The sequence below is a fragment of the Brachycentrus maculatus genome, unplaced genomic scaffold (genome assembly GCF_059751285.1).
Source record: "Brachycentrus maculatus isolate JH-2025_06_01 unplaced genomic scaffold, ASM5975128v1 h1tg000760l, whole genome shotgun sequence".
NCBI lineage: Eukaryota > Metazoa > Arthropoda > Insecta > Trichoptera > Brachycentridae > Brachycentrus > Brachycentrus maculatus.
The window spans coordinates 55,001-189,751 of NW_028281489.1; the positions used below are offsets into that span (position 1 = coordinate 55,001).

Sequence of the window (134,751 nt, forward strand, 5' to 3'; positions counted from 1 at the left end):
AGGGTGCGGATAAGGGCTAGAAGTATGTTATTTATTATATCGGACACTGGAATATTTACCCTACGAATCAGACATCTTTTATTAAAAAATGGAAGAACCATACATCGCTCACTCCTTTTAAGAATGTCATAACGCTCACTCCTTTCAAGAACGTCATAAATCAAAAATCGACAATTTTCAGTTGTGCACGTTTTCAGAATGCCCAGAAAATATAATATATCCCAGTAAAAAAGGCATATTTTTAACTTAATATTTACCCGCTACTGGTCAAAAAGTGTTGTTTTTGCATTTTGAAGAAAAAGTATTGTTAAATTTTTTTTAATAAACTAAATATTTTTCAAATGGAGAAAAAACCTTCAGGTTTTACCTAAAAAGATCTTTTGCACAGTAAAAAGTTCAATAAGTGGCTTGATGTTTGTTTTTAATACATTGTATTATATTTTTAATATTTAAAAACGTTCTCCTGAAAATTCAATTTTTTTGATTTATGACGTTCTTGAAAGGAGTGAGCGATAACTTTTTACTGCACAACAGATCTTTTTAGGTAAAACCTGAAGGTTTTTTCTCTATTTGAATAATATTTATAATATTTAAAAAATAAAAATAAACAATACCTTTTCTTCAAAATGCAAAAACAACACTTTCTGCCCTGTAGCGGGTAAATATTAAGTTAAAAATATGCCTCTTTTGCTGGGATATAGTATACTTTCTGGGCATTCCGAAAACACGCACAACTGAAAATTTACGATTTTTTATTTATGACGTTCTTGAAAGGAGTGAGCGACATGTTTCATATCAATTTGAGTCACATTTATAAATATTAATTATCTACCTATGTATTTTGTGGAACGCCATCTTGAATTTACGTTATTCTGATATGAAAATGAAACAAATGATTTGGGTGGGTATGTTACAAAGTAGAGCGTCTATGTGAGAACCATTTTGTGCGCAGAATCTTCACAACGTAACAAAAATGTAGCGAACGCAATCTCTCCAGCCAATGGGGAAGAAAGGGATACTCTACCCCGTTGTCATTGGCCCACAGGAAATTAGATAGCTTGTGTCAATTAATTATCCATCCAGCACAGTGGCGCAGACGGGAGAAATACGGAAACGTTAGTAGGTAGGTAGATATTATCGTAAACCAACTAACCAGCTAAATTAAACAGCTGCATGACATTTATATTTATTTACAACATTTTGAATGTGTCCAAATACTTGTTTATAAATCTGGATTATCTCCGATTTAAGGAATTATTTTTCGACATCTCAACATCGATGAAGAAGAATTGTCTATGTTGAGATGACAAAAAATAATATATATTAGGGGTACCGAAAAGAAATCCTTTTTTTTATGTGACACATATTTACTAACATAAATCTTGCATAGTACTTTTTACGTTACAAAATATATTCTCCTTTACTATTTTAAACTATTTGCCATCTCTCAGGTAGTTTTTCGGTCCCTTTTCTGTAGAAACTTTCTGTATTGGACTTGAAATATAAATCTAAATGATTTTCGACGTCTTACGATTTTTTTTTAAATATAATAACTCCTAATTGGAGATAATCGAACAAGTATTTGGACACACTCAAAACGTTGTGAATAAATTAACTGGTCAATTAGTAAAATAAAAATAATTAATAAGGTATTTTCTATCGTTTCTCATGGTATGTGATTATAATCCAGGATATACAAATGAAAGAGTTTCTGTTCAATAAAAAGCTTCTGTCATCTCAACAATACATATCTCTAGTGAAATTCTAGTGATTCAAGCACAATGTTAAGAAATCGGATCATATATGTATGTAGAACTTCCAAAAAATTGAGTAGTGTGGTTCTCAATCATGGGTACAATTGATGAATGTTACACGTGTGTATAGTGAATACTTAAACCAGCGTGTTATGGTTGTAAGCCCCGTAAATGCCCAGACTTCCATATTTTTCTCCATCTATGTGAGATGTCAATTTTTATTTATTATTTATGGTTCGCAAATAATGAAAAACACATGAACAGAAATACAGTGTATTACAAATCGTTTAAATGTTTTTCATCAATTAGATGAGAACACAGCGAACCTGTACAAAGAAGCAAGTATGTAAAAGCACAGGTTAAATACGTATATATAATGAAAAAATATAAATGTGTTCGTAAAAACGAGTAGGTACCTACTGGCAAAAAACGTTAAGTCGAAAATGTGCAATTTTGACTTAATGATGAAAAATATAAAGTTTTCAATGTTCTTTAAACTGGCAAAATATAGTACGTAGTATGAAATATCATATGTGATTTTCAAAGTAAATTCAACTTTAAGTTTAATAGCGGGTATTGTATTCAGGCTAAAAGCTTTAAATAGCAGGAATTATTCAAACAAGGATTTTAGATTTAACGTTTTATGCTAGTACCTATATGTACCACGATATGTATGTAATATGTTTAAAAATAAAAATAAATAACCATCACGTCTGCGAAAAAGCATTTCAACGGTGTTCAGTCTGCTTTCTTCTTTTGACAGTTCCACGTTTCGCTTCCATACCTACATTAGTGAAGGTACTAGCACTGTATTGTGAATTGCCTGTTTAGCTGTCATGGACATATTTTTATTTGCACTGTATTTAACACGTTAGGTGTGGTGTAGGTACGCGCCAGACGCGTGCAGCTAACATTTACCAGGTGCGGAATACTGGTCCAAACTATCTCATCACATCTTTCTTGGTGTTATCGATAATGCTTATCCCCAGCTTTGCACTATATCCTTAATGCAATATTAGCAGCGGTGGGCTGCAGGGGGCTAAAAGGGGCTCACGCGAGCCCCTTGTAAAATTTGGCTTGCGCCGGCGAGCCCCTTGTTGAAATAAGAGAAATCAATATTCTCTGATTAAAATAGTACATAAATGCAATTTCAGTGGAAGTCATATCTGTATTTTGTCATTCGATGTACATATAAAGTTTTTTATTATTATTATGTATTTTGGATAGTTAAAATAAAATTATACACCAAACCCCCTCCCCCCAACCCTTCCCCTCCACCCGCGAGCATCAGCCCATCCCTGACTATTACATACGGACATCTATTTTACATCATTTTGACGCATAATTGTCTAAAGATCGCATTTCGACTGCATCCAGTCGACTTTCATTCTTGTTTTGCCAACTCCATGCTTGGTTTCCATACACTAAACTTGGAATCAGGATTTCGTTATGTAGGTATCTACTGTAAGTTTAGCTTTCAATGAATGAATTAGCTGATTTTAATGAATTATTCTTTAATCTTCTTCTTCCATCTTCTCTTCCTATGTGGAGCATGTGGCCAAACTACGTTATTTCCTTGGCTTCCTCCCAGGTCAGTCCAGCATCCCGAGCTTGCGTTGAGTACAGTCGGTATGATTACGAATTGTTAAAATGAATGAAAAAGGTATTTTCTCTAATCGGTACCTAAAGTGCGGACTGATTACCTAGCCTTTACACACTTAATTGAAAAATTGTCGTGGTTCCATGGTCAGTGCTGCAGACTCAATGTTTCTGGGTAAGAGTCCATATTAAGGCTGAGAATTTTTATAAAATTATTAATAACTTAACTTAATTTTAATAACTTTTTATAAAATTATACTAAAAAAATAAATTTAACTTCTTACATTTTAATAACTTTTATATTTTCAAAACCATATATTTATTTCGATGAAAAACTTGTTTCTTCAATACAAAAACAACGTTTTAAACAAAATAATCAATTACGTCAAATATTACCTGGTTTTAAAGAAAATTAAGTGGCGATTTATCGATTGTTGGATCTTAAGTCATGTCTAACATGACATCTATTTTTCAGTAGCTAACTTTATATGTAATATCAATTTTGGTCAACAGATGTCTCTACACAAATATTTTAAAAATATCTTATAATAGCATTTATACCATATTAATTCATAATTAACATTACCATTTATTTTGGTCTCAAAACGGGACGTCTACCAATTTTTACGTAATAGTATGTATATTCAAGAAATCGCGTATTTTTTCATAGTTTTTTTGTATTAATAAAAAGAAAAGAAATATTTATAAAGAAAATAAAAGGAATAAATATGAAATAAAATATGTTGTTCAGGCTATCAAAAAACGGGACAGTCCCATTCAAAACAGGACGTATGGTCACTTTATTCATAACTCTTGATTTAGGACATACAGAATTATAGAACCAAAAACATCTCCGATAGCAATTTTAAATGTAAATAAAACTGATGCTCTAGAGATTATTTGGAAAAAATAATGCAATTATTCATCTTCCATAATCAACAAATTTAACTTCAAGTCTATCATAATATTTCCATTATGAGCCCTTTCGAAATGTTGTATAAATAAATGACCTCAGTTATTTCACTTTTGTCTATAATTGAATTGAGCGAGAGAATTGATTTTCCAAAACTGGTCGTCATAAAGTAAATTTATAAATTGTATTATACAAAGTGAATGATCAGTTATATGAAAGTGTTATATTATCATATACGAAGCTACTCTTGGTTTTAAAATACAATGTTTAAATATTTTCTTTACACACTCCTTAACCAGTAGTAAACTAAATTGCATCCGGTAAGTTTACAGAATGCTGAAAAACTTTAAGGAACAACGTGAAATATGCAGTGTAATATTTTCATTGAGATTTTTTTTTTTAATTTTCGTTAGGTCGAACTCTTTCGTTCATACTTACAAAAAGGATAAAGTTCTTGGCCAAAGATCTATTTTTTTGTTCTAATAAACCTAAAATAATATATAATTTGATATTGACACACCCCTGGTCTCAAGAGATTCTCACTGTAAAATCAGGAAGTATGACTAATAATAAAAGTATGTAAGCCAATATTCAAACCATTCCAACAAACATGAGTCATAAAATCAAAGACATGTGAAAAAAAACATTCAATTTAATTATATATTTTAAATTATAACCTACATGGATAATAAATGGAATACAAAATATGAAATTTGCTGTGTTTATACAATTTACAGTGGAATTAGTAGGCTATTGTTTATTTGGCGTGAATTCTCCCGGGCTGGTCTCCCACTCATCGTTCTGATCGGTGCTACTGTCTACCCTCATCATCCTTTGTAAGTTCTCATCTCCTTGATTTATCCTATCAAAAAATGACTTGAGGAGTTTCTTGTTCAGTTGGTCTGTTTGTGATAGTTCTCTGGGCGGAATATCTTTCAAGTTGTCGCCTTCATCGACTTTGGGTTTGTTAACTCCGTTCCCTACCGGTTCAGACATTATTTTGGAACTTGATTTATCCGAAACTTAATACAAATACTTTGAGAACCAAACCCAATTCGAAAATACAGTCAGAAATACCAGATGTCAAATTACGCCCAAAGACAAAAACAATAGACTAAGGTAAACAAAGGAATAATGTTGCCACTTAATTACGTTCTCGCCCTCCCCACGCATTAATATACCATCTATTTAGATACCTACGTAACCGAGTAGAAAAAGCGTATTTTTTTCCGTAAGAAACAAAAAAACCTTACTTTCTAAGTCTCAAAAAAAAAAGAAAATTAAATTTTTACCCTAAACTGTATGTTTACTTGCCAATTAATAAATTAGATATTCATATTTAGTAAAAACAAAACGCCAATATTTGAAAAAAAAATTGAGGCAAAAAAAACACTCTTGGCAAACCAGTTTTAAACAAAAAAATGGTTTCTATGAGGCTTTGTGTTTAAAATTTTCATTTAAAAAAATAAAATCATAATAATTCAAAATTACGTGTTTAATATTGATGTGAGATGTTCAAACACCTATTTTGGACAAAAATGCGTTTTTTAACAACTGTTGGTAAATTGAATTAGTTACTAAAATGTGTACGGAATAACATATCGCTCACTCCTTTCAAGAACGTCATTAATCAAAAATGAAAATTTTTCAGAAGAACTTTTTTAAAGTTTAAAAATATAAAACAATGTTTTAAAAATAAATATTTAGCCACTTACTGAACTTTTTAGTGTGCAACAGATCTTTTTAGGTAAAACCTTAAGGTTTTTTATTTTTTCTGTTTTGGAAAGTATTTAGTACATTTGAAAAAATAAAAACAATACCTTTATCTCAAAATGCAAAAACAACACTTTTTGCCCTGTAGCGGGTAAGCATATGCTTAAAATATGCTTCTTTTGCTGGGATATGCTTCTTTTTCTGGGATATAGTACATTTTCTGGGCAGTAAGAAAACATTCGCAACTGAAAATTGACGATTTTTTATTTATGACGTTCTTGAAAGGAGTGAGCGGTATGTGATAATTTTTTATTTTTGGTTATTGAAAAGATTGCCTTTAATAATATTTTGTGTTTATATTTCTGTAAAATAGGAATGAAATATTTTTTTTATGGATAATAAACACGTAGGTACTGTAACTTTTTTTTGTTTTCATAGACAAGAAACAAAAAAGGAAACAATTTTTTATGTATACATAATAATCCCGCGCAATTTTGAAGATAGTCTATGAAAGTCATACGATCTGTGCAAAAATGGAAAATTTGGTCCCGCGCAGTCTCGCGTCCAGTTATATAAAATAGTTAGTCTGTGCGTCCAGTATATAATCTTTGCTCGCGTCCTATCGTCAGCCGGCATAGTTTTTTTTTTAATTTTGAAAGTAGTCTGAGTTTTTTCTAAAAATCGCCTCGTCTCGTTGCGTTGCTGTCATGTTTTCTTGAGATTAGAGTTATGTCTCATTTAGCAGATATTTATGCAGTGGACGATGATGATGGGAACGATTTAGAGAGAGTGATTGAAAATGATGGCGCCGAAAATGAACCAGAAAATTCGGATGATGAAAACGATAGAGATGATCGGAGCGAAGGTAAATAATATCGCCTTTGTCATAACAACCAGATAATGTGTTATGTTTTTGTTAATATTTTGTATTATTTTTAACTAGCCGAAGAAGAAAAACCGCGAAGGGTTGCTCCGCCAGGCGAAAAGAAAGCAAGAGTCGTCAGGAATCCACGTGCTGTTTTGAATCCAAAAAGATTGACCGGACCTCGAGGCATCAAAACCATTGAGAGTTTCTTTCAGGACTTTAAGTTTTTAGGTGAGTAATGGATATGAAATAACTATAGGGGAAAATGAGTCCCAATTTCTTTCGATTTGTCCTCCAATTTTGCGATTCATGGGACGCCATTGTTAACATTTTGGTAATACTGATCAGATTTTTAAATACGCACAAATTCTCTATGATGTTTTAAAATATTCGAGATTCAAATATTTTCTAAAGCATTTGTTAGTGTTTTATCCCTGTTAGATAAAAAAAAATACTAATTTAGTCTCAAAATTTTACTTATGGTTATAACTTTTTAAAATCTTTCTGTATGATTTCGTATCGTTTTGAAGGTTGAAGAGCTTAAGGACCCAACTCTAAAATTTAGAATTAGCTTCACAAACGGCGTTTGAAAATGATGCGGAATGCATTACAACATGTCTTAACCTTTTCATAGCCGCAAATAAATTACGCGGCAGTGCTCAACAGGCCAAGTATTTTTTTGAAAAAAAAAAGTTGTCTAAAGATTTTTTTTTTGTTGTTTTTATTGAATTATAATTTACTTACCAAATATTATATCCCGCATCGATTGTTAGAGTTTTATTCTTGAAGTTAAACCAGTTTCAAATTTTCAGGGTTGTCACACTAAGTCGCACACGCAAGTTTTTATTAAATTTAATATTAACACACAACTATTATTTATCAATGGAATATTTTAAAATAATAAGAAAAACACAAAAAAATTGAGCAAAATAAAAACCCCTGGCGTTCAAAACAATCGATTAAAATAATCAATATTTCAAGTGGTTTGAGTGGTAGCCCTAATGACATCTGTCAACTGTCAGCTGAAAGTGATGCCGATAAATCACTTAAAAGTATTTAAAAACTTTATAAAATATTTTGTGACAACTTCAACTGATGGCAATGTATGTTCCGTTTTTGACAGATTGTCAATATGAGTTAAAACTGCGGAGTAATACGTCATCAAAAGTACTGACGAGATATCTCGTCTCTGGCCATACGGACACTCCGCCATTTGCCGAGATATCTCGTCTCTGGCAACCATCGGGTTAATAGATTTTTAGAAATAGTGGTATTTAGTAAGTAAAACTTAATTTAACACGTTAAATGCCATTACTAACATTTATCAATTTTGAATTACACAAAAACTTTTCGGTTATTTACGTATTTTAACACATTGTCGGCGGGACACGGCATTTGCCGTTTTTGCGGACTGTCGGTCAACTGCGGGACACGGCAAACGCCGTTTTTGTCGACTGTCGGTTATCGGCGGGAAACAGCAATATACGGGTTTGTTATCAGCGTGAAATAAAACGCGTTGAAGGGTAATCTGCTACCTGGGTGCTAGGTGACAGTCTGTTGACGTTATTTGAGATGCCTTGTCCGGATTGGGTAGTGTGTCGCTTGTAAAGGCATCGCCAGAAATCTAGAGTTTTTATGCGATTTTAAGCTCCAGTTTAGTTTGAGTCATTTCACGTATTGGACTATTTTTATACCACTCGCATTGTTTTGTTTACTGTTTGGTATTTTATTATTTTAATTTATTAGCATTGTATAGGGAATGATACCTCGGAGGGGAAGACTATTTTTTAGAGTTTACAATGCTTCTTAAATTGTGAAATACGGAATACTTAATTAAAAATTATGATTATAATTTATTTTTGATGATCAAATGTCATATATGATTTCTTTGAAAATTTCAATCGAAAATATTATTTGGTTTAGAAATTGTGTCAATTTTAAGAAAGCGATATATTTTTGCGCTAATCGCGAAAAACGTCCGCTATAGGCTAGAGTCTATTGTTCGAAGCGCCCGACTACAATGTGTTAATAATATACTGTATGTATTTAGTTTATTGAATTTTTTGATTTGATGATGGTTCTAATTTAGTTAGTTAGTTATGATGATTCCCATAGTTAAAGCATTTTTAATATAGCTCTTGATTGAGCTCACTGGTCCTGGCACTGAGGTCAGCGCCCCTTGGCGCTGCGGTCCAACACAGGCGAGCTCACCGGTGCCCCCCGTGGCGTTTAATGTGTTAATAGATTTTACCATGAAGTGACTGCCGAATCAATTGATGAAAGTAATAACTTTTGATTGATTTTAGGTCTTGATTGATTTGGCCGTACTCGATCTGTTCTTGCATTCACATTTAGTCTCAACTAATTACATATTATTTTGAGAAATAAAAAGACTTTGTTTTTTGATCCGCTACATTTTTATTAACAACCAACTAGTTTCGGCAACAACCTTTCCTCCATGTGAAGAGGGCAACAGGTTGTTGCCGAAAATAGTTTGTTGTTAGTAAAAATGTGAGTGGATCAAAAAACAAAGTATTTTTATTTCTCAAAATAATATATCAATACTGAAATTTTGAATTATTTTTTTTAGATTTTTTTCATTACAAAATACATATTTAAATCATACAAAATAGTTGGTAAATATACCTAATATACAATACATTTCAAATATAACGTTTCTACCTCTCTAATAAAGTAGATATTTGTGTTTAGAGAGGGAGTTTGTTTTACAATTTATTTTTTATTTTTTAAACAAAGTAAATTTAAAATAAAGAAAATAAAAAAATATATATATTCTTTGGTATGGAGTCTAGGTAGGGGTGAGACTTATATGTTTTTTATTTAATTTTAAAAATTTAATAATTTTCTATAGATTTTAAGTTTTCCGGAAGTTTATTTTAAAAAAATTACCTACTTAGGTATAATGGTTTAATCCTGCTGTTGTTCTACATCTGTGTAATATTAAATTATTAGAAAATCTAGGGCTACGTGAAATTTGTACTTCTGTTGTTTTTTCTTTAAAAGTTTGTAAGATAGAGGCTTCATCAAAAATTTCTTCAATTGTTGGTACATTTAGTTCTTTGAATACTAGTTTTGAAGGGTAAGTTCTGGGCTTTTTAAGAATTATTTTTTCAATTTTTTTTTGAAAATATGATCCACAAAGTTAATGCTTTCAATATTCAAAACATTAACTGATTACAATTATTATCCACACTAGGTAAGGGTAAAGAGAGGGAGGATTTGGATATGGTGATGAAGAAGTTGGAGCACTGGGCTCATCGTCTCTATCCCAAATTCCAATTCGACGACTGCCTCGACAAGATAGCCTCTCTGGGCGTAAAGAAGGAAGTCGGTGTAAGTGAAATCAAACTTATTGTTCATTTTTCCAGACTTCATTCTTGCTTAACTGGGGAATAAAAAATTATATTAACGGGTCACATCCGGATGGGTGTTTTTTATGCCTGCGGACCACTGGCGGCGGAATTTGATTATTATGTACATATATCTTTTTTATTTTTTAAGTTTTTAATTATATTTTTTAGTTTTTAATTTTATTTTTGTTTTCTTTTTTATTTTTTGTTTTTTTTTGTTGTTATTTTTGTATTTTATATTATTATATTATTAAGTATTTTGTATTTTATATTTTATATTAACACTTTTATTCTAGTTCTACTTCTTATAATATCTTTTGTATTCTTGCCAGTGCCCTTTACTATGACCTAAATTATATTGTATACCTACACACAGGCCATCCATGCCTTTGTGGGATCTTTTTATGTATTTGTATTTTATATTTATTTTCTGTATTTATATTATGTTGTTATTATGCAAAAAAAATTAAAATAAAGAAAAGAAAAAAAAGGTAATCAATGTTATATAAAAAAGCCCCGTAAATACCCAGACATTTATATTCTTCTTCATCTACGTTGAGATATCAAGAAGGTATTATCTACAAGTATGTAAATAATTAGAGAATAGTGTGTGATTGTACATATGATTCCAGGTGCACATCAGAAAGATTCGCATGAACATGCTGTTTGAGGACATCCCGATCGTCCAGGAAGACAGCGACGAAGAAGCGGAGTCGGCTCCTCGCGCACCGGTGCTGGATGAGTTTGACATACTCCTGGATCAGCAGATTGCCCTAGCCCGATCAACTCCTGCCAGCAACAGAACCGTGATTCAGTACGATGACTCGCCCGTCCACAAAACTGATAGCTTTTTCTCTGCCAACAAAATCCCGGGGTGAGCCTTGCTGTTTGCTATGTTTGAACATAGTACTAGAAATAAGGATAAAATAAGCGGTTTTTAAAAGAAAAAAGAGTCTCAAAATTGTTTAATGTATAAGGGTTTAAAAATGTATGATGAGATGCCTGAATGTATGAAGCATGAAAAGGGTATGAAAGAATTTAAAAATAAATGCTTTGTTTACTGTAAGGGAAGATGTAAATATATTTATTATGTAAATTAAGTTTAAAAAATAGTTTGTATTAAATTTAAATATAAGCTAACTAGAGAATAAAAAAATGTTCATATACTACTCGACCAATTTGACAAAATAGATTTATGAATATCTCAGTAGCAAAGCGCAAATTTCCAGATTTCCATCTCAGCCAATTTGATGACCTAATTTTTAATTTCATTAATTGATTCGGCAGGTACTTTGTCGTAAAATCTATCCACTTTTATTTAATGTTTTACTTCGTAAATACCACTATTTCTTCAAATCTACTGTGACACGTGTTTCGATGCATTCCGCATCATTTTCAAACACCGTTTGTGTTTTTCTTTTACAAAAATATAGTTAGCTGACTTCAACTTTATTTTACAGGAATAATGGTGGCATGGGAATGTCAACTCCTGGGAGAGAAATTCCAGCTCCCAAACCTACCGCAGCTCAGATCAGCGAGGAGCAGAAGGCGAGGATGATGAAGAATAGACTGATAGCGGAGGAGAGAAGGTTGGCAAGAATGAAACAGAGTGTGCAGAGAGAAGATGGACCAAAGTCTTCGGTACCTGAGTCTCAACATGGTGCTGATACAAGCAGCCAGGATGTCCAAATATCTCCAATGGCGCAAGTAACATCCCATCAAGACCACATGGAGGTAGATTCATAATCAAGTAAGCTGGTGGAATCGGCACATTGCCGGACTAAAAGTTTGTGATACAGCTTCTTCTTCTTCTTCTTTCCATCTTCGCTTCCTAGGTGGAGCAAATGGCCAACACGAGATGTCTCCAAGTCACTCTTGTCATGCGCCATCTCCTTGGCTTCCTCCCAGGTCAGTCCGGCGTCTCGAAGTTCCGCTGAGTATAGTCGGTGAATGGTCGTCAGCGACCTTCCGGGGCGCCGGAATCCTCGGGGTTGGAAGAAGAGACATACAGCAGGGCCTCTATAATCCAAATTCTGAAAATTACCCTCTGTTTGGACTAGTGGAGCGTTCGGATTACAGTACAGAGAAACTATGGTATTTTTATCAAATAAAACAAATATGTATTGTGAAATTTTAAATATTAATTCAACTTTTTTAAAGATATCAAATATCTTAGTTGGTCGAGATTTATTTAATGACAAGTAAAAAGCTTTGTCTCGCAATTTTCATAAGACCGTCTTCTTATAAACTCATGCCTCTAGCGAGATAGCGAGTGTTTTTGCCTAGAATTTTCACTCATGAATTACATGAAGTTACAGTAACTTTAAACATAAAGAGAAAATCCACTCACGAGTAGGCACAGGCTATATGTTGCATTAGCCATAGCTAGATTTAAGAGTCACTTGGACGTTAGGTAATTCATAAAGAGCATCTTCTCTGGCACAGGAATATTCACTTGGTCACCCCATTCTAGGCATGCATTTAAGGCAGACGTCATGCTTTAATGGGGAATACTTGCCATTGCAACTGGCGCAATGGTGGTACGCATTTCCGTGTTTAAGAAGCGCAGGAGGGATGAGTGGGCATTCGGATTTCAGAGGTGTTCGGATTATAGAGGTCCCGCTGTACATATATTGATGACTGAAAACATAAGTTTTTTTTATTTAACAAGGCGAATTAAAACAAGCCATTGGTGTCTTGGATTTTGATACGAATATCATTGCTGATTACCAATGGTGGACAATTAAAGTAAAAAAAAGATTATAACTTTTCCGGGAGTATGAACGTAAATGAATGTTGGTGCGAATTTTCCTCAGGAGTATCGACGTTGATGAACGTCGAAGACCGTCTCTCAGTCGGTATGATGTAACTTGCATAGCAATGACATCTGCGGATATTTGTATGTAATTTTGTCTAATTTAAAAATATTCAAGAGGTGTTTTACTTTTTTATTTTATTTTTTTTCATAATTTCTATCTTCATAATACATAGATATTGTGAATTTAAAAAAAATCATGTTTTCATTTGAAAAAAAAATCATTTGAATTTGAAAAAAAAAATTCAGAACCCACTCCCCAGAGAGAGTTGGTCGTCAGTTATTGTACTCCCGGAAAGGTTAAATAACGATTTGTCAAAAAGAAGTCGTTACTTATTTGGTTTTTGGATTAAATTACTTAGCCTTTCATATATGGAACAAAAAAAAAAAACAATCTGCGTGTTCCAAAGGGGAGTGCTGGCAATACCCCCAAGTAAAATTCTATAGATACAGTTTTTTTTTACAAATTCGACTTATGTCAAAATGTTTTTAAAAAAATAATTGTTTTTCTATTTTTTTCCATTATAATTTGAATTTTCTGTAATTGAATATGTCAATTTGGTTAAAATATGAGTTATACTCATTAGCTATTGGAATAGTAGGTGAATCATTCTGTGCATAGTTAATGTATGTGACGTTACCCACTTTATCAAGCTGATATACCTTGGGAATGTTAGAGAGAATGAAGAGGGGTAGGGAGATGAAAGAAAATTCTTACAAAAATATACTTAAATCAATTTAATAAAAAAAATGCATTAACGACTTTAACTTAAAACTAATCTAATTTGCTATCTTAATTTATCTTAAATTAAAATTATCCTAACATAAATTAAACTTATTCTAACCTTTGGGAAAGCGCCGTGGGATGAGGGGTGGCGGGCTTTGTGACAGGCTGCCGTGCGATGATTCCTGTTTCTCCGCTGTCTTCTTTCTCCTTCGCCGTTAGATCTCCCGCTCTTCTTACTTGAAGGCTGAAAACCTCGTGTAGGTATGCTTCCTCTTCCGTTTGCCGTTTTTATCTCTCGCTCCTCTCCTTACTTGAAGGCTAAAAACCTGGTGTAGGTATGCTTCCTCTTCCTCGCTTTTACGGCTGAACTGGTTACCACATGACTCTCACTGCACAATATAATCGCGAGGCCCGACGCGATTTTAATTCCTCCTGAATCCCGATCTGAGTGTCAGTGACTGAGTCAAAAACGAAAATCCTCCTCCTGTATCCAAGATATGGGGTTTTATTGTGTTTTTCTCCTGCAGAACACACCCTCATACCCATCTTCCATTGGCTTACATAAAATTGGACCTTCCTTCAACCCTAGGCCCCGCCTATCCGCCATTTGGAAACTTTCTGATTTACACTACATCATAAAATAAATAGATTTTTAGTGAAGAATAATTTTAATGACTTTTTTAAAAGGTGCTAATAAAACATTCCCGTTTACATACACTGTGTTTTTGTCGGTTAATATATCTAATGCCGGCGACGTTTTTTATGATCGAAAGCTTTTAAAGAGACCACCGGGAAAGGGAAACCTTTTAGTTTTATTGACCTAATTGAATGGAAAGGTTTTCGCATATTTGAGCGCAGTAAAAATAATTGACCTAAATTGTTATTGTCGATTGATTGTTTTGCTAGCTCTGTTGGTGGTCTGAGATAAACATGGATGTATCACGTCATATGTTTAGAAATCACATTACATTGTGTTAACAGTTTGGACAGTAGAACTTTTTTAACTCATGTTTGTGCGTAAAACATACAAATTGGTTTACAACGTTTTGAGTGTGTCCAAATACTCGTTCACAAATCTGGATTATCTCCAATTACAGGAGTTATTTTTCGTATTATTTTTTGACATCTCATCAAAAAATAATATGAAATATAAATTGGTCTTTATCTAAGGGGAATCTTCTCCCATTTCATCTGCAAATAAGCTAAATGCCTTTTGATGGAATTTATTATGTGATTTAAATCTGTTTCGTTTTCTTATGTTATCTGTTACGAGCTCGGTGGCCAATTGCTGAATAAAATTTCTTCTCTTCTGTCATCTAGTTTCCATTCCGGATTTCTCTTAAGCCAAAGAAAATAGGAGTTGAATTCCGCCATATCCAGGATTTCGAAAAATATTCCGAGTGGCTATCTCCTTGTAGACCGGGTGCATGAATACTCTGTCGTTATTTTGTCTCCAAAATCAAATCTACCTTTAGTTTTATTGTAATGCAAAATGATTTGCGGTTTTTTCTTATGTCCAACATCGACGATTTTGTCGTAAAACTCTGTCGTTGGAAGATTTACAGCATATTTCATTTTGGGAATATAAATATATACGACTGTCTAAATAATTAGATAACTGAAATGTCATTAACAAAGTGACACAAGATCACTAAATATTAAGGATAACTATTGTTTGATGGGTTTGGTTAATGGGTCACACCCGGAGCGCGAATTCACATATGCGTGCGACAGCGAACCGAACCGAAATAACTCTCGTGAAGGAGATTTGTGAAATTCTACAGGCATTTCTCTTTTGTTGCTTCTCATTGTTCCCGTAAGAGAAAGTCCTTCCGCCATCAATGAAGGCCACAGATGACTAATTCCTCGTCGACTGCCAAAATACGGTGTGGCCATCTCTATCAACCCTATGACCCTGATTCATCTCACATACATTGTCGATTTTTCCCGTGTAAATTTGCGCATTGCAAATATATCCATTATCGGCATCTGCTGCCACCCATATTTTTATCCCATACCTCTCTGGTTTACTTTTTATGTACACCTTGAATGTACAATTTCCCCTGAAGACATAAATAATAATAATAATAATAATAAATTTGGATAACTTATATAGTGCCATTTTTGTAAAAAAAAATACCTCAAGGGCACTTGAATGAATTGGGGAAAATATTATGGTGGAAATGATTTAGCAAACAAATGTGTTTTTAGTCTTTTTCTAAAGATCATCTCACTCTCACTATTTCTAACCATTGGTGGAAGAGCATTCCACGCCGTCGGTCCTGCAACAGCAAAGGCACGCTCGCCAAATTTAGTGCGTTGGTTGCAAGCTGGTAAGATCACTTTGCCCATTGCAGATGTTGTAGCCGATCGAAGCGTGAGACGTCTATCAACCAATTCATCTGGAATACACAGCTCCTTAAGATACTCTGGAGCCATATTGTGTATTGATTTATACACGAGTAGGCAGAGTTTATACTCAACCCTTTCGGGAAAGCGTAACCAGTGGAGTTTGTGAAGTAGTGGGGTGATGTGACTGAATTTAGAAATTCCAAAAATTAGTCTCGCTGCTGCGCTTAACACTGATTGCAGTCGAGTCATTTTATTGTTTGGTAAACCCGTGTATATACCGTTACAATAATCGACTTTAGATATTACAAACGCATTTATTAATTGACGGGCAGCATCAACTGGTAGATTCTTGCGAATGCTTTTAATTTGCCTTAGATGATAAAAACATGTACTTGTTGTTTTGCTAATTTGAGTCTTAAGGGAGAGATCAGAATCTAAGAACACGCTGAGCAGTTTGACGGCCGGTGAAGTGGTACTCTTTGGATTGAGTGGAGTCGTGTTATCAATCAAATTCTGTCGTTTAGGTGTGGCTATCCAGAGATGTTCCGTTTTGGACGGGTTTAACGTCAATCTGTTTTCAGCCATCCATTCTCCTATTCTCTCAATGCACTCATTAATAGAGTCAACAAGTTTATATTTTTCCTCCGGCCTACAATAAAAATAAATTTGAGTGCCATCCGCATAGCAGTGAGACCACAATCCGTATGACTTTATAATATTTTCTATGTCTTTCGTATATAGAAGGTATAGAAGAGGACCTAGGACTGATCCTTGGGGTACACCAGTAGAGACGGAATGATAAGGGGATTTAACTTTTTGAAAAATGACTGAATATTCACGTTCTCGAAGGTATGAGCAAAACCATGCGAGTGCTTTATCACAGATACCGTATGTCTTCCTCAAGCGTTCCAGCAGAATATTGTGATCAACCGTGTCGAAAGCAGCACTCATATCCAAAAAGGAAACCAAAACAAGGTCACCAGCATCCACAGCAGTTATTATATCAGACAGTACTCTCACTACGCCTGTCTCTGTAGAGTGGTATCGCCTGTATGCCGATTGCCCCCTGAAAACAACTTGTTATTTTCAACATACGTTGTCAGTCTATGGGCAACAATTTTCTCTATTATTTTTTATATGACAGGAAGGTTGGAAATTGGGCGGTAGCTTGAAAGGTCCTCGGAGTCCATCTGAGAATTTTTTATAAGTGGTGTAACATTTGCCTTTTTCATGGCCCTTGGAACAATGCTTTTCTCCAGAGGCATGTTTATAAGATCTCTTATAAATGGAGCAATTTCGTTAACACATTCTTTCAAAAGCCATGTTGGTAGTGGGTCCAGTAAACACTGTTTGTTGGGCAAAATAGGTTTTGTTACCTCACTTATATTTGTGGAGTCGAAAAATTTCAGATACTGCAAGGCATTACAGGAAATTGTTGGATTTTGAACCAATGATGTTGCTTTCCGAATATTTTCGATTATATTTTTGAAAAAAAATAGCGAATTCGGAAGCAGTGGCTTGTGTGTTGATTTTAAGTTCACAATCTCCGCGGACAGATTGCAGACTTTGCCACAGGAGTTTCGGAGACGACCTATGTTCTCTAATTTTCGAACACCAATATGCAGATTGTTTTGATAGAATTAAAAATCTATTAGCGGTTTGTGCTTCGAGCCACTTTAAGCGATCTGAAACTAATAGCGTCCTTCTATATTTACGTTCAAAACGCCGTAGTTTTTGTTTTCCATGTCGACATTCCTCGTCAAACCATGCATCCGATTTCCTTTTACGAACGGTTTTCGTGGTTAAAGGCGCATGTTTGTCTATCAAGCTGAAAAGTACACCATTGTACAAATCAGCCAGCTGGTCGACGTTCTTGGAACTACGATCAGTATCCAGACCAATTAAGGAGTTGGAGATATCGGTCTTAAATTGATTAATATCTAGTTTCCTCCACGACCGTGATGTGAAGGATCTGTAGATAGGGGTGGGTTTGCCGATATTGATTTCGCCATGTACTAGTTTGTGATCTGACAGTCCGATGTCTGTTACATTGACGGCAATATGTTCATCACATTTGCGTCGTATTATAACATCCAATATACCTCCTGCGTTATGAGTTGAGGTATTTACTTCTTGAAGACAGTCAAAATCACTCAGAAGTACATTAAAGCGTTTGGTCGCTGAATCTGTTTCACGGTCGAAACGAATATTTATGTCTCCAGTTATAATTAATAATTCTGTGCGAGTAACCGCCCATTCTAACAGGGATTTTATTTCTGAAAAAAATTGAGTAGTCGGTGCCTTGGAGCCGGGCCGATAAATTGTTATGAGAGTAAAATTTTTACTTCCTACTGTTATTCTGCAACAAATGGCTTCGAAACTCGAGAACAAAGGTATCTTATATTCATTAGTTTAAAATTGTTGTTTGTAAGTATAACTATTCCGCCATGATTTGTCCACGAAAGGTCGTCACGTTTTTTACAATCTTCGGACCTGCGCGCCCGCTCAATAATATTAAAACCTCTGCTACGGAACTGTTTAATGGTGACAGAGTTGCTATCTTCATGCCACGTTTCAGTAATAGCCAAAACATCTATTTTATAGTCCGCTACTATATCACAGATGTCACCGATCTTATTATTAATTGAGCGAGCGTTCCATGTACCAATCGAGACTGGATATGCTATACCTACATGCCTATTTGGCTTTGCATTTCCTTGACTTTCAATGCCTACAGTATCTAAGATAGGCGCTAATCTATTTATAATTGGTATCCAGGTGAATAATTTTTTGTGCAATTTTCCACAAACTGTTCAAAAATGAATTTAATTGCCTAGTTTTTATAGCCAGACTGAGCCATCCTTTAATTTCTTGTCTCTTTGTCGTGTTGTTTTAATCTCGATAAAGATGCTGGTGTTATCGCTATACTTGTCTAGAATGTAATGGTACATTTTACTTTATATGTTTACTTTGACTTGCTCAGTGGTGTTGAACAATTGCTCTTGACTCTCGGGGTGTAAATGCATGGGTCATCAATTGAAATATCTGAAAACTTACTTGGGGTATCTCTTAGACCAAATGAAAGATTAGGGCATTTTCACAACGGGTTTATTAGAGGTTATGTAGCACGAACACTTATAAATATTACTTAAAACTAATTTTAATACTAGATACACTGTACCAGACTATTGATTAAAGTTTATGTGTTGTCTGAATTTCTATTAAACTATCCTGGAACGAATTTACCTAGGAATGTGTGATTAAAAATGTGCGTGTGACAGCTGTCATGTCAAACGCTCTGGCGGGAAACGGAGCATACTCGATGTCAAGATGGCGGCAATTGACAGCTGTCATCTGTGAAACGCTCTGGCGGCTGTTGCAGTAAACTCGATGTGACGTCATCCACTAGCACGATTTGGCGGCAGATGCAGCAAACTCGATGACGTCATCTTTGTCAACATGAGGCTGCAGGAAGATCTCAGGAGTTGAGTATTGTAGGCTTTGAAGCTGGAGAAATGATCGGAAGTTATTATAGGACACGATGAAAATGACTTGGCAGTAATACAGGATACAACTTCGGCTTTCTCCTATTGATAGACTGGTTGGCGGGAATTTAAAGATTTTTGATAGACGACGCACGCTTGCACGTTCTTGTGAGACTATGTCGACTAATTTCCACTTGGTCCATGTCAGTTCGGATCACAAACTTGCACACTCGAACTAGGAATAGTAGAGTTGAATTAAAGTACATAAAATAACTTTGCAACGGATTATTGGTGTAGTGTCGTGACAAAATGACAATCCGCCGACGAGCACGTCCGCTCCACTAGACCGATCGTCCTGGAATGGCGTGGTCCGAGTCGCATGATGAACCGACGGTTAGAAAACCGTTATTTTTAAGTAGGTCAAACGGAAGTCGAAAGATCTAGAAATTTAACGGCCGAATGATCACGTGAATAAATAATGATTATTTAAATTTAATACGTAATATCGCTGTCGATATTACAAGAAGTATACAGTCTTGCGATATCTCAGTATTAAAGATGACAATTGCCGCTTTTACGGGGGAACTTCTATCGGTCTTTTGATAGGTTTTACCGTTGATAGATTTTTCCGGTGTTCCCCGTGTACGGTTTCTGGATGAGAGCTATGTCGTATTTTTGCTGAGCAGCCTGTTGGAGAAAAGTCAGCATGGCAGCCTCGCATCTCTGGAGGTTTGCCTGCGCAACTTTGATGGGTTTTCCGGCTTTACTGGTCATAGTCGACCATGCTTCTATACTTGGCAAGTTGCCGTTGGTGGGTGGGACACTCCTGGCTGAGTGTCTTGTGGTCAGTGTCTGTTTTGGTCTTGTAGACCTTATTCACAAGTGTGCAGTTGTTGCACTTGATGTCCGACCGGTTTTGTTGCATGCCGCAGCCCGGTGTTCCCCTCCGCACCTCCAGCATACCTCCTTATTCTTGCAGTGAGCCACGGAGTGTCCGTAGCTTATGCACTTTTGGCGCGAGATGACTGCCATGTACTCAGACCGGCTCCACCGAAATTGTGGCGCATTTCTTATTGCTGTCCTTTTTGTAAGGCAGCTAGAAAAGTACGGTCGCTTTTGGAGAAGATGCCTCTCCGTTGTTCAATGAGCTATTTTGATTAAAAAGAGCAGTGATAATTTGCTCTTTGGTCAGACTAGCGTCTATCCCCTTAAGGATGGTTTGGGCCTTATTTTGGTCCCAATTTGAGCTTTCAAGCTATCGCTTTTAGCTATTTCGTCATTAGAGTTTTACATTGTTTTTCGTCATCACATTGGATGACGATTTTATTGTTTTGTGCTCTTTTTATGGATTGGATGCCTATCCCCAAGGCTGCCACGTTGGTCGTGCTTTTAAGTGTTTTTTCCAGTGTTTCACTGGCAGTTGGTTTATTCTTTCCTTGAACTACGACCGTGTGGCGCGTAGTTGGTTTTGTGACCGGTTGGTCCCTTTGTATAGCCGCTGTTGAGGCGGCGTTAGCGGAGGCAACCCTCGCGTAGCTCGCTCGTGGAGCGGAGACGGAGGGAGCATCATTTTGGGCTGTTGAGATTCGGGCGGCCAGTGTCTCGCTGTGCCTTATCTCTTGTTCCAGCGCCTTCTCATGGAAGGTCAGTTTCGTGGCAAGATAATTCGTTGTTGATAGTCCAGAACAAATGGATTATTCTCCTCGCTACTGGTAAATTATGAACACCCGAATGTCGAGTTTGGGTGGGTAGAGGCAGCTGAAAAGTCAAGTTGGGCGGTGCTTGTTCATTTGTGTGAGATTCTTTTGCAGTTTGCCGGTAAGGATAATTCATTGTTGATAGACAATAACAAATGGATTATTCTCGTGAAGGAATGCGGAAAACTGCCGCATGAATACGGGTGAGAGGCTGTCAAATCCGGGAAAAATCATTCGCTCTCTGTACGCAAGCTCTTCTTCTTAAATGTACAGTTGAGCGAATGCCGGACGATGATTCGCTGATGTAAAAACAGATAACTGATTATGATAAATACTTCCATAGATCTTCTAAACCAAAAGGTCCATCCCCGGTAAATATGCTAATTTGGCGCCTAGGGAGGCAAAGGAAAAGGCTGTGTTATAAATCCTTATTTTCTTTAAAAATGCTTTTGATTCAGGGGTGTTGCCAGGAAACAGAACTTTAAGAAACTCCAGCTGGCTTTTTATATCTGGGATTTGAATTTTACCTTTGCCGCAGTATTCCGTCCCTTTGGATTCCCCTGGGCAGAAAGCGGTTCCACAATGGTCACAGATGACATCCATATTACCAATGAGGAATCATCGCGATTTTATACGTTCTGGAGGCTCTCGTTGTCCTTGCCTGTTGTAGTCCATAATTGTTCCTTAGATTTCTATTTTCGGGAGTTTCAAAAACAGGATCAGAAATATTAGAGCGGAGAATGGAAGACAAAATGGGAGAAGTAATTAATTGTTTTTTTCCCTTGTTGTGTCATTTTAATATCCCTACAATGATAAAGGAAACACTTTATACCACTTGAGTTTTATTTAAGACTACTAGTTTCGGAACCTAAGCTCCCATCGTCAGGTCTGAATAATAACTAAAATATAAAATTGTTCTATAAATAAGGAGAGGGGAAAGTTAGGGGGAGGGGGTTAGTAAAGGGGCGGAGTTTGAAAACAAAGGAAAAATGGAAAGCAAAGGTGAAGAATTTTGAAACAATATATTATTTAATAAATTATTATTAGAATTTAGGTTTTTTTGGATTTCTAAATTCTCTAAATAATTCATTATTTGGTCTTTATGTGGAACAAGGTGTAGTAATTTTAATTTATGAGAGTGGAATGAGTGATTTGTATCTATTATGTGATTTGCAAATTCTGATAAATAATTACTAACAAGACCGCCACGATGTTCTTAAATTCTAATCTTTAAATTTCTCGCGGTTTGGCCTATATATTTTTTATCTCAATCTCCACACGAAATTTCATAAATACCAGTTTTTTGTAATAAATCAATTTTTGATTTTGAGTTATCGATAATATCCCTTGTTTATTATCTACCAAGGTGATATGGTTGGGTCTGTTTGAATGTAAGTGTGCGATTCTACGTATGTTGTGCTTTGTGTACCTAAATTAGCTGTGGCATGGACTAGTTATTCTTTCCGACATTTGTCTTACGGCTAAGGGAACCATGCGAAACCTAAGCTGCAAAGAGTTAATCTGAAAGAAAAAAGCAGTTTTTATTCATGTTCATCGGGATTTGGAGACTAGCTCCGGTCACATGGGCATAGGTTGGAGTCTGCTTTCTGTTTCTGACAAGTTGACAGTTTTCCAGCCGTTCTTTTTGCTAGTGACCCATTCCAGTGCCCTCACAATGGCGAAGAGTTCGGCTTAGAATACCGTGCAGTGGTCGACCATGGGTAGCTTCCTACTTTGTAACTCTCCGGAATTGTCGAATGCAGCGAAGGCAGCGCCCACTTTTCCTCTGGTCTTGCTGCCGTCTGTATAGATGTCGAGTTCGTCTATTGGGAATTCTGTTCTGGCGTATGTGTCCGGGTGTTCTGTCTTCAAGCCCACTTGTTCGCTCGGATGAGGCAGGTCGGTGTAGTTGACCCTGCCTTTTGGTGCGGTAGATGTCTTTGATTTCTCTGATCTTGATATCTAACGGTGTCAGGTCTGCGATCGCTTGGACAGAGTGTCAATTTTTATTTTTAACACTCGATGTCCCAAATAATTGACGCTTCTTAAATACATGTAGCCGCTACGCTTTGTACAGCAAGTTGCGATGTCAATGTTGAAGTTATTTCTAGAGGTATTTTAAGAGCCGAATGTGCTGTACGTCCATTTTTTAAAAGCATCGCAGCTATTGCTGTAGTAGCTACACATATTAACTTCCTACGTTCTTCCTCTAGGATGTCAATCAAAAGATTGTATAAAAAGGTTTTTCGGCACGATCCATCTATTGTCTAATAATACCGTTGAATTGATGCACACTCGTCGATTGTCGTCGCGTCGTCTATAAATTGGATAAGCATTTTCTAGAATTTTTGTTTCTGATTCGAAATTCTTTGGATACCTTTTTTTTACAGCCTTTCGGATCCATGCATTGATTGTTTGGTCCTAAAGGACCGCACGGACCATGAATCATGAATGATTTTACCAATTTGTAAACAGTTTTCTTCATCTTGTATATCTGGAAGTTCGGCGGAGACTATATTATCGACATCATTATCGTTATCCCTAATTTTATCATCATTTGCTAAAATCACTAACAAATGAGCATGTGACAGATCTCGTTTTTGAAACTCCGCAGTATACGTGAAGGCCTTTGGTGTTCCAAATACGTGTTTATTCATCATGTCTTTTATTAATTCGTCCAATTTCAAGCTGAAGACGCATGCTACAATATCTGGTCTGTCTGAAGGAACCTGTCCAGGTAACAACGCTCTAGTGATTTCAGGCCATTTTGGATTCGACGTCATCGTTATAAATAAATCCGGCTTACCGAATTCGACCACCATTGCTAATGCATTTTGCAACTGTTTCTGCATATACCGGCTGCCTCCAGTGTATGAGGATGGTAAAATTATAATTTTGCCAGGAGGTCTCTGAAAATGTAAAACATTTAGGTAAATTATAAATAATTTAATACATACTAATTTAATATTTGAAATATTTTCTTAATTTCAAATATAATAATATTGTATATTTTATAATAAGTATAATTTTTGGTGCAATGTGTTTAAAGTTAATTTAGTTATATATCGAATATAAAATATCAAATAAATCTCACCTCGCAATCTCCATTGACATATTCTTGCAGGCCGAGATATTGTTCGACCCGCAGTTCCGATTGGTTCCCCTCCACTCTTGAATATACGTCCACTAAATATTGTTGAAATAGTCGAGAGCCTCGCAGCAGCGTATTATCGCTAAAAGGACAAAATGCTAACCTATAGGCATAATATTCCCTAATTGGGATAAAAGAACGTTTCAGCCCCCGCCTGTTGTTGTATGGCATACAAAAGGTCCAACCGGAGTCTCCGTGTGGAAAAAAGATGGGATACAAAAGCGGGTCTATGAAGGGTGAACTACTGGGAATGTGAGAAGCACTGTTGTGAAACGAATGAACGACTATGTCTCTAGACGTAGGGACTTCGCCGTCATCCGTTTCAAAGACGATAGCAACCTGATTGGCTTCTGGCAAATTATGAACACCCGAATGTTGAGTTCGGGTGGGTTGACACAAACGGAAAGTTAAGTTAGGCGGTGCTTGTCCAGAAGCGAGGGATTCTTGTTCCGCTTGCTGGTGGAGAGAATGCATTTGTCGATAGACATGAACAAATGGATTATTCTCCAGAAGGAATGCGGAAAAGTGCCGCATGAATACAGCTGAGAGGCAGTCACGTCCGGGAAAATTCATTCGCTCTCTGTACGCAAGCTCTTCGTCTAAAATGTACAGTCGAGAATGCCGGACGATGATTCGCTGATGGAAGAACAGATGACTGATTATGGTAAATACTTCCATGGATCTTGTAAACAAAAGGCCCATGGCCCGGTACATCTGCTAATTTGGCGCCTAGGGAAGCAAAGGAAAAGGCTGTAATAAAAATCCTTATATTTTTAAAAAACTTTTTGATTCACGAGTGTCGCCAGCAAACAGAACTTTAAGAAACCCCGGTTGGCTTTTTATATCTGGAAGCTGAATTTTGCCTTTCTGGTAACAAATGACATCCATATTACCAATGTCGAGCGCACTCTCCGCCCAATGAGGAATCTTCGCAATTTTATACGTTCTGGAGGCTCTCGTTGTCCTTGTCTGTTGAAGTCGGTCATAGGTCCTATATATTCCTTAGGGGAGTTTCAGAAACAGGATCAGAAAAAATTTGAACGGGAGTAGGAGATTGTGGTGAAGGATGGCATATTTCCGGCAATGTGAATAGTAATATACCGAATTCTGTGCAATATACCAGTCGATGTGGAATGTTGCGGGGAAGAAATTCTGTGCAATATATCAGTCGATGTCAATGGTTGCGGTAAACGAATTCTGTGAAAAATACCAGTCAATGTAGATGGGTGCAGGGAACGAATACTGTGAAAAATACCAGTCGATGAAGATGGTTGCGGGGAACGAATTCTGTGAAAAATACCAGTCAATGTAGATGGTTGCAGGAAACGAATACTGTGAAAAATACCAGTCGATGAAGATGGTTGCGGGGAACGAATTCTGTGAAAAATACCAGTCGATGTAGATGGTTGCGGGGAACGAATTCTGTGAAAAATACCAGTCGATGTAGATGGTTGCGGGGAACGAATTCTGTAAAAAATACCAGTCGATGTAGATGGTTGCGGGGAACGAATTCTGTAAAAAATACCAGTCGATGTAGATGGTTGGTCAGAGGAAATGCCTGTGCAAAAAAGAATAGAAGACGAAATGGGAGAAGTAACGTCGGTAGCAGAGTGGGGTTCTGGGAAAACTGTCGATCGAGTTGATGTTGTTGGCGATAGTGTAGAAGATGCAGTAGTCAAATTAGTTGCTCTTAAAGAAGCTCTTCTCTCTCTGTCCCTCTTGTTTCGAGCATTCTTTATTTCTGTCTTTTGTTCCTCAGAGGCTTGTTTCTCAATTCTCTTTTGTTTGGCTCTTTCTCTTTCGCTTGCTACTTGTTCTTCGGTTCAGTTGGCCCGTTCCTCTTTTCGTTTTTCTGCGATTCTTTTCTTTTTGTCCTCTTCCGTTTTACTGGAATACAAAAATTAATTCATATTGAAATAAAACATTAGTGGATATGGCTGCTACGATCGGACGGAGATCTTGAGTATAAAACTCGAGGAATTTTTCCCACAGTCTTAATGGGTTGGACGGATTGCCTAAACATAAAATGAATGAAAAAAGTCTACGTAACTGTCTGGGCATTTGGAAATTTGACGCTTCCCTCAATGTCGCCTCCCACTGCTTGTCATTGTCCGCAAGGCCTCTGGCTACCGCTGCAGCCTTAAACGTTTCATATTGGGTATTGTTTAGTGATTTTAAATTATCGAAACTTGTCGGGCCCGATATCTGCATTAAAAGGATACGTAGAAAGAATAAATCCCCCTGCGCAGGACTAACCAGAGGCAATCTAGCAATGACGTTATGACCCCAGCGTTGGCGTTTGCGCCAGCGGCGGTTTACAAAAACATAAAACTTAGGAACATGCGGGTATTTGATTTCGGGGGCAGTTACATCTGACTCGTTCAAGTCGAGCCATGCGGTTAACATGGTTTGAGAACATCGACGAAGGGCCGCAGCCTCCTCTCCCGCTTCAAACATGAGGCTCTGCAAATTTTCTAAATGTATCGGTAGCACTACAACGACATGAGACATTTTGTTTAAAGCTTTACCCTGCAGACGCCAGGCCTCTTCTGGCGCTGCTAGATACCGAGCGTCCAAATGTTTTTTAATTTCATCGCGAACAATTGGCTCCATCTCCACAACATTTACATTAACTTTAGGGTGTCCTTTGAAACAGTATTTGTAAAGGTATTTAACCGCATGTAGCGAACTACAAATTTCTACATTGATATGACACGTGTACTTGTATAAAAGATACGCATTATACAGCACGATCCATCGATTGTCTAATAATACCGTGTAATTGATGCACACTCGACGATTGTCATCGCGTCGTCTATAAATTGGATAAGCATTATAATGACTCGTGGAACTCAGCGGAACCGTGCTCTGCTGGGTGCTCGATTTTAAAGTCCCTATACACCATTGCTATAGTCAACGTTCTTGGTAAATATCTTACAAGAAGGGCGTTGCTCCTTCTATAATGGCTGACAGTAGGTTCATAGCTCAGAATGTGTGATCTCATGAGATTTCTATCAATTTTCTTTTTTTTTCCACCTCTATTTTCTTTAACTACCCCATATAATCCTTTGCGTTTAATTGGCTCTGCTTAAAGCCGTGATCGCTGAATCAGACCTATGGCCTAAAGTCTTTAAGAAAAATGATCGGCATACATTTACGTCTTCATTGTTTTTTTGCAAAATAAAGAGACTACTTTCATTTTTGCGAAATTTTGGATCAAGGTTTGAGTAAATTGCTTTTTTTCTTTCTATTTGTTGTATTTTTGTGCACTTGTTTAAGAAATTTCGTCGTTGTGTGTATGGCATGCTCCAGTATTCATTCCAAATTAATCTTCGTTCCTCTATCGAAAATAATCAACAATCCCTTGTACATTTTCCACCGCAAGTCTCTTCTGCGAATGGATTTTTAATCTTCCTCTGACTTATTTTGTCACTTGCGACCTCCCGTGCCAGGTTATCCATATCAACTTCAAGGTTAATGTCATAGTTGGAAGGGGAGTAGTTACTATCAGCCGATTCTATGTTGAGATATATAGGCCCAGGATATTTAGCTATGAGAGTAGTTGTCTTTTCCAATGCATTATTAATTTGATCATTTACAAAGAGGTCTGCTTGTTCTCGGTCTGTGAATATGACTGAATCAGGATATCTCGCAATATAAACTGTACTTGGTTTATCAGACCCTACTAAATCTGGAAGGGTTTGCCTTATATCAAACGATTCATCGTAGATTGTACTACTGGCAGATAGACGTACACCATTTTGGAAACCAGGCGATGAGGTTGATGGGTGTATTTTGGGATTTAACCTGAAAAGATTGTTAGTATCAAGCAAAGCCATATAAACCCTTAACCATTGTTAGAAATTGTTAGAAAAAAGCACATGATTTTTAAACTGGGTTGAGGTAAGTGACCCAGTGAAGTATGTCTAGTATCAGAATTAGGATTTAAAACATAATAAAAAAATAAACTGCAAAGGATAAACATTTATTTCAATAACTATTACTAGAAGAGAAGTGCGGATTTTATTTCTCAAACATTATTTTGTCTAAATGTAGACCGTCACGTCGGACACACTCTTGGAATCTGGCCTCAGTATTCCACGCCACTCGCCAGAGAAGTGAAGTCGGGATGCCATTAATTTCGCGAACGATATTATTTTTTCTTAAGGAAACGATGTGGGTGCACGTGCAACTCGACACGCACTAACTGGATGTCTGTCGACCGGAAACGTTTTGTTCTGATTTGATAATTTTAAAACGCAGTAAGTCACATAACAATTTTAAAACACAGTAAGGGACAGCCCTTACTACGTTTTGATTTTGGCGATGCGACTTACTTTGTTTTAAAATTGTATTTTAGTAGACTTTTGATTACCAACGTGTACTTACTGCGTTTTTTAGAATTGCTATCTTGGGATTTAGCTGTATTTTTTTAAAAAAAATCTTCAGTAGGCTGTGGGGATACGTCTAGTTAGTCCAAAAATGCAAAAAAACGTATTTAAAAAAAAATGTCCCTTATTGTGTTTTAAGTTTGGACAGCCGTATTGGTCAGTTCCCTTCATTCATCTTAGCAATGTTGCATTTCCTCTAATTCCTATTACCATTCATTATAATTATTTGTATTTAAATTATTTCTTCATATTAGAAAAAACTTCCTTCTCTTCAAAATTTATATAATTATTTCCAAAGCCTAATAATTGAGATTACACGTTTTTTATAATTTTTTATAATTAATCGCAGCTACTTTATGTCTCTCCAAACAAACTTATTTCCATCTGAATCTATTTTTTTGAGTTGCAATGGACCTTTTAAAAAATCTGATGTAATACTTTCCTTGTTCTCTGGGTATTTGAATCAGGACTCCTCAATCCCAAGTGGATGTTGGGGTTCTTATAGGCCGGCGGCCAGGGGCATGGGGGGGAGACAACGGCCGCTTGAGCTCATTTTTCAAACAAGGGATAGTATAGGAATCTGTTTATTTTTGTGTCATGCGCAAAGCGCAGAGTTTGCGAATAAGAATTTGCGTAACAGTTTTTTGACTATTACACCGAGTAGTAGTAGAAAAAATCTGTGCGTGTCATTTCCATAACCTCAAATGGACTTTTCTTCGCGTTACCTGAAGCTGACCCCGGTGACTTGACCCGTGAAGTCCTGGTCTGCTTCAAGTTTCACGCCGATTCTCGCGACAAATTGTCTAACGGAAATGAATATTTTTGATTATTGCTGAACTGAATTTTCGACCACGCTAAAATGCTTCACATTAACCCCTTTTGTGATGAAGAAATTGTATTCGTATTCAGGAAATCATTGCCAATTAGGTTCAATTTCCATAATTCGCATACTGATGTATAATGGTGTATTCGATGTTAGGCATGTGAACTCATATTCCAGCCGGATTTGTCATATCTGCCTGGCACATATATTGTATTCATATCAAAATTTATCCTATTAATATCTCCTTATGGGGATGTTTCACAACGCTCAGAGGGTAGGATCAATTTTTTAATTAATTGACACAATGAGTACCCGTGGAATACGCATAAAACTTACCCTAGACTGGCCTGGCCACTTTTTGTGAAATTTCATGTTTTGTGAAGGGTTTTCTAAAAGTGTTAAAATACCAGGTAAAATCAATCAAAACTTCTCGTATTTATTCGAAACACTTGAATAGATCATCTTTGTATGGTAATTTTTCAAATGGCCTTTATGGAGAGCCACATTGCCATGTTTGCACATATACCGGGTCGCACTCCTTTTTTGCGCTTTGCACACACCTTGCAGGTTTGACGGGATTTCCTTTTTTCTGTGGGAGGTATGGCTATCAAAATATGTTTAGACATATCCCTCTACAACCTGCTTGGTGGATCCTGCAAGTTCTGCACTCGGAGTGGGCCCGGTGACTGCAAAATGTGGTCTCTGGAAGATGTAAAATTGTTATTAAAAACTAATGAATGTACATATTTTAATAAATAAACGCAATTTTTTTTCTTACTGCTAACATTGTTTTTACACTATGTCCGCCTCCGTAGTGTAATGGTCAGCACGCTCGGCTACCATTCTGGAGGTCCCGGGTTCGATTCCCAGGGGGGGTCAAATAAATATATGTGATTTTTTCACTCTTATATTTATTCAATATTACCCTGGACTGGTATCTGAAGCTGAGGGCTGATCATATTTCCTCCATGTGTTAACGATCGAGAAACACTTGTGTTTATCTGATGCAGTGCCCTATGCACCATTGAGGTGCGCATAAGGGTTTGATTGAACATTGTTTTTAGCAGTAGCGTATAATCGCTAAAAGGACGGAATGCTAGGCGGGATGCATTCTCTCATTGGAATATAAGTACGCTTCAGTCCCCGCCTGTTGTTATACGGCATACGAAATGTCCAACCGGAGTCTCCGTGTGGAAAATAAATGGGATATAGAAGAGGGTCAATGAAGGGTGAAGTACATATTGGGAATGTGCGAAGCACTGTTGTGAAACGAATGAACGACAATGTCTCCAGACGTAGGGACATCGCCGTCATCCGTTTCAAAGACAATAGCAATTGGATTCGGTACTGGTAAATTATGAACACCCAAATGTTGAGTGAGCTGAAGTTGAAGTTGGCGATAGCGAAGAAAATCAGTTGCCCTTCTCTCTCTTTTTTTTCTCTCTATCTCTTTATTCTCTCTATCTCTTTTATTTCGAGCATTCCTTATTTCAGCTTTTTGTTGCTCAAAGAGATGCTTGTTTTTCAATGCTTTTTTGTTTGGCTCTTTCTCTGTCGTTTGTTATTTGATCTTCGGTTCTGTTGGCTTGTTTTTCTCTGCGTTTTTTGATTGAGTAAAAAATATATAGGCAGTTTGTACTTTGAGCCATTTTAATCGATCTGAAACTAAAAGCGTCCTTCTTTATTTCCGTTTGAAACGCTGTAGTTTTTGTATTTTATTCCTCGTCAAATGTCGCCAAATAATGGTCTCCCTTGTCCACTGTATATTTCCATGTTACAAATATAGCCTGAAGTGGCTTCACTGACCACGCGTACAAGAATTTATTTTATAATTTTGGAAGCATTATAAACTTTGAAGGGGAGAGTCTTCCACGCCATGGTATTATACTTTTGTCGAGAGAAAGCTCTCTATGAGGACTGTAAACATTTTTAAACTTGGCTGTGAGATATGTCAATATTGGCCTTATTTTCATAAGGCGATCAGTGCTGTCCACGTTATCTTCATTGTTGGAAAAATGCCATTCCTGCCATATCTGCCCGAATCTATCACGACTCATTATCTTGGAGAAAATCGGAGTTTCAATAGTTGGATCTATTGACCAATAACCATCTCTATTATCTTTCGGGACCTGACCCATTAGTAAAATTAGACCTAAAAACTTTTTCAACTCCGCAACACATATTGGCTTCCATTTTATGGACTTGTTTCTCTAAATAGGTCAACATTTTGGGAGTGGTATCTATTGATCTCTTCTACTATTAGGTCCAATAAATCCTCCCCAATAAACAGATTAATCACATCCATTATATTTTCCGGATTATTTGGCAGAATATTGATACCAGTTCGACCTAAGAACGGTTCTACCTCAGGAGGATTATCTCTTTGAGATCACTCTTCAATATCCTCCTCGCTCGAACTTGATTCAGAATCGCTGAATTGCAATGGTATTACAGGGATTCTTCTGTGTGGAATCACTTCACTTTCACTCGAAAAGTCACTATCATTGTCAAATGCAGGTAAACTACAGTCTTCCCAATTATTTGACAAGTTTTCTGCAATTTCTACATCAGCCGAAGCCATTTTATCATGGGAATGAGAAATAAACAAATCTATATTAAAAATATTCCTCGGTCTAAATTTCAACCGTATCTTCTGACGCAAAGAAATGAACTAACATGGAAACAAGTGTTAGAATGTTAACAAAATTTAAATGCAAACAACTCGTAAATTATAAATTATAATTTGGAATTGTCAATCAAAAGATTGTATATAAAGGTTTTTCCGGTACCACCGGGTCCGTCGAGGAAGAAGCGCCCGCCTGATGCAGTTCTCGCTGCGGTCAATACATCACCCATGGCAGCATGTTGAAGGACATTGAGGGAAGATACACGGGATTGGATGTCAGAAACTACAAATACTCTCTCGTTTATTTCTCCATCGTCAGATGGACGTGGTAGTCTGAAATCCGCATTACATCGCTGGTGTTCTTCTAAATAACGATTGATTATTATCAACGCTATATTAGAGGCTGCTTCGATCGGACGGAGATCTTGAGTATAAAACTCGAGGAATTTTTCCCAGTCTTAATGGGTTGGATGGATTGCCTAAACATAAAATGAATGAAAAAAGTCTACGTAACTGTCTGGGCATTTCGAAATTTGACGCTTCCCTCAATGTCGCCTCCCACTGCTTGTCATTGTCCGCAAGGCCTCTGGCTACCGCTGCAGCCTTAAACGTTTCATATTGGGTATTGTTTAGTGATTTTAAATTATCGAAACTTGTCGGGCCCGGTATCTGCATTAAAAGGATACGTAGAAAGAATAAACCCCCCTGCGCAGGACTAACCAGAGGCAATCTAGCAATGGCGTTATGACCCCAGCGTTGGCGTTTGCGCCAGCGGCGGTTTACAAAAACATAAAACTTAGGAACATGCGGGTATTTAATTTCGCGGGCAGTTACATCTGACTCGTTCAAGTCAAGCCATGCGGTTAACATGGTTTGAGAACATCGACGAAGGGCCGCAGCCTCCTCTCCTGCTTCAAACATGAGGCTCTGCAAATTTTCTAAATGTATCGGTAGCACTACAACGACATGAGACATTTTGTTTAAAGCTTCACCTTGCAGGTGCCAGGCCGCTTCTGGCGCTGCTAGGTACGGAGCGTCCAAATGTTTTTTTAATTTCATTCTGAATAATTGGCTCCGTCTCCACAACACAAATGTAAATACATTAGCTTTAGGGTGTCCTTTGAAACAGTATTTGTAAAGGTATTTAACCGCATGTAGCGAACTACAAATTTCTACATTGATATGACACGTGTACTTGTATAAAAGATACGCATTATACGGCACGATCCATCGATTGTCTAATAATACCGTCGAATTGACGCGCACTCGACGATTGTCATCGCGTCGTCTATAAATTGGATAAGCATTACCTATAAGTTTTGTTTCCGATTCGAAATTCTTTGGATACCTTTTTTTCCATCCTTTTGGACCCATGCATTGATTGTTTGGTCCTAAAGGACCACACGGACCATGAATCATAAATGATTTTACCAATTCTAATAGACAGTTTTCATCTTGTATCTCTGGAAGTTAGACAGTTCAAGTCACCTTCAAGTACAAAGTCATTTTTGTTTTTTTTTTAAACGTTCTGTACAGCGTCAATAATAGTTTTGACGTTAGTGGTAGGCTCGATGTATACAGACATCACATTTACAATTTCCCCATTCTTGCAGGAAATAGTCACCGTGGAGATATTTCTGTTGGCCAAAGTATCACAGTTTTGCCAACATACAAGTTGAGAGTTGACGACAATTATAGTGGCTTTATTGGGGTTGTTCTTGAAGCCGGTGAAGCTTTCAAATATCCTAACCCCGGGACGAGGTTTGCATTTCCCAGCATTCCCAACATAGGGTTCTTGCGCTATTATAATGTTGCCTTTCGCTTGTACGAAGTTTCTAATTATTTGGTCTGTTGCGGGTTGATTTCGCCGGGGGTTTGTAACCCCCGGCGAAATTGGATGATATATAGGTGGACATCCTTAGCATAAGTAATCTACCCTCTCTCTAGCCCTTTGATCCATAAATGAACGAAGCGGACACAGCTTGCTGGTTTCTAAATGGCCTATGTTTTCAGTTTTTCTGACTGCAGTTATGGCAAGAGGGGAACCCTACTCTTTGGTAGGGCAGTCCTTGGTCGGGTGATTGAGAGTGCAATATGCGCATCTCTCATTACCGTTGCAGTACTTTTGTACGTGCCCAAAGGACAGGCATTTAAAGCACTGCACTAAAGGTCTCTCATCCCCGACCACGAGTCTCTGGTATCCGATATTTATTTTGTTGGCAAGTGTTAGAGCTCGCCAGGTAGAAGGGCTGACTTCGCATACAACATTTGCAAGAAGAGCATTTCTATTCCCTTTTTTATATTTAATTAAAAGGTCGCCACTTGGAATGTTTAGGTTACCGTTTTGTGTTTTAATGGACTCGTTGATATCGTCTTGGGAGACACCTTTTATGAGTCCTTTAATGACGATAAGAGATTTCTTCCTCTACGTGAAGGTTTGTCGTTTTAGTATTCATTTCCTTAATCATTTTTTCTGTCTTTTTTGGTCAAGCAGTTAATTACAACCTGTTGGTTGGAAATCTTTCTCAGGCCAATTATGCCGATGCCCGTGGTGCGGACCTTCACGCTCCTTCTCACGATGCCTTCAATTTCTTTGCCCTTTTTATTTGGATCGTTTGATTTTACGCCCCTGTAATAGATTTTGTCAACAAAAGTAATATTGCAACAATAATTGTCTTTTGGCTGTCTTTATTTTGCCGGGGTGACCAACTGTTTTATAAAGTAAGACTTTTTGTGTCGCTCTGGTTTGGGAAAACTTATGCTAACGTAGGACGCTATGATGAAGATAATTCAACTAGACGTTTTGTTAGATTTGTTTCACCCCATACTTATAATTTTCTACGCTGAAATATCCTTATTCTGGATACACCAATAAGTCCAAGAACTGATGAATAACTGTTACTTTTGGCTACTTGATTGAGACGGTATTCATTACATTTTCTCGGTTTATATTTCTTTTTAGCTTTCTAGTTTTTGATATCAAATAAGTCAAATATGTTAAGAGCTAGAAATATATAATACAAAACCAAATTTAAAAAAAAATGGTATGATTGATTTAAAAAGATTGAATCCAAAAACCAAATTAAGTAACAACTTCTTTTTTTTAAAGTCATTATTTAATTAATTCAGATTTTTAATTAGATACCAATGTCTAATTCAAAGTCTAAAAATTGTTTTTTGATTTTCTTTGGTATAATTGGAAATTTATGAAGCAAAAAAACTTTTGCCAATTTTTTTCACTTCATAAAGAGTGCTTAAAATATGGCCGTTAAATCCGACTGAACCAATTATCTGTGCGTCTCTGATTCTTATGACAAATTAGAAAATGGAGTAGCAACTGTTGAACTTATATTTTTGTAAAAAAATCTACTTGATTTGGTGATTTTTAACACGTTGACGATTGCGACGGCAATTTTGAGAATTCCAGTCTAAAAAGCCAATTTATTTAATTTGATCATATCATATTATTAAAAACTTTAATTATAGTACATAACCATATTTTCATTTCAGTTATTAATAAATTTTGTGTTCATTTTTTGTAAATTTTCATTTACTGTATGCCAGCATTGAACTTTTGTTCTCTTCCCATGCACCATCTATCCATATTAGCACTGGTATACTATAGGGTCCGCCATCTAAAGTTTTTTTTTTCAACTAGTGCTTATTTCGTGAATGGTAACACTTAGCTCATGTCTGATTTGACAGATAATTAGTTTTATCCTTCCGCTGAGCGAATATGGTTGTGTATACGCTTGAACAACGCTGGGAAATATTGCGACATTCGACTTACAGAAGATGCCGATTTTGCCAAAAAAATCATCTTTTCGGATGAAGCTCATTTTGATCTTGGCGGGTATGTAAACAAGCAAAATTGTCGTATTTGGGGCACAGAAAACCCGCACGCATACATTGAAAAGCCGGTACACCCAAAACGAGTCACTGTTTGGTGCGGATTTTGGTCCAGAGGCATAATTGGGCCATTTTTCTTTGAAAATGAGCAAGGAGTGGCCGTTAGTCAATGGCGATCGTTATCGGGCCATGTTGAACGGATTTTTGTTCACAAAAATTGAAGAGGAGGATATTGGCAACATTTGGTTTCAACAGGACGGCGCTACGTGCCACACAGCCGAAGCTACACTCGATGTTTTGCGCCCCATTTTCAAAAAAAAAATGTTATTTGGCGGACCCTTTAGAAATTTTATCATAGCTGCTGGAATATGGCAAGTAAACACAGTACGAGATAACTCGTAGTCGGCATCCTAGCAAAGAACGCAATCTACGAGTTATCTCATAGTTGGCAGTCAAACTGGTGAAATTGATTATTTTAAATAATATGTATTTATGTCATTTTTTAAGTATACTTATAGTTATTTATTCTTGTAATTTTTTGTAAGTGAATTATTCATTTTCGAATAACACATGTAAATTTTGTATAAAATTTATAAAAGATGTAAAATAATAAAATTAAAATAAACATTATTTGTATAAATTGTTTTATTTTCTTATGTTTAACAGAGTATGGCAAAGTTCTCCCCTAAATGTAAGTATATTACAATAACACCCTCAATTTAACCACCTATCAACAAAATTTAAGATTATAATGATATAATAAATATATTTATATATTTTTTAAATATTTTTTTATATCTAATAAATAAAATAAAATAAACATGAGTGCTGATATAATCAGATCTTAAACAATTATATTTATCGAAAGTCCGGTTCCTCTGCTGAAGTGCCAAGGTAAGGGTTTTTTTCAAATTTTAAAGTGTAGTGTAAATGAACGAGATAAGCTAAGCTTTAAATGTAGCGGGTAATTGGCTGGCATTATGCAGAATAGAACCGGTACACAAAATAAAAAAAAAATAAGTAGGTGAATCGTATGATTTTAGAAACATGTATGATAGAGAAATACACTAGTCATATTTACATTTTTCAATCCATCAAGTCCAAGGGACCCACTTTGCAAAATGTTATTTATGAAATCAAAATTGTCACTAAATGTACAAAGGGTAGTGTTTTTTTTGAGGAATTTTACCCATAGGGCGTTTGTCCACTACATGGAATTTTACCGTCGGGCACGTCAGTTAGCGTTTTAAACAGATGATTGGCTTGTGCTATTGTCCATCTTTCTTCGGATTGGAGCTCTTGAAGTAAATTCAATCACACTAAACTGTCATAGTCGTTTTCATTTTTCAAAACTGGACTGCCGGACGGTAAAATTCCGTGTAGTGGACAAACTATTGTCTTAAGTTTTTTCACTCCCAAACCATGAAATTTCAGAGGCAAGCAATTGTTGAGGCTTCGAGTGGATAACATGACTTAATTGCTGTTTCTATAAATTTGTATGAATAAAGTTTAATGCTGTTTCTTATCAATTTCATTAAATATTAAAAACACTTAAAATTACAGAAAAAAAAAATCACAGGGAAAAAACTAAAAGGTAAAATTCATGATTGCATAATTTGAAATCTTGAATATGTATTTGCATAGTAGAAAATATCAATACATTTTACTATTTAAGCATTTTAAACTTGTTCTATATGAGTACGTAATATATTTTTAAAGAATCATTAGAACGTATCACATACTGAAACATTTTTAATATAGACATTTTATATAGGGACAATATCCTTTTTAACCATATTCCTGGATGTATTTTAAATTGGTTTAAACCATATTTTTCATACAAAAGGGTTGCTTATTCGTGATGAATTTGACTGCTATAGCAGTCATAAATGTGAGTGTTAATAAACAAAAGTGCCTTCTAAGTTAAATGAATTAAATAACAATTAAATTATGTATTATAAAAACAAATCAAAATCTTACCTACATCACACTTGTTTTGAACAAATGTGAATAAAAAAAAGTGATCTTGAAGTAAACGAATTTGAAATTTAATGTCTCTTTTAAATTTAAGAATATATATGTGTCTACTAAACCTTTTTTAATGTAAAGTTAGTTAACACTTCCAATTTTTTTAGGGCAAAATGTTGTATTCTCAATATTTGAAAATCACTAACCCAAAAGATCAGATTTTTGATTTGTCATATATACGCTAGAGTGTGAAATGTAGCACACTTTGTGATTTAACCATCTATATTTAATATATTGCAAAAAGAAGTAATAAAAAAAGAATGCGCTAAAATTCAACACCAAAATATAACAAGGCAAGAAAATAAACATAATAGTTAGGGCAAATAAATTATCTCTCAAAATATTTAAATTACTTTTTCTGTTTTTTTTTTTTTTTGGTTAAATAAAACCAAACATTGCTTATTAAAAAAAAAACTTACTCTACATATTACTATTTTCTGTTTTTTTTTTACATGATTCATTATTTAGTAAAGACTGGAACTATAATAGGTGCAGTTGAGTTCTGTCAGATAAAAAACATCGATGTTTAGTATTGCTACTGTTTTCATAAATAAATATAAATATACATATTTTGAATTTAAAGGCGTTATTGACTTTGTGGCATGGTAATATAACACTCATTATCATTTATCTTTCACATTCTGTAAAACCACTTGAAAAGTCTCCTTCACGATTACCGTTCATAATTTTATTTTCTAACTAACTAACTAACCATCACGCCGCTTCACCGCAGGGGTAGGCAGAGAGAATAGAGCGCCACACCACTCTGTCCTTGCAAACATTCTTCGCCTCTTCCACGTTCATGCATCTCCTCATACATACCCGCCGATTGTTACGACTCCTAACCTGACCACTTTCAAGTATTTGGCATACCTGATCGTGCCATGTTTTATTTTATTGTATCTTTTAAAAAAGAAAAACGTGTAAAGCCTCTATTAGAGCCTTGTCTGCATGTAGGATAGTAAGGATAGGGAAGGTAAATGTGAAAAATACATCACAAACACCTAGACCAATTGGAAATAAATGTTTCTTGAATTTATTTTGCAATTGGCGGGAATCAAACCCGCGATATCAATTTCACAGTCGAGCGTCTACCCAACTATGCCACGGCGCCTGTCATAATGATAATCATTCCTTTCGTCAGGTCTATAGTTGACTTGACGAGGATTATTCTGAAACCGGTAGTCGTGAAGTAGAGTTTTTAAATGGTGTAATACCATTTATATTACAGAGTGAAGGGCGAATGATAAGGAGGCTCTTATATATGTCATATTTAGATATAAGTATTAGATGGATGTTGAAATTCCTAACCAACAAACCATGTACAAAGTTGTGAAGAATTTTTGGAGCTTTGTAGTAAAGATTGTGAGGCGAATTTGTGCTAATAGAGATGAACCTGGGTTCATTACTGTGGCCCTAAAAATAAGGAGTTCATGCAGTGGCACAAACTATTCGGAGAAGTTCAAGGTAACACAATCTGTTGAAAAGGTCGTGGCTACAGTTTTCTGCGATTCCCAGAGAATTTTGCTGATCAACTACAAGAAGAAGGGTTTTAAAACACATTGTTTGCAGGAAACCCTAAAAAGCGTCTTTTACATACTGTTGGTAGAGAACGGGAAACGCTTATAAGCGTTCTATTGGCTTACTTTTGGTGGAGCTAGAGACGCCAAAAAACATTGTACTGATCGGAATTGGGTTTGCAATCACTTGTGATTAGTATACGACCCTAATTAGTATACTACTTAGGGTCGAGGTTGATGGAAAAACCGCCCGACAATGTGTTAATGTTGCCACATAATAGAATTGAAGGAGGCAATCAGGTTCCACTTCTGACATGAACCATTTTAAAAATGGTAAAATTATATTTTCTCATAATTTTTTATTCATACTATTTTTTATTAGGCCCTATAAAGTGTAAAAAACAGGGTTTTATGTATATTACATAAAGAATTTGAAATATTCATAACGGAGAATGCATAAAAATTGTGATAAAAATTAGACATGAAAAAAGTATAACGCCTTTAAAAAACACACACATTTTCTATTTGTTATTAAACATATCAAACAACCGTATCAAGAAAATTTATAGCATAAGAAAATGTAAGGATAGAATAAAATGATTTACACTTCATATTATCTAATAGATGTGTGTTATACATTGTGGTATTGTAAAAAATATCCAAAATAAAGCATAAGAGCGTATGTCTAGAGCTTACTATATTTAAATAAAACTCAAATATTATTTACAGGAACAAAAATTTTAGAATGACTAAATAATTTTTTTCACCAATATTTTCTTTTGTGTAAAATAAAATCTATCTTAATTTTAACCCTAGTATTGCATCAAAGAGCAAACAAAATATTATATATATTTTTTTTACTGGTGGTTCAGAATAAAGGGGTTTCTCAATGAGCCTTCTGTGACAATAAACACTGTGATTATAAAATGACCCCATTGTTCCTACAAATTTACCCACTTTGTTTGAAAGTGTTCCTACATTATATAAAATCACAAGTCATTTTGTTTTTGGATATTAAAAAAAAAAAAAAAACTTTAAATCCACCTTTTTTAATGTCACACATTCGTCTTCCAAGATAAAACATTTTTTAAGATGTCATTTGATAATTTTGCCATTCTAGTAATAGGTATACAAGTAAAAATTGTCTTTAGAGATGTACGGATTTCAATTTTAAAATCTCACTAACTTTAAAATAAAAATGGATATTTTTATTTTAAAGTTATTTTAGAATTGCAATATTTACCAAGCAAAATATCGAACCCTTCCCGATAAATTATCTCTAATGCTAATTTGAGGAGAATCATTTTGAAACATTGTAAGAATCACAAGTGCTTGTGAATTTAGTAAATTTTCATGATTAGTAGTGCAAATGTAATTAAAATGATAAAGAATTAAAGCGAAATATATCTGCCATAGTTTGATATACAAGGATAATTGCGAGGTCAGTCCAATAAGCATTCCAATGACAATATACATTCCAAGATGTCGTCTTCACATACAAGCCAAAATCGTAGACGGTTTGACTATATTGGAGGACAGTGTTGCCGGTATAAAAAATTGCATTTATGGCTGTCAACACATTTTATATGTAGTCAAGGACAAACATAAAAGTTGTTTTGTTTATGCATATTATAATCTATGGTAATAATTTAACTGCAATATCAAAGTAGATACGCTATTTTGATTTTAAAAAAAATCACAAAGCACTAAAAAAAACACAGAATGTATGTGGATCACAGATGTGGATATGACTTTGCTGGTATTTCTTTATCTTTCTGGGACATTTCTGTCTCTTTTTACCACACCTTCGACCATTGGATCTGAAACCTAGAAAGCATTTTTTTTGCAATCCTTACAATGTCCTGTTGGGAATGGATTGATATACTACACACAGTATTTTTACATACAAAGTCGAAATATAAGATATTTGATTATAGTCTAAAACTAGAGATACTGTATTTTGTTTTATTAAAATGAAATCATGTATGAGGCACTGAAAAATTATGCATTTTTCATTTTTTTTCCCTCACCCCTTTGTATGGTCTTACATTCATTCAGTCATATCAAACAAATCACATTCATAAGCAAAATTTTGAAGAATCACACAATATCACCGAGCGATATTTTCTTTCTTTGGATTGGTCTCTGAATCATCAGATCTGCTTCATTAGATGGCGTTGGGCGCATCCGGGAGAAGAGAAGTCAGGAAGGACGTGATGACCGTTAGCGTTATGGATACAAAGGAAGGTTGCGCTTCCTGAACCACGACTTGATCGGCAGGCTGGTTGTTGGAGGTGGTGGGGGTTTCCTCGGCAGTTTGGGCGTTTTCCGCATTCTCGGCAGCTTCGTTTGCCTGTTCGCCGTTGTTGTTGTCAGCCCGCGGGGCATTGTTGTTGTTCACATTCTCCGCATTGTTGTTTTGGACCAGCGCATGGAAGTAACGAATTTGGTATCTGAAAACAAAACAACTCATACATTAAATGGCTGCCAATTGACAAAAGACAATTACATATCAAAAAAATTACAGTACAGTCAGTTTTGGGAGTGAATTATATGATAATTCAAAAAAGTTTAATATTACTACTACAACTACTACTACTACTACCATCACGCCGTTTTCCGCAGGGGTAGGCAGAGAGGATGGAACGCCACACTCTTCTGTCCTGACATACACACCTCGCCTCCTTCACATCCATACATCTAGTCATATGTGCCCTCCGATTATGCAGACTTTTGAGACCGCCAGATTTTAGGTTCTGATTGATCTGAATGAAAAGACAATTAAATAGTACAGTCAGTTTTGGGAGTGAATTATATAATTCAAAAAAATTTCAACAATTAATTGTTAATCCAGAGCAAAAATTGGAGTTAGCTAACGTACCCACCAAATATCATTAAATTTTGTCTGTCTTATAATAATATGGAATAGAAAAGGAAAGGTGATCAGCCTTCCGCTTCAGGTACCAGGTCATATTAAATAAATATTAGATTGAAAAATCACTAATATTTATTTTGATCCTCTTGGTAATCCAACCCGGAACCTCCAGCATTGTAACCTAGCGCGCTAACCACTACACTATGAAGGCGGACTAAAAATACAATAAAAAAATGCAAATGGTCTAAAAAATATAAAATTTAGGGAGTCATAAAGGTAAACCGTAGTGTAATGGTCAGCACGCTCGGCTACCGTTCTGGAGGTCCCGGGTTCGATTCCCAAGGGGGGTAAATAAATATAAGTGATTTTTTTCACTATCATATTTATTCAATATTACCCTGGACTGGTACCTGAAGCGGAGGGCTGATCACCTTTCCTTCATGTGTAAACGATCAAGATAACACTGCGTTTATATGACGCAGTGCCCTATGCACCATTGGGGTGCGGATAAGGGTTTTATTATTTATTATTATTAAAGGTAAAAGGTGACTGAAGGACCTACAGGTATATATTTTTTCCCAACGAGACACCCAAGTCCGGATGAATTTACGGAAAAGTGCAAAATTCGTACTGTTGGCCATCAGATCCACATTCCACACTGGTCGCATGACCCCTGTCAAACCATTCAGCATCTCATCTCTGGCATCATCCAATAGCACACAGTACCACAGGATGTGTTCGGCCGATTGATGATCATCGCCGCAAGCACAGAGGAAAGTCCAAGTTTACTTACAGGTATATAAGAAAGGCGGCCACCAAGACCACCATGAACCTCAGCGGGCTGGAGTAGAAGTAGATGATGGCAAACATGATGCAGGTTCGGCTCGCCATGTAGAACCAGTCTAGCCAGTCCCAGGGCTCCGCCTCGGGTTCCGCTCGCACCCCGACCGCGCCCCCCGCCGCCTCCGCGCCCCCCTCCGCCGCCGCGGGCTCCGGGGCCGCCGGGGCAGCCTGGCAAGGGACAAAATGGAAAATCGTGATGACAGGCAAAACATAACAAGACAAATGCCGTGACGTAACTACGATTATATCGACGTGCCCTACGTAAAGTGCTCTAACTACATTTTTTTCAATTTTGAGATATTTGGTGTACGTTATCAACACATATAAACAAACAAAAAAAATATATAAAATAAATTACGCCTAGTTTTCAGGCGTATAAGACACTATCTACATTGAATTTTCGAAATGAACTGAACTCCTAAAACGCTGACTACTTAATTTTGACAAAGCATAAAGTTTTATAAACGATTTAATACCTTATTTTATCGTGTTTTTGAATGAAAAATACTAGTTTAGAATTTCAGAAATAACCGTTAATTAATAAAAAAGAATACGTTGAAAAAATCTTCAAAGCTTTCTCCTGTAAAGTAACAGATTTTGAGATACAGTACTTTACGCAGGGGCCGTCGATATATACCTAGTACATAAGTAAACTCACATCCTACGTCAAATCATAGAACTAAAATCATACACCTAATTAACGTCACTGCTGACTTAGAATCAATGAAATGTATAAACCCATGCCTCTAGCGAGATAGCGAGTGTTTTTTGCCTAGAATTTACACTCATGAATTACATGAAATTATAGTAACATTAAACATAAATAGTAAATCCACTCACGAGTTGGCATAGGCTATAAAATTTAAAAAGTTCAAGCCTGAGTAGGGTCATGATGCATAAGCCGTAGCTAGATTTCAGAGTCACATGGACATAAGGTAATTTTTAAAAAAAGTACTCAATATATTATGACTTAACCTGATATTGCTGTGTTTATATACATCTGAGAGCACTTAAGGCAGCAAATTTTTCTGTAGACTGAGTACAAGGATGATACCCAACTGGGTAGACACTCGACTGGAAAACTGGCGTCGCAGGTTTGATTACCGCCAAGTGCAAAATTCAAGAAAGATTTATTTTCAATAAGTCTGCGTGTTTGTGTATATGTATTTTTCACATTTACCTTCCCTATCAGACCCCACAGTTATGGCTGTCAGGTTTCTTCTTTCAAATCCTCATTAACTTTTCCCGTACTGACCATCCAAAAATTTATATTTTGTAATATTTGTTGATTTAAAATCATAAAAATAAGAAAGCATTTTTTTTTTTAAATATTATTTTTGAGATAACAAAAAATATGGAGTAAGTAGCTCTTATAATACTACAGTTATGGAATTAAAATTCATATATGGGGGATCTCTATCTCCCTGTTCGAACCGGCTGGGTTAGCGGAATAAAATTGACATAATTTGATATAATAATAATATAATAAAACCCTTATCCGCACCCAAATGGTGCATAGGGCACTGCGTCATATAAACGCAGTGTTATCTTGATTGTTTACACATGAAGGAAAGGTGATCAGCCCTCCGCTTCAGATACCAGTCCATGGTAATATTGAATAAATATTACAGTGAAAAAAAGCCGCCTCCGTAGTGTAATGGTCAGCACGCTCGGCTACCGTTCTGGAGGTCCCGGGTTCGATTCCCAAGGGGGGTAAAAATAAATAAAAGTGATTTTTTTATTTTTTTTTTATTTATTATTTTTTTTTTTTTCACTGTAATATTTATTCAATTTGATATAGAGATATAAAATGATGACCCTAACTTATTATTTCATATAAGTAGAGTCAAAATAAATACCTGTTGGTTGTTTTCAGTAGGAGGTATGTTCATAGCTGTAGCAGTTTGCATCCTGAAATATAAAACATAAATACAAACCAGTTGTCAAACGATTTCAAAGCCCAATGAATCAGGAGAAATATACTATGCAAAGCTTCTATTTTAAAGATAGTTAAAGAAGTACATATACATTAGAACCTCAATTATTCAAGCTAATGCAACGGTTATATTTAATTTTCACGCTTTTGAGGAATAGGTTATTAGGTGTTAAATAAATATTACAGTTAAAAATATCTTATATTGATTTTAATTCCCCTAGGAATTGAATCTGGAACCTCTGATACGATAGCCAAACGCGCTGAATTAGGCATATATTGCATACCTAAAATATATTATTTGAAAACTTTAATTCAAGTAAATAATATAAAAGAGGCCTTGTATTAATGATACCAATAATAAAAACACATTCAGTGTTATTTTTAACACAAATTAGAGCAAATTTCTATTATCAGTGTTTGCGATGGTTAAGAATTTCAATTATTGACATAGCTGTTGTTAATCACAATATTAGATATTCCTTCTAAATCAATGTTGGCATATTTTTGTTCTTGGAAATTCACTAGAGAATAAAGCATCGACCTAATAAAATTGGGAAAATGTGTAGTACGGAGGATATAGTATAGGAAAGATAGCGAAGACGCTTCTGGAATGCCCATGTCAGTAGAATGCAAGAGAATAGACTGGCCCGAATCGCTCTTCAAGAAAATCCAGACAGAAGAAGACCAACTGGAAGACGTCCAAAGCGAGGGATGACGGCTGCCAGTCCACGTCGCAAGAGACGGATAACGGAACAGACAGATCCTCTATTGTCGTCTATCTTATATTCAATCTTCTTCTTCTTCTGCTTGGTGTAGGCCTTGTGGCCTGTTTTTAAGGGGGATTAGCTTCCTGCGATGTTGATCCATCTCTTTGGTGGTCTGCCCGGAAGTTGTCTACCTTGGGGTTAGCCAACAAGTGTAATGTTGGTGGGGAATCTGGATAGTTCCATTCTCCTCACATGCGCATATCATTGTCTCCTTCGTTGCCTTCCCCACCTAACGACATCTTCGATCTCGCATATTTCCTTTATCTTGGCGTTTCTTATTCTGTCTCGTAGACTCTTGCCAGATATGCTTCTTAGAGTCGTCATTTCTGACACTCTAAGCACATTATATTCTGTATATCTATATATTCCTCCATCTATCCGTGACCCATTTAGTAGATATGTACTACTTATTTTTCTTCTTCTTCTTTTTGTAGATCCTAGGGATCTGTTTGTGCCTCCGCATGTCGCTTTTGGGATGTCGACTCCCAACTGTATTTCCATCTTTTCGGAGGTCTGCGTCCTTCAGGGTTGCCTTGGAGGGCGATACGTGGAAGTCTGTCTTCTGACATTCTGTTTATATGTTCCTTCCAGTATCGCCTTCTTTGTCGTCCCCACCTCACGATATCCTCCGTCTTACACACGCTCCGGATGTCGGTATTTTTTACTCGGATGTGTATTACGAGGAATAAAATACTTACGCTTGACTGTAAAACTGCATGTACTGGGCCTGGATATGCTGCATCCAGGCCATTTGGGCGGCAGCAAGAGCCACCGGGTCGTTCATCTGCATCGGAACGGCGGCAAAATTGTTCTGGCCGACTTGGTAGCCGGTGTTCCTCCACACATTGTCCCTCCCGTCGCTGTCTGACTGCACTCTCTGCACAAACTGCATGTCCTGAGGGTAGTACAACCGGGGCTCATCTTCCTGCCGCGAGTTGTGATCATCACCCTGAGATTGGTTCACGCTCCTGTGCCTGAGTCCACTGGGCAGTTCCACATTCGCCGTTCTTTCGTCGGATTCCGCGGGAGCGGGGACGGCCGCGCTGGCTTCGTTTGTGCTTTTCGTGGTCATCTCTGCTTTCCCTTGCGGCACTGCGCACACTAAATGGACCGTGTGTATATCCTGACCTTCGTATCGCCTTAGAACATCTTTCAAAACTACAGAATCTGTTAGTAGCTGTCCGGAGTAGATCAGTTTTTGTTCCTCTAGTCTCTGAAACAAAATAAAAGTTGCAAATAAGATAACTGGTCGAATTATAAGCCACATAAAAATCGAAGAACATATTTTCAAGCGGGGCTCGAGTATGTGGATTTAATCCAAAATTTGGACCTTATATGCAAATAAAAACAGTCATTGCTTAGTAAAAGCTTTCCCTCTTTCAACATAGATGGCGGTAGTGAACTTACATGAACTGTGTCACGGGTTTGAACAATATATCTAGGGGTTCCGAAAATTTTGTAGTGTGGTTGTCAATCATGGGTAGAATTGGTGAATGTTACATGCTTGTAAAGTGATCATTGAACCAAGCCTGTGATGGTCGTAAGCCCTGTAAATGCTTAGACTTCCATATTCTTCGTAGGAATGATACTCAAACTGTATCATTTTGCTAATCAAATAAACTATTTTGTATACATAAATGGAATCTATTATAATAAAGTGAATTTGACTTGCTAAAAGGTGAATTGGATTTGGAAATTTATGTATACACATATATCAGTGTATTTCATGGATTCAGATTTTTGCAGTCGTTGTATCAGTCAACAAATTATAGCCATATCTTTTGTGTTCATAGACAATAAAACCTTCTTAAACTGTAATAGCGTATTGCAAAGAAATCTCAAACCTTAAGTGTAGTTTGCTATGGAATACAAAAAATATTCAGATTTTAATATTCACTATGAAAATTACCATTTATAATATTTCAAAATATTTTTTAACACTTGCAACCCAGGCCCGGAATTATCCATGGTAAACAAATATGCTGCGGAATATATTCCGGAATATTCCGTGTCCATATGGAGAGTAATTTATTTACCGGTATGTGTCCCATTATATCGCTCACTCCTTTCAAAACGTCATAAATCAAAATTCGTCAATTTTCAGTTGTGTATGTTTTCGGAATGCCCAAAAACTGTACTATATCCCAGCAAAAGAGGCACATTTTTAACTTAATATTTACACGCTACAGGGCAGAAAGTGATGTTTTTGCATTTTGAAGAAAATATATTGTTTAATTATTTTTTTTAAATATAATAAATATTTTTCAAATGGAGAAAAAACCTTCAGGTTTTACCTTAAATGAACTGTTGCAAAGTAAAAAGTTCTGCAAGTGGCTTCATATTTATTTTTAATAAATTGTATTATATTTTTAAACGTTAAAAACGTTCTCCTGAAAAATCAAGTTTTTTGATTTATGACGTTCTTGAAAGGAGTGAGCGATATGTCCGCCTCTGTAGTATAATGATCAGCACACTCGGCTACCGTACTGGAGGTCCTGGGTTCGATTCCCAGGGGGGGTTAAATAAATATAAGTATTCTCAATATTAATAATATTTAAAGCATTTACTTTGTGGTTAGTCATTTTTACTTTTTTATTTTTTTACAAAAATGTTAATAAAATCAGTATATGACCACTCACCACTCATGGTGAGTGGTCATATACTAATATTATTAACATTTTTGTAAAAAAATAAATAAGTAAATATAAGTGATGTTTTCACTCTAATATTTACTCAATATTACCCTGGACTGGTACCTGAAGCGGAGGGCTGATCACCTTTTCTTCATGTGTTAACGATCAAAGTAACACTGTGTTTATATGATACAGTGCCCTTTGCACCATCAGGTGCAGGTGAGGGTTTGAATATAAGAGTGTAAGATAGTGCTTTTCTTTATGCACCTTGTCAGCAAAGAGCAAACCATTTGATATTCAACCGATTTCACCGATAACTTTATTATCGACTAAAATATGTAAATTAGTAGGTCATTAATTTGAGTATCGGAGCTGACACTGTTAATATGTAAAACAAATTGAAAGAGTTCAACATTATGTAACTAATTTCTTCTTTACACTTAGAAAGCAACTTACAGCCTCTGGTTAGGATTACTCAATATGCCTCCGGGGTAGAATTACACAAACCTGACGTTAACTAAATTGCACAAAATTATAATGATTACTTGATGACTAAAAACAATCGAAAATTTGCTACAAGATACTAAAAACATATTGACAAATGAGAAAAATACACGTATCCGATACTTACAATAATACCACAATGTTAAAAATAATTGTTTCTACTACACATAAACCACTCGCTGTTAGACTGCCACATACAAAATGATAAAATTTGTGTGGAATATAAATATATACATACCTGTTATTTAAATCAAAGTCTATAAATACATATTATAAGTAACATTTACACACATACACACTTGATCACATGTTATCAGAGCGCTTTTGTTGTGTAGATAACACAATAAAAAATATCATAAATTGCAATATTATCTATGTACATTGTAGTCCCAAAACATTAAAATTTATATAGCAAATAGTATAAGCCAACATACGAAATTCATATCTTTTGAATATGTACTGATCTATTTTTTATTTAAAAAAATTAACTAACCATCACGCCGCTTCCCGCAGGGGTAGGCAGAGAGAATCGAACGCCACACCACTCTGTCTTTGCAAACATTCTTTGCCTCTTCTACATTCATGCATCTCCTCATACATACCCGACGATTATTACGACTCCTGACCCGGCCGCTTTCAAGTATTTGACATACCTGATTGTGCCAAGTTTTCCTCAGTCGTCCTCTGCTTCTTTTTCCAACTACATTCACCCCATAAATTTGTTTAACCGTTCTTTCTTCACTCATACGCTCCACATGTCCAAACCATCTCAACACACCTTTCTTAATTTTATCGATAATGCTTATCTCAGCCTTACATTCTTTCCTTATTTCATCATTTGAACATCTATCAAACATCGTTTTGCCACACATTCGTCTGAGGGATCGCATTTCGACTGCATTCAGTCTGCTTTCATCCTTCTTTTGCCAACTCCATGCTTCGCTTCCATACATAAGGGTTGGAACCAGAACTCCATTGTGTACTGCCAGTTTAGCTTCCGCTGATAGATTTTTATTTGCTAAAACTGATTATTTAATGCTTGCAAAAAATGTTTTTCAATAAAACTGTTATTATTTTCAATAATTACATATTAATTTTTTTTTTAATTGTGTAAATTTGTAAAAAAAAAACAACTCATTCCTGAAAATTTGGTGTTTTTTTTCTCTCGAATTTTGAACGATTTTTGATTCTCAATGCCCTAGAGTTACATAAGTAACATGTTCTATGTATAGACCTTTCTTCTTCTTCAAACTCTCATCCGAACCCGACGGTGCATAGGGCACTGCATCATATAAACACAGCGTTATCTTAACCGTTCATACATGAAGGAATGATGATCAGCCCTCCGCTTTAGGTACCAGTCCAGGGTAATATTGAATTAATATTCAAGTGAAAAATCGCTTATATTTATTTGACTCCCCTCTAGGAATCGAACCCAGGACGTCCAGTATGGTAGCCGAGCGTGCTGACCATTACACTACAGAGGCGGACAAAAAAAATAGGTACCATGTTTTATATTACAGTCTATATATAGTCCACAATGAGTTTTTAATCTACCGCAAATATGAAAATTTTCCTGTTACAAAATATATTTTATGGAAAATTACTGTATTTTTACGGCATTTCAAATAAACGAATGAAATATGTATAAATATCGCAACAAGTTTTCTGTCACTAAATTAATTCCCTGTATTTGTTTTTATTTTTTCTTTAAAAAGTCAGGGCTTTTTTTAAAACAAAAAAGGTTCCGGGACCCACTTCATATCAAGCTTTTTACTAAAAAACAATATATTGAATTATCATTTAAATATTCATTACAATACCATATTTTATAATTTTGATGAATTATATAAATAAAGATTGTAATTACGTAAGCACAAATATTGTTTTGTCTGATTGATTTTGAAAATTAAAAAAAAAATCTTTGAAAAATGGTGCCGAAATGCCGTTCCACCGCGTTACATGGAAAAAAAACCCTGTACAAAGTTACAGTATTTGTTTACTTAATTAGATTGGCCAGGGATTGTGTCTGGTTTGGACAACTCTGGTTTAAATGAAACCAATTTGTGACATCGCTCACTCCTTTCAAGAACGTCATAAATCAAAAAACTTGATTTTTCAGGAGAACGTTTTTAAAGTTTAAAAATATAACACAATGTATTAAAAATAATTATCAAGCCACTTATTGAACTTTTTACCGTGTAACAGATCTTTTTAGGAAAACCTGAAGGTTTTTTCTCCATTTGAAAAATATTTAGTACATTAAAAAAAATAATTAAACAACGCCTTTTCTTCAAAATGCAAAAACAACATTTTCTGCCCTATATTGGGTAAATATTATGTTAAAAATATGCCTCTTTTGCTGGGATATAGTACATTTTCTGGGCATTCCGAAAACATTTCCAACTGAAAATTGACGATTTTTGATTTATGACGTTCTTGAAAGGAGTGAGCGACATATCCTCTGTACAATAATTTGGCAATACAATACTAGATTTCAGAGTAAATCAAGTTTTAATAAAATAAAAATACATTATTTGATTGCTACATTCACTACTAAAACCAAACAAACTATTTGAAGTGATTAATTTAAACAAAATTTTAAATAATATTTTCGACTGTCCCTTGTTATTGTAAATGATAAATATTTACGCCCCAACCAGAAACACGACAGACTGTCATATATTTTATTGTAATAACTCCTATAACAATACTCCTATACACCGAATGCAAAACCTCGGAAATGATTTAGGAGACCATATCGATATCTGGAATACGTCACTTCCTAACTATAAAGCATTAATAATTATAATATTTCAGGCTAATGCATAATTCCTTGTTTTTTATATGTTCATCCTTATTTAGATAAGTACTTTTCGAACCAATAATATACTTAAAAAGAGAAAAAATATTATTTTTTCATAAAGTATACAACATATTATGTACAAATTAGCTACGGCAGTTAATAAAGGGAAAAAAATGTTATTCGTCACAATACATTGATGTTTGTAAAATACCTGAAAAAAAATCAATATATGGACTTTCAACTATTTTTTGTTGTTGCCAGTAATATAACGTAAACAAATAGATATTCTCAGTATACTGACGTAGGTTCTCTGATCATAATTCATTGAAAAATATTAGAAAAAATATTTACCATGTAGGCTCAGTTACAATCATATTATTAACACATTAACTACCAAAAGTCAACTAGTCGGCTGAAAATAATTCTCACAATTATGTAGATCATTATATTGATTTCAAATTTGAACTAAAAAGGATATTTACTAGGAACTACAAATTTAAAAAAAAAATTATACATTATTATTTGTTATTAATTTACAACTTGAAGACAATATTTTTGCACTCGAAATTATAAACAAAAAATGTCATATTGTGATTCATTCCAGATGCATTTTGTATTTAATAAAAATATTGTCTTCAACATGTAAATTTTTGACAAAAAATTGTGTGATTTTATATTTTAAATTTCTAGTTCCTAGTAAATATCCTTTTTAAATTTATAGTTCAAATTTGAAATGGATATAGTGATATATCGCTCACTCCTTTCAAGAACGTCATAAATAAAAAAACTTGATTTTTCAAGAGAACGTTTTTAAAGTTCATACATAAAATACAATGTATTCAAAATAAATATCAAGCCACTTATTTAACTTTTTACTGTGCAACAGATCTTTTGAGGTAAAACCTGAATATTTTTTCTCCATTCAAAAAATATTTAGCATATTTAAAAAAATAATTAAACAATACCTTTTCTTCAAAATGCATAAATAACACTTTCTGCCCTGTAGCTGGTAAATATTAAGTTAAAAATATGCCGCTTTTGCTGGGATATAGTACATTTTCTGGGCATTACGAAAACACGCACAACTCAAAATTGACGATTTTTGATTTATGACGTTCTTGAAAGGAGTGAGCGATATGTACATAATTGTGAGAATTATTTCCAGTACGTAGGGTAGAAAAACCGACTAATCGGTGTTTGGTTGTTTACGGTTAGCAGCTAAAAGCCGACTTTTGGTAGTTAATATAATAAAAAAATAATAATCAAACGATTGGTACAGAAATTATGAATGTATTAGTTAATTGCTTGTATTTTTTGCTATTAGTACAAATTTGCTTAGTTTTTAAGATGAGTCTTTCATAAATTCGTTAGTAAATAAAGAGTTATGTTTAAGCAGCTAAATATCATGAGAAAGATGAGGAAATCTTTACTTACAGGCTTGAGAGGATAAACTTCGGATAAATGTCCCTTCAATTCTTGAATTGTCCAAGTCAGTTGACATTTTATTTTTTGATCTTCAATTTGTTGATTTGGGGCTTTGACAATGAGCGTCACGGGTAAACCATCCATTGCGAGATCGGTCAAAGTTTATATTATCACTAATTGATCAATCCTATTTTTGTGGCGATGAAATTTAATTACTCATACACGGCTAGTTTGACACTTCTCGTATCACGAAGCTTTATCGTGTCTTGACGTAAATGGAAGATATAGCACACACAAACACAAGATTTTTAGATACAATACGCACGGATTATTATTGTTTTGAAATAGATTAATGGATATCTCAGTGGCAAAGCGCGAATTTCCAGATGACGATTGATCACGTAATTTTTAATACTTATTTATTTATCTAAAAAACCATCTGTCGAAGTTTGATTGGTGTTTTATGAAATTGGCTGCGTTATTGAACTTCAAGCATATATAGCTGTTTCGTTCAGCTGTACGTAAATATTGTATGGTTAGAAAGAGTTAGAAATCTAATTATGTTTTCATCGCGAATAGGTACGGCAAAACCCAACCAATTTGACGTTCTATAATTATGGTCGATATGTGTTTTTGTATTCAGTCATATAAACATTCAAATTTATGAGTACCTACGTTGATTAAGAATATTGTCTATGGATAAATGGATCAATGCTTTCTATACTTTCCGTTCCGTATTTTATGGTCATGGACATATTTTTATTTGCAATCGCTCTGTTCAAAGCACCATTTTTTGTATTCCCTGCATTTTCTCTACTTTCAATATTATTTTCCACTTTTTCATCCCTTGTGTACATGCTTATTAGATCTGAAAATTGTTGCATTTGTTTTAGGAATTAATTTTGTGCGATAATCTTGCATTATGTTACATTTTTCTCTCTTTCAAATATCATGATCTTTAGCTTACTTTCATTCATTGCCAACTCATTTTCCATACATACATCATACATTTTTGACATTATTAGCTGCAAATCCTCCACGCTGCTCGCTCGCAGTACGGCGTCATCCGCATACAGTAAGCAACTATTAGACATATTCGTCATTCTCGCTCCGATTCCCATACTTTTAATATTTTTCATACAATTATCCATATACAGATTAAACAACCTTAGTGACATAACACATCCCTGTTTTACGCCTTTTGACATCACAAACCACAATGTTATGTTCCCATTAACTTGTACACTAGATGTGCTGCCCTCGATTAAAAAGTTATTTGAACACAAAAAGGTACTGAAAAAATAATGTAGATATGGTAAATCCATAAAAAATTGATTAAAAATTCTGATAAAAATTGATTAGAAGTGAATATACTTACATAACAACATTCTAAATACATGTAAAATAATATTTTCTGACAAATATATTTTTGGTTTGATGTACAGAAAATATAAGAATACGTTTACCATAAGTGGTATCCATACCTATCATTTTTTTATCACGGTCGTATATGTTTGATATAGAAGGCATTTGTCGATGTTTTGGAAATGTCATTTTTGAAGCCGCTAAACAAGTAACCTAAGGTGCAAAACAATAATTAAAAAGTCATTGGAAGTAATATTTATGTAAATTATTAATAAACTTGTGTTTCTATAACTTGCTGTGTCTATTTTTGTCGCCTATTGGCTGAAGATCTAGTCAAAATGGGGGTTACGATGTATGTGAAAAACAAATTACACGATTGCTTAGTTATCATTTGTTTAACTTTACTTAATAATACTTTTAATTTTGAAAATTACTGTTTATTTCAGTTTGCAACAATATCCCGTCGCTGAAAATCGCACAGGTCCACAAGTTATAGAATCTCTTTCTAAGAAAATAATCGCTCTCGGCGCTGTTCAAAGTGGTCAATTTCTCGTTGATTGTGAGACATACATGTCTCTACCTCAAATGGGTAAGAGATTTAATCCTTTTCTTCTTCTTCTTTACCTAGGAATGTGTCCTGTTGTTCTCGGAGTCCGCTCCTGGGAGGTGGAAGACCAGCTCTCTTTCAATATTTAGGTGGTCTTCCTGGGATAGAAATTCTTATTAGGATGGAAATTCTTCTTATTTCAGATTTTCTTATTCTGTCGTGAAGTGTCAGCCCTGCAATGGGTCATAGAGTCTTCATATCGGTGGTTCTAAGAAGGCTTTTCATTCGTTAGCTCTTGTTTCTATTCTGTATGTCATGATCGGTCTTATTCAGGTCTCTCTTTCAGCATGTGTTTATTTCTCCAAACAGCATTTTTCAAGCATTTGGATGCTTGAAAAATGTGGCAGTCCACAGCGGAGGCCTTGTTTACTTGGTTTCTTACTTCATAGAGGTTATCGCTGATGGACACTTTGACACCCTAATACTTAATTGCATCACTTGCTCTATGATTTTATTCGCGAGTATTTTTGCCTAGAATTTTCACTCATGAATTACATGAAATTATAGTAACTTTAAACATAAAGGGTAAATCCACTCACGAGTTGTCATAGGCTATGAAACTTAAAAAGTTGAAGCCTGAGTAGGATCGTGATAAGCGGTGTTGCATAAGCCGTAGCTAGATTTCAGTGTCACTTGGACATTAGGTAATTTAAAATCATTTATTTATCAATAAATTTTCTGTTCACGTAAGCCAGCATTGATATTTTGTTCTCTTCCCATGTGCCATCTATCCATATTATCACTGATATACTAGGAATTTTATCGTAAACACAGTACGAGATAACTCTGAGTCGGCGTCCTAGCAAAGAACGCAATCTTCGAGTTATCTGTATACAACATTTTGAGTGTGTCCAAATACTTGTTCACAAAATCTGGATTATCTCCAATTAGGAGTAGGATAGGAGTTATTAAATCAGCCTATGACGGTTGTCAACCCCGTAAATGCCCAGACTTCCATATTCTTCTTCATCTTTGATGAGATGTCAATAAAAAAAAGTTATCTTGTAGTTGGCAGTCAACGTGTTAACCCACAATCTGCGGGCGGATTTGCGCTCATAATAGAGATAAACATCTCTGAAAAGAAGTGATAACATTTAACCATACTGTATACATCGATATGGGATCAAAAGATGCCGCAAAAATCATGCGTAAAAATAACTTACACGCAATTTACGACGAGTCGAGTGAAAAGGTAAAATTACCCTTCCCGCCGAACACCACCAGTCGAGTGAAACGGTGAAATTACCCTTTCCGCAGATAGTGTGTAATTTAATCCTCTTCGACTTAAAATGAAATATCTTAATTCTTGTCAATAGATTTATATTATCCGCTGACACTTCGTGATGGAATTGCATTTTTAATATATCATTAGATTAAAACCAATATTTTTAGCTTTTCCACTTTATTTTTATTTGACCAGCGATCGGGTTTCGTCGTTACAGACATCATAAGACTGGTGGGAGGCTATACAAATTGTTATGTTATATTTAAAAGAAGGCAGGAGTTGATAACCATGATTTGATATAATTTTATTGAGAAATTAATTTCTCAATAAAATTATATCAAATCATGGTTATCAACTCCTGCCTTCTTTTAAATATAACATAACAATTTGTATAGCCTCCCACCAGTCTGATGATGTCTGTAACGACGAAACCCGGTTGCTGGTCAAATAAAAATAAAGTGGAAAAGCTAAAAATATTGGTTTTAATCTAATAATATATTAATTCTTGTCGTCTTGGTCAGTGTCTTGCAATCTAAACAATGGACATCCAAAGAACCCTTAAGGGATCCAGCGAATGAAATTTGTTATTATTTTATTTTTATTTTTAGGTCCTCATAAAACTGTCCATATCTTGCACAACTCCGAACAGCCTGCTTCCGTGTTCTCCATCTTGGAAAGTGGGAACAAGAACATCCACATTGCAGCCGACGGTTTGTTTGATCTACTCATGTTGAAGTTATCCAATCATTATACTTCGAAGAAACAAACTAAAATCGAATCTAAGGGTCCGCGTTTCGAGTTGGGCGACTTTTGCATTAAACTCGGATCGGTCACCATGAACCAAACATTTAAGGGTGTTTTAATTGAAGTAAGTGTTCATTATTATTATTTTTTTTTATTCCTTTAACGAGTTTTACTAAATATTAAGTATGTAAACTGAAAGTAAATATAGGTTTTTCACTTCAAATTGGAGATTTTACAAAACAAATTAGATGATATTTTTGTATTTTATAAAAAAGATGGAATTTAATAAAATATATTAACATACGTTCAGAATGATAGAACTGAAAAAATACCTTACGGAAAGGTATTTGTGTAAGTGATTAGTTATATTTTCTCATTTTTTTTCCTTTAACACCTAAAGCGCGATGCCCTCAAACAAAACGCGCCCAGCGGTGGTGGGTCTGATCTGACCCAGTACAGAAATCGCCTTTTAGACGTTTTTTGTCGGGTTTTTATATTTTATATATTAATCAAAATAGGCTACATAGCAATAGGATAATGTGTCATAAGTTTTGTATGAGAATTTTCAAGTTTTTGATAGTTTTGAATTTAAATTATCCAAGCGCTTCATTTTACATGCGAACTCGACCGAGCGCAGCTGCTAACTACCACCGCGTAGCATGTCGCATCCGCGTGAGGCATGATCGGCATGAAGCAGTGGTTGTAAACATGTTTATTTTTACTGAATTCAAATAATTTGTGTTTTTAATTTTTTAACTATATTTTAAGTCAACATCATAAAAGATAGAATTTTTAACTTTTATTTGTTATCTTCAAATATAAAACGTGGCGGTTAGCTCCAAAAACCACAAAATGATTCTGGGATTTTGACTTGAGTTCATAATTCAAGATAATTTTTTGTCCATAATGCAATTAAAATTTATTTTAAATACAGTGAAAATGGTAAATTTTTCATTGAAAAATATAAACAGAATTGCCCAAAATGGTGTAAATATTCATTTAATGTTCGCCATTTCTTACATAGATTTGCGGGTCTTAGAAATTATGAATATAATTTTGTACGGTACTAAATAAAACTAATTTTTGGGTATAAATTATTTTTATATACAAGTTCGTTAGACATAATAGGTAACAAATTTAATTTTAATATTGACAAGTAAATTATTATCAAAAAATCAGAAGACAATCGCTACTTTTCTTGTTAAAATCGATGTCTTCATCACTTACTGACATTTCTTACAAAACCAAGTTTTCTGTTTCACTTTAAAATTCTGTATCTAAGGTTTTTGAATTGTAAATCACTGTCATCTACACTACTTTCTCACTTTTCTTTCAATTTTAGAACTGTCCAAAAGTCGTCCAATCTCGTTATGAGATATTTATTTTTTTCCTGCCATTCATTGTGGTAAAGTGTCGTAAAGATTTTTTTTTTAAAAACTAGAAATTGTTCAAACATAAAACAGTTTATTGTGAAGTTTTGAAGTTAGTAACTTTGTGTATGTCGGTGTTGTATATATACATAAATCTATTATATACTATATATTACCACTATTTGTGGTATTTTCTAAGTAAAACTTAAATTAAAAATGGTTAGATTTTACCAAAAAGTAACTGCCGAATCAATTTATGAAAATATTAACAACTTATGTAATAATTACACTTTTTTAAACGTGATCATTAGTATTTTTCATACAAGTAAACAAATAAATCAGTTTAAAACGAATGTAAAAAAAACAATACACAGAATCAATCGCCAAAGATTGACAATGTTTGCTTTTGTTTTGGGGAGTTCAAGGGCAAGGCAGACGGCACACTAACACATTGATAGCGAACAACTGACCTTACTCAATATGATTTTTGATCTTTTATTTGTTCTTTTTTTTTAAATAACTCATTCGAATCTGGTCCGATAATTTTTGTTTATATCTCAATTTGTAGGTAATTGTTTGAAGAACGATTACACTGAAGGAAAACGACGTAAAAAAATTACTTATTAAGTAATTAATAATTTTCCGCGATGGTGGGTCTGATCAGACCCACCATCGCAGAGGAGGTGTTAAGCATGCTTCTTACCTTATGTTTTTTTATATGCTTATTTACTGTAATTTTTATTGGTTTATATTTTACATTTTGCCCTGTTTTTTCTTATTTGTTTTTGAGTCTTGTTGATCTTCATCCCATGTTTCAAATTAAGTAATAGAAATTACTCATTGGGAATATTATATATGTGACTTATGTATGTACAATAATATGTTTAAATAAATAAATAAAACATGCATAGATTTTACCACAAAGTGACTGCCGAACTAATTAATGAATTTTTTTTTTATTTGTAGGTAGAATACAGACCTTGTGTGGTACCGAGTGCGGTGTGGGATCTCCTGCGAGAGTTTATCCAGGGATTTCTTGGTTCTCTCGTTCCGCAACAGCCGCCCCCTTACATACTGAGCAGATTAAATGAAATATACCAACCCATGGACACTATCCATCAGTATTTGGAAAACTTCAGCGCATTCAGGAAATCTACAAGTTTGAGGCCGAGCTGAGTCAGACAAATTACGGTTCTAGCAATATTATTAGTTGGGAAGAACAGCTCTTCTTCTTCCTGGCTACATCCCAACTTATCGTCTTTGTAGACTGCTGGGGTCAGCTCTCCTCGTCCTCAGGTTGTAGGTCCTTCTGTCATGGACAACGTCCCTAGGCCATGTCTTCGAACCATGTTCTCTCTTTGCAGCATATGTATATGAATTTTTTGGTCTTTCTCTAGATATCTTTCGAGAAAGATCCATTGCTATTGCCTGGTTTATGACATGCTCGGGTTCTCTGCGTTATATATGCCCATACCATCTCAATTTTCTTTCCTCTACTTCTATTTATGTCTGTTACGTCAGGGAAGAACGGTTGTCCACGGATTTGAAGGGAGGTAACTCTACCCTCAGCCAAAGAGTCTTCTTCTCCGCCTTACTCCTCATGACTGAGGAATATGACCCTTGTCGAAGCAATGACTCTTATCCCTAGCCAATGATCATCTCTGCAAATACGGAATCTGTTTTCTTTTGTTGTTGTGGAAATACAGTCATAGTTCCATATTATAAAGTCGGTGAATGTCGATTTATATTTGTAACTTAAATATATTATATAATTTTATCATCAAATTTACTCTTCTATATTCTTCTGGATCTTATCCTCTTGCAATGGTGCATAGGGCACTGCATCAGATCAATATAATGTTTACATGATGGTTAATTATATGAAGGCAAGTTAATCAGTCTTGCGCTTCAGGCACCAGCCAAGGGTAATATTAAATACATATTTTATAGAAAAATCACTGTTTTTTGTTTTATTTTAAACCCCTCGAATATAGTATATTTATATAAATATATATAATATTTTCATATAATATTTTTACAAAGCAATTACTTGCAAACCTTCTGTTTTAAACTCTTCTCTGCTGGTAAGTTATTAACACATTTCGGATGGGTATACCTGTCCGAAATGTATTTTACGCCTGCAGAACGCTGGCAATGGGATTTGATAATTGTGTACATAGTTTTGACCTTAACAAAGAAATTGGTACATTATATTCATATAAAAACCTTAAATAATTCCTTCTTTTCTGACTTTGAAATAAGGTCGGCGCAGAAGGCAAAAATACTGTTCCTGTCCTTAAGCATCAATCGACCAAAGGGGTAGAAATACCCTTCCCGTCCTAAGTGTATTAGTAAGACATAAATCGCCATAATTCAAAACGCTCCAGAACGCGTGTAACTTACGTTAGCCAATGCATCCTAAATCTTGACCATGAGGAAGACAACTTTTAATTAAAAATCATTAGCGACGAGGGCTATTTCCATCTCTGTGTGTATGTAAATAAGCACAAAAATCACAATTATACCTTGAGGTGGAGACTGACTGGAGCATTTCTTCGTAACATAATGTCGTAACATCGCTCGCGGCGAGCATCACTGAACATCTGAAACTATGGATGGAGACTCGGCTCGGTATACTGACTGCCTGAATGCTCGCATCGTAACGTGTTACTTTACGACCAAATGCTCCGGTCAGTCTCCACCTTTGTATTGTAAAATAAAATATTCATAATTTTTTTAATTCTTTTATTGTCATCACTTTATTTAACATTACAGAGAAGCGTTTTTTTTTTTAATTTTAATTCACACAATAAGCCGTTGGAAATATGTATTGAATAAATTTTGTAAAAGCGGAAGTGAGATCAAAATATTATTTTCCCAAATTTCTACAAAAGCAATATAGAATATTCTACTCTTTTCTTTTATGCTCTCTACCCATAAACAGTAGTTCACTAGACCTTCACAAAATATCCTTCTATCCTATAAACACTTTCGTAACACCAATATAATTGTTCTATTAAATACTCTTTTGCGAAGCTATAATAATAATTTGTTTATCTATAACAAAGTACAAATTTATAAGATCATAAGGTATGTTTTTGTCAATTTATGCTAGCTTTACAGAAGCTTACATTAAAGCTATAGATGCATTTGTTCACAAATGTATTACATTTAAGAAATTTTCATTTATTACATTCGTACATATGAATAATAAATGAATTAAAATCATAAGTACACTTCATTCAAAACCAGAGTGATTTACCAAAACCAAAATTAATTAAAAATATGCATACTTGTACATGCATCTGTGATTAGTTTACCCGAGCATTAACAATATACATATCCCGAATTGAAAAAATAATTGATATTTTACACAAAAAGTATCCATACCTATATATGTATTGGCAAATAGAAAACACATATTTTTATAAAATCATAATTTACGCTTGTTGAAATCATTACTTAAACTTATACATATGGGATTCATTATTGGAATTGTTATTTAAAAATTATTTTTAATTTGTGTAGCAATTGTTTTAATTTTTTAGCATAAAGATAAATATGGTACACAATATCTGACATGTGTTCTTATTATTCATTATTAGTCGATACAAATTTTGAAGCATTTTTTACCCTGAAAAAACAATTCTTCTTAATGTAAAACTATGAAAGGAAAAACATTTAGTAAAACTATATAATTAAAAAGTAAAGCAACTATTTAAATATTATAGTAACAGCAATAGAACTGTACATTTTTTTACATAAATATCTATAAATATATGCGTATTATATATATATATATATATATATATATATATATATATATATATATATATATATATATATATATATATATATATATATATATATATATATATATATATATATATATATATATATATATATATATATATATATGTGTGTGTGTATATATATATTTTACAAACATTCGGAGGATAGTAAGGATGGTTACTGACAGTGGCCAGTTATTCTACGGTTTCTGCTTTACTATGATTTTCTTGGAATTAAATATAATTAAATATATACATATCTGTTGCTGCATTGTACAAACAGGAAGGCAACGTTACATTTTTATTGATATCTCAAAATACAAGAATGAATTAACAAGAAATTTGATAACATAAAAATGTAATGATGACAACTGTTGTAATAACATCATTATTACTATTTACAATTCAACAAAATACTAAACATAAAAATGAAATATATTGGCTTGTGAAAAATATTTCTAAGCTCCATAAACTGTGGATCAAGAAGACAAAAGTAACAATACAAGAAGAAGAAGGTACAAATGCCGTTATAAATCTGAATATACAATAATAATGCTAACCAAATCTCATTCAATTGTCACATTTAAAATGCCTAGATTTTTACCAATATTAACACCTTAGGTTGAAAAAGATACTTATAGATACATAAATACTTTTACAGCATTAGATTTGCTTTAAGTTGAGGAAACATTATCTTAAAATATTAATTTAATTTAATTATTGTCATGAGTTATTGTACGTAATACAGTTTATGTTATACGATAAACATAAGTAAGTCCACTACATAATAGACATTCAACAAAACCACTTTAAAAGATACAATCCTTGTTTGATTACAGTAATTATTTGGTTTCACGAATGCAATTTGTTCCATGATTCAATTGAACCTTTTGACTGTTTTTATGTGTGAAATATGATACAAATGTAATTGATAGGTTTAAGAAAGTAAAAAATTTAATGTGTTAAAAGATTCTTATTCATTGCCTAAATTAGAGGACCATAAGTGTCTTTAACTTTTGTGCTGGAGAACCTAGGTTCGATTCCCAGGCGGGTCAAAATTAATCAATGTGATTTTTCACTCAAATATTTATTTCATATTACCCTGGACTGGTTCCCGAAGGGCAAGACTGATTGTCTTGCCTACACATAATTAAATTTCCAGATAATACTGTGTCAATTCAATAAAGTGCTCTACAAAAGGTGCAACATTGTATGTAGGTAGGGAGGAAAGAAGATAAGAAGAAAGAAAACGTTCTTTGGAAATCTGATCTTCAAGTTTTGAAGATCAAGATCAGGCCTTGAAGCGTCCCAATAAGCACTTGTGAATCCGGAATTTCTTGCTAAAAATGTGTATCATACAAGATGTTTTGCAATACGAGGCTCTTCTATAATTGTGTTGCCTACTTTCAAAATCCGCCAGATCCATGTAAGTCGATTTTACAAAAAATGCTAATTCTCCGTGTAACAATTATGTTTCAAATATTTGTCTATCATTAGATAAAATATTATGAAATGGAGAATTTCTCATTTTTTAAAACATTTTTTAAAGTATTTAAAAAAAAAAACAGAGAAACAAACCGATAATGATGTCATCTTAATTTTTTACTTATCCCCGCTCTCTGATTGGCCGATATGGGTCAGAAGGCAAGTTTCATGAATATAGTGGAGTTTGAAATACAACGCTGTTTTTAACTATTTTTTAGCAGGGTTTTCAAGTATTTCAATATTTTACAATAAAACCGATACACAATTGGCATTCCGATACAGTATTTATTTTAAAATATTGTAAAATTGGATCTGGCGGATTTTGAAAGTAGGCGACACATTTCAGTTGCTTTTAGTAAGAGAATATTTTTTAAATTTGGCTGCATAACGTAAGGTAGACAGATGGATTGTGTCTCTGCAGTTTGGCAGACTGCGGGATTCCTAGTTTAAGTGATATTTACAGTATCAGTAGCGTGCGGTCTACTTTAACAAGTGTGTATGGTTTTTATTTTTATTTACTGTGGTATTAGTTTTAAACCCGAAATAGATATTAGAGCGTGAGAGACAAAAAAGATCTCAATAGTAATAAGAAGCATAGGGCTATATAAATAAAATGAAGGTGGAAATGCTGTCTTTTGAATTTCATGATGTTAAAGTACTTGTCCGCCTCCGTAGTGTGATGGTCAGGACGCTCGGCTACCATACTGGAGGTCCTGGGTTCGATTCCCAGGGGGGGGTCAAATAAATATTAGTGATTTTTTTCACTGTAATATTTATACAATATAACCCCAGACTGGTACCTGAAGCGGAGGGCTGATCATCTTTCCTTCATGTGTTAATGATCAAGATAACACTGCGTTTATATGATGCAGTGCCCTATGCACCATATGGTGCAGATAAGGGTTTGAATGAATTAAGTACTTGTATGTCCATAATATAGAGAACTTACTCAATCTTTGATGTCAAACCGTCTAATGAGTAATTGTTCTCATTGTGAGAAAGATGATACAGGACAAATTTTAAAATATAATACAATATGAGTCATTTACATTTATTGATTTGGCATTAACTTTGTGGAATAACATGACGATTTTATGTAAAATAAAAATAAAACACCTGTAAAGGACCGCTTTTAAGTTTATTTATGTAAATACAATTAGTGTTAAGAACAACATTATGTAGATTTTCTCATCAATGGATGAAAATACAAAGTATTTTAGCATTTTATAAGAACATCTATAGTTCTCGGAATTAGTCTTGTTTACATTCATAAACTCATAAGTTGTCTTATGAAAGTGTTTTATTTTTCTATTTAAATTAGATGTTGTCTATATTAACTGCCTAATGTTAGTTTGGTGTTTGTTTAACCCTTTAAGTGCCAGGAGGTGTTAGTAAGGCTGTTCCAGGTAGGCCGTAATATTTTAAGAAAAGTAAAAGCTAACAAAATTATTTTGTATACATTTAAAGGAAATAATAAAGACTTGCCAAATATGAACACTGTGTAGTATTAAATATATACATGTGTCCCATATTTCAAATTATTAAATTAAGTGCTTGATATAGGAAGAAACAAGTACAAATATTAGGTCAGAAAACCGGTCAATAATGGCATTTTAAAATTATTATTTTAAATGTAAGGAAACGATGCCTTTTTAGAAAATTATATTTTTAAACAATTTTTTTTTGTAATGTGTAAACAATGAATTGTAGCAAAGAGTTTAGATTCTCAGGAGAATAAAAATAAATATGTAAGAGATTTTTCACGCTAATATTTATTTAATCTCACCCAGAATCTGTATCTGAAGTACAAGGACTGATGATCACCTTGCCTTCATAGAATTCACAATCAAGTTTTACACTGGGTTGACTCCTGCAGTGCCCTATGTACCATATGTGCGGATTAGAGCCAGAAAAATATAAGAAAATTATTAAAAGTAAAACAAAAATTCTGTATTAACACACTTCGGACGGGAAAGGTATTTCTACGCGTTCGGTCGATTGATGCTTTAGGACGGGATTTTTACTTATTTTTACTTTCGGGTATTTTTACGGGTATTTTTTTACGGGTATTTTTACGGGTATTTTTACTTTCTGCGCCGGCCTCATTTCAAAGGCAAAAAAGAAAGAATTATCCAATGTTTTTATATGAATATAATATACCAATCTCTTTGTTAAGGTGTTACCTATATGTACATAATTTTCAAATCCCGTCGCCAACGGTCCGCAGGCTTAAAAAATACCCATCCGAAATGTGTTAAAATATATTAAAATATTAAATAACTTCATCTGTATCTTAAATTTTTTATGAATATTGATATTTTAATGAAACCATATTTTAATATATGTCTCTGAACCCTGTATTTTTTTTCATTAATTTTTCGGGAAAGTTTTTTAAAAATAAATATAACTTTTGGATAGATAATTTATGTACCTTATTTGAGTATTGTAATTATGAGTTTGAGAATAAATAATTAATTGATTATAATCAATTCTAAACATGATGTTTACATTCGTAATGCCTAGTAAATCGTAAATTATAGACTAATTTTTAAATACCTCGTAGGTAAGAATAATTTATTTTAGTCATATAAACACAGATTTATTACATATGTAAAAAGAAAACTATGTAAATTTGAGTAATTTTAGATTTTACCAGATCTTTCTCTAACTGATATTCATACATAAAATTTAACATGATTTAAAAAAAATCATTACACACTGATAAAATATTGTGTTAAGACTGTAAAAATAATTTAAAGTCCTTTGATTCATTATCAGCAGCACGCGCCCAGCGCGTATTGTTAGATATGAAATAATTGGGAAATGTTAGACGTACGCGCCTGGGGCGTACACCGCATCCAACGTATTAATATATGTAGTAAATTATCACAATAATATAAAATAAGAAAGAAAATAACTAAACACTCCCTGACTTTATTATTTTACACTTATTTTCGATGGTTTGTATCGAGTGTCACTTCTATAATATAATCACTCTATGCACACAATAAACTCAGATAACACTTTGTAATTTATGCAATACTTTCGACAGACATTGTTTCTTCATGTGTATGAAATACAGGGTGGTGCAAAATTGATCACCTTATCGGAAGATGTTATAATTTTTGCAAATGGCGTCGTACGTCAATCGTATTTGACATTTGTGAACTAGACAGCTGCAGTATACACGTATTGGAGCACAAACGTGTATCAACACTGGCGGCAGCCACTTCACGGATATCACCTTTTCCACTTAACAGAATCAATTGTGAAGGTCCAAATAAATTTTTTTTAGTAAAAAAGTTATTTCAAAACAAAATTGGATGATTAATTTTGCGCCACCTTAAATCTGTTAATATACGGCAGCTGTCTAGTTCAAAAATGTCAAATATGATTGACGTACGACTGCATTTGCAAAAATGATAACATTTTCTGATAGAGTGACTAATTTTGCGCCACCCTGTATTTAACACAACGAAAAACGCATTATGCATATTTCTATATATACTAAAGCTAGTATGTACTATACTTGTTAAATTATTGTAGAAATACCATTATTATATCTAATGTAATTGACTAACGAATTGGGAAATAGGTTTTTTTATAACTAGCATAAGACATTTTAATGTATTTTCTGTAAGGAAAATACTGAAAGCAGTATAAAGTACAACATTATTACAATTTACAGTATTTTTCTATTACGATGGATGATGATGTCACAACCTTGTCAGGGTATAGTTACAAATATAAAACAATCTTGTCTATTTGCAATCATTGGGAAATGTTTTGAACTAACGTTTTATATTTACACAATCTCGTTAAATTATCATTCACGTGTAATATTTCTAGTCGCAGTGTAGGCTAATAATGTAACAAATCACATTTCCAGCATTCTGTGACCATATTAGCTGTCACAGCGACAAAAATGTTACCAGATTAGTTCATATACATTTGTCTACATCTAAATTTCTGATAAAGTTACAATCAAGTTATCTATCACAGCTAACATTTCGTGGATATAAAATCTTTTTACAGTTTTTAGGTAATACTAAGGGTTTACATTACATTTACCTATAATTATACAAATATGTATATTATAAAAGATCATCTCCCTATGGTTTTTAAAGCATCGCTATTGTATTGTCTTTATTGGCTTATAACTACAACATTACATATATGAATACGTCATTAAAATAATATTGAAATACTGAACAAAATCGTTATTTTCAAATCTCGCTAAATGTAACGGACTTTAACTCATTGTACCAAATTTTGCCTTTGTGTGGAACAACTGCTGATGCATTCACATAGCCAATACTAGTATTAGAACCCGTGGCTTTGATTATATATAGAAGGTAACCTTACTTGTATAAGAAAAAATAACAGCATTCCTTTTTAAAAATCCCTAACTCAAGTTTCTAAAAAATACGGATAATACATAAGGATTAAAAGTCCTGAAGTAATGTTAAAAGCTAACTAGGCCATGTAGTTAAATCGTTAACATCCATATATAATCAATGCCCAGGAATACACAAGTACCTTGGATATATGCCTTAAAAGTGTATTATTTTTTACACCAACATTGTATTATTCATTGACCACTTCTAATGTATTAGTTTTTATAAAAAATGGATATTATTGATTTTATTATATCCAAGTGTGTTTGGAAAAAGTAGTTAGTACATTTGTGTACCTAAATTCGTTGTTCAATGATATCATGTAATAATTCAATACAACAATAGCCTCTGAAATGTGCATCTTCTAGATCAGTGATCTCCAAACTTTTTTGATCGCGTACTCTTATGACAAAATTAATATTAAATACTTGTATATAACAATAATAATAAAAACATTTTTTTTTTAATATAGCAAATTAATCATTTTGAAAATTAATTGTCACCTGTTATATTTGGATATATCAATTATATCTCTTGCTAATGATAATATGAAAGTAATGTATTATGTATACACAATAAAGGCATAGAATGTGTTCTTAAGTTGGTCGAAAGGATTTTTTTTACAAAATGATATTTTATTATTTTTAAAGCGATTTTTGGTGTGTTGTCTTTCTTTAATCCTACCTTTTCTAACTGATGCTATAATGATTAAATTTTAATTTTAATTATTGTCAATTATCAGTTGATTAATTTAATATTATAATAAAAATGTATGGAGGCATATTTATGTATGTAAATATGTACGACAGTTTTAATTTAATAAAATTATTTATTTTATACTTTAAACTATTGAATATGATAATATTATAATATATAAATTTCTTTGGGAATTTTATTTCTGGATTCTTAAACTTTTAATATTTAAAATCTCGTTTTGAATTCTATAAAGCATTCTTACTTATTTTTTAATGATACATATAATTCATTTCTATTTCCTCTGAACAGATATATTTTTATTAAGCTTTCGTATTAAATGATATCAACTATTATTGTCAATTATGGACCTTATTAATGATAATGTTTATTATCTCTTAAAAATTATTAAGAATATTTTATTAGTATTTATAACGCAACAAATAAATCAATTCAACAATGACGAGGAACTCAACAAGCTGTTCTCTGGCGTATCCATCGCTCAGGGAGGCGTCCTGTCCAACATTTTGAGCATCCTATTGACCAAGAAGATCGAGAAAACGTAATAATTCGTCAGTTCCTTTTTTCCCTAGACTCCCCGAGAAAGATTGACGACGTTTTATTCTTTCATCGATCGTTTTCATAATATTATCATCCACGCCTTTATAAGCGCCCTTGAGGTAGTATTTTACGAAAATTGCGCTGTTATACATTGGCCAAAATTATATTTTTTATTGTCCATTTTTGGCACTCGGGGTGTATTATTAAGAAGATTCTGATAAGGTTTATATGTGTACATGATCAAATAGTTATTATTTGAAAACGAATTTCGTCTTCGAATTCACAAACCCTGTTAAAATATTAACATTGTAAAGGAAAGACTTTGAATATTGAATATTTTTAACCATTCAATTACGAAAACTTAAGTTACTTTAAAAATAACTTTTTACGATAATAGACATAAATGTTCTTCTTTGTGTTTAACAGTGGAGAATTTAAATTAATATACAGTAAAATCTAGATATAACGGACCTCTATTTAACGAACTTCGGATATAACGAATGAAAAATCAGGTATAGTATAAAATATTAATAAAAACGTCCTGTTAACATTATACTCGTCACTTCACGACGAGTGTCCGAAGAAAATAAATATAATTTTGTTTATGTATTATATTATTTATTTATATTTAAATAGTGTTCATCATTAGTACAATTATTTTTATTTATTTTAAACTTATTTCTTTATAACGGACTTTCGGCTTTAAGTCCTAGTATTCGTTAAATAGCAACTTAATTTTCTTTAAGCAACGGTAACATTTGACGTAATTGTTTTTTTAACACCGTTTTTATATTTAATATTTTAAGTTTGTCTTCTAAATAAATATACAGATTTGAAAAGAAAAGAGTTATTGAAAGGTAATGAGTTATAAAAAAAATATAAAAATATTTTTTCGATACATATTATAAAAAACAAAAAAATACAATATATATATTCTAAAAAAAATGGTCGTGACCCGACGACCGGCTCTATAAATGAGTTTTATTAATGTAACAGGCGCCGCGGCGTAGTTGGGTAGACGCTCGACTCTGAAACTGGCGTCGCGGGTTCGATTCCCGCCAAGTGCAAAATAAATTCAAGAAAGATTTACTTTCAATTGGTCTGGATGTTTATGATGTGTTTTTCACATTTAACTTCCCTATCCTTACTTCCTAAATGCAGACAAACTTCTAAAAGAAGAGGCTTTGCGGGATATTCCTTTTTTTTTTAGTTTGGTCTTAATGGTCACCCCTTCTCCCAATAAGTCCGTTATATCGAGGTTTTACTGTATATATTTTTAATGTTTGTTATATAACACTTGTTATGATATTTTATGCTTTGGTTACAATGACATCGTATATATCGCTCATTTCTTTCAAGAACGTCATAAATCAAAAATCGTCAATTTTCAGTTGTGCGTGTTTTCGGAATGCCCAGAAAAAGTACTATATCCCGGAAAAAGAGGCATATTTTTAACTTAACATTTACCCGCTACAGGGTAAAAAGATATTTGCATTTTGAAGAAAAGGTATTTTTTAATTATTTTTTTAAATACACTAAATATTTTTCAAATGGAGAAAAAACATTCAGGTTTTACCTAAAAAGATCTGTTGCACAGTAAAAAGTACTATATCCCAGCTCGGAAAATGTACTATATCCCAGCAAAAGCGGAATATTTTTAACGTAATATTTACCCACTACAGGGCAGAAAGTGTTGTTTTTGCGTTTTGAAGAAAAGGTATGGTTTAATTATTTATTTTAAATATACTTAATATTTTTCAAATGGAGAAAAAACATTCAGGTTTTACCTTAAAAGATCTGTTGCATTGTAAATAGTTCAATAAGTGGCTTGATATTTATTTTTAATACATTGTATTATATTTTTAAACTTTAAAAACGTACTCTTGAAAAATCCAGTTTTTTTATTTATGACGTTCTTGGAAGGAGTGAGCGATATTTGTTATTAATGTTTTTAAATTCCGTTATAATAATAAATACTAAACGCAACAACATTCCACTGTAAAATAGTGTAATCTTTTCTATGGGTTATCATTATAAATAATTGTCGATCTCTCAATACCCTTTGTTCATAGTCAACGTAATAACTGTCAACGATGTATGATTTATTCATAAACACGTGTTATTCCTCTATGTCACAATACATGTCCTCTCACTATGCAAATATAAAATATTTGCGTAAATTCATAAATATTTGTACACTATATTAAAACCGTCATATTGGTAGCTAGAATGAGGAATTTTGATGTTGTTTCCCAAACTGTGTCGTGACCCGGTAGGTACGATTTTTTTTCAAGACCTTAAAAAACCCATAGTTATTTAGCTTTCGTTTTTTTCTGACTCAATTGGATCATGTTATGCAGAAATCATACTAACCTAACCCACAATTTGTAAATTTTAACTTTTTGATGAATGCTAATTCATTGATACTAATTTTTTTCTTTGCCGAAGACACCCGACCAAAAGATCAACACAATATTTTTGGAGAACTTTTTTCTAACCCGTAGTGTAATGGTCAGCACGCTCGGCTACCGCTCTGGAGGTCCCGGGTTCGATTCCCAAGGGGGGTAAAATTAAATATAAGTGATATTTTCACTGTAATATTTATTCAATATTACCATGGACTGGTACCTGAAGCGGAGGGCTGATCACCTTTCCTTCATGTGTAAAACGATCATGATAACACTGCGTTTATAAGACACAGTGCCCTATGCACCATTGGGGTGCGGATAAGGGTTTTATTATTAATATTATTTTTCTAACCCACAACTAATAAATTCACGAAAAATATGTTAGAAATGTCCGTATAGGTTGACAGCTTTCAGTATTTTTCACGTTAAAATTATTTAAATATACGAAAATAATGCAGAAAAAAATCCATGTTGTTTGGATGTGTTCGACTTTGAACTATAAGAAGAAAAAAAACATCCAAGAAGTGGATGTGTTTATTCATATAATATAAGCTATTTTTTTTTAAATTTAACACTCACAGTTAACAATGATTATTGATAGTAATATCAAATATCAATCCTAAATTCTACCATGTAACATAGCGATGTTATATATTTTTTAAATTCTGAAAACATTCAAATGCATTTATCTCAGATTACCAATTTGTTATTGGATGGTTTCTGTATAACATGGTCCAATTATATGCGAGCATGTCGCAGTAATAATGAATTTATGAATAATCATTAAATTAATTTAGATAAGAACTATGGATGATTTTTTTATATTCTTTTTCAAAATCCAAACCTTTACTCACGATATTTCTTCGGTTTTCAAGTATCCGTTAAATTGATATGCGAATTTTTAGAAAATGATTACAATACTATTTTTTTAAATTCCTTCACAATTATAACAAATAGGTTATTATGTTCATTAAAATATATGTTTTTTTTTAATGTATACATAGAGTTTATAGTACAAAATTATTGTCATTTTTCAATACTTTTATTTTGTATAATATTGTTTAGTTCTTTCAAATGTTTGGATATGATAAATGGATATGACATTTCAATATTCTAAATTTTTATTGTCAGATCAAATATGGACACCTAGTGATATTGAGTTTAAAACAATTCGTATTTTTTTCTACTAGATAACAAGTAAATATTTATTTTAATTAGTTATTTTATTTATTTTTAAAGCGTTTTTGTTCTAGATTTTATTTTAGCTAGAATAAATTTCGAAAAACAACAATTATAATCGTTTTTCAATACGAAATGATATAAATAATTCAGAAGATTACAGTTAAAATCTAAGTAACTATCATATACGTATGCAATACAGTGTAACCTCTCATAACGAGCGTAATTCGTTCTAGAATCTTACTCGTTAAGCGAAACATTTTTTGTTTTGACTGGCATAGAAGTCCTGGCTCACATGTGAATGTCGTGAAAAAGGGGCTTGAACTTTCTCTGTAACTCGTTATGCGAAATGTCGCTCGTTAAGGGAGAAACTTTTTCATATTTTTTTGCTCGTTATGCGAATTAATCGTTATGAGAGGTTCCACAGTACTTAGATTAGATGTATTTTCACTCGTCATATTACATTTCAATAGTGTTTTGTAATTTGTTGATGGATTACAAATTTACAGTTAGTTTAAACTATTTAATCTTGGATTTAATTACGCGTCGAACTAATTATTTTCTTATATTATAATAAACGAATGCAGTTATGCTACGATAACCATTCTGACAAGCCAACAAAACCCATTGAATTTTATTGTAACGTTTTCAGCATCAAGAGCTTATATGGGTATTACTATCGTCGTAGAGCTAAGTTTTGAACCGATTTAGGATCCATTTCATCCAAATCTCTTCCCTTAGTTTCGGGGACACAACACACGACGAAACACAAACCTCCAACGGATATAAAAGCGTATAGCCAAAAAGCTCCGTGTAATCCAAACATCTGTTGGAAGTCCATGAAGGTTTTCACGCCCACAAAGGCGCAGAGATAGCTAAACGCGGTGGCCAAGGCACTTCCAGATCCGCGAAATTCCAACGGGAATAGCTCTCCTATTAGAAGCCACGATATCGGACTCATCCCGAGAGAGAACGCTATAGTAAACACAAGAACGCACAGCAAAGGAATCCAATCGTTCTGTCCGGCACTGCCGACAGTTTGGTTCAGCATGATACTCTGCAGTCTCTGATTTCTGTGGACTTCCTCGTAGTACGCGTAGCTTCCGAATCCCGCCAACGCCATCGACATAAAAACGGAACTGGCTATCAACAGAGGAAGTCTTCCCACTGTATCAATAAGCAGTCCCGATAAACAGGAAGCCAATAGCTGCACGAAGCATACGGCGATCGCTCCTCCGTGAGGGTTCATGCCTGTAAAAGTCTTGCTGAATATCGGGACCGCGTAAAAATTGAACGCGTGGGCTCCAGAAAATCTTTGAAAGAGCATCAACCCGCAAGTTATTAATACGGGAAACGCGATTCTAGGGGTAAGCAGAGCGTTGAATGCCGTGCTTCCTGCAGTTTGCAAATTCTGGTTGTTAAAGTTCTTGGTCGCCAAGACGTTGGCTCTGATTGTAGCTAGTTCTTGCAGGATATCCGAGCCAGGACCTCGCAACCAAACTAAGGATTTATACGCCTCTTCCTCTTTCCCGCACAGAACTAGATAGCTTGGAGTCTCAGGTATGTATATCATGATGCAGAATAGAATGATCGGCGCTATTGAGATGAACATGGCGAGTTGTTGCCAGTCCAAATAGGCTCCTACAACAAAGGACATCAGGACTCCTAAATGTCCGACAATTTTCAACACGGCGTTTAGGCATCCTCTTATATCCGGTACTGATATTTCGCTGACGTAGACCTGAAAACCATAATTTATTATTAACAAACATTTTTGTTTAAATCGTTGAACAGAAACGTCAACAAACTCAGAAAAAAAGAACTTGAACCAGCCTAAAACAAGTTGGAAGTTTTGTAAATCCCCTTATTTTCATATTCCTCTTCATCGATGTTGAGATATAAATAAACATAAGTACACGTATTGAATTATTTCCAGTACTGTGTGTAACATATGTTTCAGTTAAATATTTACATTATTACATCGTAAAATGTAATTTATTCTGTATAACTTCCAAAAAAGGTTTATGTGAGCAATAATCAGAAAAATATGATACTTTTTAGAAAGACAAACAGCTTAATAAGAAAACGTATTATTTTCAAACTCGGGTAAATTGTATTCATTTCAAAAACCCATTGTATTGCCAGACAGTGTTTACTGAAAAGGTTACGGGACGTTTTTAATATAAACATATTTCACGTTCTGCGCTTTATAAAGACGAAAAATGTCTGGAGATTTATAGCGAAAGTTTCCATTTACAGACGCTCAAACTTATTTGTATACAATTCCGCCAAACAGTGCGGAGAATTCCCAATTTATGAAATGCTCTGTTCTTGAACTTCGCAAACCGACGATATTCTGAATTCTTTGCGAAGAATTTTACAAGTAATTAGAGTTTAGAGATACATATGTATGTATTGTACCCACACGAGTTTCTCTCGCTGAAAACGTTGTTTCAGTGAAAACGATGATTATGAATATTATGTTCATTACGTTGTTTAATCTTCTCGCATTTGTGGAAGCCTGGGTGTAACAGACATCATTAAATAGGCAATTGAGATGGTATGGGCACATAGAACGCAGAGAACCTGATTATTCAAAATCGGATAAAAAATTTCAGGGTATCTATATTTTGGTTCACATATCGCTCACTCCATTCCACAACGTCATATATCAAAATCGTCAATTTTCAGTTATTCATGTTTTCAGAATGCCCAGAAAATGCCAGCAAAAGCGGCATATTTTTAACTTAATATTTCCCGCTACAGGGCAGAAAATGTTGTTTTTGCATTTTTAAGAAAAGGTATTGTTTAATTATTTTTTTAAAAATACTAAATATTTTTCTAATGGAGAAAAAACAATCAGGTTTTACCTAAAAAGATCTGTTGCGTAGTAAAAAATTCAATAAGTGGCTTAATATTTACTTTTAATACATTTCATTATATTTTTAAACTTTAAAAACGATCTCCTGAAAAAGCAAGTTTTATGATATATGACGTCATTGAAAGGAGTGAGCGATATCTGGGCTTGCCCACTAGGGAGTTATTTTGTATTGAAATCTCAACATACATAGATGATGAAGAATATAGAAGCTGATGAATCCATCTTCTGTATTCATCTTCATGTACGTTGAGATATCAATACAAAGTAACTCTTATGTGAACAATGAGTGGGCAGAGTACTATCTTCTTTCATATAAAGAGAAGAACAATACACGTTTCATATCAAGTTGAGACACCTTTAAATTGACTATCCGTAGGGTGAATAATCCTGTTTCTGCCATAATTATTACTATTAATATTGTAAGTAAAAATTTAATTAAAAATGGATAGATATTACTACAAAGTGTTTGCGGAACCAATGAATGAATTTATATTTTATTAAAAAATACTTTAAATAAGTTAAAAACATAAAGCTTGTATTAAATATCTCTCAACCCAACGTACCGCAAAATAAATATTTTTATATGATTTTTCAATTAAAGCATCAAACAAAAAAGCGGTTTCATTATAAAATAATTGGCGAATAAAAAGTTTGTACGTTTTTGATGTTTGTTTTTCATGAAATTGAGGATCGGAGGGAAATTATTAAAATGTATTCAGTCGGAAAATCGCTGAAAGGAAAAATTCTCGAGAATTTGTTAGCACAAGGATTTTTGGTTAATTGCAAAAGAAATTGATTAGGTTCATACAACTTTCTTATTGGAATAACACGGGTTTTGTTTTTAATTGAGTTTGTTGAAAGAGAGATGGAAGAGTGAAAATAAATTTTTATCACAGCTTGTTACACAACATTTTGAATGTGTCCGAATTCTTGTTCACAAATCTAGGTTTGTCAAATTCTTCTTGGTTCCATATCAACTTATCGTCTTTGTAGATTGTTTCGGTCAGCTCTCCTCGTCCTCAGGTTGTAGGTCCCTCTATCATGGACAATATAACCTAGGCCATGCCTTCGAATCATGTTATCTTCCTGTAACATCCATGAGTTTTGTAGTCTTCCTCTAGATGCCTTTCGAGGAAGGTCCATGGCAATAGCCTGGTTCACAATATACTCAGGTTCTCACATCGCTCACTCCTTTCAACAACATCATAAAAATTAGATTTTTCAGGAGATTGTTTTTAATGTTTAAAAATATAATAAGATGCATTAAAAATAAATATCAGGCCAATTATTCATTTTTTTACTGTGCAATAGATCTTTTTAGGTTAAACCTGAGTGTTTTTTTCTCCATTTGAAAAATATTTAGTATATTTGAAAAAAAATATTTAAACTATTATGCAAAAACAACACTTTTTGCTCTGTAGCGGGTAAATATTAGGTTAAAAATATGCCACTTTTGCTGGGATATAGTACATTTTCTGGGCATTCCGAAAACATGCACAACTGAAAATTGACGATTTTTGATATATGACGTTGTTGAAAGGAGTGAGCGATATGTGCCCATACCATCTCAATTGCCCTTCCTCTACCTTACTTTTAATGTATGTTAGACTCAGGCTTAGGTTTGTCCACTTAGAAGTAATGTTTTTTTCATTAATTGATTCAGAAATCACTTTGTGGTAATATTTATCCATTTTTTATTTAAGTTTTACTTGTATTACCCCTTCTTCATCCTTTAACGTCCCAAGGACCTAACTCTAAAATTTGCACTAAGCTTCACATACGGTGTTTGAAAATGATTCGGAATGCATCGAAAAACGTGTCACATTAGATTTTAAGTTAAATTGGTATTTAAGACAAACTTAAATATGAAAAATAATATTTTTTATATTGATATCTCAACATAGATGAAGAATGTGGACATAATTATTTTTTGACATCTCATCAAAGATGAAGAAGAATATGGAAGTCTAGGCATTTACGGGGCTGACGACCGTCATAGGCTGGTTTAAGTTTAGGCTGGTTTGGTTAAGGTTTAAAAAAGCTTCTTTTCATCTCACCAATAGATGTCTCTAGTGAAGTTCTAGTGATTCAAGAATAATGTGTCAAAATTGGTTCAAATATATAGAACTTCCAAGAATTTGAGTAGTGTGGTTATCAATAATGTAAATGCCCAGACTTCCATATTCTTCTTCATCTTTGATAAGATGTCAAAAAATAATATGGAAATAACTCCTGTAATTGGAGATAATCCAGTATTTGGACATACTCAAAATGTTGTAAATTTGGACATAATTTTATAGAGGTCTTACAAACATTTCATAGAGGTCTCTGGTAGTTGAAAACTTACTAAACTCAATCATAGATGCTGCCGAGAACTCGCATATGAAAGAAGGTGTCAATTGAAGAATATATAAAACATACGATATTTTAGTAGGGTAGTTGTCAACCATGGGTAGACTGGTGAATGTTTCACTCGTATCAAGTGATAACTTAAACTAGCCTTTGATAGGTCGTGAGCCTTGTGAATACCCAGACTTCTATATTATTCTTCATCTCCGTTAAGATGAGAATTGCAATGTACAATAAAATAAATAAATGAGAAAAAAAGATGTCTAAAATTAAATCAGCAACTCAAATATTTATTCAATATTACCCTGGACTGGTACCTGAAGTGGAGGGCTGATCACCTTTCCTCCATATGTTAACGAACAAGATAACACTGCGTTTATATGATGCAGTGCCCTATGCACCTTTGGGGTGCGGGTAAGAGTTTTTAAAATTTATTTAAAAATTAAATGAATTCCTTTAGCTTCTTTCTCTCTATTTTTTTTACAAAGATGAAGGAGATCTTAGCAATTTAAATTTATTCTGTAGTTTACTTGATTGTGGAATGGTAATTCCGAAACCGGTAATCTTGGAGCACAGTTTTTAAGCGGTATGAATGATGAATGATATGGGTGGAACCACAACGTAAACGATGAATGATTTGGTTGAAAACTTTTCGTTAGTTACCTGAGAGACCATAGATACTATGGAGCAGCAGAAGCCTCCCATGAACGACGTGAAGAACATCATCTCAACGGACGTGGCGAACACCGTCAGGATCCAGGATAGACTGAAGGGAAGAGACATCACAAGGATGACCCTCCTTCTGCCATGTCTCATGGCTATACCACCCATAGCACCTCCGAACAGAGCACCTGCAATATATTAAAATAAATGTGGTTTTTATTAAAACATTCGTGGTATTTTTGTTATAAAAATTAATATTCAACATTAAATTTAATGATGATAATTTTATAAAACACTGTACGCCTCCGTAGTGCAATGGTCAGCGTGTTTAGCGACCGTGCTGGAGGTCCCGGGTTCGATTCCCAGGGGGGTGAAAATAAAAATTAGTGATTTTACACTGTAATATTTATTTAATATTACCCTGGACTGGTTCCTGAAGCGCAAGAGTGATCATCTTGCCTTCGTGTAAGTATTGATCAATAAAACACTGAGTCAATTCGATGCAGTGCCCTATGCACCATTGGGTGCGGATAAGGGTTAAAAGTAAAAAAAGTTTAATGTATGCACTGAAATAGCATTGGATTATTGTAAGAACAAGAAATATCAAATTTACTTATATCAAGTATTTAAAATACTTAAAAGTGGTAAACTTTTGTACATCTATTATTTTAATTTTCAGGAACAATCCACTAAGCTTCTACTTTTTTAGGGGCTTGTCTGCAGGTAGGATAGTAAGGATAGGGAAGCCCAATTTGAAAAATAAATGAAAAACACCCAGACCAATTGAAAATAAATATTTAAAAAAATATTTTGCAATTGGCGGGAATCGAATTCGCGACGCCAGTTTCGCAGTCGAGCGTTTACTCAATTATGCCACGCCGCTTGTCGAAGATACAAGAAGGAACTGAGGTGGAAGTTCCACACAGCTCAGCACAACACCGGGTTTGGTATGATCATGGTTACTAACTATGTTTTACCAACATTTATTTCCTAAAAATAATAAGAGATCCAGCCAAAGAATGAATAATTTATTAGAAATCCCTTTTTGTAAATCCAGACTCGCGCAAAGACACTCATTTTTCATAGCTCCAAAACTGTTCAATTTATTCCACAAAGACTATTTGTTAGATGTTAATTACCTTAATTTTTTATTAAATTTGAAATATTGCTAAGATTGTTTATTGAAGAGACAGATTTGAGCTCCTTTTTCTTGTAGACGTATTACTCATGTAGTACATGCTTGCTAACTTGCATGCTTTTTACTCTTTCATCTTTTTTATGTTTTTAAGTTCTTAATTTTATTTAAAAAAATATTTTTATTTTATTTTTGTTTTCTGACAGTCAAGTATTTTGTATTTTTTGTATTTTATATTAACACTATTATTCTAGTTCTACTTACATTACCTATTGTATTCTTGCCAGTGTCCTTTGCCATTACCTAAATTATATTGTTTACCCACACACAGGCCATGCCTTTGTGGGATCTTTATTTGTATTTATATTTTTTGTATTTGAATTTATGCCACGTTTGTATGATGCAAAAGAATTTAAAATAAAGAAAAAAATGATACATGGGTGTAGAAGAAAGCTTACCTAGTAGAGAGAGACTTGCGACCCAGGAAGCCTGCTGGTCCGTGACGGAAATCTCTTGGTGAGAGCTGGCATTGTAGTACCTTCGCAGTTTCAGCTGCTGCAGAGAGGCAATCGCTGGAGAGCTGTATCCCTTCCCGAGGCCGGCTGCAAAAGGAGCCAGGGATACTGCTAATGCAGCCACGACCTAAGAAACAAATATATACATATATAGTCATTCGAACCCTTATCCGCACCCCACTGGTGCATAGGGCACTGCATCATATAAACGCAGTGTCATCTTGATCGTTAACACACGAAGGAAAGGTGATCAGCCCTCCGCTTCAGGTACCAGTCTAGGGTAGTATTGAATAAATATTAGAGTGAAAAAATCTCTTATATTTATTAGACCCCCCTCTGGGAATCGAACCCGGGACCTCCAGAACGGTAGCCGAGCGTGCTGACCATTAGTGTAATCGTCAGCACGCTCGGCTACCGTTCGGAGGCGGGGCTGAAATGCTAAGTAACAGTAATACGTAAAAGTAAAATTACTTTTTTATTACAATTACACTTTTTTGTAGAGTACTGTTTATTTTATGTACATATTTTATTCCAAACCTTAAAGTGAAGTGTGCATGCTTCCATGGTTCATATGGCATATATGTACATTAAATAATATTCATTGGAAAAAAAGTAACAGTACAAAGTCAATATAGTTCCTACACAGTGAGATGATGTCGGTTAAGACGAAACCCGGTCACTGGTCAAATAAAATAAATGTGGAAAAAACAAAAAAGTTGTTATTTTTTCATTAATTGATTCAGCAGTCACTTTGCGGTAAAATCTATCCATTATTTTAAGTTTTACTTAGTAAATACAACTATTTCTTAAAATCTGTTGTGACTCGTGTTTCAATGCATTCCGCTTCATTTTCAAACACCTTAAATATATTTTAATTTTCTTTAACTAAGATATGTTTCTTTCGGGTACTTAAGATAGTATGTATTATATCAAAACTTCCACTTATCTTTCGGATTTTCTTACATTTCGTTACTTTAAATTTCTCGCTTACGAATAATGACGTCGTTGACAATTTTCTTATATTTTCCTTCCTGGATCATTTGCGTCTTCGCCCTCCTTGAAACTTCTCATACAATCTCTAAGCTGCTCAATTTCCTACAGATATTACCCATTATATAACCATATTTGTCACACAGTTTCGACCCCCGATTTTACGCACTTTTATCCTACAGGGTGTTTGAAATATTTGATTGTTAATTTTGTTTCTTAATTTATCCGCTAGGGGGACGAACAATTAAAAATATTGAATTGTTGGGTAATATATCCAAAATTTAACAAAATTTATTGGATTGAATTCAACATTTATTAATGTATATGTTAATACGTGACGCGTTTCGTCTTATTAAGACATTATAAGAAACGTAGTCAGTGTTTGATAATGTCTTAATAAGACGAAACGCGTCACGTATTAACATATACATAAATAAATGTAGAATTCAATCCAAAAGACCTTGTTTAATTTTGGATATATTATTACCCAACAATTCAATATGGAATTCTACCAACTGTCTGCAGTTACAATAAATAACTAAAAATATGTTTTGAAAAAATATGCAGATGCCCGTCAGGTACTTGTATAAAGAAAAAGACAGCACGATGATTTAGTACGTCGTATCCTAGAAAAGATAATGCCGAAGCGTCTCCACGATTGCTAGTATTACACTAGTTGCTACCACATACAACATTAATTCGGCATTAAATTTGTAGAATCACATATTAATATATTATTAGATTAAAACCAATATTTTTAGCTTTTCCACTTTATTTTTATTTGACCAGCGACCGGGTTTCGTCGTTACAGACATCATCAGACTGGTCTGATGATGTCTGTAACGACCAGTCTGATGATGTCTGTAACGACGAAACCCGGTCGCTGGTCAAATAAAAATAAAGTGGAAAAGCTAAAAATATTGGTTTTAATCTAATAATATATTAAAAATGCAATTCCATCACGAAGTGTCAGTGGATAATATAAATCTATTGAATCACATATTGATTATTTTAAAAACTAAACTTGAATAAAAAAAATTAAATAAAACCCTTATCCGCGCCTGAATGGTGCATAGGGCACTGTTTCACATAAACGCAGTGTTATCTTGATCATTTTTACACATGAAGGAAAGGTGATCAGCCCTCCGCTTCAGGTACCAGTCCATGGTAATATTGAATAAATATTACAGTATAAAAATCACTTATATTTATTTTACCCCCCTTGGGAATCGAACCCGGTAGCCGAGCGTGCTGACCATTACACTACGGAAGCGGACAACTTGAATAACATAGGAAATTTATAAATTCACATAAATTTACATTCTGATAAAACATTATTTAATATTTCACTTTTCCAAAATACATCACCAATATTATCTATGTTCCCATTACAAAAAGTCTCGCCTCTTAACCCCACCCTACCCACCTCTATATTCGTACATACCCGAATAATCGTTTTTGCTCGTTAGTTTTTGTAAACACCTCTCGATGAAAACAACTCTAGTTTTCGAAACCAGTCCGTATGTAATGCAATAAAACTGTATAAGTGGTCCACCTCCGTAGTGTAATGGTCAGCACGCTCGGCTACCGTTCTGGAGGTCACGGGTTCAATTCCCAGGGGGGTCAAATATTTATTTAAGTGTTTTTTTCACTGTAATATTTATTCAATATTACCCTGGACTGGTACCTGAAGCGGACGGCTGATCACCTTTCCTTCATGTGTAAAAACGATCAAGATAACACTGCGTTTATACGACACAGTGCCCTATGCACCATTGGGGTGCGGATAGGGGGTTTATATATAAGTGGTATTATACAAGAGTTTAGTTTTTAAAACAGTTCGCATTATACATTATAACCTTAGTTTGCAATAATTATTAACTAAAATGGTTGTAGATACTAGTCGGCTAATGAGTACTTACCCTTACACAATCTTAATACCAAGTGCGAGATAGCGCTTATGACCGGATATAAAATACGTTTGCTTCATCCCCACATCCGGTCGACCCCCACACAAAATACATACGTATATGTGTGTAATATGTGTATTATTTACACATATATAGCCCGCGTGTGTCGGTAACGAAGTGAGACATTATCGGGAAGTTCCGAACAAAAGACAAATACTTTCGCCAGCGTTTCTATTATACCGGAGAAAAATACTTTTATCGGAATTTATACGAAGCCGTCAGACGCGGTTTTCCGTGTAAGGCAAAGTGAATTGTACTAAAAAGAGATAAAACCGATTCTAAAGCAAGAGAAATGTACTATTCTATAAGCGCTTATAATAATATAGGCGGAAATTGAAAAATTTATCGGAAAGTTGGGGATTTTGTAGCTAAATCAGGCCACTGAAATACAGGCCACTAAATCGAATGCGAACACCAGTCTTTTATTATAATTTATTATTGATATTTATAGCAGTTACTTTGTGGTTAGTCGTTCATACTTTTTTTTCTGTTTTTACAAAAATTATAGTAATTTTAACATAAAACCACTCACCAGTGAGTATAACATTTTACTAAACAAAGTAAAAAAAGTATTACAATATTAGTTCTCATAACATTTTGAGTGTGTCCAAATACTTGTTCACAAAATATGGATTATCTCTAATTACAGGAGTTATTTTCATTATTATTATTTTTTCATTATTATTTAAATAAATAATTTGAAAATAACTCCTGTAATTGGAGATAATCCAGATTTTGTGAACAAGTATTTGGACACACTCAAAATGTTGTAAATAAAGTTTTCAAATAATAAGCTTAAATAATGAAAACGAAAATGGTATTTTCTGGCGTTTCTCATGTGTGCGATTGCAATTTAGGATTCGGACCTCACATACTAATATAAGAGTTTCTGCTTAATAAAAAGCTTCTTAACATCTCACCAATAGATGTCTCTAGTGAAGTTCTAGTGATTCAAGAACAAGGTTTCTAAATTGGTTCATATATACAGAACTTCCAAGAATTTGAGTAGTGTGGTTGTCAATAATGGGTAGAATTGTTGAATGTTACACGTGTGTAAAGTGATCACTTAAACCAGCCAATGACGGTCGTCAGCCCCGTAAATGCCCAGACTTCCATATTCTTCTTCATCTTTGATGAGATGTTAAAAAATAATTATTTCTCATGTTTTCACTTTATTTTTTCTGAAGACAAAACATGTTTTAGAAATAAATAAACCCTGGTTATGACAAGGTTTTTGTTGATACTGGTAGGTTAAAGTGTACTAATAATAAAAAAATTGTTAAAACAAAGTTGTTTAATTTCATAAAGTTTATAAAATGTGCCACAAAGTATCTGCGAAAAACATTCAAAAAGAAGAATTATCTGACTGGATCTTCGACCATATAAGAATTATGAACGCTTATACTAGCTTCTCCAGCTTCAATAAATAAAGGAATGTTCGTCGGGGGAGCGAAAAACATTCAAGAAATGTAATGTTATATACTAACCTGTGATAGATACTTCTTCCGCTTGAGTCCTGAGAAGAACCCCGAAGGTTGAGCAAGTTTGATGGGAAGCTTTCCTGGCAGCGGAGCATTCTTCACCCTGTCGACTACTCCACCAGTCAAGCAATGGCCATTGGGAATACTCTTCACCTTCTCATTGTACCACCCAACAGGTTGCTTGGAGACACGCATGTCCTTATTACTCTTGAGCAAGTTGTTCTTGTCGATGACCTGATTAAAGGACACTTCCAACTCTCTTACTAAGACTCCCCTATTACCGTACACGACTCCTACAACGTTGTTTCTTTCCTCACAACCGCTTACTTCGGAAAACGTCACGTTTTTTTTAGTTTCGTATTCGCTCTTTTTGTGGCTGGGGTAAGCATTTCCTCCCCTATCGGTATCTTGATATCTCCTCACCTTTTCGGTTCTGTAAAAAGTGTCCTCGCGTCCTACGGCGAACTTTTGTTCCACAAGTCTCATTTTTCTGGGGCGAGGGGTCAGTTTATCACTTTCATTGTGTGCATTATACCGGGGTGGCGACTCCACCCTCTCGTATTGTCTGGTTTGGAGTGTAGACAATGGGTTGGCCGGCTCACCGACGTATATTCCTCGTTTTTCGAAATAGCGCTCGTTCGCCGGTGGCCTCTTCGGAGGCCTGGGTTTATAACTGTAATAATTATCCCTGGTTTCACGAGGGTGTCTGTAATCGTAAGGCTTTATATCAGTGCTGGTACTAGCGGCAGCGCGGATCGGTGGGAAATAATTTTTGTAAGAGTTACTCGATGATACACTCCAGCTTTTGGGTAACGTGGAATACTTATTCGTTCCGAAGGTAGATGGTAGTGTCAGGAATTCTGGTTTGATTGGTTTATAAGGTGAAGCGTATTCAATCTTATTTCGATTGTATTGAGAAGACCACGGTTGTTGTCTAGAGTATATATCTTCGTAGACAAAACCGTTTCTTCTCGGCGGTGGTTTCGGGTGATCATTTTCAAAATCGTATTTAGGGATGTGACCGTTGTATTTATTGAGCAGTTTGTCTTCCCTATTTCTGTAGGTGGCATTATGAGGATAGTAAGAGATGGAATCCCTTTCTATGGTCCCTGATCCAAGGGACATCCTCGTTCCTGGAGGCAGGTCGAACCTGTACCTTTCCCTTTCAGTTTCTCTAAGAAGAGATCTCTTATACTGAGACATCTGATCCTCTTCCAGGCACCTCTGATTTGATGTTTTTCCTCCTCTTTTATCATACCTGGATATCTCGTATTGTCAATTTCAGTCCTGAAACAAACAAAACATAGACATTTAACATCATATTTCTAACATGTGTACATTCCAAAATTTGTTTAGTAATTGGAAGACAGATATAAACATAAGAGAAAAAAATCTAGAATAATAAGCACATTAATACTGGAACCAAAGTTAAAATATATAAGATATGTGTAAGACCGATTGCCACATATAGGATACAGACCAGAGTAGACACAGCAAGAAGCAAATATCTTCTAAGAACTTTAGAAATAATGACATTGAGGTCCATAACCGAAAACACGTTAAGAGACCGAAAAAGGAGCATAGAAGTTGGTAATATATATATATATATATATATATATATATATATATATATATATATATATATATATATATATATATATATATATATATATATATATATATATATAAATATATATATAAATATATAAATATATACATATATATATATATATATATATATATATATATATATATATATATATATATATATATATATATATATATATACAAATATATATATATATAATACTCGTGAACCCATAAAAACTGGCTTAAGGCAGTTCGATGCCCTTAAAATGAATATTTAACGAATACTGGAAAACTTTAGACACAGCAAGAAGCAAATATCTTCTAAGAACTTTAGAAATAATGACATTGAGGTCCATAACCGAAAACACGTTAAGAGACCGAAAAAGGAGCATAGAAGTTGGTAATATATATATATATATATATATATATATATATATATATATATATATATATATATATATATATATATATATATATATATATATATATATATATATATATATATATATATATATATATATATATATATATATATATATATATATATATATATATATATAATACTCGTGAACCCATAAAAACTGGCTAAAGGCAGTTCGATGCCCTTAAAATGAATATTTAACGAATACTGGAAAACTTTAGGAAAATAATTTAGAAACAGAGTAAGTAATTCAATATTATTTTTGTTCAAGACTTTTGGAAGGAAACAAAGTTTTCCTCGCAATTTACTGAAATGACTTTCCGATATATATTAAAATTCGAAGGATTGCTTTCGGTATTACAACATATTAGTGGAAGCTGAATCTAGGACAAAATAACACGAAGGTTTGGCCATGGGTAAAAAAAGAGGCTGTTTTTAATATACATACAAGAACGCAGAGAAAAATGTTTTGCTTTTCATAATCCTGCTAGGAGGGTGAATATATTATATTTTCACGTTGATCCTTTCCACCTGCGAAGCTTTTCGTATTTTGAGGTCAACTAACGTACTTCAGAAATTTAATTTAATCTCGAAAAAAAAAGTAAAATAAGAGAACACTTTTTACCTTTTCTTCTTCCTGGCTCATTTTTTGTAAACAAAAAATTAATTAAACTCAACAAAAGATGGTGTCGAGAACTCAAATATGAAACTATAAGTCAATGAAAAGATAAATAAAATATTCGAAATTTGAGTAGTGTTGTCAATCATGGGTAGAATGGTGAGTGTTACACGTGTTGAAGTTGTCATTTAAACCAGCTTTTGACATATCGTAAGCGCTATGAATACCTAGACTTCCATATTTTTCTTCATTTTTGTTGAGATATCAATATAAAAAATATATATTCAAGGAAGCGTAAGAGACCGATTAAATTGATGCAATATAGTCTAATCCTTAACGTAACATAAGCGAAATCATCATTTTTATACTTTCAATTCAATTTCAATTCAATTTATTAAAAAAAAAAATATATATATATATATACATAACAAACAATATTCAAGGCGTATATATTAAAAGTAAAAGTAAGCAAGAAGACTTAAAGGTGTAGAAGAATCCCGCTTCGGAAAACTCCTTCGGACACATGGAACAGATCAATATCCAATGTGATACTGTTCAACATAGCGGTAGCTCTTCCTACAGGCATAACCATCGGCAGGTTGGTCCTGTGTATAGGAATGTGAAACAATCTATGCCGACGCTGTCTTAGGTAACTATCGGGAACATACAGACCAATGCTCCGGATAATTTCAGGATTATTGATCATACCGCGCAACAATCGATAAAAATGTGTAATTAAATACACATTCCCTCTAGTCTCTAAACTATTGTAGCCAAGCATACCCTGGAGAAACTGGGTCGGGTAGAGCCAAGGATAATAGCCGTACTCTCTCATGTAGAAATACCTCAAAAACTTCTTTTGGACTTTCTCTACCATAAGAGAGTACTTAAGCTCATGTGGCCCCCAGATCATCGAGCCACTCTCGAGTCTACTTCGCACCAAGGAGTTATAAAGAGTTCTCAGCACGCGGGTATTTTGGAAAACCCTGGCAGTACGCAGAACAAATCCTAGCATTTTCAATGCATTACCACTGACTACCTCTATGTGATCGTGAAATGTCAGGGTGCTCACAAATCTAACGCCCAGATCCCTGATACTTCACTAGCTATACCCAGCCACGCGTACTTTACGGCTACTACGGCTAAGTCTAGTAAATGGAAAAGAAAGAAAAAAAAATCGAATGTGTTTATACTCACAATGCTGTGATGCAATGAAAATATTGAAAATCTATAAAATAATTATGTATGTATTTTAAAAACATTTAAAAAATACTATCGGAAACTTGTTGAAAGAGTGGTCTTACCCATTTTCCAAGTTACAAAACTTGTATACCCCGCCCTACTAAATACAATCACAGTAAGAAATATATGTATGTATGTCTATTTATATATACATATATATATATATATATATATATATATATATATATATATATATATATATATATATATATATATATATATATATATATATATACACATAATATATTATAATAATATTGTAGATATACATATATTCTTATTCTATTTTTTACAAGCCTCTAAGGTTCATATAATGATGCAACGGATTACTAATAAAAGATTTACAATGCCGTAATTCTAATACGAAATTACCATAGCATAAATTCATTTGGTTAAGTGAGGCTAAATTAACTTTTTTATGGGCGAATTTCGCAAATCCACCCTAGAACCATCGGAATATGGGGAAGCCAATATTTTAATCCGGCGAGGTACGGTAATGTACGGTATAAAACCGGCTGTTTATGTTTTAAACCTCAATTATAAGGTATATTCTCATGGAGGGAGTGTTTGACCTAGAAACAAGAGTACAAAGTATAATAATCTCGAAATATAATGCGTTCGAGTCCAAAACGTTACAATTAAAATGCAGCTTTATGCCAAATTGAGTGAACTACATTAACGTAGAAATCCTAAAAATTAAATCAGTTAATTTACATTGTAAATAGACAGACTCTTTGGCATAGTTGGGTAGACGTTCGACTGCGAGACTGGCGTCGCAGGCTCGATTCCCACCAATTGCGAATTAATTTTCTAGAAAGATTTATTTTCAATTAGTCTGGGTGTTTGTGACGTATTTTTCACGTCTACTTTTCACTATCCTTATTAGCCTACCTACAGACAAGCTTCTTATACAGCCTTTGTGGGTTAAGGCTTTGGGAAACAACTATTTTAATAACCTCCCTGCAGATATATAATAATATAAGATTCTAAAAATGAATTGAATGCATTTTATACGTGTGAATTTAAAAAAAGCACACTTAAAAATGTGCTTTTTTTTAAATTCACAATTAATTAATTAATTAATCAAAAAAATTCACAATTAATTAATTAATTAAAAAAATAAATAAAAAAGAAATCGTTAAAAAATTAATACGAAAAGTCTTAAACTTTTTTCTTTTGTTTCAAAATGTTGCACATTTTGAAACAAAAGAAATTCATAAAAATAATAATAAATCCATTACGAATTGATAATGGCAAAAGCACCCCCCTTATTTTCTTTGTTCCCACTGATAAAAAATAAATAATAAGAAACAGCTCCTACCCTCTCTTCAACCTTGTCCCAAGGACCCAAATCTTAAATTTAAAATTAGCTTCACATACGTTGTTTGAAAATGATGCGAAATGCATCAAAACACGTGTCACCTTAGATTTTAAGATAAAGTGGTATTTACTCAGTAAAATTTAAATTAAAAATAAGAATTCTTGTACCATCCCAGTTAATAAGCCCGCTAATAAATGCATCCCATCATCATGGTTAACACACGGACAATTTTTTTTCTGTCCCTATTAATGAACTGCGCTACGAAAAAGACGTATCTTGGTGATGAAATCGAGACATGATAATATGATAAAATAAAAGATATCAGAAATTTATGGAAGCGAAACATGGATGTTTCGGCAAAGGAAGGATGAAAGCAGAGTGAACGCTGTTGAAATGCGCTCCCTCAGACGAATGTGTGGAAAATCATTGTATGACAGAATTAAAAACGACGATATAAGAAAGGAATGTAAGGCTGAACGAGGAATAATTGAAAAGATTAGGAAGAGCTCTTTGCGGTGGTATGGACATGTGGAGCGAATGGATAGCGAGAGAATGACTAAGAAAATATATGTGGCGAATGTGAGAGGGAAAACAGAACGTGGACGACCGAAAAAGACTTGGCACGATCAGATCAATCAGAACCTAAAATCTGGCGGTGTCAAAAGTCTGCGTAATCGGAGGGCATGTATGACTAGATGTATGATGTGAAGGAGGCGAGGAGTGTATGTCAGGATAGAAGAGTGTGGCGTTCCATCCTCTCTGCCTACCCCTGCGGGGAAACGGCGTGATGGTAGTAGTAGTAGTAGTAGTAGAAATTTATAAAATTTTACCTTAACTAAGCACTTGTAATATAATACGATTATACAATAATTTTTATTTACACATTCAAGAAAATCTAAACATTTTAAAATTTGAAATAATTTTACATTTTCATTGTGTCTGAATATCTAAAATACGTATCATATAACGCATAATAAATATGTAGTATACATATTTCAACAATTGTTTCTATTTTAACATGAAAATATGAGAATTTTACACAATATTTTTAAAAAGTACTATTTTCACATGTTAAATGTACACTCAAAAATATTTATAACTCTAGTATGTTAATGGTGGGGCAAAATAATCACCCTATCGGAAGATTTTATAGTTTTTACAAATGGCGTTGTATGTTGCATCGAAACACGTATCACAATAGAATTCAACAAAAAGTTGTATTTACCGAGTAAAATTAAAAATAAAATTATCTGACTGGATCTTGGACCATATTAGAATTATAAACGCCTATACTAGCTTCTTCAGCTTCAATAAATAAAGGAATGTTCGTCGGGGGCGCTTTTAATGGCAAAAGGAAAACGACCGGATTAATATTCATGAAGAGAGAAAAGAAATTTGGTGGAATTCGCTTTTAAGAAACTCATTGGCCACCGGGTGGAAGGAAGATTTAGGAAGAAGTGTTTAATAAAACCCCCAGCCTTAGTGCGGCCGGTTTAATATGAATCTCGTGAACCTCGTTTAGTCACTGGATGAGGCATTGAGTACTGGTATAGCCTAAACTCTGTTTTTGCACATCTACATAAATAATTTTATCCCCCTCAATAGTGTGGTGGTGAATATATTTAGCTTCCATGCTGGAGATAGCGGGATCGATTCCCAGGTGTGATAGACAGTAAGTAGTATATTTTGTATATTAAAAACATATTTTGTAGTATGGTCATATAACACTCTCCTTATCAAGCATCGTTCACTTTGTGTAATAGCACTTCACAGTTGTATTACACAAATGAACGATGAATGAAAAGGTATCCCTTATCTATATTTTATATATATATATATATATATATATATTTATATATATATATATATATATATATATATATATATATATATATATATATATATATATATATATATATATATATATATATATATATATATATATATATATATATATATATATATATATATAAATCTTGCAAACATTTTCATGGAGGACCTGTGCTAAATAAAAAGCTTACAAAAGTCAACCAAAGATTCTACCGGGAACGTCCTCATAAGAGGTTTATTTTTTTATTTTTCCAGTCGGGTTGTAGAACTGAAATATAAATGGATATTACTAAGCCAGGCTATAAATGGTTTTAGACGTTAAATTTTCTCAGCTTTAGTTAAGCCATATATTCCCTCCCAATAGTTTCTAACTTCCAACGTAGACCATATTAAATGGACCATTTTTTGTGATAGATATTGGTTGATATTTCCGAATGATAAAATACAAGTTTGTAACATCTTCTAGTATCTTTTTTTAAGCTTTGTTTAGGATCAAGAGAAAGAGAGCAACAAGAAAAAACTTTCAATAAATATAATAGGTACTTTATTCCAGCTTGGCTAAAAAGTAGGTGGAATACTTAGTCAGCCATATTTTGTTTACAAAAGCTTAAAAAAATATACATCTATGAAATGAAGAATAATGTACGATCGCATACTATACCGTAGCTTAAGGGAATGTCTACCAAACATTTGTCAGACCCGCACTCCTTTATGGCTCCGAATGCTGGATGATGTATAACATCTACTCTAGGCAAATAGAAACTGTTGAAATTGATTGCTTTTTTTTAGATGGGAATTGCATTTATTATTTACCTTGCTTATTATGTACAAGGTTTATAGATCATTTAGTGGATTTTTGTTTCTTCTAGCTAATTAAATATGTTTTTATATGAATCCGTGTTGGGAACAGAAGGGATATCTAGTGCGGGCCAATCAGGAACTTCTCAGCATTTGCTCATTGCTAGGAGGAAACCACGTAAAACTCCTCAGGAGAAGGCGGACTGTTGACTGTCATCAGCAGACCTTCCGTTCCACTAGAAGAGGGTTCGGCATATTGTGTCCTACTTTGGTTTATGTAATGCTTATGTAACATAATGCGAATGCTTAGATGGTCAGCTGGAGTGTCCATTAGACACAAAATAAAGACTGCATTATTTAAAGAATGCGAATGAACTCTTTATGGAAGTCTGGGTGTAACTGACATCAATAGTAAGGTAGAGGAATGCCAATTAAAATGGATGAGCACAAAAGTAAGATAAGATAGAGACCCTTAACATATTGTAAACCAAGCGATCGCCATGAACCTTCCTCGAGAGATATCTAGAGGAAGACCAAACAATTCATGGATGCTACAGAAAGATAACATGATTCGAAGGCATGATATAGGTTGTATATGATAGAAGGACCTACAACCTGAGGACGAGGAGAGCTCACCCTAACAGTTTACAAAGACGACAAGTTGGGATGGAACCAGGAAGAAGCTTACTATATCATTGATGCTGATTTCGTTTTTTGATAACTACATTTTAACTACATTAAGTATTTGAATTGGAGGTCGTACGTTGTAAGGATCATTCAATATGCGAGCATGTCATGTTAAATACAATCACAATTAGTCAATGTATGCATCATTTATACACAAGGGATAATGATTCTATGAAAGTAAAAAAAAAAACATTTTACAGCTAGGTACTTAAAAAATAAAAGTATTTTTTTTAATTTCTACGAAAAACAAAAGTCAATCATTTCTAACCAAATCAGAGGTACATGGAAAATCATTCCATAATAAATTACTTTGAATTATTTTTTGGTGAAATAGATATTTTTTCAACAATATTTTTATGTTAAAGACATACAAAAATCGACATCATATAAACGAAATACCTTATTAAAACTCTTATCATTTGGGAAAATATAATACAATGTTTCTTCTCAAGAAGCCCTTACATTTTGTAATACCATTAATAAAAATCAAACAAGTATTATAACATATTATATTTCTATAGATTTTTTTCAGAAACTTGATAGGGGATTTAAGGCTTATAAAAACATGTTTTCGTTTCATCTTCAAGGGTTTTATACCCACACATTTCTATATTAATTTATATTCCTCAGTTTAAGAAAAAGTAGGGTACTGTAGAACCCCGGGTTACGAATTTAATTCGTTTCGTAAAACTGTTAAAAGGCTAAAACATTTTTCTCTCAAAAATCTATATAAACTGGATCCATTTCGGAATGTGAATGTCACTTTGATGAGAGTAATTGATGATGATAACTATTTATAAATGAATGAACATTATTTGAACTAAAATTTAATATTTTTTATTTGAAACGGAAGAGTGTAATTATTTGGAAGAGGAATCATCTTTCATAAATACATCGGATTCATAAAGATGAAAGGTTTCTTTCTCAATGAAAACGCATAGAGTGGGGAAAGTTTCATTGCGGATTTTTATAATAATAAAATAAGTGGGACGAAGGTATAATTATTGAAATATTATAAAAGACGTCAGAAAAGTTATTATGAATTATTTTATCTTTAATAAAACTTTGTATCTCATTATATTTCATTGATTAAAGAACGAGAAACATTTTCCTTTAGATTTTTGATATCTCAACATAGATGAAGAAGGATATGGAAGTAACATTACACAAATGAAACATTTACCATTGTACCCAAGATTGATACTACAATTTTTTTGGAACTCCTACATATATCATTGATCTCATGACACTGTGCATGTGACTTTGGACCCATTTTTGGTTGGGTTGGAAAATCTTTTACTAAGAAGAGACCCTTTTATTTGGATGTATGTAAGATCATAACCGGATTATTGTACAAACTGGAAAACGTCTGAAAACACAATTATCATTTATTTATTTATTTTATTCACAAAATTGAGTGTTACCAAATACTTGTTCACAAATCTGGGTTTCTCCACTCACCGGAGTGATCGCTCAAACCAGGCATATGACAGGACTTGAGCCCAGTAAATACTAAGACTTCCATATTCTTCTTCATCTATATTGATGTATAAAAAAAAAGTAAAAATAACTGCAGTATCATCTTCCTTCACTTTATTTGTATTTGAAGACAGATTTCCTGGTACACGTTATCTGAATCCTGTTCAGGAACTGAGACATTATTCCGCCGAGATATTTGTTCGTAACTCGAATTGTTCATTACCCGGGACGTTCGTAACCCGAGGTTCCGCTGTATATCGAGTGTTTGGATAGGTCAAAGGTATTTCGGGAGGCAAACAGCTGTTCGGGAGCACAAATAGTAGAAAAATAATTAATCTTTCGGCTGTCAGATGTTTTCACTGGCGTCTCAAGGGAATTTGTAATTAGAGAATAATGTAGGGCCGAGACAGGTGTAATTAGGAAGTTTAAGAAAAGACAATTAAGCGTTGTTGTGTCCACGTTAGAAGAAACGGCGGTGAAAATGAATAAGAGAAAATGATGCTGTTTTATGTGCCCAATTACATTTACTGGGTATTCCGAAAACATGCACAGCTTAAAATTGACGATTTTTGATTTATGACGTTCTTGAAAGGAGTGAGCGATATTATTTACAAAAAAATGTTTTTGTAACCTTATCTAAATCCATAATTTGTTTTTATTGTTTGTATACATGCGTACGTTTGAAATAAAAATATATTTTACCAGTTTTGACAGACGTGTTGACCTCGGAGCGCAAACATTTGCGCACCAATATCCCCGCACGAAAACGTTGGCCATCGGCAGTGTGCGCAGTTGGCACTCGTGCCTTTTGGCGTTTTGTTTGGCCCAAGAATTCAGCCACATTCGCGCTCGTAGATCGATGTTCGCCGTTGGCGCTAGCGTCGCGAGTTGGCCGAGCGGCTTGTATCAGTGTTGGCGCTGTGCGCGTGTGTTGAGGCCATAGCACAGATGCCAACATCGCAAGATAGCTGGCCAATAAATACAAACTGATTTAACTGAATAATGAGTGTTTTTACTTAGAATTTTCACTCATGAATTACATAAAATCACCTTCTACAAACTTTCATCCGCACCCGATAGTGCATAGGGCACTGCATCATATAAACGCAGTGTTATCTTGATCGTTAACACATGAAGGAAAGGTGATCAGCCCTCCGCTTCAGGTACCAGTCCAGGGCAATATTGGATAAATATTTGAGTGAAAAAATCACTTATATTTATTTGACCCCCGGGAATCGAACCCGGGACCTCCAGTACGATGGCCGAGCGCGCTGATCACGGAGACGGACTATCCAATATAAAAATGTAAAAACAGACCTTATTTTCACTATCTATATTTTTCCTTATTTTCACTATCTCAAATATATTACTATTATATTACTCAAAAGATTTTTTAAGAGTAACCTAGTTATAGTCATACCCCCTTATAAATTGAACTACGCAAAATATTTCAAAAATTTTATGTGTTTGAAATAATTCATTTATGGCCAGTCAGAATTACCTAACCTAACCTAACCTAACCTAGTTATAGTAATACCCCCTTATTAATTGAACTACGCAAAATATTTCAAAGATTTTATGTGTTTGAAATAATTCATTTATGGCCAGTCAGAATTGTAAGCGATCCTTTGTGCGATGTCAGTAAGTACTGTCGGAGGGGCTAGAAGCGGGCCAATACACTCGCAAAGCCATTGGGCGTAGTTTGTAACTACAGTCGTGACGACTGCCAGTGCAAATACCAACGCGTTGGCGTACGTGCGTCCGTCGAATTCTGCGCGAAGTTTGTTGGGTCTGTTTTAGGTTAGGTTCGCAATATGGATTGGAGTAAAACACTGATTACTGAGTTTCTTCAATTATACGAAGGGGAACCTTGCATATGGAATCCTACGCATCCGGCACACAAGGTTCGAATGGAGATAATCAACGCCTGGAATCGGATCCAAGAGAATTTCTCCGTGAAATGTTCAGTGGACGATTTAAAAAAGAAAAGAGAGTCCCTCATGAGCTCGTTTAGATATCATGTGCACAAACAGAAGCAATCCATGCAATCGGATCACCAGTACTTCTATCAACCGAGCTGGTTTGCATTTGATATAATGTCGAAGTTTCTCGGGAAAGTTTATCCAAGCACTGCGATTAGTTCTGAAACTCAGGTGAGTAAAAAATTACATATCGCTCACTCCTTTCAACAACGTCATAAATCAAAAATCGTCAATTTTCAGTTGTGCATATTTTCGGAATGCTCAGAAAATGTACTATATCCCAGCAAAAGAGGCATATTTTTAACTTAATATTTACCCGCTACAGATCAGAAAATGTTGTTTTTGCATTTTGAAGAAAAGGTACTGTTTAATTATTTTTTTAAAAATATACTAAATATTTTTCAAATGGTGAAAAAACCTTCAGTTTTATCTAAAAAGATCTGTTGCACAGTAAAAAGTTCAATGAGTGGCTTGATATTTATTTTTAATACATTGTGTTATATTTTTTAAACTTTAAAAATGTTCTCTTAAAAAATCAAGTTTTTTGATTTATGACGTTATTGAAAGGAGTGAGCGATATGTCAGTCGTTTTAATGTCACTGGAACGGAGAAAAACACGACCAATGTTGTGCAAATGACCCAACGCTCAAATTGGCTATATAGTATACTCAAACGTTCGCCAATAGCTTCACAAATGTGTATGGCGGACGATTCTATCTTTTGGTATTGTCTATGGTTTATTCCGTCAGCCATACATTTTTCAGGGATCCATTCACTGATGGCTTTGGTCACAAAAAGTGTCTGAAACTAGTATATGTCACATATTTACTGTCTGTTTTTAGTTTTGTGCAAGTGAAGGCTCAAAGTGAAGCGACCTTTCTGTAATGAGTTTAAAAATATATAAGTACTTATTAGTTGCCTTAGAAAATTCTCCTTACCTATTATGTACAAGGATTTATAGCGTATTTAGTTTATGTTTTAAAAATGATAGTGGATTTATATAGTTAATAATAAATTAATGAGGTTGATCCCTAAAAACAATACAAAAGATACAACCAGGACTTTTTCAAAACAAAAAAGATCCCGGAACTCGCTTCATGCCGGGTTTTATAAAATAAAAAAAATATATTAAAATATCATTTATATATTCATTACAGTAGGTACCATATTTTATCATTTCGACGAATTATGTAAATAAAAATTGTAAGTACGTAAGCAATTCCGTCTAATTGACTACTACTAATAGTACTACTACCAGGGGTAGGCAGAAAGGATGGAACGCCACACTCTTCTGTCCTGACATACACTCCTCGTCTCCTTCACATCCATACATTTAGTACATGCCCTCCGATTAAGCAGACTTTTGACGCCGCCAGATTTTAAGTTCTGATTGATCTTATCGTTCCAAGTCTTTTTCAGTCGTCCTCTTTCTGTTTTTCCGCCACATTCGCCACATATTTTTTCTAAGTCATTCTATCGCTATCCATTCGCTACACATGTCCAGACCACCGTAAAGAACTCTTCCTAATCTTTTCAATTATTCCTTGTTCAGCCTAACATTCCTTTCTTTTGTCTTAATTGATTTTAAAAATATATGGTATGAAATAGTATGTGGTATGTTTACATTTTAGGAATCTGTTGAAGCTTGGCCACTCGATGTAGATAAGTCAACGGAGGAAAGAATAGAAAAAGAAGACGAAGAAGAAAGCCCTCCCACTAGTTCAGGTAAATCCCAATCGAGTACTCCGACTAAAATTGTGTTTATTATATATATAAATATATATATATATATATATATATATATATATATATATATATATATATATATATATATATATATATATATATATATATATATATATATATGTATATATAAAATACACATATATATATATATATAAACATCTTGCTGGATTTATTAAACATTTTTTTTTATATGAAAGTCAAGGACAGAGAAGGCAAAATGATAAGAATAATAAGAAGAAGAGGACAAAATGACGAAATACACCCTCACAAACGTATTTATTCAGGTACATTCAAAAGGAGAAGCCTGGCTAAAATAAAAGGTACCTACTTTTAACTAAAAATTTTTGATGTATAAACATACATATTTTATAATTTTTAAAATTGTGATTAATTTGCCTTTTTTCTCTATTCAAAATTTTTATTTTTGTATAAGTGTCGAATAAAACGACCTGATGATGGAATGATTATTCCCAAATCAGTTGTCACGAATTGGTATTTTATAAAGTGGTATTTTTTTAAAATTTACTGGCAAAGCACCCAATTTTGGGTGATACTTTTAAAGTGGTATTACACAAAGTGAACGATGAATGATAAGGAGAGTGTTATATTACATACCACAAAGTAAACGATGCTTTTAATTTGCAAAATATTTATTTTATTGTTTAAAGTTTTATCTTGATAAATACAGTGTAACAATACCTACTGTTAAACAAATAATAATATGTTTTTTTTAGGACCCGATACTGCGAAAAGACGCAAGTGGCCATCGCTTCTCAAACTGCCGGCGCCTCCTGCAGAGGCGACAGTGGATGTCCAGACAGAGGTGCCTGAAGAAGCCAGGACAAGGGACGAATGTGACCTGTATGCGGAACTGTTGGTCAGGAAGCTGAGGAGGCTCGACCAGGATACCAGGGAGGCAGTGATGCACGAGATCGACAACATAGTGTACGAAGCAAAATGTCAGAGTCAATTATGTACCCCTGATGATGGGTCACCAACGACCCCTTAGCAAACAAACGAATGCGGCCGAGTCACTCGAGCTACTAGCTTTATTAAACACCAGATTTATGGTCAGTCGGAATTTTAAGCGACCCTTTGTGCGATATCAGTAAGTACTGTCGGAGCGGCTAGAAGCGGGCCAATACACTTGCAAAGCCATTGGGCTCAAACATAAAAAAATGCAAAAAACATTGGTAAAAATTATACGAGATGTCAAGAAGAAAGATGTCCGCCATCACCAATTTTTAGTGTTAAGATCTATGAGTCTCTCGAGCTTCTAGCTTTATTCTCCATCAGCTGTACCCGGCCACCAGTTGGCCGTGGCTCAGTCTAGTGAAATGGAAAAGAAGAAAAATGGAAAGCACACATTCCTTAAAGTTTGATTTCATGACGGTTGTGAATGCAATGAAAATGTAAATAATAAGTGACAGCAGAGATGTCAAGAAGCACGCTGTCCGCCATGAGATTTTTTTTTTGGTGTTGAGTGTGTTGCTGTTACGTCAAACAGATGGCGCTGCCATTGCAGAAAAAAAAAGTCTTTTAACTGTCACAGATAAAAAAATCTGATACAGGTTATGAAAAAGGCGCGTATTCGAATGAAACGTGTCAAAATTTCAAAGCAATCGGAAGATAACTTGACGAGATTTGAAATGTTGGGCAGACGAATGTTTACGTTTTAATTTATATAGATTGTTATATGATGACTTTTAAATTTTTTACTCGCGATCACTGGTTCTATTAATATTTTGCTCCAACTTTAATAAAATTGCAATCTTTATACATGAGCAGTTTTTCTTTTATTTGGTCCTGCCAATCTTTTGTCAACTGCAGCCGTCTAGTTCACAAATCGCTCACTCCTTTCAAGAACGTCATAAATCAAAAATCGTCGATTTTCAGTTGTGCATGTTTTCGGAATGCCCAGAAAATGAACTACATCCTGGCAAAGAGGCATATTTTCAACTTAATATTTACCCGCTACAGGGCAGAAAGTGTTGTTTTTTGCATTTTGAAGAAAATGTATTGTTTAATTATTTTTTTGAATGACTAAATATTTTCCAAATGGAGAAAAAACCTTCAGGTTTTACTTAAAAAGATGTGTTGCACAATAAAAAGTTCAATAAGTGGCTTGATATTTATTTTTAATACATTGTATTATATGCTTAAACTTTAAAAACGTTCTCCTGAAAAATCAAGTTTTTCGATTTATGACGTTCTTGAAAGGAGTGAGCGAAATGTCAAATATGATTGACCATTTGCAAAAAAATATTATGTTACATCTTCCGATAGGATGATAAATTTTGCACCACCCTGTACATAGTACCACTTATACTTGAGCAAACATAATCTATGCGTAATGTTATTACAGTTTTTTCTACTTTTTTTCAAATTGTATTGTTATTTCACTGCGAAATACATAATTTGTTGAGATTTTTTTGTTTGTTTTATTTTTTTATTTTTTTTAAGTTTACCAAACCAATTTTACAGTAGGTTTGTTAACGATATGTAATTATTCATAAATATTTATCAATTAAAATAATATTTAGACTGTGTCCAAATTTTTGTTCACAAATTTTGGTTTACCAACTTACTGTCGGAGTTTTTTTTAATATATTTATTTCATAAAGGCCTATGCTAAGTTAAAAAAAAAAACTATTCTCAATATTATTAATATTTAAAGCATTTACTTTGTGGTTAGTCATTTTTACTTATTTTTTTTTTACAAAAATGTTAATAAAATTAGTATATAACCACTCACCGAGATTTTTACGTCTACCGGTTTGAAAACTATAGTGCATGTTGGTCTTCGGGTCGACCAAAAATCGCATGTGTTAGACATTTTGTGTAGTTTTGAGTGTGTAAATGGTGCTATGGTGGTGAAGGGTAGTATTGTTTGCATGCTGTGTTAGTGATTGTCCTGACGAAGAGACGGGTACGTCTCGAAACCGGTAGACGTAAAAATCTCGGTGAGTGGTTATATACTAATTTTATTAACATTTTTGTAAAAAAATAAATAAGTAAAAAAAACTAACTCAACTCAACCGTCGATGGTGCTGAGAATTCATATAAAATATTAATCAATATAAAATAACTGCTATGTAGATAAACCTAGATTAGTGAACAAAGATTTGGACGCACTGAAGATATTTTAATGAAAATAATTATTCAAAATACAATTTGAAGAATCTTACATACAGTTCCTCAAGGTCTTTGCTAAATAAAATAAAATAAAAACTCTACTTAACCGTAGATGTTGCCGTGAACTCACATGTGAAAGAAGGTATCAATTTAAGGACGTATACAACTTCCGACGTTTCGATTGTGTGGTTATCAAACATGGCTAGAATATTACACGTGTATAAAGTGATCGCTCAAATCAGCCTATAACAGGTCGTAAAATATATAGATGAATTACTACAGAAGTAAGTATGATTATGTGATAATGATAAACTGATTCAATATGATGCGGTGCCCTATGCATAATTGGATACAAATAATGGGCATTAATGCGCAGACTTCCATTTTCTTCTTCATCTTTGATGAGATGTCAAAAAATAATATGAAAATAACTCATGTAATTGGAGATAATCCAGATTTTGTGAACAAGTATTTGGACACACTCAAAATGTTGCAAATAAGAGTTAGTGAAGATAAATCCAATAACGCTTGAATTAAACTTCAAACTCATCCAGCGCTCAATTCGAATTGCGTAAAGACCCCATAAAGTAACCCTTACTTATTTTAAGCCAGGGGTATGCGGGTATAGGGGTTGATAATATCTTGAAACATTAATAACTGTCCGATTCAAATGTTTTAGTTTAATGATGGATTTAATTAATCAACGATTTCAATCAATCATATAAGATGTGTTATTTAAGGATGCTGTCATCTTCCGTTACGTCATTCCTTAGCTCGAGTAACTACCTTAATTCCTTAAAGCGGTGGCTCTGAACCTTTTTGAAGTCAGGGAGCACTTTTGATCATAAAGGTGGGGACTGACGTAACGTAACGTCGCTCGCGGCGAGCTCTCCGACTATGGATGGAGCGCTCGGCTCGCTGTACTGATTATACGAATGCTCACATCGCAACGTTACGACGAAATGGCTCAGGTCAGACCCCACCTTAAGGAAAATCGCGGTACACCAAAACTCAAGATCCAAAAAACATACAAAGATAATTTTCATTTAAAAATAAAACTGATTATTTTATTACAGACATATAGTAGTCATACAGGAGAAAGTGACAAAGTGCATTTCTTACAAAAACGTGATCATTGACTATTTGATATCTTACTGGCTTAATATTGCCCTGAAAAAAATCCAAAAGGATTTTAAACTTGGAAGTATAATATATTGACTTGTTAAAAATGACTAACTGTGTTGATATTAATTTGTTTGCTAAGTAAAAGTGACTTAAATGGCCCTCCTGAACATTTTACATTTTGTTAGTTCGTCACTTTCTCCTGTACGACTACGATATATACTCCAATGAAACTTTATGCGGCAAAATTTATAAAATGTGACACCTGAGCTTGTCGGTTTTTACGAATTTCAGCAATATTAGGTCTAATATTTGATATAGCTACTCTCATTTCTTCATCCAAATTGCTAATCCTAGCTGATTTCATAATTTGAGAGTCATAAATCCTTTCAACGAACCTACTATTGATGGAGCACCGTCTGTACAAATTCCTACACATAACTCTCATGATATTTTCAATTGTTCTAAGTATGATGATATATTATAATCAAAGATATCTTGACCGCTGTTGTAAGTTGAACGCATACAACTTCACTTTGCAAAAGAGCTGCCATCTAGCCATTATGCTAAATAATTATGTAACTTAAATTCGACAAAAATATCGAAATCTTTTAGTAACCAACCATGATACACGATTTACACGCAACGAAGGTTTGATAGTCCCAAGAATGAACAATAAATATGGAAGTTGAACACTGCAATATATCGTTCCGAACATTTTTAATTTGTCGCCGACGGATGTTATAGATCAAAATAAAATATGGAACAAAGGCAAAATAAAGGAATGGGTAAATGATCACGAGTTATAAAAATTGTAAAATGTTTATATTCTTAATTTTTCTCTCTTTTTTGTGTATATATTAGGGTAAAATGGTTAAAAACAAAAAAAAATGTTAAAAAAGATCTCCACCGACGAGACACAAAAGGTGGCTTGGTGGGTCTCAGCAAAAAAAAAATGTATGTATGTTAAAAATTGTGATTTAAATAAATGTACACAATTTATGTTTGTAATAAAAAATTGCGCAGTAAATGAGTAACATTGAATTTTGGTTTTCATAATTTCGCGGAGCACTTGCAATAAGCTCGCGGACCACCGGTTAAGAACCACTGCCTTAAGGCCTAGTATTCGTTGAATCGCAACTTTATTTTTTCTAAATCCAGGTAACATTTAACGTAATTGACTTTTTTCTTAAAAAATAGTTTTTGCATTGTAAATCATATATTTAGAGAAAATTAAGAAAAACTTGTTTTTTTCAATACAAAAACAGTGTTTTAAGCAAAAAAACTCAATTACATCAAATGTTATCTGGGTTGAAAAAAAATAAAGTTGCGATTTATCGTATATGGGCCTTAATGCATTTTTATAAAATTAGACATTTATTTAATGAGAGTTTTTTTTACATAACTCATTTTCAAGACATTTCTAGTTTTACAACCTTAAAATTAATAACGCAGTTCTCCCCAATAAAAAAACACTAAGCTCTTGTGATTGCGAGGGAGTTACACATTTTATTTATGGATTATGTTTGTGGGTGATATAATTTATTTTAATTATAATTATTTTTATTGTGTTTTTTAATTCTGCTATTATACCCTCGATATTATCGTCTATTGACGTTTTTACGGAATAATACGGTGTTTAATAACGCTCCGTGTTCATGAATGCATTAAACAGTATCCAATAAATCTCTCAATCGCTGATTTGCATACTTCGTGGCTGCAGATTTGCATACAGTGAAAATAATATAACCGAATATATAACATATTAAAACGTTCCTAATAACAAATAATAACGTTCTTTTTCGAGGCAATTTGATTGGTTGGTTGGCTCGATATTATTGTATATTAAGGTTTTTATGGAATCACACGGTGTTTAATAAGGCCCATACATGATGTTTAATAAGCACGTGCTCACGAATGCATTTAATAGTGTCCAATGAATCTCTCAAAATTCAATTGCTGATTAGCATACTTCGTGGCTGCAGATTTGCATATATGGAACATAATATAACCGATTATATAACATATTATAACGTTCCATAATAAACGTACCTCCTGGTGGTGAAATGTATTGATTGGTCCACGTTAGAGGCAATTTGATTGGTCGGTTCAATTAGTGCTCTCGATGGACGTTTTACGTCGCGCTGTTTCCATTATACGTGGCATCAATTAACCGGATTAGGGAATTATGGGAAACATTACGAACCTACTTGCCTGGCTACAAGTACAGTATCGAACAGATTAATTGAAACAAAACTTTTTTTGTTGTATTTTCGTAAAAAGATTTGTAAAATCTTTTGTTTCTTAGTTATATCACAAATTAATATTTAATAAGATCTCATTTGGGCTCAATCAAAGATTTTACTCTTCTTGACATCTATTGTATAAGGTTTTGGCACGTGGATGCTATTTTTCGTCTCGAAACCAAACCTGAATTATGGACAAAATGAGCTTTTCTACCGTAGTGCAATCAATTTTGGAGAGCTGATTCTCACAGATTGCCGATAGATTTTCAATAAGGTTTATGTCTGGCAAAATTCTTAATCAGTCATTGTTCATTGTTTTTGTGTGAAAAATTTCATCATTTTTTAGGATTTGTGGCAGGGGGTTAAATCCTGCTGAAATATTCCATTACCATTTGACCTTCGTTTTTGTATCTCTGGTAGTATCTTTTCCAGTAGAATTCGGTCATACTTCTCGCTATTCATCATCTCTGTCACAGAAAGAAGCAGCTTTGGTCCATAATATGTGGAACATCCCAAAACATTTTTTTAGAGGGTGTTGGAAATACGAAAAAAAAGTTTTGTTTCAATTAATCTGTTCGTTACGGCACCTACCCACATACGACCAAAGTGTGCGATACGGTAGCTGATATTTTGAAATATACGGTAATACCTCGATATAACGGACCTCTCAATACAGAGGAAGAAAAAGATGAATGTCTGGGCATTTACAGGGCTCACGATCGCATTTTTCTTGGTATGTTATCACTTTGCATACGTGTAACATTCACCAATTCTACCCTTGATTGACAACCACACTACTCAAATTTTGGAACTTATACATATAACACTCCTACATTATTATCTTTTAGCTTATGGTCTGTCATAGGCTGGTTATGTGGTCACTTTACACACGTGTAACGTTTACCAATTCTGACTATAATTGACAACCAAATTATTCTCAAACACATTCTTCACAACCATATTCTTCTTTACCTATGTTGAGATGTTAATAAACAATATGATAATAATTACTTATTGGAAATAATCTAGATCTGTGAACAAGTATTTGGACACACTCGAAATGTTGTAAACTAATTTTATTTTTTAGCATTATTAATCAAATTAGAAAGATGTGTTAAGATTGTTTGGGCACGTGAATCGAATAACTGAAGAAAGTATAGTTTAACAAAGTCACGAAGCGAATGTGGTTGGCAATAGAAGCAAAGGAAGACCGAGAAAAACATGGCATTATCAAGTATTTCAAATACTTGAAAGTGGTCAGGTCGGGAGTCGGAATAATCGGCATACATGTATGAGAAAATATATGAATGTGAAAGAGGCGAAGGTTGATCAGTTTTTTTATTGCTATAACTGATTTCAGTGCACCATTCACTCTGTTCCTACCACTAAGGGGAAACTCGCAATAACAAATCTCAATCAGCGTTCGGTAACACTTTAAGCCACATGTCATTTCACGCCCAATTAAAATAAATGAATAAATAAATAAATATTTTATTGTATATTTTTTAGCTCGTTACCTTTCATTAATTCTTTTCTTTTCAAAACAATATACTTATTTCGAAGAAAATTTTTTTTTTAATACGAAAACAATGTATTAAAAAAAAAAATACGTCAAATGTTACCTGGGTTTAAAGAAAGTTAGTTTCTATTTTACGTATCGCTCACTCTTTTCAACAACGTCATTTATCAAAAATCGACAATTTTCAGTTGTGCTTTCGGAATGCCCGGAAAATGTACTATATCCCAGTAAAAGCCGAATATTTTTAACGTAATATTTACCCACTACAGGGCAGAAGGTGTTTTTTGCGTTTTGAAGAAAAGGTATTGTTTAATTATAATATTTAAAAAAAACATATTACATATTTTTCGAATGGAGAAAAAACCTTCAGGTTTTACCTAACAAGATTTGTTGCACAGTAAAAAGTTCAATAAATGGCTTGATATTTATTTTTAATACATTGTATTATATTTTTAAACATTAAAAACGTTCTCCTGAAAAAAAAAGTTTTTTGATTTATGACGTTGTTGATAGTAAGCGGTATGCAGGGCCTTAAATTTTATTTTTTTATATCTTTCCCCTGCTCTGTTTAAGAAAAAAATACAGTATTTTACTTTAAAAAAAAAAGAAGCAACGCTTTAAAAAACTCGTTTCAAAATACCTCCATAATGTTTTTACTATACAATAAAATGAATCGCTTCAGAGAAAATTGAGTGCGTAAATTAAAAATAATACATATCGGAATGAATTGACTCTAGGCACCACTTCCTTCCGGTAAATAGAACCTGAGTTTGGATTCCAGCGTGAAACAAAAACATGTTTTTTTTCAGTTCATTTGTTTTATTTGATGAAGGGGTCGGGGGTGAAACGGTACGAGGGTGGAAGGGAGGAGGTCGAACCGCCTGGCTGTGTGACGGAGAATAAGGGAAAAAATCAATTTACCCTTTTAAACTTGTGTAAATACGAAAAAATGGCAGCCTTCTAAATTAAGGTTCTGGTATACTTACGGACTTGGTTATAATTCAATTTCAATTTTATTTATTTAATTCATATATACATTACAAAAAATAAAAAAATCAAATCGGATACATTAAAAATACATTAAAATAATTTTTTGACATCTCATCAAAGATGAAGAAGAATATGGTCTGGGCATTTACGGGGCTGACGAACGTCAAAGGCTAGTTTAAGTGATCACTTTACACACGTGTAACATTCACCAATTCTACCCATTATTGACAACCACACTACTCAAATTCTTGAAAGTTCTATATATATGAACCAATTTAGAAACCTTGTTCTTGAATCACTAGAACTTCACTAGAGACATCTATTTTTGAGATCTATTGGTGAGACATCTATTGGTGAGACATCTATTGGTGAGACCAGCCTATGACGGTCGTCAGCCCCGTAAACGCCCAGACTTCCATATTCTTATTCATCTTTCATGAGATGTCAAAAAATAATATGAAAATAACTCCTGTAATTGGAGATAATCCAGATTTTGTGAACAAGTATTTGGACACACTCAAAATGTTGTACATTAAAATAAAATATATGCAAGAACTATTGCTGAAGGTGTAGAAAAATCAAAAGAAAACTCCTTCAGACACATGGAACAGAGCAATATCCAATGAGATATTGTTCAACATAGCGGCAGGTTGGTCCTGTGTATAGGAATTAGAAACAATCTATGTCGACGCTGTCTTAGGTAACTATCGGGAACATACAGACCAATGTTCCGGATAATTTCAGGATTATCGATCATACCGCGCAACAATCGATAAAAATGCGTAATCAAATACACATTCCTGTACACATAATATTATCATTATATTTTATTGTTTCCACCTCCGTAGTGTAATCAGCACGCTTGGCTACCGTTCTGGAGGTCCCGGGTTCGATTATCAGGGAGGGTCAAATAAATATAAGTGATTTTGTTTCAATCTAATATTATTTTAACATTACCCTGGACTGGTACCTGAAGCGGAGGTCTGATCACCTTTCCTTCATGTTTTTACGATCAAGATAACACTGCGTTTATATGATGCAGTGCCCTATGCACCATTGGGGTGCAGATAAGGGTTAGAGATTATTTTAAATATCTTCTTCTTCAAACCCTTATCCGCACCCCAATGGTGCATAGGGCACTGTTATCTTGATCGTTAACGCAGTGTTATCTTATATGTTATCATTTTAAAATATTTTAAGTATAAATATCTTCGGTCACAATTTCTGAGTTTGTCATAGGCAATACGAGATCAATATTTATTTATATCAATAATGTTACACGCATAAAGTGATCACTTAAAACCTGTCTATGACAGGTTGTAAGCCCTGTAAATGCCAAGAGTTCCCTATTCTTCTTCATCTATGTTGAGATATTAATAAGAAAAAACTTGATGGAACTATATTCACTTATTCACTACACCGTCTAGTCTATTTCAGCTCGATAACATTTTTACACCATAAAATTGAATGGGTTTGCAAGTTGATGCTTTTCTTACAGCTTAAAATACCAGTTTTAGCACGTTTTCCAAGTAGTTTAAAAATATCCTTCAAGTACGTGACATATCTGAAGACTGTAATGGTTTTTGTATTATCTTTCTACGAGCGGCATGGGAGCCTGATATCGTGTCACATCATGTCTGTTATAGAGTATTTATTGTACAATAAATATATCGTAGTCGTACAGGAGAAAGTGACCAACTGACAAAACGTAAAATGTTCAGGAGGGCCATTCAAATCACTTTTGCTTGGCAAGAAAATAAACATCAATGCAGTTAGTCATTTTTAACAAGTCATGAGCAAAGATTTGAACAGGCACCGTGGCGTAGTAGGTTAGATGCTCGACTGCGAAACTGGCCTCGCGGGTTCGATTTCGGCCAATTGCAATGTGAATTTAAAAAATATTTATTTTTAATTGGCCTGGATGTTTATGATCGTACCTTCAGACAAGTCTCTAAATGTGAAGCTTTGCGGGTTATTACTTAAAAAAAACTCTTTTTTTTCAAAGCACGATATTAGGTTGAGGTGCCTAACTTACCACCCTTAGAAATTTATCTTAGGGTGCTCCACTCCCTTTATTAACCCCGTTTTTAACACAAGAGCGAGCTTCAAACACCTCGTTTTAATTTATGTGCTTAAGAAAAATTAATTTAATTCATTATATTATGTATATTATCATTAATATACACGAGAATGAGCTTTTGTGCTTGAAGAGAAACTTTTTTTTCTTTTTTTCATCCTCAAATCACTATTAAAAAAATATTAATATTGAAAAATTTATATAGGGTTGTTTTGGTTAAAAATCACCTCAGGGGTACTTTACATTTTGCAATAATTTGTATAAAAATAAAATAAAAATAATACAATAAAAAAACATCTACATTAAAATATCCCCTCTTCCAAAAAATATTTCATCCTGTTTAAATTAAACCATGTACATATATCACTGTATAACACTAAAATACAAGCTAGCACAGAATTAAGTTGGGCTGTATAATTCTTTCCAATTCTAATTATTTCTCGAATAAAAATAAATTAAACCGTTTAAATATTGTCTCTCAATCTATTTTCTATGAAATTCAAGATTCACTCATTAAGGTAGATGAAATCTTAATGAAAGGAAGCTTAATTTGTTTATTTCGGTCGTTGAATTAGGGAAGATTAAGGAAGGGACATAACGGTAAGTTTTCTCTCTCGTTTCTCCCCAAGCCCACCCTCTTAAACTCTTAAGAGGTCCTTAAACGACCAACATTTTCACGAGGGATGCTCCACTTTTGCCGGTATATTCGTGCGATTACAAATTGCAACCTTACTGCCTATGACATCGTTTGAAATGCTCATGGCTAAATAAAAGTCGCGGCAACACTTAGGCATATATATCACACACCTTTGATAAGAGTTTCACAAGTCTAAATGTGACATTTTTTGGCATCTCAACATATACGTAGAAGGTTATGTAAGTCTGGGTATTTACTGGAATTAGCTAGCATTGCGATATGCTTTTTTACAAACGCAATCTAGCAGTTACTTATATATAACGGTGTCATTTTTTATTATTTATTTGATTGTATATATACAATCATGTTTTAATTTTGTTTAAAACGCAGTTTTTGTATTGGATTTTTTTTATTCAAAATTATACACTGTTTTGAAAACAAAAGAGTTATTGTAAGGCAAGGAGGTAAAAACTACATTTTTCGCTTTTTATATTTGAGAGTACACCTTTAAATACATTTAAGTACTACCAACCAACACCAGTCTAATGATGTTGGTTACGATGATTTATGTGGAAAAAAACTATATATTTGTTATTTTATTCCATAAAATACAGTTCCACCAAGTAATGACATAACAAAACTTAAATCTAATTGAATACATTTGTTTAGGGAAATTCGAATACACACCATTCTCTTCTTTGAATCTTTTTTTAAAATTACATATCCTGTAATCACGAGGACTCGGTAATGATAAAACAACAAATTACTGGTATCACCAGTAATCATTGACCTAGATATTGCGCATGTGTCGAAAGTGTGGCCGAGCGATATTGAATGTTTATATGCCCCTTAAGGGTAGTGCGCGAGTAGAAAGGTCACTTCACTAAAGCGCTAAGGGAGGAGAGGTAGAAACGTCAAAAAACAAAATTTACAGCCTCGAAATTAAAACCCCTATTTCAAAATTCAGAGAGACAAGAACACAAATATTTTAACGTTTTATTAATTTAGTGTAGAATATTGTGTCTGCCTTAAAAGTGGACGCTTTTAATAGCCATACAAAAATTTGCGGGTTATATTCCTGATTGGGTTAAGATCATATTATGATAAAGTAGAAAGTGACAATATTTAATGTTGAAAGATGAAAAGACAATCTTTTGGGATAAGTATGATATATCAAGGAAGGTTTGAGGATCATCTCTGTGGATAGTTGTGACAAACCAAACAAGGCAAGACATGTAGTGACATCTCTTTGAATATTAATGAAATACAATATGGAAAGATTTGAAGACATCTTTTGGGATAATTATGACAAACTAAGCGAGACATGCAGCGACATCTCTTAGGGTATTTTTGACATATCCTATTATAACAAAGTAGAAAATACCTATATTGCAAGATGTCGAGACATTACTTGGAATAATTATGTCAAATCAAAGCAAGGCATGCAGTGACATCTCTTGGGATAATTATAACACATCCATATAATTTTTTATTTGACATTTCATCAAAGATGATGAAGAGTATGGAAGTCTGGGCATTTACGGGGCTGACGACCGTCATAGGCTGTTTTAAGTGATCACTTTACACACATGTAGCATTTACTAATTCTACCCATTATTGACAACCACACTTCTCAAATACTTGGAAGTTCTATATATATGAACCAATTTGGAAACATTGTTCTTGAATCACTAGAACTTCTCTAGAGACATCTATTGGTGAGATAAGAAGAAGCTTTTTACTGAGCAAAAACTCTTTTATTAGTATGTGAGGTCCGAATCCTGGATTATAATTACACACATGAGGAACGCCCGAAAATATAATTTTCATTTTTATAATTTAAGCTTATAATTTGTCCAGATAATTTATTTACAAAATTTTGAGTGTGTCAAAATACTTGTTCTGGATTTGGATAATCTCCAATTACAGGAGTTATTTTCATATCAAAGTACACAGCGCTATTGTTGGAAGATGTGGAGACATGTCTTGGCTTAATTTTAGAAAACCAATGCAAGGCATACAGTGACATCTTTTGGGATATTCATGACATCATACAACAAGCAGATTATGACAAAGAAGACAGTTCTAAAGTTGGAAGATGTAGAGACATCACTTGGGATAAATATGTAAAACCAACCCAAGACACACAGTGAAATCTTTTGGAATATTTATAAAAAAATTAACAGTGCTGATATCAAAAGCTATTCAGACTTTTTTTTTGGATAATTATGACATTTTGATAAGACAATTTTCAGACATATTTAAATAAGTAGCAGTGAAAAAGTTGATTGATTTTTTAAGCGAAAATTGATAATTATCAAATCCTGGAATAATACGTCTATCTGTCTTTTCCTTTGACAAGAATTGTAATTACTTAATTCTCGGAAGGATTTTAAATTAAAATCTCAATATTTTCCGAATAATTTCATTAAAGTTATGAACATTTCTTGAGAATCGTTTTTATCACCTTGTCTTTGGATGGATTAATCCCGACGCTTTTACAAATTATCCCGTAAAGTCGGTTGGATATTTTCAACAAATTGAAATATCTCTCTTTCAACGTTAGATATTCTTTTCCCTAATCGCACTATTTGTGAGAAAGATATCGCAAATTTTATCCCGAACTCCTGAAAACTTTTCAAAGGGCTTAATAAAATCGATTTAATATTCTCCAGTACCTACTTATGAAAGTTATTTTTTACGAGGTAAATTATACGCGTGGTATAATGAATAGAATGGGGTTTATAGAAACGCTTAAGGCCCAGTATTTTCTTAATTTTCTCTTGCCATCCATTCGCTTCACATGTCCATACCACCCTAAAGCACTTTTCATAATCTTTTCAATTATTCTTTGTTCAGCTTTACATTCCTTTCTTATGTCTTCGTTTTTAATTTTGTCATCCAATTATTTTCTACACATTCGTCTGAGGGACCGCATTTCAACAGCGTTCACTCTATATATATATATATATATATATATATATATATATATATATATATATATATATATATATATATATATATATATATATATATATATATATATATATATATATATATATATATATATATATATATATATATATATATATATATATATATATATATATATATATATATATATATATATATATATATATATATATATATATATATATATATATATATATATAAATATAAATATATATATATATATATATATATATATATATATATATATATATATATATATATATATATATATATATATATATATATATATATATATATATATATATATATATATATATATATATATATATATATATATATATATATATATATATATATATATATATATATATATATATATATATATATATATATATATATATATATATATATATATATATATATATATATATATATATATATATATATATATATATATATATATATATATATATATATATATATATATATATATATTTATATAAAATACTTTTGTACTTTGAGAATTGTAACGTTCACAGAATGTAACAAAATTCAAGAGATTTCCACGGCTGTTAAACTTAGGGCGGAAATTAGTACAAAAAATAAAAATGGGTCAACCCGGGAAATATTTTCATGCATGTATCGTAACCATGTTTGAGAATGTTGCAAAGATGTATTTCAATACAATTTTATAACCCAACTTTGTTTTAAAAGCTTGCAGTGTTTTTTAAACTTTGAGTAGAAAGCTCATAGATTCGATAAGAGGTTGTGCTACAAAAATTGGTCTTGTGTTTTTAAAATACCAGATAATTAATTTGTCTGTTTTGTTTAACTTACTTTTTAGCTGTTGTTGTTAGTTATATTTATTCATATACTAGCTTAGGATATATCACCTTGCCTTCATACAATCAGCGGTAGAAATAGGCTGAAATAGGTTAAAAAAATTGTGTGTCCAAATATTTGTTTGCAAATATACGCACTCAAAAATGTGGTGAAATAAAATGTCGATAAAAATTAAAAATCGTGTTTTGAGGCATCTCTCAGTGTTCTTCTTTTTTCTTCTTCAAACCCTCATCCGCATCCCAATGGTGCATAGGGTACCGCATTATGTAAACGCAGTGTCATCTTGTTCGTTAAAATTAATATTATCATTTATAAAAATATTCCAGTAATCATCGAACACAGTTCTTTATATTATTTTTTGAGATCTCATCAAAGATGAAGAAGAATTTGGAAGTCTAGGCATTTACGGGGCTGACGACCGTCATAGGCTGGTTTAAGTGATCACTTTACACACGTGTAACATTAACCAATTCTACCCATTATTGACAACCACACCACTCAATTCAATTTTCGGAAGTTCTATAAATATGAACCAATTTCGAAACGTTGTTCTTGAATCACTAGAACTTCACTAGAAACATCTATTGGTGAGATGAAAATAAGCTTTTTATTGAGCGAAAACTCTTTATTAGTATGTGAGGTCCGATTCCTGGATGTTAATCACATTCATGAGAAACGCCATAAAATAGCATTGCAATTCATTTTTATTATTTAAGCTTATAATTTGACCACTTAATTTATATCCAACATTTTGAGTGTGTCCAAATACTTGTTTACAAATCTGGATTTTATCCAATTAAAGGAGTTATTATTCAAATTATTTTTTGACAAAAATTGAATTTATTTTGTCAAAAAATATATGAAGAATAACTCCTATAATTGGAGATAATACAAATTTGTGAATAAGTATTTGGACACACTCAAAATTTTGTGAATATAGTTCTGTTTTCTGAATACAAATACTTTATAGTGCTGCGAAATATGTATTTTTCTAAATAGCCTTTCAAACTCACTCAGACTCAGTTCTAATCGACACAAAAAGTCAGAGAATTATCCGCTTTTGTGAGCATTCTCGGGAATGGAGCTTGACATCAATTTTGTACAAAATAAAAGATTTAACCTTCGCAAGCCTGTGACGTGAAATATGGCGACCAAAAAACGAGATCTTATAACCATTTACTTATAATATCAAAAAATATATTTACTTGTGATTGATTGATCTCTTTATTTAAAATGTTTTTTAAAATGTTTATTTTTTTCTTGAATGTTTTTCGCAATTACTTTGTGGCACATTTTATAAACTGTATAAAATAAAAGAACGTTTTTAACCACTTTTTATTTATTATTATTAGTTGGTTTCGACAAGAACCTTGTCATCATCAGGGTTTATTAAATTCTAAAAGATTAAAAACATTAAAATACTCATAGTTAATTACATTCATATACCATATAAACTTTATAAAATCAAACAACTCTGTTTTAACGACTTTTTTATTATTATTAGTGTACTTTAACCTACCGGTTTCGACAAAAACCTTGTCATAATCAGGGTTTATTAAATTCTAAAACATTAAAAACATTAAAATACTCATAGTTAATTACATTCCCTTACCAAAAACTTCCACACACTCCGTATACCATATGTTAATAATATTTATATTTATATTATTATTTATATTTTTTAAATTATAGAGTGTAAAATATCAAATATTTATTCTCACCCCCCCTGGGAATCGAACCTGGGACCTCCAGCACGGTAGCTAAACACACTTAATTGATATTAATCAACTGGTTTAGTATTAATCTGTATTGAAAAAGAAGTGGTTAGCTTCGAAACCGTCATAAAAAAATGTTTATAGAGATTTTAAAACAAAGTTATATTTTAATTACAAAATTATAAGATTGTCTTACGTAGAAATGTATAGAAATTGTATGAAATTGTTTCAAAAATGTGATTATATAAAATAAATACATAAATTTTGTATTCAGAAAAGGGTATTTAGCATTTGAACAAATGTGTTTTAATTTATGAGATAAAATTTATTCCGTAAAAGATCCCTAAAAAAACATCAAAATTTGAATAAAATTAATGATACGTCAAGCCTTGAGTAAACTGGGAAAAAATCACACAATGTTCCAGGATACTAAATTCATCAGTCGCAACTCGAATTGTATTTATTACAAAGACACTTACAGAATGAGGGGTATAGAACCAAAGGGAGCTACCTACTATCGCAATGATTTGGTGAAAACAAAATTATGTTTTGAGTATTGAAAGCATTAACTTTGTGGATCATATTGATATATTATTTTGAGAAATAAAAAGACTTTGTTTTTGATCCACTCACATTTTTATTAACCAACTAGCTTCGGCAACAACCTGTTGCCCTCTTCAGGGTTTAATTTATGACTAAACATATATATATATTTATAAAAGATCTATCCTTATCGTAACCCAATAACTTGTACACTGTTTCTTTTTTATATACAGTATATGTTTAGTCATAAATTAAACCCTGAAGAGGGCAACAGGTTGTTGCCGAAACTAGTTGGTTGATAAAAATGTGAGTGGATCAAAAAGCAATATCTTTTTATTTCTCAAAATAAAATAAAATTATACTGAAAATCTGTTAAAATCTACAACATTTTGAGTGTGTCCAAATACCTGTTCGCAAATCTGGATTATCTCCAATTATATGAGTTATTATTATTATTATGACATCTCAACATAGATGAAGAAAAATATGGAAGTCTGGGCATTTTCGACCGTCATAGGTTTGAATTACTAATTCGTAATAGGTTTGTTTTTCACGTCAGTAATCGTACGACATTCCTATAATTAATTAGGTTTAATTTTTTTTTCTCTTAAAATGTTTTGTAGCTTTTGTTACTTATTTTTACATCTTGAAAAAAAGAAAAAGAAAAAAAATCATTTTTTTTATAAAAATAAATTATAAAATATTTATTATCAAAAAATATAAACAATAAATAATAAGTGTTAATTTCTCTTAAGCACAAGAGCTTAGTTTCTTATTGGAGAGAATTGCGTTATTAATTTTAAGATTTTATAAGTAGAAATGTCGAGAAAATGAATTAAAATTATTTAAAAAAACATTCGTAACCATATAAAATAATTTTAAAAAAATCCTCATCAGCATTACATTTTTAAGAAAACAAATATTTTGGTTGTAGATTGCTGATTTTGCTTCTAAGTATACCACTTGAATGTACATAGACGGTTAAAAGCTTTTCGGGAAAGATTGTGAAATTTCAGCGTTAGCGGGTACACCACAAAAATGGCTCCCTAATGTTAAATGAAAAACATATTATGTATCGTCTAAAGCAGTGGTTCTCCTATATAATTCTTTAAAATAACATTTTTGTTTCTATCAAAAAGTTGGATCTATGGTAAACATTCCCTTTGTCTATAGATTTATACCTAAATAAAATAAACATGTATTTTTTTTGTAGAGACCCACCAAGCCACCTTATGTGTTGTCGGCGGGGTTTTTTTAAAAAATCTTATTTTGATCTACTTGAACATAATATTAGCACAAAAAATGAAATAAAAACTATTTTACAGTTTTCACAGCATAAATTATTTCCCTATTCTTTTATTTTGCCTTAATTCCATATCGCTCACTCCTTTCAAGAACGTCGTAAATCAATAATCTTCAATTTTGAGTTGTGCATGTTTTCAGAATGCCCAGAAAAAATTCTATATGCCAGCAAAAGAGGCATATTTTTAACATAATATTTACCCGCTATAGGGCAGAAAGTGTTGTTTTTGCGTTTTGAAGAAAAGGTATTGTTTAATTATTTTTTTAAAATATTATAAATATTTATCAAAAAAAATCTGTTGCAAAAAAAGATCTGATGAAATGTTTAATACGGGATAATTTTTTTTTAGGAAAACGTTTTTGCAGTTAAAAAATATGATACAATTATCATATTTTTAATCTTTAAAAACGTTTTCCTGAAAAATCTTGTTTTTTTAATTATATATGACGGAGTGAGCGTTATGTTAGTTTGCCCTCTGAATTAAAAATGCTTGAACAAGGGTGTCCAAGTATTTACATCGATCACGACCTTTCATTGGCTGGTATAATTGAATATTTTATACACTGTGTAATATTCATTATTCTAACTTTGATTGACTTTGGTGTGGAAGGAGGGACTCTGAAAATCTCAATGATGGATAACATAGAGGCTTTTGAATGTGGCTTTACAGGAGAATGTTGTGTATCTTATAGACTGATCGAGTGCCCAATGAAAGAGTTCTTAAAATAATGTGTAAAGATAGAGAACTGCTAACCACTGTCGAAAAACTGCATACTTTGGCCACATATTCTGTGGAAGAAAATACAGCTTTTAGTAAAGGGAAAGGTAGAGGGCTGATGGAGTGTAAAAGAACATCATGGCTCAGAGATTTTCGACAGTAGTTTGGAATGCCGGAGGCAGCAACCCTTATTAGGCTGGTCCCGGATCGTGTCGAGTTTAAGGAGATGGTCGCCAAATTCTAGGAGTGGCATGAGAAGAAGAAAAAGATAACATATATTAATTTCTTTATAAAAAAAATGTTTCTTCTGATATAATAGTTCACTTTATACATCTTGGCTCTGTTGGTCATACTCGCCGATGTTTAAATGTATCCATCCTTGAAGAAGGTAAGGTATTTGTCGATTGACAAATACCTTATTGACAAATAACTTTGATTGACTTTGGTGTGGAAGGAGGGACTCTGAAAATCTCAATGATGGATAACATAGAGGCTTTTGAATGTGGCTTTACAGGAGAATGTTGTGTATCTCATAGACTGATCGAGTGCCCAATGAAAGAGTTCTTAAAATAATGTGTAAAGATAGAAGACTGCCAACCACTGTCAAAAAAAGAAAAGCCACGTAATTTGGCCATATATTATGTGGAGGAAAATATGCCCTTCTAAAGCTTTTGGTAAAGGGAAAGGTAGAGGGCTGATGGGGTGTAAAAGAACATCATGGCTCAGAGATTTTCGACAGTAGTTTGGAATACCGGAGGCAGCAACCCTTATTAGGCTGGTCCACGATCGTGTTGAGTTTAAGGAGATGGTCGCCAAATTCTAGGAGTGGCATGAGAAGAAGAAAAAGATAACATATATTTATTTCTTTATAAAAAAATGTTTCTTCTGATATAATAGTTCATTTTATACATCTTGGCTCTATTGGTCATGCTCGCCGATGTTTAAATGTATCCATCCTTGAAGAAGGCGAGGTATTTGTCGAATTTTAGTCTAGTTGGAATAATGAATAATTGTGTTGTAATTATTTTTAAAATTTTATTTAATTTAATTTTAAATAATTAGATTTACATTCAATTGGTTTGGGTGTTTGTGGAGTATTTTTGTCATTTACTTCCCCATCCTTACTAACCTTTTTAATTTCATATTATTTTTGTAGATATTTTTGGGGTTCATTATCAAAAATAGAAATCAAGTTGTGGTAGAGTGGGCTCAAACCCAGAAATTTAGAGTCCGCGACTCTAACCACTGGACCGCAACCAGGCTTCAATTAAAAAAGAATTGGACTTTATCCGAATTTCTTTCTTTAATTACAGTAATCATTAACGAATTAACTGCCAAAGTTTTGGAAGTTCTGCAACTGAAATTTCAACCGCCTGTTTTATTCTTTCTCTAAAAAAGAAATATTAATTTTAATCTCTGAATAAATTAATTTTTAGCGACACAATGTTGGTTTCGTAATATGCCCAAAATGCTAACTTAAATACGTCAGTAAAAAGCTCCTAGAAACGAGAATAAAAACTCGCTGGGGTTAGATTACGTGATATTTACTTAGTAGTATTTAAGCTCAGATAATGGAATGGAAAAGTGAGAGTTTTTAAGTAGACTTTCACGTTACATAATATCAAGGATTTTTCAGGGTAAATATAGGATTTAAAAGTCCTTGTAAATGTGCTGAAAATTACTTGTTGAAAATGTTTGAATTTTTATACAATTTCGAGTAAGATAATGTTTCCATACAAACTTTGACCTCATTCGACACGCTATGTTTACTTGAACCCTTTCAATACGATTATTTTAATTTTAATAATTCATGTAATATTTACAGCACAAAATATTTATTGTTAATTTAGTTTGACGGAAAAAAACAAATATTTTAATAAATTATCATATAATTTATTGATTATTGCCCAATAGTATTGGTGAGTGGGTCATATGTGTCCCAACAGCATTTTATATTAAAATAGTAGTAATTATAGTAGACGAAACGCGGCACAATATACATTATTGTATATATTTAAATAAAAGTAGAATTAAATCCAATAACCTTGTTTAATTTGGGATATATCACCCAAAATCATAAAACAATATATTTTATATTTAAAGAAAAATATATTAATTATTTTTTTATAAAGGAATAACCCGTAAAGTATCTATTTTAGATGCTTGTCTGCAGGTAGGATAGTAAGGACAGGGAAGGTAAATGTGAAAAATACATCACAAACACTCAGACCAATTGAAAATAAATCTTTCTTGAATTCATATACTTGTTATTTAATTACTGATAAAAATAGTTTATATATTTAAAAAAAATCTCTTACAAATAGATAAAAAAAGGGGATTTCTTATAACTTTCAAATCCTTGTCCTAGCTTCAAGTCCATTCTGCCAAGGGTTGACATATTTAGTGCCGAAGAGGGTATATTATTTATTCAGATTTTTTTGAAAAACTCAGCAGAATATATTGACAAAATATAATATTCATCCCTCTAGCGTGGGTGGAATAAAATATAGCATATTATTCTCAGATCCACCCTTGAAATTTTATCTTAAAAAAACGATAAACTAATCGTATATTTAAGGCTTTTATAATTATTTGATTAATATCAAAATTGAGTCGTTTGCTTACTAAAATATTTTTACAAAAAACTTCTACTTGTTCGTTTGGTATAATTATAATATAATTAATTATTATATAATTATTTTATGAAACTTATAAAGGATGGCGCAGAATTAATCGAATTTGGATTTGAGAAAACCTAGGAGGCTTTGTCGAGACGCCCTTACATCCATAAAAGTTACTGTTTGGTGTACTTTATGGGCAGGTTGTTGTTTTTTTTTTGCTTGCTGGTTTTTTGTTGCTATTTAACGATTTTGTTGCTATTTAACAATTGCTATGTCTTAATGGTAACATTAAAACAAACCTTACTTTTCCAATTAAAAAAAAGTGATGTTATATTTTTGTTAATTCTGAAAATGTTCAAATGCAATTATCTGACTTTGTCAATAAATTAATGTTTTGTTTAATGTAAGAAGATGTCTGTTTCCAATTATTAATTATTTCAATTTGTGCAAGGATTTCTCTTCCTTATATGAAAAGTCCAGAATTTTCGGTTCACCCTCTACACCACCTCATCCCCGTTCTACTTTGTATTTAATATACTTTCCTCTTCGCTGTATTCGCTCGCCTTTTGGTTTCAGCCAGTGATATTTCCTTTTAATTAAATTCTCCAGTATCCATATACAAATACATCCAAAATATCGAAAAACCGCCGCTAAATTAATAATTACTTTATTCCTTACCGCAATTTGTCCCGCACAGGCGAGCTTTTTGGTAAAAAATACTTTTGAAATTTTTAATAAATAACTTTCTAACTAACTTATCATCACGCCGCTTTCCGCAGGGTAGGCAGAGAGAATGGAAGGCCACACTAATCTGTATTTGAAAACAGTCTTATCCTCTTCACATTCATAAATCTCCTCATACATACCTGCTGATTATTCCGATACCCTAATTACTTTCTTTACGACTGACTTTTTAAGTCATTGAAATTTTTGATCATGCCAAGTTCTCCTAGGTCTTTCTCTACTCTTATGATCAACCAAATTCGCCTCATAAACTTGTTTTACTACTCTTTCTTCACTCATTCGATTCAAACCTGTCGAAATCATATTTTTTTAACACACACCTTTCACACACTTTTCTTTATTTACCAATACTGCTTATCTCACCCTTACATTCTTTTCTTGTCCATTCAAACATCTATCAGAGAATGTTTTTCTGAGAATTAGTACGAGGCAACGCATTTTGACTCCATTTTTTCTTAAATAATAAACATATTTAAAGGAATAAGTATGTGAAAAATGTTAAAAATGGCACAAAATAAAATATTGTACTTTTTTACTTGTTTCGCCAGCTTCTGTGTGTATAAAAAAGTGGTTTTCTATATATATATATAAATATATATATATATATATATATATATATATATATATATATATTATATATATATATATATATATATATATATATATATATATATATATATATATATATATATATATATATATATATATATATATATATATATATATATATAACTAACTAACCATCACGCCGCTTCCCCGAAGGGGTAGGCAGAAAGAATCGAACGCCACACCACTCTGTATTTGCAAACATTCTTTGCCTCTTCTACATTCATGCATCTCCTCATACATACCCGACGATTATTACGACTCCTGACCCGGCCGCTTTCAAGTGTTTGACATTCCTGATTGTGCTTCTTTTTCCAAATACATTCACCTCATAAATTTGTTATATATAAATATATATATATATATATATATATATATATATATATATATATATATATATATATATATATATATATATATATATATATATATATATATATATATATATATATATATATATATATATATATATATATATATATATATATATAAAAATATATATAAATATATATATATATATATTTATATATATATATATATATATATATATATATATATATATATATATATATATATATATATATATATATATATATATATATATATACAGTATCTACTCAATGAATTAGGGCCACGCAGAATTTCACGCAATTTCTCAATTCAAACAGGAATAACTCAGAGAAAACCTTAAATAAAACAACATTGAATTTTATTTACACATGAACACTTTATTACGCTTAAATTATGCATATATTTTCATATGAATATAGTTAGTATTTAGTATTTCCACCTTTGGCAGAAATAACTGCCTCAATTCTTTTTGGCATACTTAAAATGCACTGTTTTATTATGTTTTTTATTTCTTCGTCTTCTGACCAATTTTTTTTAATATTTTTTTTTTGACAGTCTACTGTCGGATTTGGAAATGAGTAAACCTTATTTTTTAACATGCTCCATACGTTTTCTATAGGATTAAGGTCCGGAGAATTTCCAGGCCAGGGGAGCAAAGGCAGATTTTTGTTAGACAAAATTTTTATTATTGATTTAGCCCGGTGGCAAGGTGCCCCATCCTGCATGAAGGTGTATGGACCTTCTGTTGGGTCGAGTGTATGGTAGAAGGGCAATAAAATTCGTTCGAGGACCTGCTTATAGGAATTTTGGTTCATTGTTCCTTCCACGAAAAACAACGGCCCAAGTAAATTGTTAATAATACATGACCATATCATTGTTGCAGGGGGGTGTTTGATAACTTTTACCACACAGGCCTCATTGTAACGTTCCATTGGTGCTCTCCTGACGAATCGACGGCTCTCTGTCACGGCTTCTAACCGGCACTCATCACTAAAGATGACCTGAAAAATAATGAAAATTTAAGTTTAATTCAAATATATAAGTTTATTTACTAAAATGATATGTTGAAAATTCAATTTAAATAAATACCTTTTTCCAATCATCTACCGAGTAATTTCGATGTAGCCTGGCCCATTTTAATCGATCCGCTTTCATTCGTGGTGTCAATTTTGGTACTTTTACAGGGCGCCTGCATTTCAGATTTACTTCGTAAAGACGTCGCCTCAGTGTTGATACCGATATATTTATACCCTCTTCTTCCAATTTTATTTTTAATGTTTTAACTGATGCACTACGGTTTTTTAACGCACTTTGAACGATTTTTCGATCAGTCCTCGGTGTTGATTTTCTAATCCTACGACAGTTCTTTCGCCGATTGCTGGAGGCGGGTGACTGATTTTTTATTGATTTTGAAATTCTGTCCACTGTTTGATGAGAAACGTTTTCTTTTTTTGAAATTTCTCTATTAGATAGTATTCCTAATTTCAGTAGCACTATAACACTAGACTTTTTTTCCTCAGAAATGTCTTTACTTTTTCCCATTTTGTCTTTTTCAAAAAAAACACTTGTGTTTACAAAAAAAAATTATACTTTATGAACTAAAATTAAAAATTAAGTTTTTTTCACAAGACACGATAACTATATAACCTCTCTGAACAAAACAATAACCAGAACTCAAGAAACTTCACTAATAAATAAGATAGGACTAATTTTTGAACTTTCAACTATCTGTCTACCTGTGCTAATTAGGGACCTTTCTCAGAAAAAGGGTTTTAAATTTTGTAAAGGCTTAAATAATCCAGGTATATTTTACATATTATTGAAGGTAATATACATGATATTAGATGTCGATAGAAAACTTAAAGTATTTATGTAAAATAAATATAATAATCCAAAAGATTTCAGAGTATTCAAAAAAATAATGGGTGGCCCTAATTCATTGAGTAGATACTGTATATATATATATATATATATAAATGTGGTTTTCATGATTAGGCGCTCAAATTGATTCTTCTTGTTAGTGAATTTATAGTGCTTAGTATTATATTTCATTATATACTTAATGGCATTAATTACGGTCATATAAGTATCTGAATGTCCGTGAAACAAATAAATTGATAAGTAGGTTTAGGGTCTGACGTACCATGTTGGATGATGCGTATATTCGAACTATACCCGGATACAGGACATTCTGTGTAAGCTATCTAATCTGACTTTATTGTGAATTAATTTTTTCATAGAAAAAACTTGTTTTCAATTCACGTATTAAACGAAAAAAATATATTTTTTGGATTGTAAAAAAAAATGTTTCATAAAACGTTTTGCTTTCTGTAAGGGTTATCAAAATTAAATATAATATAAAGAATAGTGTAGTGTTCACATCATTTGTTGTGATTACTACACTAGTGATTAGTGAGTCCATATACTTGTGTTCACAAATTTGGAAATCTCAATAAAACGAATTATTTTTATATGAGGAAGAATATGAAAAGCTAGGTATTTGCCTGAAAACCAGCCTTTGACAAGTCAGGGCTCCTGACTTGTCAAAGGCTGGTTTAGTAATCATCCGGACTTACATATTCTTCATCAGGAGCCCAGGAGGCCTAGATGCTTCTGATTCAGATTTTTCAGGACGAGCTTTCAGTGTCAGGGTAGAGAACGCGTATACGCACCCCTGACCGATCGAACACTGGCACTGATGTTATCGTGGCAGGGTCCCGCATCCGTCTTGTTGGCCGGTCTCTCAGACCCATCCATTAGGATGTCTGTGATGTTCGAGGAGCCACCTAGCCCCCAACCTCCCCTACAAGATTCCCCCCTACAGGGGTCCGGTGCTTTAGAGAATCATTGGAAACATGAACTTGTACGCGAAGTACCAAGTATTTAAAAAAAAATAATATGATAAATGACTCCTATAATTGGAGATAATCCAGATTTGTGAACTAATATTTGGACATGCACTCAAAATGTTGTTATTATAACTTAATTATAATTTCTACAGGTTTCGAAGCTTACCGCTTCTTTTTCAAGACTCATTAATACACATTCTAGTTTTAATCAGTCTTGAAAAAGAAGCGGTTAGCTTCGAAACCGGTAGACATTGTAATTTAGTTATAATAAAATACTTATAGCGATTTTAAAACAAAGTTTTACTTTAATTACAAAATGGAAAATCACATAGTTATTGTTTCAAATATAAATTAAATTATTGGAATCTTCAACATGTACACAAAGTACCGAGTATTTACGTGGTATCCATAACGTGCGCTCCCTTAAAACTACTCTAAAATTATAGGAATGTATTGTTATAGCGTACAGCGCACATATTCAAAACCTTTTTTAGTATGAAGTTTAAACTGTCAGATTAAAAATTAAATATTTTTTTTAATTTATAGAATAGGCATTTAATTTGTAGAACTTCATTTTAATTTATGTATTAAATATTAAATCACACACTTATTTTTCCGCTAAGTAAATATTAATAACATTTACTTTATCGGATACTGAATTAGTCACCCTATGGATGTCCCGGGTTCGATTCCCAAGTGGGGTAAAATAAATATAAGTGATTTTTTCACTGTAATATTTATTCAATATTGCCCTGGACTGGTACCTCAAGCGGAGGGCTGATCACCTTTCCTTCTTGTGTAAACGATCAAGATAACACTGCGTTTATATGACGCAGTGCCCTATGCACCGTTGGGGTGCGGATAAGGGTTTTAATATTATTATTTATTATGGATGATATGTCCATTTAAAGGTGTCTCAACTTGATTTGAAACATGTATCATTCTTCCGTTTTTTATGAAAGAAGATTAATTTCATTAATTGATTCGGCAGTCACATTGTGATAAATTTTATAAATTTTTAATGAAAATTTACTTATTAAAAATGGATAAAATTTACCACAATTAATTAATAAGTGATGGAGAATATTGAAGTCTGGGCATTTACGTAAATACCCAGACTTTCATATTTTTCTTCGTGTATGTTGAGAATATTTTTTTATTGTACGTTTAAGGTTTTTTTTTAATGTAACGAAAATATTTTAGAAATTTGATTTAGGTTACTATAAAGCAAAGTCTCTTTCCGTATCGATTGCATCGCAACCGTTATATTTTATATTGCTCCCAATGGATTGTTCGGATTCTGATGCATTTTCTAGCAATCACTAGAAAATGCATCACTGTTACGTAATACATGGCATAGTACGCCTAAAGGGCTTATCTGCATTCGAGTCAGCGTAGAGTTTTAATTCCAGCCGAGTATAGATACTTCATTCGCATTTAGCAGTGCCTACCGAACGAGGGTGAAATACAAATACGATGGTAATATAGACGATATTAAGTATATTAAAAGTGTTGTTTGCTTTGTGGCAGTGGCGTGCACAGAAACATAATCATGGTAGGCAGTAGAGGTAGGTAGTAAGGTAAGCTGGTAATACTTACAAGGGTAGGCAGTAGAGGTAGGTAGTAAGGCAAGCTGGTACTACTTACAAGGGTAGGCAGTAGAGGTTGGTAGTACTTTATATATATATATATATATATATATATATATATATATATATATATATATATATATATATATATATATATATATATATATATATATATATATATATATAGAAGTTCTAAGAAGTTAAGTAGTATGGTTGTCAAGCATGGGTAAAATTAGTGAGTGATCACTTAAACCGGTCTATGACGGTCGCAAGCCCCGTAAATGCCAGCACTTCCACATTTTTCTTCATCTATGTTATTGTTGTATGTTGAGATGTCAAAAAAACATATTAAATATATTCATAAATTATTAATATAATATCTTTATTTCTTATCGATCACAAGACCTGTTTTTCATACCGTTTTGTTTTTGGATAGATTTGTATTGATTGAACTTTCAAAAGTTTGGGAGTTCTACTTAGTTAACAAGAGGCTGTATAACTTGTTCCATCTCCCAGCTGCCTCGTGGAACGCTCGGGGGCTTGTGGAACTTTCGATAACAGATACCGCAATAATTTCAAATAAACAACAACAACTGTCGTCTTGTTTTAGACGTAGAAGACAACGATCTAACCCTTTGCATTGAAAAGCCTGGGCGCAGTTGGCAAAAGGAAGATAGTAACAAATTGAGAGAAAATCTATGTTGAAATTTCGGTTTCCTTGTACATTGGACACGTATTGAATCAATAAATTTGTCCATGTAATATTTAGATGACATGTTTCAATAAAAAAAACGGACAAAATTGTACAATATATAAGTCAAAAAACAAAAATAAAATAGCACATTATATTGAAAGCTGTCCCACCGCATGCCCAGATCTGATACAGAAGCATCTAGGCTTCCTGACAGATCTGCTCTTGCCAAGCAATTTTTTTAAAACTTAGTTGCGAAATTTATTGAAAACGTGAAACATTATAAAATTGTATCCCATTTTACTGTGAATTTACATTTAAAAGCTTTCAATATACCTGTCACTGCCAATCTAAATAAATACAAGATTGTAAGTCCATCACCAAATTTTCTAGAAGTACCCCGGTGCAGGCAGTGAAAGGGATTAGTGTTTAGTTCAATTAGTCAGCTAGATCCGATTCCGACTCGACGTTGGCCGGTACACAGACGCCCACAACCCCGACCAGCACAGCAGAAACACACGGAACAGTGCAAAGACATTTACAGAGAATGGTCAGTCATCGCATTTCCACTCAACCATTATTCATCGACACTATTTCAGATCCCTTTCACAAGTAACGACACAAAAAAAATAGCAGAAAGGATAGAACGCCATACCACTGACTGTCTTTGTATAGCTTCATCCGTATTCATGCATCTCTTCATACATACCCGCCGATTGTTCCAATTCCTGACTTAACCACTGTCAAGTATTTGAAATTATACAATTGACGATGCCAAGTTTTCCTCGGTCATTCTCTGCTTCTATTTCCAACTACATTCACCTCATATGTTTGTTTTACCATCTTTTTCTCACCCATTCGTTCCACATGTCCAAACTATCTCAACGATAGGTGTTTATGATGGATGCTCAAATGGTTAAATAACTTTCATTTTTTTAAACATTTTTAAGCTTTCATCATACATCGTTTTGACGCACACACGTTTGAATGATCGCACTAGGACTGCATCAGAATAACACACTTATGTTCTTCTTTTGCCATCTCATATAATCACTGTTCAATCTAATGTTATATTTATTTATTATTACTACGGGCATGTACTCGAAGCGCAATTGATTACCTTGCCTTCATATAATAAACGATCAAAATAACATTGATGCAGTGCCCTATGCACCATTATTTGCGGATAAGAATCAGTAGTAGACGATAATGATAATTTTATTTTAACATCGATTGCTCATTTTTCAATTTTATTGGATAATTATAAGTTTGCTTCTAACATCCATATATTTTTTCGCGACGATTGTTACGGCTTCTACTCGTAGCACATTGCTGGAATCATATTTGCTTTTTTTGGTTTCCAATTTAATGCGATTATTCTCCTTGCAAATTACCGCCCTCAAAGTATAGTTGTAAACACATATACCCATTTATGGTCGAATGGACTTACTGAAAAGTATTACTGTATTTGGGTTTTAACTTTTGCTATTAACTGGGTTCATTAAATCACATCGACGGCCCCTACGTAAAGTACTCTATCTGCTAATCTGTTACTTTACAGGAGAGAGCTTAGAAGATTTTTTCAACGTATTTTTTTTATTGATAAACGGTTTTATTTGAAATTCTGAACTAGTATTATACATTAAAAAACACGATTAAATAATGTGTTGAATCGTTTTAAAAATGTATGCTTTGTCAAAATTAAGTAGTTAGCGTTTTAGAAGTTCAGTTCATATCGAAAATTCGATTTAGATAGCGTCTAAAACGCCTGAAAACTAGGTAATTTATTTTATATATTTTTTTGTTTGTTTATATTTGTAGATAACGGTCAATTGATAACATACACCAAATATCTCAAAATTGACAAAAATGCAGTTAGAGCACTTTACGTAAGGCACGTCATAATTAAGTGGTATGAGGTTAATGATTACACCACCAGTCAAATATGTACATGCCCATGTCTTACTATATTTTACAATATTAACCAAGTATCAAGTATTTTAATTACTTGAAAGTGGTCAGGTCGGAATAATCAAAGGGTTGTATGAGGAGGTACCCATGTTTTTATTTGTATATACAAGATCATCGAAAAATAATACCAACATTTTTAATAACCGTTTTAAAAAATACATCTGGAAGGTTTTTCCTTCTACTTCTTATTTTTTAATTTTGTATTTCATTACTTTTTATTGTCACTGCTCTTTTTTACGCCCGCATTTCTATTCTTTATATGTACATGTATTTAACCTGTACTTTTACTTACGTTTCTGTAAGTTTGTGTTCGCATCTAATTGATGATAAACGTTTAAAACAATTTTTATTGCACTGTATTTCATTTAATGCAGTGTAATTTTCTTTGTTTGTTAACCATAAATTAATAAATAATTCAATGGTTTTGATCTTCAAATGTGTGGAAAAAGATTTTTAAAATCTCGTAGTTTAGTAAGTTGTAACGTGTGCACCGTTCGTCGGTCTGCACATCTGTCTGTCGTCGATTTCTTGCCATGTACGTGGAATCATTTCAGGAGTAACTGTCAATTAGAGGCAGAAATTCGCTCTCATAGGTGATCCAAATCCTGAATCTATTCCGCATACATAGTGTTTTTAATGCAATTCCAGAAAAATAAATCCAAAGGGTAAGATTAGGACTTCTTGGAGGCCAGGCGATGGGGGTTCCTCTACCAATCCAGACGTTGGGAAAGCGTGCGTTTAATACATCGCGTACTTCGCGTGCGCATATCAAGGTTACGTTACCTTTCTTCTTCTTCTTCTTTTTAATGGCTTTTCACCCATCTTGGGTGTTATAGCCAGTGTCGAGTTATTTTACATTACCTTTAAAACAAAACTTGCGTTCATCAGCTACCATACATTAATAACATTGGTCTTATTTATTTTTTTACAAAAATGTTAATAATTTTATTATATAACCACTCACCGAGATTTTTATGTCTACCGGTTTTGAGACGCACCCGTCTCTTCGTCGGGACAATCACTACCATAGCATGCAAAAAAAAGTAAAAATGCTTTAAATATTAATAATATTGAGAATATTATAATGTAGAGTACGGCCTTAAAAGCAAATCATTAAAAAAAAAGATTTTTTTAAATCACTTTCCTGTAGTTTTAAGTGTGTAAATAGTGGTATGGTAGTGAAGGGTAGTATTGTTTGCATGCTATGGTAGTGATTGTCCTGACGAAGATACGGGTACGTCTCGAAACCGGTAGACATAAAAATCTCGGTGAGTGGTCAAATACTAATAATGTTAACATTTTTGCAAAAAAACAAATAAGTAAAAATGACTACTCACAAAGTAAATGCCTTAAATATTAATAATATTGAGAATATACAATTAGTCATTTATTGTAAAGGGTTTTTGTGCTATGTTTTTTTAAATGATGTCATTATTTTTCGATGACCCGCTATTTATGAGCGTCTGTTTTTGTGTATGAATGTAAGATAATGAAATTGTCCCAAAAATGATTTTTTGTAAAACTCACGGGAATATTAAAGAAATTTTAATATTGTTTTGATTCACCCACTCGTTCGAGATATTTATATTTTATGAATGTTTTGCAGACGTAGCCTAAAAATATTTATAGAAAAATGCAGACAATTAAAAATATAGGAATGTACGTTTTTTCTTAAAATTTTTAAACATTTTTTAAACAATGAGCATCTAAAGAAATCGAGCAAACAAATAACTAACTAACGATCACACCGCTTCCAAGCTATGGTAGGCTGAGATAATAGAACGACAAACCTATCAGTTCTTCCAAACAATCTTCGCCACTTCCACATTCATGCATCTGCCCATACATATTCTGACTCCTGATTTTATACGAGTATTTGACATAATTAATGGTTTAAAATTTTCATCGGTTTTCCTCTGCTTCTATTACAAACCTGTTACATAAATTTGTTTTATCATCAATTCTTCACTCATTCGATTCATATGTCCAAACTATCTCGACACACCTTTCTTAATTTTATCGATAGTGCTTATCTCAGGCTTGCATTATTTCCTTATAAATAAACCATTCGAACATCTATCATACAATATTTTGACGCACATTTGTCAGAAAGAATACATTAAGACTGCATTAAGTCAAAAACAAAATGGGTAAAAATTAAATCATTAATGGGAAAGCGCGCCCTATGGCAACGAAATATATTTAATAATAAACCCTTAATTGTACAAAATTCTTTTTCCGTTTCATTACAATTCATAAAATCCCCTAAAATACACATTTCATATTTTACTGAGGTTTTTTCATAAAACCATTTTTCGACTGAGAACACCTATTGTCACATAAACAAAAAATATCTGATTTCAATTAACTTCACAAGCAGATTTTTCCTTTTTTTACCCAAAATTCTAACAGATTTGTTTTTAATAAAATCTACTAAGTACCCACTATTAAGGTAATAAAATTAGGTACATTAGCTACAGTCAAATAAATGTTTGTTTAATATAAAAATAACGAAAAACCTCAATTGGGCCATGATATGTAGAAACCATCCTACCCACAATTTGTGTTTTTGACGAACGCTACTTCATAAATTGTAAAATTTTAATTTCCCCAAAACACCCAACCCAAAGATCAACACAATTTATTTGGAGAACTTTTTTAAACCCATAACTAATAAATCCATGAAATACAAAATGCTGAAAAATGCATGTGAAAAATGCAGCTTTCAGCATTTTCACGTTAAAATTATTTACACCCATGAACATATTGCAGAAAAAATCCATTTGGTTCGGATGTGTTCGACTTTAAACTAGAAGAACAAAAATAAAACAATTTATCTGAGACCATCTAAGTTGGTTGGATGAGTTCATTCAACATTTTTTTAAATTTTGCTGATACTATCCAACCAATGAAATACCGAACTCTGACCTTATTCATAAAATAATCGAAATTTCGAATATGACACACAGTAAGCAATGCTTCTTAATCCTATACTCGCAATAGTAAAATTCAATTATCTTCCGGCAAAGCATACAGCCGGACGTTATGTTATGCCCAATTAAAAAAATACACGTTGGATTTTTGTTTTTTTTTTAAGAATATATAATGAAAGAATATTTTTATGTATATTTTATTAACTCTACCTTTCAAGAACTCATTTACTTGTGTTTAAAAAAGGCCTAGGCCTTAATGGTACATATTCAAACCCTGATCCGCACCCCAATGGTGCATAGGGCACTGCATCATATAAACGCAGTGTTATCTTGATAATTAACACACGAAGAAAAGGTGATTAACCCTCCGCTTTAGGTACCAGTCCAGGGTAAGATTGAATAAATATTAGAGTGAAAAAATCACTTATATTTATTTAACCCCCCCCCGGGGAATCGAACCCGGGACCTCCAGAACGGTAGCCCAGCGCACTGACCATTACACTACGTAGGCGGACGAATGGTATATGGTGATGTTATATTTTTGTTAATTCTGAAAACGTTCATATGCAATTATCTCACTTTGTCAATTTGTTGGATTATTTCTGCATAACATGGTCCATTTATGATATTTATTTCGCTTGCGTAAGCTAGAAAGTCAATAGAGTTTTCCTCTCGTAATTCTTTATGCTTTCAACAGGGGATGATAAAATCCGAAGGCAACACATTTAGTATCGTAAAACTATAAAGCATGGTTGCTACCCGGAAACAATGTTTGTATTGAGACACACCCCTTCAATCTTACCCCATAACACGGATATTGGTTTTATTTTATATAGATATAAATTTTTCAAAAGTAAAATACAAAACGGATCTTAATATTTCAGATTTGTTTCAATTTTTTTTTCAACTATTTATACATAGTATTTATCTAGCATGTTCACATAACTATTAACATTTTAAATTTACTATACTGTATCCCCACTGGGTTTTTCCCGTGACAAGGCGTATTTTAAAAATCCTTTTTTTTTTAAATAAAATTATTTGATTAGTTATTTGTAAAATATAAAACAATGTTTGAAAAACAAAATACAAACGTGTAAAAAATTTTCATCACACACACATCGCTCACTCCTTTCAAGAACGTCATAAATCAAAAAACTTGATTTTTCAGGAGAACGTTTTAAAGTTTAAAAATATGACATTTTATATCATATTTTAAATAAATATTTAGTATATTTAAACAAATAATTAAACAATGCCTTTTCTTCAATATGCAAAAACAATATTTTCTGGCCTGTAGCAGGTAAATATAAAGTTAAAAATATGCCGCTTTTGCAGGGATATATTACATTTTCTGGGCATCCCAAAAACATGCACAACTGAACATTTTCGATTTTTGATATATGACATTGTTAAACGGAGTGAGCGATATTTTAAATAAATTAAAATATTTTTTTTTTAAAATTTGTATGCTAAATATTTTTTCAAATGGAGCAAAAACATTTAGGTTTTACTTAAAAAGATCCGTTGCAGAGTAAAAACTTTAATGAGTGGCTTGATATTTATTTTTATACATTTTATTA

At 33.3% G+C, this 134,751-nt stretch overlaps 5 protein-coding genes across 6 annotated transcripts; 3 read left to right on the top strand and 2 right to left on the bottom strand.

The window, feature by feature from the left end:
• The first annotated feature begins 6,475 nt into the window (after nt 1-6,475).
• LOC148300267 (protein TIPIN homolog) lies at nt 6,476-13,753 on the top strand. The gene is made up of 5 exons (XM_088275036.1): nt 6,476-6,844; nt 6,923-7,075; nt 10,062-10,198; nt 10,848-11,089; nt 11,676-13,753. Exons 1-5 carry the CDS (start codon nt 6,709-6,711, stop codon nt 11,959-11,961), a joined length of 954 nt encoding a protein of 317 aa, XP_088131162.1. The 5' UTR covers nt 6,476-6,708; the 3' UTR covers nt 11,962-13,753.
• A 23,011-nt stretch (nt 13,754-36,764) lies between these two features.
• Nucleotides 36,765-54,053, bottom strand: LOC148300268 (homocysteine-responsive endoplasmic reticulum-resident ubiquitin-like domain member 2 protein). Of its 2 annotated transcripts, none has more exons than XM_088275032.1 (5): nt 53,478-54,053; nt 46,799-47,313; nt 45,257-45,308; nt 43,348-43,565; nt 36,765-42,132 (listed from the first exon to the last, which is right to left on the bottom strand). In XM_088275032.1, the coding sequence occupies exons 1-5, from the start codon at nt 53,610-53,612 to the stop codon at nt 41,847-41,849; spliced, it is 1,206 nt and encodes a 401-aa protein (XP_088131158.1). In that variant the 5' UTR covers nt 53,613-54,053; the 3' UTR covers nt 36,765-41,846. The 2 variants fall into 2 exon arrangements, with proteins under 2 accessions (XP_088131158.1, XP_088131159.1); XM_088275033.1 differs by lacking the exon at nt 36,765-42,132 and adding an exon at nt 42,356-42,444.
• A 934-nt stretch (nt 54,054-54,987) lies between these two features.
• Nucleotides 54,988-60,737, top strand: LOC148300269 (mediator of RNA polymerase II transcription subunit 20-like). Its single transcript, XM_088275035.1, has 4 exons — nt 54,988-55,185; nt 55,280-55,422; nt 57,274-57,533; nt 59,746-60,737. The coding sequence occupies exons 1-4, from the start codon at nt 55,172-55,174 to the stop codon at nt 59,953-59,955; spliced, it is 627 nt and encodes a 208-aa protein (XP_088131161.1). The 5' UTR covers nt 54,988-55,171; the 3' UTR covers nt 59,956-60,737.
• Nucleotides 60,738-73,969: 13,232 nt separating this feature from the next.
• LOC148300270 (facilitated trehalose transporter Tret1-like) lies at nt 73,970-84,229 on the bottom strand. The gene is made up of 4 exons (XM_088275037.1): nt 84,212-84,229; nt 80,780-80,963; nt 79,187-79,374; nt 73,970-75,034 (listed from the first exon to the last, which is right to left on the bottom strand). The coding sequence occupies exons 3-4, from the start codon at nt 79,352-79,354 to the stop codon at nt 73,970-73,972; spliced, it is 1,233 nt and encodes a 410-aa protein (XP_088131163.1). The 5' UTR covers nt 79,355-79,374; nt 80,780-80,963; nt 84,212-84,229.
• A 12,745-nt stretch (nt 84,230-96,974) lies between these two features.
• Nucleotides 96,975-101,423, top strand: LOC148300271 (uncharacterized). Its single transcript, XM_088275038.1, has 4 exons — nt 96,975-97,417; nt 98,878-98,971; nt 99,190-99,312; nt 99,727-101,423. Exons 1-4 carry the CDS (start codon nt 97,079-97,081, stop codon nt 99,999-100,001), a joined length of 831 nt encoding a protein of 276 aa, XP_088131164.1. The 5' UTR covers nt 96,975-97,078; the 3' UTR covers nt 100,002-101,423.
• Nucleotides 101,424-134,751: the final 33,328 nt, after the last annotated feature.

Coding starts and splice junctions, on each gene's coding strand:
- LOC148300267 (XM_088275036.1), top strand. CDS start 6,709: ATGTCTCATTTAGCAGATATTTATGCAGTGGACGATGATGATGGGAAC. Junction 6,845..6,922: donor TAGAGATGATCGGAGCGAAG/GTAAATAATATC, acceptor ATTTTTAACTAG/CCGAAGAAGAAAAACCGCGA. Junction 11,090..11,675: donor TCTGCCAACAAAATCCCGGG/GTGAGCCTTGCT, acceptor TTTATTTTACAG/GAATAATGGTGGCATGGGAA.
- LOC148300268 (XM_088275032.1), bottom strand. CDS start 53,612: ATGGATGGTTTACCCGTGACGCTCATTGTCAAAGCCCCAAATCAACAA. Junction 47,314..53,477: donor AAGTTTATCCTCTCAAGCCT/GTAAGTAAAGAT, acceptor ATTTTGTTTCAG/AGACTAGAGGAACAAAAACT. Junction 45,309..46,798: donor ATGCAGTTTTACAGTCAAGC/GTAAGTATTTTA, acceptor TTTATATTTCAG/GATGCAAACTGCTACAGCTA.
- LOC148300269 (XM_088275035.1), top strand. Junction 55,423..57,273: donor CATGTCTCTACCTCAAATGG/GTAAGAGATTTA, acceptor TTTTATTTTTAG/GTCCTCATAAAACTGTCCAT. Junction 57,534..59,745: donor TTAAGGGTGTTTTAATTGAA/GTAAGTGTTCAT, acceptor TTTTATTTGTAG/GTAGAATACAGACCTTGTGT.
- LOC148300270 (XM_088275037.1), bottom strand. CDS start 79,354: ATGGGTGGTATAGCCATGAGACATGGCAGAAGGAGGGTCATCCTTGTG. Junction 75,035..79,186: donor TAGTATCTATGGTCTCTCAG/GTAACTAACGAA, acceptor TATGGTTTTCAG/GTCTACGTCAGCGAAATATC.
- LOC148300271 (XM_088275038.1), top strand. CDS start 97,079: ATGGATTGGAGTAAAACACTGATTACTGAGTTTCTTCAATTATACGAA. Junction 97,418..98,877: donor CGATTAGTTCTGAAACTCAG/GTGAGTAAAAAA, acceptor TTTACATTTTAG/GAATCTGTTGAAGCTTGGCC. Junction 99,313..99,726: donor AAGCCTGGCTAAAATAAAAG/GTACCTACTTTT, acceptor TGTTTTTTTTAG/GACCCGATACTGCGAAAAGA.